The 133,372-nt window shown below is 49.6% G+C and overlaps 40 protein-coding genes across 40 annotated transcripts in view; 21 read left to right on the top strand and 19 right to left on the bottom strand.

Annotated features, from left to right (window-relative positions):
• The window catches only part of BKA67DRAFT_584264 (uncharacterized protein), a 1,914-nt gene extending 506 nt beyond the window's left edge, over window positions 1–1,408 (top strand). The window contains exon 1 of the mRNA XM_046104140.1: window positions 1–1,408. This exon is cut by the window's left edge and continues 506 nt beyond it. Within this exon, the coding sequence (XP_045952945.1) occupies window positions 1–958 (958 nt within the window). The 3' untranslated portion in view covers window positions 959–1,408.
• Window positions 1,409–1,692: 284 nt separating this feature from the next.
• Window positions 1,693–2,724, top strand: BKA67DRAFT_526530 (60S acidic ribosomal protein P0; the record flags this gene model as incomplete). The annotated part of the gene is made up of 2 exons (XM_046098762.1): window positions 1,693–1,769; window positions 1,866–2,724. The coding sequence occupies 2 exons, from the start codon at window positions 1,693–1,695 to the stop codon at window positions 2,722–2,724; spliced, it is 936 nt and encodes a 311-aa protein (XP_045952944.1).
• A 551-nt stretch (window positions 2,725–3,275) lies between these two features.
• Window positions 3,276–6,411, bottom strand: BKA67DRAFT_525795 (muts domain V; the record flags this gene model as incomplete). Its single annotated transcript, XM_046098693.1, has 2 exons — window positions 3,276–5,840; window positions 5,953–6,411. The coding sequence occupies 2 exons, from the start codon at window positions 6,409–6,411 to the stop codon at window positions 3,276–3,278; spliced, it is 3,024 nt and encodes a 1,007-aa protein (XP_045952943.1).
• Window positions 6,412–8,131: 1,720 nt separating this feature from the next.
• BKA67DRAFT_526270 (DnaJ domain-containing protein) lies at window positions 8,132–9,532 on the bottom strand (the record flags this gene model as incomplete). The annotated part of the gene is made up of 3 exons (XM_046098740.1): window positions 8,132–8,451; window positions 8,517–9,347; window positions 9,427–9,532. 3 exons carry the CDS (start codon window positions 9,530–9,532, stop codon window positions 8,132–8,134), a joined length of 1,257 nt encoding a protein of 418 aa, XP_045952942.1.
• A 2,113-nt stretch (window positions 9,533–11,645) lies between these two features.
• BKA67DRAFT_525865 (kinase-like domain-containing protein) lies at window positions 11,646–12,936 on the top strand (the record flags this gene model as incomplete). Its single annotated transcript, XM_046098699.1, has 4 exons — window positions 11,646–12,182; window positions 12,291–12,345; window positions 12,413–12,751; window positions 12,806–12,936. The coding sequence occupies 4 exons, from the start codon at window positions 11,646–11,648 to the stop codon at window positions 12,934–12,936; spliced, it is 1,062 nt and encodes a 353-aa protein (XP_045952941.1).
• Window positions 12,937–14,700: 1,764 nt separating this feature from the next.
• Window positions 14,701–17,965, bottom strand: BKA67DRAFT_584253 (nucleolar protein 14). The gene has a single exon (XM_046104139.1). The coding sequence runs from the start codon at window positions 17,907–17,909 to the stop codon at window positions 15,192–15,194; it is 2,718 nt and encodes a 905-aa protein (XP_045952940.1). The 5' UTR covers window positions 17,910–17,965; the 3' UTR covers window positions 14,701–15,191.
• A 3,367-nt stretch (window positions 17,966–21,332) lies between these two features.
• Window positions 21,333–22,918, top strand: BKA67DRAFT_584252 (uncharacterized protein). The gene has a single exon (XM_046104138.1). It carries the CDS (start codon window positions 21,499–21,501, stop codon window positions 22,528–22,530), a length of 1,032 nt encoding a protein of 343 aa, XP_045952939.1. The 5' UTR covers window positions 21,333–21,498; the 3' UTR covers window positions 22,531–22,918.
• A 1,853-nt stretch (window positions 22,919–24,771) lies between these two features.
• Window positions 24,772–27,369, top strand: BKA67DRAFT_664263 (uncharacterized protein; the record flags this gene model as incomplete). The annotated part of the gene is made up of 2 exons (XM_046108336.1): window positions 24,772–25,259; window positions 25,392–27,369. The coding sequence occupies 2 exons, from the start codon at window positions 24,772–24,774 to the stop codon at window positions 27,367–27,369; spliced, it is 2,466 nt and encodes an 821-aa protein (XP_045952938.1).
• A 197-nt stretch (window positions 27,370–27,566) lies between these two features.
• On the bottom strand, window positions 27,567–28,837 carry BKA67DRAFT_103008 (uncharacterized protein). The gene has a single exon (XM_046094840.1). The coding sequence runs from the start codon at window positions 28,757–28,759 to the stop codon at window positions 27,764–27,766; it is 996 nt and encodes a 331-aa protein (XP_045952937.1). The 5' UTR covers window positions 28,760–28,837; the 3' UTR covers window positions 27,567–27,763.
• A 125-nt stretch (window positions 28,838–28,962) lies between these two features.
• BKA67DRAFT_102996 (uncharacterized protein) lies at window positions 28,963–30,547 on the top strand. Its single transcript, XM_046094839.1, has 2 exons — window positions 28,963–29,667; window positions 29,726–30,547. The coding sequence occupies exons 1-2, from the start codon at window positions 29,162–29,164 to the stop codon at window positions 30,378–30,380; spliced, it is 1,161 nt and encodes a 386-aa protein (XP_045952936.1). The 5' UTR covers window positions 28,963–29,161; the 3' UTR covers window positions 30,381–30,547.
• Window positions 30,548–32,988: 2,441 nt separating this feature from the next.
• On the top strand, window positions 32,989–33,953 carry BKA67DRAFT_664260 (uncharacterized protein; the record flags this gene model as incomplete). The annotated part of the gene is made up of 2 exons (XM_046108335.1): window positions 32,989–33,091; window positions 33,241–33,953. The coding sequence occupies 2 exons, from the start codon at window positions 32,989–32,991 to the stop codon at window positions 33,951–33,953; spliced, it is 816 nt and encodes a 271-aa protein (XP_045952935.1).
• Window positions 33,954–34,096: 143 nt separating this feature from the next.
• Window positions 34,097–37,442, bottom strand: BKA67DRAFT_525956 (glycosyl hydrolase family 38 domain-containing protein; the record flags this gene model as incomplete). The annotated part of the gene is made up of 2 exons (XM_046098708.1): window positions 34,097–35,443; window positions 35,535–37,442. The coding sequence occupies 2 exons, from the start codon at window positions 37,440–37,442 to the stop codon at window positions 34,097–34,099; spliced, it is 3,255 nt and encodes a 1,084-aa protein (XP_045952934.1).
• A 2,110-nt stretch (window positions 37,443–39,552) lies between these two features.
• Window positions 39,553–42,430, bottom strand: BKA67DRAFT_584239 (uncharacterized protein). Its single transcript, XM_046104137.1, has one exon. It carries the CDS (start codon window positions 42,285–42,287, stop codon window positions 39,843–39,845), a length of 2,445 nt encoding a protein of 814 aa, XP_045952933.1. The 5' UTR covers window positions 42,288–42,430; the 3' UTR covers window positions 39,553–39,842.
• Window positions 42,431–42,577: 147 nt separating this feature from the next.
• BKA67DRAFT_664257 (origin recognition complex subunit) lies at window positions 42,578–44,979 on the top strand (the record flags this gene model as incomplete). Its single annotated transcript, XM_046108334.1, has 6 exons — window positions 42,578–42,628; window positions 42,683–42,907; window positions 42,970–43,278; window positions 43,326–43,465; window positions 43,517–43,790; window positions 43,840–44,979. 6 exons carry the CDS (start codon window positions 42,578–42,580, stop codon window positions 44,977–44,979), a joined length of 2,139 nt encoding a protein of 712 aa, XP_045952932.1.
• Window positions 44,980–45,827: 848 nt separating this feature from the next.
• On the top strand, window positions 45,828–46,814 carry BKA67DRAFT_696274 (uncharacterized protein; the record flags this gene model as incomplete). The annotated part of the gene is made up of 1 exon (XM_046109342.1): window positions 45,828–46,814. Exon 1 carries the CDS (start codon window positions 45,993–45,995, stop codon window positions 46,812–46,814), a length of 822 nt encoding a protein of 273 aa, XP_045952931.1. The 5' UTR covers window positions 45,828–45,992.
• Window positions 46,815–47,033: 219 nt separating this feature from the next.
• Window positions 47,034–48,525, bottom strand: BKA67DRAFT_102853 (Pre protein translocase subunit Sec66-domain-containing protein). Its single transcript, XM_046094838.1, has 3 exons — window positions 48,008–48,525; window positions 47,633–47,925; window positions 47,034–47,543 (listed from the first exon to the last, which is right to left on the bottom strand). Exons 1-3 carry the CDS (start codon window positions 48,126–48,128, stop codon window positions 47,253–47,255), a joined length of 705 nt encoding a protein of 234 aa, XP_045952930.1. The 5' UTR covers window positions 48,129–48,525; the 3' UTR covers window positions 47,034–47,252.
• A 397-nt stretch (window positions 48,526–48,922) lies between these two features.
• BKA67DRAFT_664254 (RNA 3'-terminal phosphate cyclase/enolpyruvate transferase) lies at window positions 48,923–50,146 on the top strand (the record flags this gene model as incomplete). Its single annotated transcript, XM_046108333.1, has 1 exon — window positions 48,923–50,146. The coding sequence occupies one exon, from the start codon at window positions 48,923–48,925 to the stop codon at window positions 50,144–50,146; it is 1,224 nt and encodes a 407-aa protein (XP_045952929.1).
• Window positions 50,147–50,188: 42 nt separating this feature from the next.
• Window positions 50,189–51,266, bottom strand: BKA67DRAFT_541381 (uncharacterized protein; the record flags this gene model as incomplete). Its single annotated transcript, XM_046100929.1, has 2 exons — window positions 50,189–50,954; window positions 51,013–51,266. The coding sequence occupies 2 exons, from the start codon at window positions 51,264–51,266 to the stop codon at window positions 50,189–50,191; spliced, it is 1,020 nt and encodes a 339-aa protein (XP_045952928.1).
• Window positions 51,267–51,692: 426 nt separating this feature from the next.
• On the top strand, window positions 51,693–53,876 carry BKA67DRAFT_584230 (phenylalanyl-tRNA synthetase-like protein alpha chain). Its single transcript, XM_046104136.1, has 5 exons — window positions 51,693–52,314; window positions 52,375–53,010; window positions 53,091–53,232; window positions 53,286–53,473; window positions 53,563–53,876. The coding sequence occupies exons 1-5, from the start codon at window positions 51,940–51,942 to the stop codon at window positions 53,746–53,748; spliced, it is 1,527 nt and encodes a 508-aa protein (XP_045952927.1). The 5' UTR covers window positions 51,693–51,939; the 3' UTR covers window positions 53,749–53,876.
• Window positions 53,877–56,016: 2,140 nt separating this feature from the next.
• Window positions 56,017–58,069, bottom strand: BKA67DRAFT_584226 (uncharacterized protein). Its single transcript, XM_046104135.1, has one exon. It carries the CDS (start codon window positions 57,817–57,819, stop codon window positions 56,389–56,391), a length of 1,431 nt encoding a protein of 476 aa, XP_045952926.1. The 5' UTR covers window positions 57,820–58,069; the 3' UTR covers window positions 56,017–56,388.
• A 2,123-nt stretch (window positions 58,070–60,192) lies between these two features.
• Window positions 60,193–61,738, bottom strand: BKA67DRAFT_102812 (uncharacterized protein). The gene has a single exon (XM_046094837.1). It carries the CDS (start codon window positions 61,419–61,421, stop codon window positions 60,456–60,458), a length of 966 nt encoding a protein of 321 aa, XP_045952925.1. The 5' UTR covers window positions 61,422–61,738; the 3' UTR covers window positions 60,193–60,455.
• Window positions 61,739–64,554: 2,816 nt separating this feature from the next.
• On the top strand, window positions 64,555–66,205 carry BKA67DRAFT_584223 (alpha-mannosyltransferase). The gene has a single exon (XM_046104134.1). It carries the CDS (start codon window positions 64,826–64,828, stop codon window positions 65,996–65,998), a length of 1,173 nt encoding a protein of 390 aa, XP_045952924.1. The 5' UTR covers window positions 64,555–64,825; the 3' UTR covers window positions 65,999–66,205.
• Window positions 66,206–66,770: 565 nt separating this feature from the next.
• On the bottom strand, window positions 66,771–67,511 carry BKA67DRAFT_526003 (ubiquitin-conjugating enzyme; the record flags this gene model as incomplete). The annotated part of the gene is made up of 2 exons (XM_046098717.1): window positions 66,771–67,096; window positions 67,322–67,511. The coding sequence occupies 2 exons, from the start codon at window positions 67,509–67,511 to the stop codon at window positions 66,771–66,773; spliced, it is 516 nt and encodes a 171-aa protein (XP_045952923.1).
• Window positions 67,512–69,230: 1,719 nt separating this feature from the next.
• On the bottom strand, window positions 69,231–70,785 carry BKA67DRAFT_541374 (uncharacterized protein; the record flags this gene model as incomplete). Its single annotated transcript, XM_046100928.1, has 3 exons — window positions 69,231–69,467; window positions 69,756–70,376; window positions 70,543–70,785. 3 exons carry the CDS (start codon window positions 70,783–70,785, stop codon window positions 69,231–69,233), a joined length of 1,101 nt encoding a protein of 366 aa, XP_045952922.1.
• Window positions 70,786–74,776: 3,991 nt separating this feature from the next.
• Window positions 74,777–75,862, top strand: BKA67DRAFT_584209 (uncharacterized protein). Its single transcript, XM_046104133.1, has one exon. It carries the CDS (start codon window positions 74,874–74,876, stop codon window positions 75,147–75,149), a length of 276 nt encoding a protein of 91 aa, XP_045952921.1. The 5' UTR covers window positions 74,777–74,873; the 3' UTR covers window positions 75,150–75,862.
• Window positions 75,863–80,697: 4,835 nt separating this feature from the next.
• On the top strand, window positions 80,698–81,375 carry BKA67DRAFT_541373 (uncharacterized protein; the record flags this gene model as incomplete). Its single annotated transcript, XM_046100927.1, has 1 exon — window positions 80,698–81,375. One exon carries the CDS (start codon window positions 80,698–80,700, stop codon window positions 81,373–81,375), a length of 678 nt encoding a protein of 225 aa, XP_045952920.1.
• Window positions 81,376–81,894: 519 nt separating this feature from the next.
• Window positions 81,895–85,745, bottom strand: BKA67DRAFT_584206 (pre-mRNA-splicing factor ATP-dependent RNA helicase prp16). The gene has a single exon (XM_046104132.1). The coding sequence runs from the start codon at window positions 85,246–85,248 to the stop codon at window positions 82,288–82,290; it is 2,961 nt and encodes a 986-aa protein (XP_045952919.1). The 5' UTR covers window positions 85,249–85,745; the 3' UTR covers window positions 81,895–82,287.
• Window positions 85,746–85,851: 106 nt separating this feature from the next.
• BKA67DRAFT_595641 (WD40-repeat-containing domain protein) lies at window positions 85,852–87,542 on the top strand (the record flags this gene model as incomplete). The annotated part of the gene is made up of 2 exons (XM_046105187.1): window positions 85,852–86,102; window positions 86,165–87,542. The coding sequence occupies 2 exons, from the start codon at window positions 85,852–85,854 to the stop codon at window positions 87,540–87,542; spliced, it is 1,629 nt and encodes a 542-aa protein (XP_045952918.1).
• A 3,592-nt stretch (window positions 87,543–91,134) lies between these two features.
• BKA67DRAFT_541370 (uncharacterized protein) lies at window positions 91,135–92,049 on the top strand (the record flags this gene model as incomplete). The annotated part of the gene is made up of 1 exon (XM_046100926.1): window positions 91,135–92,049. The coding sequence occupies one exon, from the start codon at window positions 91,135–91,137 to the stop codon at window positions 92,047–92,049; it is 915 nt and encodes a 304-aa protein (XP_045952917.1).
• A 1,450-nt stretch (window positions 92,050–93,499) lies between these two features.
• Window positions 93,500–94,450, bottom strand: BKA67DRAFT_664241 (family 16 glycosyl hydrolase; the record flags this gene model as incomplete). Its single annotated transcript, XM_046108332.1, has 2 exons — window positions 93,500–93,869; window positions 93,939–94,450. 2 exons carry the CDS (start codon window positions 94,448–94,450, stop codon window positions 93,500–93,502), a joined length of 882 nt encoding a protein of 293 aa, XP_045952916.1.
• A 1,809-nt stretch (window positions 94,451–96,259) lies between these two features.
• On the top strand, window positions 96,260–97,141 carry BKA67DRAFT_664240 (uncharacterized protein; the record flags this gene model as incomplete). The annotated part of the gene is made up of 1 exon (XM_046108331.1): window positions 96,260–97,141. One exon carries the CDS (start codon window positions 96,260–96,262, stop codon window positions 97,139–97,141), a length of 882 nt encoding a protein of 293 aa, XP_045952915.1.
• A 3,201-nt stretch (window positions 97,142–100,342) lies between these two features.
• BKA67DRAFT_541367 (uncharacterized protein) lies at window positions 100,343–102,742 on the top strand (the record flags this gene model as incomplete). Its single annotated transcript, XM_046100925.1, has 4 exons — window positions 100,343–100,768; window positions 100,892–101,123; window positions 101,188–101,990; window positions 102,050–102,742. 4 exons carry the CDS (start codon window positions 100,343–100,345, stop codon window positions 102,740–102,742), a joined length of 2,154 nt encoding a protein of 717 aa, XP_045952914.1.
• BKA67DRAFT_102276 (cytochrome P450) lies at window positions 102,727–105,389 on the bottom strand. Its single transcript, XM_046094835.1, has 12 exons — window positions 104,872–105,389; window positions 104,702–104,821; window positions 104,584–104,645; window positions 104,392–104,530; window positions 104,305–104,344; window positions 104,226–104,249; window positions 104,032–104,165; window positions 103,827–103,973; window positions 103,697–103,775; window positions 103,445–103,634; window positions 103,315–103,393; window positions 102,727–103,257 (listed from the first exon to the last, which is right to left on the bottom strand). The coding sequence occupies exons 1-12, from the start codon at window positions 105,139–105,141 to the stop codon at window positions 102,931–102,933; spliced, it is 1,611 nt and encodes a 536-aa protein (XP_045952913.1). The 5' UTR covers window positions 105,142–105,389; the 3' UTR covers window positions 102,727–102,930.
• A 2,751-nt stretch (window positions 105,390–108,140) lies between these two features.
• On the bottom strand, window positions 108,141–109,007 carry BKA67DRAFT_541365 (thioredoxin-like protein; the record flags this gene model as incomplete). Its single annotated transcript, XM_046100924.1, has 2 exons — window positions 108,141–108,460; window positions 108,524–109,007. 2 exons carry the CDS (start codon window positions 109,005–109,007, stop codon window positions 108,141–108,143), a joined length of 804 nt encoding a protein of 267 aa, XP_045952912.1.
• Window positions 109,008–109,994: 987 nt separating this feature from the next.
• Window positions 109,995–112,899, bottom strand: BKA67DRAFT_696258 (uncharacterized protein). Its single transcript, XM_046109341.1, has 2 exons — window positions 111,431–112,899; window positions 109,995–111,374 (listed from the first exon to the last, which is right to left on the bottom strand). The coding sequence occupies exons 1-2, from the start codon at window positions 112,662–112,664 to the stop codon at window positions 110,164–110,166; spliced, it is 2,445 nt and encodes an 814-aa protein (XP_045952911.1). The 5' UTR covers window positions 112,665–112,899; the 3' UTR covers window positions 109,995–110,163.
• A 3,480-nt stretch (window positions 112,900–116,379) lies between these two features.
• On the top strand, window positions 116,380–118,641 carry BKA67DRAFT_584187 (major facilitator superfamily domain-containing protein). Its single transcript, XM_046104131.1, has 3 exons — window positions 116,380–116,907; window positions 117,000–117,917; window positions 117,991–118,641. The coding sequence occupies exons 1-3, from the start codon at window positions 116,559–116,561 to the stop codon at window positions 118,584–118,586; spliced, it is 1,863 nt and encodes a 620-aa protein (XP_045952910.1). The 5' UTR covers window positions 116,380–116,558; the 3' UTR covers window positions 118,587–118,641.
• A 623-nt stretch (window positions 118,642–119,264) lies between these two features.
• BKA67DRAFT_584174 (uncharacterized protein) lies at window positions 119,265–122,387 on the top strand. Its single transcript, XM_046104130.1, has 12 exons — window positions 119,265–119,400; window positions 119,460–119,506; window positions 119,566–119,626; window positions 119,728–119,867; window positions 119,922–119,937; window positions 119,994–120,206; window positions 120,256–120,521; window positions 120,583–120,597; window positions 120,663–120,851; window positions 120,907–121,373; window positions 121,429–121,720; window positions 121,776–122,387. Exons 1-12 carry the CDS (start codon window positions 119,325–119,327, stop codon window positions 122,013–122,015), a joined length of 2,022 nt encoding a protein of 673 aa, XP_045952909.1. The 5' UTR covers window positions 119,265–119,324; the 3' UTR covers window positions 122,016–122,387.
• Window positions 122,388–123,827: 1,440 nt separating this feature from the next.
• BKA67DRAFT_526452 (hemolysin-III channel protein Izh2) lies at window positions 123,828–124,927 on the bottom strand (the record flags this gene model as incomplete). The annotated part of the gene is made up of 3 exons (XM_046098755.1): window positions 123,828–123,986; window positions 124,045–124,275; window positions 124,334–124,927. The coding sequence occupies 3 exons, from the start codon at window positions 124,925–124,927 to the stop codon at window positions 123,828–123,830; spliced, it is 984 nt and encodes a 327-aa protein (XP_045952908.1).
• An 830-nt stretch (window positions 124,928–125,757) lies between these two features.
• Window positions 125,758–126,115, bottom strand: BKA67DRAFT_664232 (translation machinery associated TMA7; the record flags this gene model as incomplete). The annotated part of the gene is made up of 3 exons (XM_046108330.1): window positions 125,758–125,852; window positions 125,915–126,004; window positions 126,094–126,115. 3 exons carry the CDS (start codon window positions 126,113–126,115, stop codon window positions 125,758–125,760), a joined length of 207 nt encoding a protein of 68 aa, XP_045952907.1.
• An 807-nt stretch (window positions 126,116–126,922) lies between these two features.
• Window positions 126,923–130,411, top strand: BKA67DRAFT_669163 (kinase-like domain-containing protein; the record flags this gene model as incomplete). Its single annotated transcript, XM_046108653.1, has 3 exons — window positions 126,923–128,836; window positions 128,890–129,258; window positions 129,785–130,411. The coding sequence occupies 3 exons, from the start codon at window positions 126,923–126,925 to the stop codon at window positions 129,995–129,997; spliced, it is 2,496 nt and encodes an 831-aa protein (XP_045952906.1). The 3' UTR covers window positions 129,998–130,411.
• Window positions 130,412–133,372: the final 2,961 nt, after the last annotated feature.

Below are 133,372 nucleotides of genomic sequence, written 5' to 3'. Positions count from 1 at the left end.
TGCACCGTTTGCAAGCACTCTACGACCAAATCTGACTGGTGGGGCTTTGCCTCGCACCGCCGGCGGTTATGGTCTAGGTTCTGGTCGGATTGGTGGCGCCAGATACTTTTCGCACACACCAGCCACTCAAGCCCAGGTCATGCAGAACGTATCTGCCGCCGTCAGAGCTTTCTGGATCTCTGGCCAGAAGGCACAGTTTGACGGAGTCACGGCCCATGGTGAGAGACGGTACCGTGCCGTGTCCACTCTTCAAGAGGAAACCTACCGGAAGATGACAGCAGTGCCACGAAGTGCACCAGGGTCATACGTTGATTTCACATTAAACCCAACTGTGACTGCACTTAGCCCATTGGCTGCTGCTTTTCCCTACGCGGCGGCAGGTCAAAAGGTTCAGCCTATTGATGCTACTACCTTGAACACCGAAGGCTTCCTGGACGTATTGTCCGTCGACTTTGGACGTGCTTTGAAGGATTTGGCAGCCATACTGACTGACATCAAGAAGCTATCCACGCTCGGTGATTTGCCTATACAACTTGAGAAGGGTCATATTCTTCGCGTACGATTTCCGGGAGTTGATGCCGAAACGGTCGAATCACTCCTGAACGACCTTGAACTCAATCGAGGCATCGTGAAAGAGGATACTGATTTCGGCGCCGAGACCGGCGTGCCAATGGCCCTCAAATTCCCGTTTGCGCCAGACAGTAGTGATGCCGAAACAAAAACATTTACATCTCCTGGGGGGTCGCTGAGATCGCTCGGCAGCTTTCCGGAGGAACATGAGCTGTTCGAAGCATTCAGTGAGGTGGAAGACAACCCCTGGCTCGCGCCAGAACTCGAAGGTTATGAAAGCATGTCATCGCCGATTAGCTCGGGTGAGCAGTGTTCCGACGAGTTCGAAGGACTTGAAGGCGTGTACAGATTCCTAGAGGAATGTGATCGTGCTCAAGGCAGATTCTAAACTGCTTATTCGGATTTGTTGACGGCGTTCTTGAGGTTACACGGAGAAGATTGATAACAGGAAACCACACTCTTTGTACATTATTTCATATAGTTAGCCGGTATTGTGACGGAACGGATAGTATTGACAATTGCATTTAGCATACGGAGGAATGGTATTTATGAAATTGTGACCATAAGAGAAGATGTCGTGTTGCAGATAGCAAATTTCGTGCCATATCCAACTCAACGTATGTTGTTGGTGGGCAGTTGAACTAGTTAATATGATGTCGACATAACCACGCGGAACTTATCCTCAGGTCTTGGTTAGATAATGGTTGTTGAGAGAAATGGTAAGATAAAAAGCATAATACCATGTCACGGCCTAACCATTAACTTATCTGGTAATAACAGTACCGGCGACTGGGTGCTGTGTCCATGTCTCGACGAGGTGTTGTTCTCTGCAATACACTGCGCACCTGCAGGGACAGGGAGGGCTAAGATAAGCTTGCATTCCTCGGTCAGATTGGAATGGATCTCACCTGGACCTGAAGTCTTGGAAGTCAATAGCCCGCGCCCCCACCTCGAGTAAAAGTGGAGCATTCACACGCAAGATTCTCCCACAGAAAATCGAAATTCAGCTTCGCGAACTTTTGAACTTCTGCGACAGCATCAATCAACCGCAAATTGCGCATCATCCCCATCCCATAAAAACAGCAGTTACCCTTAAAGTCCGTCTTCATAAAATAAGAAGAAATGGTGGGTAACAAGTCAGAGTACTTCGGCAAGCTTAAGGCTCTGCTCGAGGAGTACAAGTCCTGCTTCATTGTCTCGTGAGTTGGCCAAATTTCCATCACCGAGAGAGAGAGAGAGAGAGAGAGAGACGCGGACAGACAGGTTCCTCTGCTAACGCCCCCACCATCGAACAGCGTCGACAATGTCTCCTCCCAGCAGATGCACGAGGTCCGCCAGTCCCTCCGTGGCGAGGCTGTCGTCCTGATGGGCAAGAACACCATGGTTCGCCGTGCCCTCCGAACTTTCATCGCCGACACTCCCGAGTACGAGCGTCTCCTGCCTCACATCAAGGGTAACATCGGTTTCGTCTTCACCAACGGTGACCTGAAGGAGATCCGTGACAAGGTTCTGGCCAACAAGGTCGCTGCTCCTGCCCGTGCCGGTGCCCTCGCCCCTGCCGATGTCTGGATTCCCGCTGGCAACACTGGTATGGAACCCGGAAAGACCTCTTTCTTCCAGGCCCTCGGTGTCCCCACCAAGATTGCCCGTGGTACCATCGAGATTACTGCCGACTTGAAGCTCGTTGAGGCTGGTCTCAAGGTCGGTCCTTCCGAGGCCACCCTGCTCAACATGTTGAACATCTCTCCCTTCACCTACGGTCTGGGAATCTCCCAGGTCTACGACCAGGGTAACGCTTTCCCTCCTGAGGTCCTCGACGTCGGTGAGGATCAGCTCCTCAAGACCTTCGCCAGTGCTATCACCACCATTGCCTCCATCTCCCTGGCCATCAACTTCCCCACCCTTCCCTCCGTCATCCACTCCGTTGTCAACAGCTACAAGAAGGTTCTCGCTGTTGCCATTGAGACTGAGATCTCCTGGCCCGAGATTGAGGAGCTCAAGGACCGTATCGCCAACCCTGACGCCTACGCTTCTTCCGCTCCCGCTGCCGGTGCCGCCGGTGGTGACGCCGCCGCTGGCGGTGCCCCTGCTGAGGAGAAGGCTGAGTCTGAGGCTGAGGAGTCTGACGACGATATGGGCTTCGGTCTCTTGTGAGTACCCTTCCAGACACTTGTTGTCACGTTTGTTACTAACGTCTTTCCCAGCGACTAAACACCCTAACATTGTCACGATGTTCACATAAACAGCACGAACCTGGCTTTCGGACGGGTTTACGAGGTCTATGCTCATGAGAAATGGGGTTCTATAGATCTGATATGCCGGTCAATGAAACGAAACTCACGAGACACTGCATTACAGTCTTTGCAAAACAACTTGGTGATTGAAACATGGTAGCCACTATTTTCATCAATTTTCTAAAAGGTCAGTCGAAACTTCTGCTTCCATTCATACCCCTCAGTCGTGATGATTATAATCAAAACACAAACGAGCTTTTTAACCCTGAACTCCTTTGATGATATGTGTATCAACATTCTATGAACGACGTCGTCAATATCTTCTCATTACATTATACATGTTGGCGAATATTTGCTAACTTGCCAATCTCAGGTCTTTTGTGGTGTACACTATCCTACAGTTCTGCCTGATATTTTGCTCAGGACAGCAAAGCCTGCAGCTCCTTCGTCGTGTTACATTAAGCGTGACCCCTACGTGCTACTACCGAGAATCCCCTTGGCTACAGTGATTGCGGCTTCCGGCAGCCCGGCCAGTTTTGCCACCTTGAGCGCATGACTACGCCGATTGACCCCTTTCCGCAGCTTGTGCACGTAGACAAACCCGCCTTGCCCATCTTCCGCCACATCTGTACAATAGCACTCTACCTCGCCTCCCTGATCCACATGCATTTCTTTCTCCCTGATCAGATCCGCCAACTCATGGAAATGTGTAGCGAACAGTGTTCGGCACTTGTTGATCTTGACCAAATGCCACAATGCTGCAAACGCGACCGCGGTGCCATCATCTGGGGTCGTGCCCCGCCCGATCTCGTCCATGATAACGAAGGACCGCGACGTGGCGCACCGCAGGATCTGCGCCGTCTCCAGCATCTCCACCATGAATGTGCTCTGGTCGTTGTAGAGGTTGTCCGCCGACCCGACGCGGCTGAAGATGGCGTCCACGACGCCAATCTCGGCGTGCGCAGCGGGCACGAAGCAGCCTGTCTGCGCCAGGATGGTGATGAGCGCGTTCTGGCGTAGGTACGTCGACTTGCCGGCCATGTTGGGCCCCGTGATGAGCCAGAGGCGGCCCTGCGACGGCGCGCCCACCAGGCAGTCGTTGGGCGAGAACGAGCGGCCCGCGACGCGCAGCCCAAGCTCCACCGTCGGGTGCCGCCCGCCGATGATCTTGTGCGAGGTGTTGTTGCTGCTGCTGGGCGATGCCGACAGGACGGGTCGCACGAGCCCGTTCTCGGCGGCGAGCCGCGCGAAGGACGTCGCTACGTCCAGCTCGTCGAGCACGGATGCGTTGCGCCGCAGCTTGATCAGGTTGCGCACCACGCGCTCGCGCAGGGAGGCAAAGATGCGCGTCTCCTCTGTCGAGATAGCAAAACGGACCTGGTGGAGGGATTGGCCGAGCGATGTCCATTCCGGGAGGGAAAAGGTCCGGGTCGACCGCGACGAGGTGAGGGGTGGGAACGTCGGGGGTATCTGTTTCGTGTCCTTGCCCTTTACGTGCAAGATGTGACCCAAGTTTGGTGCCCAGCGAAGCGTGAGAGATGGGGCGCTAAAGCGGACGCTGAGTGTCGTGGTTAGTGCGATTCGCTCTTGGAGGAGCTTGTTGAGTTCACCGTGGAGGTTTGAGAGAGCCGGGCTAGCACCTGGCTTCATGGTGAAAGTTGGATTATCTGCGTCATAATGATCACGGATCGAGGCCGGCTTCCCATTGACAGACCTCTTGATCTTGGACGCGGTGGATTTAGGGAGAATGGTGGCAGCCTCTTCGCTTGTCGCTTCGTTGCTGACAATGTCCGATGCAAGGGAGAGTAGCTGCCCTGCTTCGCTGTCTTCTAACTGGTGCTGTGCTGAGAGTCCGTCTTCATCAATGGAGGAGCGGATGCGGTCAGCAAGCTTGGCTGGGTCGGCGAGGGAGATACGTTTCAGAAGATCATCGAACGGGTGAGAATCCGAGTTTGCGGAAGGCGGGGAAGAAGAAAGAAGCTGGACTATTTCTTCCGTAGCATGAATCGTGTTGGCCAATCCAACCAAATCATCTGGATCACCACGGCCAAAGGCAAACTTCTGAACGAGACGTTGTGAATCATGACTTCTTCTTAAAAGTTGAACGATAAGGTCTCGTAGATCTGTGTTCTGAATGAAATACTCAACTAGCTCTTGACGTTGCGTGATCGTCTCTAAGCATGTTGAGGGGGCACTGACCCAGTCATTCAAGAGTCTGGCACCGCTTTTCGTGACTGTTCTCCTAATAGCATGCAGAAGGCTACCCTTGAAAGCACCGTCCCGAATTGTCTGCTTGATCTCCAGGGAGCGCATGCTGTTCTTGTCAATAGTGAGGACTTGAAGACTCTCATGGCGAATTGGTGGCTGGAGTTTCATGCTAAGACCAAGAAGACGGTCTCGCACATATTGAAGTAATATGCTCCCAGCAAAAACTTCGTCTGCAGTAAAATTCTTGGCTGTCGATGCTGATATTTTTGATTCCAGCATGGGTGCCCATTCATGGGTAGGCAGTGGTGTGTCATGAGGTGTGAATGTGATGAGATGCTTATCTTCAGCTAATATCGTAAACAGTGTATGGTCCTCCTGCGACTGCAGCCCCTTTTCTATGACAATCTCGCGTGGGCCGACACGGGATAGTATGGATGAGAGTCCGGCTATCGTGGCCGATTGCGTATAGAACTGACCGGTTGATATGTCAAGCCATGCAAGACCAACGGTCGCCAACGAAGGAAGAGGTTGTTCTTTCTTTTTATCCTGTTCCTCCGCGGGCGCGGTCTCTGCCACGACCACGTTACCAACTGACTGATCTAGATGAATAGCCATGACATAGTTGTTAGCATACGGATCAATAAAATTCTCATCAATCAGCGTGCCAGGAGTGATGATGCGAGCGACCTTTCTGTCGTGCATGAGACCATTGGATCTGACCTTGTCGCTCGCATCGTTAGGGAACTCCTCGGCGACGGCAACATAGCAGTTATGCTCCTGGACGAGGATCTTGAGAAAGCGGTCCAATTGAAAAAATGGAAAGCCGGCCTACAAACGAAATCAGCCATAGCTTCATACAAACTACGCAATGCGCCATGAGACGTATTCACGTGTGCCAAGATAGTCATGAAGTAGCATGAACCAAACTGGGTTACCATACCATAGATACTGGCCCAGCGTTCGTCTTCTTGGATGCGACCTTAAGATTCAGCAGCGGCCCATACTCCTCTGCATGCTCAAAGTACAGCTCGTAGAACCCGCCCACCCGTGTCAGCAGCACGCAGTTTTCGAATTTGGCCATGTTCCGCCGCGCCTGCAGCACCACGGTAGGGTACGCGGGTCCTTCCTCCTGCCCATCCTGTACCGAAGACAAGGGTGTTTCCGGAGGCTTGATGGGCCCTTGTGGCAGGTCTGCGAAATTGATAGTGGTTTTTGTCTTCTTGCCTCTAATCTGCTGCTGATGCCGTGGATGCACTGGCCCGGACGCGGCGCCGTTCTCATTGCGAACTCCTAAGCTGGCCGGTGGGTCTGCCTGACGCCTGGAGTGACCTACTATCGAAGGCCTGAGGTCATGCTGGACGACGGTTGAGACCAGCCGGCGACAGGATGAGCTGCGCATCGGGTCAAACGGGCCGGCGATAAAATGGTAGACCTTCCCCTCCTGGTATGACAAGGTGTCGGGACCGAACGCTGGAATAGTATTTGGAAGATTTGAGTATTGCATTCAACTATGTTTGAGCTATGAACTCTAGAGAAATTTTAGGCTGATATAACTCACACTGTATAGTTCGCTGCAAGCTGGCGACGATGAGACAGTTGAGATGCCTGCAAAATACACAATGCGCACAGTAGAGCTCGCTTCTCTCTAGTCTAGCTTCGGAATTTAGAACTCCTGGCCCAGTTTTATATTTGAAATACTCGTACCTGAGACCAATACACTTTCTGCACCATAACTCTTTTGGAAACCACCCACATCTGTCATGATCCAGGCACAGAATTGTCCCATTCTGACTGGATACTTTTCGATGTTTCCAGCTCGGGGAGTCTCTTTCTCAAATCTTGAGGCTCTAGCATAGACACTCACCGCTTGCTTTGGCAGGGCCGGCTCATGAGTTAGCCCCTGTGTTTGTGTTTCATCGATTATCGTGATTACAACGGTTCTTTAGAGTGGTGTTTCCTAGAATTCAATATTCCAAATAAGTTGATCATGCACAAAACACAAAATGCCCATTTGAATGCTGTCTCCCTACTAGGATAGCGTCTGTCTGCCTGCCTGTCCGCCAAGGTTCCTGCGAGGTTCTCAAGGTTCTCGCACCTCATTCTTGCAAACAGCCGGCACTTGCCTCACCAATTCCCAACACCAAAATATACTAATTTTTTTCCTTTTCTTTCCACGGGTATCACCCATTTCCCGAGGTCTATCTCTGGCCATATTTCCGCTGCAAACGATGGTTCTCATGGCCCAATTCGATGACAACACGTCTATGGTGTCTTCCCAACCAATACAGATGATCCCATCCATGAGTTTACCCACGAGGCCAAAAGAGACGAAGGAAAGGAGGTCCCGGACACGACGATTCAGAACACTAAACGGCGCATTGAGTCCAGTGGAACTTCAGTACAAAACCCTATTGGCCAGCATGATGTCGGTATACTGCCGCAGTCAGCAATCGATACAATCTCGAAGACACCACACCGAGGTGACGAGAGGCAGAGTGCGCACAACAGACGTCCCCAGTCGTGTGGAGATGCTGGAAGTGGAATGGACAGACACGGATGCTCAGTGCCAGAAGCAGCAAACATATTATGTGCAAGAGGCTCAACTAGACGATGAACTTCAACCCGACCTTCTGCGGCTTCCAGAAGCAGTCATAGATTGGTCTCAAGTCTATATGACTTACACGGAAGAGTATAAGACACGTTCGATGGTTGTGGATTTGATGCGAGAATAAATATAATCAATTGCAGTCACGTGTCTTTCCGATACCTCTATCCCCTGAACGCCTGCTCGCAAAGCACTACCTAACCTAGACAGACGATGTGACGCCTTGAAGGTCATAGTGAAAGTCGCCAACGAAAGATGCCGGAGTCAAAACGCTACTCGAGGGTTCCCATCACATGCCCGCCGCCATCAACGGTACCAATACATGGTCGCCGTTCCATCATTTCCTTCCAAGTCGATATGCAGATTGCGGAACTGATCATTAAACATCGCGCCATAAATGCTGTTCTTCGTGACGTAGCAATCGGTCGGTGTGGGTATTCAACCAACTCAGCAACGTCTACTCATGCTCGAATCCAGTGACGGAGTCTATAGTAAAACGAAAGGAGGAACACAATTACTGAGATGCACACTGGACACGCTCAGCGTGCGGGTGGCCATCTTCGTCATCCTCGTCCATTCCGTTACCACCGCCGAAGGCACTTTGCTGTTGCTGGACGTCTATCTCTTCCAGGTCGACGGGCTCGGTCATGGCCTCAGCCGGAGGAACGGCCTGGACGGCTGGAGCAGGCAGAATCTTGCGAAGCTGCTCGAAAGCTTCCTCGTTATCGGTCCAGCCCTTCTCGGGGAACTTGACAGCGAATTGAATGTACATGTTACCGAAGTCGTGATGTCTTGGCGATGGCATACCTTGACCGCGGATCATCTTGACGGCGTCTTGAAGAGTGTTAGCAATGTTATACGTATGACTGAGCCGCTTTGGACCGTTAAGGGTGGCTTACCAGGAGCAATCGCCTCGCCAGGCAGTATATCGACACTCAACCACCTCTCATCGAGATGCTCAATGTAAATGGTACCGCCGGCCAGAGCTTGCACAAGCTCGATCTCGCAGCGGTACAGGAGGTCGTCCTCCTTACGTGTGAATCGGGGGTGAGGCTTCTGCTCAATCTCGAAGACCACATCTCCAGCTTGGACGCCAGGAGACTGGTCACCCTCGCCGCGGAACTCCACCTTGGTACCGCTTCGTACACCACGGTCGACGTGAACGTGGAGGACCTTGCGGTCGACAATTGTCTTCTTGCCACTGCAGCCCTTGCATCGATCCTTGTCCTTGATAGTCTCTCCCTCTCCGTTACAGTCGGGACAGACAGTCTGGAACCGCTGAATCATGGGACCCATCTGGCGCATCATTGTCTTCATACCGTGGCCATCGCAACCGGCACAGCGCTTAACGGCACCCTCCTTGCCTCCACGACCCTCACACTTGGGGCAGATGATGGACCGTTGCAGGGCCAGCTTGGAGACCTTTCCTCGGTAGACATCCTCGAGCGAGACCTTGTGAGTGTGGTGAATGGTTCGTGCCTTGGGCGGGCCACGGTTTTGCATGCCACCGAACATGCCACCCAGGCCACCGCCGAATCCACCGCCACCGCCGAAGAACTGGGCGAACAGATCCTCGGCGGCCATGCCGCCTGCACCGCCGGCACCGCCCTCGAGGCCAGCCTCACCATATTGATCGTAGACCTGGCGCTTTTGGGCATCAGACAGAATTTCGTATGCGTGTGAAATCTCCTTGAACTTCTCCTCGGCAGCCGGGTTGTGCGCGTTCTTGTCTGTCGTGGAATGTGATTAGTATTTTGTCTTGTTACGATGGCCACTTGTTGCAGGCCAGGGCGAATCAGCATAGCATACCTGGGTGGTACTTCAAGGCGTTGACCTTGTATGCCTTCTTGAGCTGGGCTTCGGTTGCGTCAGGCGCAACACCGAGCTGGTCGTAGAACTTGGTTTCCTTGACCATCTTGTCGTAGTGTTATGCGAAATGTATCTGGACGCTGTGGTGAAATGGTCTCGTTGCTGGAGAGAGAGAGAGAGAGTAAGGCAGGGCGATGTTACGTTAAAAGTCTTTACAAGAAAGAGCAACGTCAGTGACTGATGATCAGAAAGTGAGGTGAAGTGAAGTGAAGTGGAAAGGCTGACGAAGGTGCGCAACGGGAAATAAGTGAAGAATATGGAGGGTCTTAAAGATTGCCCCACGGATGCGCTAATCGAGAAACCCCTCCAGCCGATCAAGAAAGTACACAGACACACACAGTCACAGTCACGGTAGGGAAGTGGCAGGTCTGGGGCAAGGTGCACTCCCTCCTGCAATCCAGATTTTAGGGACGGAACGAACGTACGTACCTGAGCGAGTCGGGAGGTTGCTGCAGGTGGGATAACGAGAGCAGCGCAAATTGACGTATGGCGACTTATGTGTTGCCTGGACGAGTCAGGATGGATTGGACTTTTCGCGACGGCTAAGTGGAAATTTACCAAGTTATCGGTAGACTTGGTAGAATGTTCTAGGCTGACGGACGCAGAACAGCAGAATACAACAAGTAAGACCCAAGATGGAACAACTGCACAGGACAAGAAGATCGGGAATTTCAAAAAGGACTTATTATTATTGCTGAGCAATGCAACGAAATGCTCACTGTTTCCGCCTGCTCCTTCACGCCCATCCCGCCCAAAGAAGGCTGAAATTTTCATGCGCCACGCCTCCCAATAGAAACTGATGGAATCGTGGCTTTCTAAAGGTATCGGTCTGGTACTCTGGAGGGTCTGTGCAGCATGCTTCGGGGGCAAATCAGCCTCACCTCTACTTGGAGATACATGCCTTCGGGTTCTTCTGTCAAGGCACAGGGTCCGGGCTAGGGGTTGCACATGCAGCAGCGGTACCGTAGTAGGCTTTTCGTAGTGGATTACCGAGACAATAGTCGCTGGAATCGGCATTCCCATCTCCGCTTTCGTCCTTTCCATGACTTGCAGCATGGGGATACTGTACGAAAATCCCCACGAACGTCTATACGTTGCGTTCATTTATTTTGCCAACAGGTTTGGTTATCGCAATTTGCCTTACAACCAAGAGCCTTCGTTTCCCGCGATGTCGTAGTGTTTGTGTTACAGCATAAGCAGATTGGCCAGCGAGTCGAGTAACGCAAAAGATTCAATGGCCGAAGGCAACAAACAAGTGCATGGCCGGGAATCACTATGGTACAAGGGATATGTTTACATCGAAATGTTATCGCCGAACTTTAGATCAGCACCCCGCTCGAGCATTCAACTTCAGGGAGCACATCAATGTTTCATTGTCAAGACATGGCCCTTCCCGGGCAACCGTGATGCTTCCCCCCTTCTTTCATGATTGATGGCCCTGCTCGGCATCGCAGAAGTCGCTCCATTCGAAGGCGAGAACACAGCCCGTGTCGCCTAAGTATTGCGGGAGCAACTACGTTAAAGTGTATATTTGCGCATAAATCGCTGCACAAGTACGACGGAGTATACCTATCCTACTCCCAAAGCTACTGTGGCACGATTGGAGTGGCATCTGATAAGCTTATCTCCGACAACAAAGGTCGTGCTTTAGACGTCCCAGATACAATCAGAAGGAAGCATTGAACGCCATGATATGTTAATGCAGTGCAGAGAGTCAATGGTTCGCTGGTTCAAACTATGGCCATGTCCCAACGGGCCTAGCTACAGGGCATGCAGTTGTTTTTGTTCTACTCAATGCTCTGGTTTTAGCATCGTCAAAAGTGAAGTGAATAGCCCCATGGCGATGCCATGGTTTCAGAGCTGTCAATGTGGCGCAGCAAGCTTGAACTGGTCGTCAGCTCGCCCAACTTACACGTACATGGAAGACAGCTTGATTCATCTCCCCATTCTCGTGACCAATTGATACAATGTTTCGTTTCGAATCGGCTCACTGAGTAGTCATTCTCCTCTCTTTACAGTAACGAATAGCATCCGACCAATTATTCTCGTCGACAAGCACGGCCGATCCGGTACCTCCAAACACCGGCCTCACGCAGTAGAGCTACGATAGCCGGCCAAGTCGCAGCTTTCAAAACTACAACGGCAGATCACCAGCCGTCATGGCGCAACTCTTCCAAGACCTCATCTACTCCTTCGGGAACTGCCTGAACTGCTTCCCGGGTTCGCCGTCCCTCAAGATAAACAGCCGCTCCTTCAAAATCCTGCGGCTGCTGGGCGAGGGCGGCTTCTCCTACGTATACCTGGTGCAGGACACGTCCTCGGGGGACATGTTCGCCCTCAAGAAGATCCGCTGTCCCTTTGGCGCCGAGTCCGTTCAGCAGGCCATGCGCGAGGTCGAGGCTTACAAGACCTTTGCCCACTCGCCCGGCATCATCCACAGCGTCGACTACTCCATCGCGTCCGAGCGCAACGACCCGGGCTCCAAGACCGTCTATGTCCTGCTGCCGTACTATAAGAGGGGGAACCTGCAGGATATCATAAACGCCAATCTGGTTAACCACACAAAGTTCCCGGAGAAGAAGCTCATGGTCCTGTTTCTCGGCGTGTGTAAGGCCATGAAGGACATGCATCATTACCAAGCCCCAGCAGGCGGCGAGCGCATGGAGATGGGAAATGCGAAAGCAGGAGAAGAAGACGTCCCGGGACCCGGCAGGAAAAAGGGCAAGGGCAGGAGGAATCAGGCAGTCGCCGCGACCGATGCGGACGACGAGACGGAGCAGGCGAGACCACTCATGATCGAGGAGCAGGTTGCCGCGCCTGGAGAGAGGAGGTCATATGCGCATCGTGATATCAAGCCAGGTATGTGATCGGGTTGCAATGCGACTTTGTGAGTGTACGGAGCATGGAAGCTGACACCAATAACCAGGAAACATCATGATCGACGACGATGGTTCAAACCCTATAATTATGGATTTGGGGTCAGTTGCGATTTCACCAATACCCATCACGTCACGGTCACAAGCTATCGCTATGCAAGATACAGCCGCAGAACACAGTACGATGCCCTACCGAGCACCCGAGCTGTTCGAGGTCAACACAGGGGCCATAATCGACACGAAAGTAGACATATGGTCACTAGGCTGCACACTATACGCCTGTCTAGTCGGCAAGTCGCCCTTCGAGATGCGCAGTGACGAGACCGGAGGCAGCTTGAGTATGTGTGTCCTGGGCGGAGATTGGAGGTTCCCTGATGAGGGCCCCAAGGGTCAGAAGAAGGGCAAAGCTCCGGCGAACGCGAACGCGGGAGCAGCCGAGGAAGCTATCAGTGAGCCGATCAAGGAGGTTGTGCGGAAATGCTTGACGGTCGAGCCGGACCATAGGCCAGATATTGACGAGCTGATAGCCATGGTGGAAGAGGTAGTGGAGGAACTACCTGATAGTGCCGCTTAAGCCCTGGTTCGGTGGTCCGCGGGTTGGGAGTGTGATGTACCATATTATGAACAGATTGTGTATAAGAGGCGTTAGGCATAATACCTCGTCCCACAATCGGGATTAAATGAAGACTCGACGTTATAACTCGAGCATTGAGACGTTAAAGGGATTTGTGTCGTCAATACCGTATGTGTGCTCGATCGGAGGATTTCGCGCTGGAAATTGATTTCTCCCAAAAGGTTGAACCAGGTAAACGGGCCGCCGATTTCAGCCGCGGCGAAGCGGAAAGAGTGCCGCATCAATATTACAATATGCGGTGTCCTCTAGACTAGAGCTCGTTTGACACCTGTGCCCGAGATTTGTTTCAAGAGCAATTGTTTAGCGTAACTGATACACAAAATAGGCCGAGAGGAACGAGCTCATGTTATCTTTCACCGAAGGCTTTATGGACCACACTGTAATGGCTTCAAATCCTTGGAAACAAAGAAGAGAGGATAGACCCAACTATGCTGCAACATGAATTGCATCTTTGGTACATTAATTTTATGAATGGCTACATGAATACTTTGCAAGATCGTCGACCAAATCTCGCGTTCAAACCTCCAAATATTGTAGCGATATTGATGCAAAGTCGTTGGTGCTAATCATCTTCCTCCATTCTACGCTCCGTCAAGGCGTGACATGTGGTCTCGCTGTAGGCATCCAATGCGAGGCTGGTTCTTCACTGAGCAAGTTGAAACATGCGGATCCTGCGAGATTTGGGCATGTTCCCCAGTGTCTTACGAGCCCATATAATTCTCCTTTTGTTGTCTGCTGCTCAAGCTTTAAGAGAAGTTCGTGGTGGCTAGTGTAGACATGCTTCGCGTAGTCATGATTGAAAATCATTCCAAGATGCATTTCTATCTCATGGACATCCTCGACGTGCTAAAGCTCCTCTTTGAAAGGAAGCAAGCGGGCGATATTAGCGGTGGGATGCCGTGTCTTCTTCAAATGGTTCATAAGTTCTTCGACTGTGCTCAGCTTGGCCAAGTCTATAGTCCTCGGGAGGTCGCTCAGATATGCACCGAAGAGGGCGGTTTCGGTATATGGGTTAGTCGATCTCGGTGATGTTACGATACCTTTCACGACGCCGATTAAGTCGATCCTAGGGAATATGGTAGGATTGCAAAGGGACCGTGATAAACAAGTGTATATGATTCTTGCCGAGCTCCGGAATTGAGGTCTCGGTAACACTTAAGAGCAGTTAATCACTCTAATCGAAGTTAGATAATAATTGCCCAGATTCAAGTGCAGCCTATGTCGTCCTCAGTAGAAACAACGCAATTGGGAAGAGTTCGTCTCTGCTATCTTAATCCCACCACAATTGGGATATGCCGGACAAATTTTGATCAGAACAAGCCTACCGGGTTTGAGTGACACGCCACGAGACTCGCAACAGAACATGTGCAGCCGACGGAGGCGTCAGGCGTTGCTCGAACCGATAATTAGACTGACAATCGTGGTGGGTTAGCTAGCACGGCTTCCTTGATTAAAATAGGCATATCAGACATCTGCGAAACTCCAAATCTTATTTCTTAATAGCCCTGGCAGTATTACGAACTTTAGGAATTGCTTCGTAACTCGTAGACCTCTATTCTCAGCATTCTTGTGCAGCTTTTCGATCAGTTGTTATGAACTGACCAGCTGTTCTTGTGTTTGAGGTTTCTCTAAGATTCTTTGGACCATACGATCTATTGATCGGACGCTTTCCTGGAGGTTCCTAGCCTTGTCGGCCTACTTGTTTGCTGAAGGACGGTGGTGTTGAACCAATTTCATATCTGAAGTCAAAGATTCGCGGTCTAAGCTTTGGCCCCGAGTGTAAGATTGGTTTTGGTTATGCATCTAAAAAAACACTGATTGATGATGATATTGGCGAGGTTGAAAAGTGTGACAAAGTGAGAGAACCGAAATCTTAACTAGTTCTTTATGAACTGAGGTCAGTTCAGATAGTAAAAATGACTAAGCTGTGCTGTGACTGCTTGTTAACTTTGAGGAATAGCACACTGCGATTTTGCCGAAATGGAAGGTATGAGCTTTGAGACTGTATACCGTCCCTGGTGACCAAAGACTTAGGTGTACATATAATGATAGGAAAACAGATTATTGATATCATGGATGCAACAAATGCAACTACAGGAAAATTCATTGGAAATACCTGATGATACTAAGATTTTCTCCAGCCAAAAATGAACGCCAGGGATGCCTTACGCTGGTGCAGATTTATGTAACAATGCTTAACTTCTCTTCGAAGCACGTTTCCTTTGTGCCTTCTCCCTTGCATATTCATTTGACTCTCTGCCTTCCTCGTTCTGAATATCAGAAACGATACGCTTGAACTTCTTTTCGTATGCCGCATCCTTGACCTTCTTGATACGAAGCTTTTCGCGGGCCATGAAGTTGGCATCCTTGCGAAGCTCACGCATTGCGCCCTTACGCTCCTTCTTGTGCTCAGCCTTGAGCTTGTTGAGCTCAGCACGCTCACGGTCAGGATCATAATGCTTGACTGGATCGAACGAATCCTCGAACTTGGGCACGTGCGTCTTGATAGCTAGAGGCTTGTGGTGATGAAGTTCCAAATTGCGTCTCTCTAATCGCGCTAGTTGTGATAGACGGTCCAACTTGGCTTTTGATTTGGTAATCTGTTCGTTCAGTGCTTTGGGCAATTGCGAACGGCAAGGTTTGCTCGAGAGGTGAGCAAGGACGTTCGACACCGGTTGAAAAGTCTCGACAAAGGATGACTTCCCTGTCCAGGTGGTTGCTGCGGCATCCAATAGCTTGACTGTAGTGTCGACAAGAGCAATCTTGACTTCTGTAGCATTTTTACCCAAAGAGCCCGTACAGTCACTACAGCTAAGCTTCCGGACGGCGGTGCTCTTGGCATCGTGCAGACGAATGCCTTCTGTGGGCTCGTGTACGGGGAAGAGGCCGAGTCCGTCCTTGGACTTTACCGGCGCCAGTGCGGTCAAAGTGTTGAGACTGAAGTTCATCACCTCGGGTATATATCGCTTCGCCGTGGCCTGGTATTGAATGGCAAGTATGGAAAGATAGATACCAATTGTGTAGTCGGTAAGTTCTCGAGGGATTTTCATGCCCAAATAGCGGCTCATGGTCAAAATGGCTGGGGTGACGACTTGGTGGAAGTGATCAGATGTGGGGAAAATGGTCCCAATCGTTGTCATGATCATAAGGTGACCTACATCGAGATCAAGAGGGTTTTCACTAATCCTCTCGATGTGCGCTCTCAGCTCAGTCCCTATCTCAATCGGGTAGGTCTTTGCTAGAGAGTGAACATGTCGTATCAGGTTCTCGGTTGTAGCAAATGGTGCGTCGTGCTTTGCCAAATACGGTATGTGCTGTATGAGGACCTTTGCGAAGTTACCCAGTTTTGCCTTGTTTCCACTATCAAGTTTCGAATTGTGGAGGGCACGTATACGCTGGACCACTACCGGGAGCTTCTCGACCGGCACTGTTTTCGTGATCTCGAGGAATGCTTCGTGTGTTTCTGGACAGGAAAACACGTAAGGCAATCCGTCAGCATCCTCCTTTTGGCTTCCAGCATCGGTTGTTCCGCCTAGCTTCAGAGTAAAGGCGGGATTTGTTGCCTCTTCTTCCATCAACAAGCCCTTAGTGAACTCATCCTCTTCATCCTCGTCGACTTCCTCGCCCTCATCGGACTCATTAGATTCATCCTCGTCAGATGACTCCTCTTCTTCACTGAGGGAAATATCAACCCCCTCGGCGATGAGGTTGTCCTCGATAAGAAAATCGTCCTCGTCATCGAATCCTAGCTCTGTTGCTGTTGGTCGCAGCTTAATACCCGTTCCAAGGCCGAAGTCGTCTCCCTCATCCTTCTCAATGAACTGAATTGGGCCGTTGGTAGGCTCTGCCTCCTCGTCGGGCTCCGCTTCGTCTTCGCTTCCACTCTCCACTATGCCTTCCATACGCTTCTGGCGCTTCTCCTCCAACTGGCGAAGCTTAGTGGCCTCTTCTTCTGCCTTCTCGTCTTCGGTCTTGGTGCGGTATGAAGGCTGTGCTCTTCTGTCCTCGGCCAGCTTTCGTACTTGCATATCGTACTCGCGCTGGAGTTCTTGGGCGGAAGCGGCTGGAACAGCATTGGACGCCGTACCCTTGCCTTTAGCAAACAGCAGCTCGCGTAGACTAGACATCTCCCCGTCAAGCTCCATCCTCAGGTCTTCGTCGTCGTCTTTTGCTTGTTGCCTCTCTGCCTTGTGGAATTTCGATTTTGCGATAACTTCTTTCATGACCTCGGCTTTCGTCTTTTTCCGCTCTGGCTGCTCATCCTCTGCTTCCGTTTCTCCATCTGTCATCATTTTCCGCTTCAGATAGGCTTTGCGCCCCTCGTCGTCCTCGTCAGACGCAGCGTCTAGGTCATCGGCCTCATAGTCGTCCACGATGCTAGGGCCGTTGAATGACAGCGACTTGCCTGCGTGAGTCAAGCTGAAGGTTTCTCCAACATCATCGTCTTCCAGGTCGAAAGTGGAGCGCTTGTGTGATCTTTGCTTCTCGAGGGCGAAGCGCTCCAAGGCCTTCTCTTCTGGTGTCATGTTGGCATCGTCTTCTCCGAAACGTCGATCGAGGATTCCGCCGACTTTCTGACGCCGTTGCATCTCGACCAGCAGCGTCTCTCTTCGGCGCTCCTCGCCGGCGGCCTTGGCCTCACTGGGTCGGCCATAGATACCCTTGGCGGCATTTCCTGTGGCTGGCCTGTTGCTCGTAACTTCGAACTTTGGTCCGCGTACGTTGTGCTTCAGGTCGAAAGGGTTGAATTGCTCGCGAATGCCCTCGAGCTTTGCTGTTCGGCTTAAGCGCTTGTCGCCGTTCGCACGCTCATCCTGCGCGTTCCGCTTCTTCTGCTTCTTTGACTGCTGGGGGCCAATGACTCCTTGACTCCGTAGTGACTCCTTGAGTCGTTTCAACTGTGACCCGGCCATAATGAAAGTGGGTTGAATGGACGTCTAGAGTCGCTTGCGGTAGAGGGGTCGCAGCCGTTGCTCAAGATATTTTTCTAGGAAATTTCACTTTCCTGCAGCTTATCGCTTATCTTAGCGTTGATGGCTTAGTGGCTGGCAGGGGTTGTTTCTGGGTGGGGCCATTACTGGCATTCACTATAGTCGCATAATACTGGACTAGGTTATCCTAGTATATCAAAATGACGCCCTGGCTACTCAAGATCTCTTTCCAGTACAAATGTAGCTTCTCACGATTAATGTTAGACAAGACCGAAAACCTCTGTAGTCTCTGCCCTCTCCAGAAGCATTTGTGGAAAAAAAAAAAAAAAGAATGAAAAAGTCCTGTCTCGCACCAGTAGAGGAGGCCATCCTCTTCACATTCTCCTTTGGACAACAGTCTCTGGAACATGAGATGTACAATGCCCACTTTAGAAAACACTCATGATTCCAAGCAGGGGTGCTTGAGGCGGAAGTAAACCTCATCCGTAACGAACGAGTTCACTACCTCAGATATAATCCATTTATCCCTAAACATAGCCTAAATATTACCTACCCTCAGCGTGATTGCCAAATGCTCTGCGAACACTACCAAAGCCAGATTCCTCCGGAGCGTAACGACACTTAACACTAAGTGGCAGCTGACATACATATTCCACCAACTTGTGATCTCCAAGTGGCGTGGGTCTGTCGCCCTTCGTGAGAATAATGAAGTTAGCTAGAGTACGTTTAGTGATCGCATACAACGGCGAGTGGAGTGGGGGCCAGCTGTTTTGTATCTTTTACTTAACATCGCCGTACCAGCTGCTAAGTACTGCCTGTGATCTTGATTTCCCCCGAACCTCTCTCTGAGCTTCTCAGCAAGTACCCCCTGCCCACACATACGGTCCACGATTAAAGGCGACTTGATATGTTTCATGGATCTTTGAAGCGCAGTATTGGCTTGGCTTTGCTAAGATTCCGCAGCAGGATCGATGCTCCGTGAACTGCTTAGCTGCTTCCAGGATTTATCTCAAAGCTCCTTTAACAGCTCAGGTTTCTGATTCAACTCAGGGGCTGGTTGTGCGCAGTCAGATTCAAGTAGAAAGCCTTTGTTGAAGAAATGATATCTACTAATTTATCAGAAATGTGTGACACATTATATTTTTGTTGGACTTGGGTATTACTCATTCTGACAAAGCCTTCATCAACTTCATCGCATGTTAAAACGACCTAAATCTCGTTATCATCAGCCAGTCTGGACAAAGGAATCTTTGCTGCTATGCTGAGATCCTAAATAACATGCCTAGATGTGGATTAAGTCAGGAGGCCTCTTACTCCAGAAGCAGCAATTTTGCTTACAGTGAATTAGACCTCATCCCCATGCCAGACCAAATTTCGTAGTGCCTGAACAATAGACTCTCGTTCGTATCCAATACTAAATATACACTCTGACAAATTTTGCAGTTTTGCTGGCAATGTCTTCATTGAGCTTGCTATTTACAGGGTTTAGGATGAATCTGACCTGTGGCTGATACTGAACACTTCAGGGTCTCGTTGGAGATATCTATTGTCTCTAGGTCGAACTATAAAGTAAACATTTTAAGGACATCAGTACCTAGTCTCTTGGGCAGCCAAGAGAACGCTCTCCTGTGTTACTAAATGCTTGAAGATATCGGCAACTAGGGAGAATCAAGGTTACCAGATAGATAGGTACCAACTGGAACGTTTGTATGCGAAGGCAAATCGTACGCTGTCAACCACGTACACTCTTACTCACAGAATCATTTGCTCTACAGATCGTGGATCTACCCTATCTAGTCTGAAGACTATCAGTATGACTATAACCTAGTGTTTCTAGCGTCGACTAACGTTATAAGGATCATCAAAATACCGGTACTTGGCATACCTTAAAGATTCTTCTTATGAGACTAACATGTAGTGCCCAGGTTTGATCTACGCATGTCACAATCAGCAAACATTTGGCATTGATATTCACGGGCAGAGTTTTTACTAACCTTAATTGCGCCCTTGAAGATAGTTGCAGGGCCCAGATTGTTTGTGTAAGCTGCCAGAACCCCGTTGTAGGCTCCAGAAAAAAACGGGAAACCGAAGCACTAATAGAGGGCGATGGCAGTGCTATATTCGGAGCATCCTGGCCTTGGAACACCTATGAGGCTTCTACCCGTTGCCACCACTCGTACTGATCAAGGAAAACGAAGATCTTACTAATCTTACAAATTCAATGAATCCCACACCATGATTGCGTAGATCTGAGAAACTGTATGATTCATCCTGCAACAGAGCCAAGGGAATGATCAAATACGGTCATCTTCAGCTCCCAAGAGTGTCACTGCTGTGTCATGGTGATGACACCCACTATGCCACAGACATTCATATCGCTCTCAATCATATGAGTATTGGTGTCTACACCTGCCAATTCGGCGAGGCGCTGCCTGCTCAAAATGTCATCTCGCTGCTAGATCTATATAAGGCTGTAGTACATGAATTGAGGAAGGAAGCATTGCACATGATAGCCCCAATATCTTGACCATTTCACGCATAAAATTATTTAGATAACAAGGGCTTCACAGATGGACTGCCAAGACACATCTGTCAAGCTCTACATATTCAGAATCAATAATTCCACCTTGCCCTTATCTGAATCTACATCTAAGTTGATCATCAAAATAGGCTCGACGGCGCGTATAAAAAACCTCAGTTAAATACTTACGGGATTTGTCGGTACGGGTTTCCTCTCCGTAGCCAGCCGGTCCAGCTGGAAGCGCAATATGCGCTTGAGGATTTACTACAGTAATAAGCGCTCCGGTCAAGGAAAGAGAACTGGATCATAGGACATGACGAGCCTCAAAGCATTGTTGGTTCCAAATATCCAAATACCCACATGAGCACCAAGACAAATTTGGCAAACATGAAATCGATCGCATCAAAAACAGCTTTCTATTTTAGTTTTATCTTAATTTGGGGGAGGGGGTGGTTTAAAAATTTTGTTTTTTTTTGTTTTTCTGTTTGTTTGAGAAATGAACCCCATTCCTCTGGCTCAGTAAGGGACCAAGTGAAGATGGCATCCCCGGAAAGGTGCGCCGAGGACATAATTTTCTATCATACGAAACGGCTTTGACCGTGACTGTAAATCACTGTGTAATGTCATGGCAGTGATCTATAATTATATGAACTACAAATGATCCTTCTGAGGCTGCTCTGAATTTCCAAGCAATTAATAAGATCAGATACATGTATATTCTCGGTATGCGTTATCTGCCTGTAATAGATGCACACAAAGCCCATGTTATGCGAAGTAATCCTGGAGCATAGTTTCGTCTACAAGCTTATCTTTTATCTTAGCGTGATTGCAATGGTTTTGATGGCAGGCGTTGTTTCTAAGCTCCACTACAGCTCCTTGGACATACCTATGACTTCAACAACTCAGCGCCCATTGCTCGTCGGATGACACTTTAAATCAGCCGTATTTTTCAGGTCCAGGTATTGCACCACGGCGATGACCTGATGTCTCTGGCGTGACTTTCTACCGAAGAGCTTCTTCGATGATCTACGCAGCATAACCAGGATAAACATGGGCCTTCTCACATCTTTGCGGGATGAACGGCTCATCTTTGTCGGCCTTGGCTTGGCCACGGTCAGCTTCGTTGGCATGATGCGTCTCATTTTGACCCACTATCGCGACGAGGCTGAGATCAGGCCAAAGTCTCCAAAGACTCAGTACATCACTCAAGCAACCGAGGATGCATTAGATCTTCAGACAATCAGCAGTCTCTTAGATCATTATAACCCTACCATTCGGGACACGGCGACCAAGATTGTCGTTGGCAGGGCAGTTAACGATGGCGACACAATTCGCCACTTACTAAGAGGCATCATGCAGGCGAGTTACGATGTACGGGAGAAGTACTTGCGAGCCTTGACATTCGCTATGGAAGACAGGGATACCAATCAGGACCAGCTTAAACCTCTAAATACACCAGACGGCTATCGCGCAATTGTACGATCCCTGGAGCACAGCCTTAATGACAGAGCACGTAACAACATCAACGACCTCTTATGGGATGAATACCAGCTTCGTGATGTCAACGAGAGGCGTTGCATCATGCTCATTCAACAGCTCCTCCACAGATATACAAGTAGTGTCAAATTTCTGATGGACGCCAATTTTGTTGAAAGATGGCTTATCAAGCAAGGTTGGGGTGACACGGATGAAGACAAGCACACCAATTTTACGAACTACATACATCGAAGGAAAAACCGCCTCAGCGATATTTGTGCTCAGCTTCTTAGGACAAAAGACGGCCGCAAAGCATTGAGGCAGAGTAAGCTCATTCACGGCAGAGGTCGTGGTAGCCCATACGATGGTTCCGACAATGGTGGCATCAAAGTCATTCTGGAAATTAGCATGCAGAACGAGGATGAGAATGGAGAGATTCATCAGGAGAGTTTCCAGGCCGAGCTAGTGCCGCGAAATCTGATCCAGAGTGATGAAGAACAGCGGCGACGAAGGCGACACAGGGAGGCTATAGTACTCAATGACGGTACACACTCATTGGGCAGAGGAGATATAATCGAAAGAGAGCATGAGTCGGAAGCTTCTTAAGTGGCTTCCAAACTCTGGAAGCACTTTTCTTGTCATGAAAATCCACACAACGTTGGGGAACTTTTGAGCGAGAGATAATCTCGTCAGCGAGTGGCCAAATGCACCAAGGTTTTTGGTCGTACATGCTGGAAACGTTAGAACCTAGAACGTCACAGCGTTTGTAGCATATGTACCTGTTTTAGCCTAAGCTGTGAATGCTCTCAGAGTAGATCTGGTGACACAGAATCGCTCACAGGGAGCCGGGTCGGGCATCAAAGAACCTTGGAGCACTCAGCCCCCTGCTTTTAGGTGTTCTACGTCTGGTACTCTACAATCTTATGATACTGCTACAATCCAAGCCTCAAAGTGCAAGCTGTCATTGCTTCGATTCCGACCATTCAAGTTGCTGACACAATAGTATATCTGCGATCTCTCTGCTCAGACTTTCCAACCATTGTTATTGTTGCGTCAGTAAACGACTTGGGGGCATAGGCTTGTGTCGGTTGTCATGTACCGAACTTTCTAGCGTCGCAGCAACACAAAAATCAGGCATAGAAACAAAAGGTTGGTCCAGGATAACCCCTGGACTGCGCCTCAAGCTTAAGTGGCCCAAGGTTAGCGGTAATCTTGTGGTCCAAGCACCTGAACCCCTACAAAACTCTTGGGAATGACGAAATTGAGTTTGGAATCAAAATTCGGCCAATGGTGTACATATGTCGGTGCTTGAACAAGAAAGATGCTTGTAAGGGAGCCTGCGTGCTTCAGGATCTTTCTCGTTCATTTCGGTATGACAATCATGTTCAACTGGTCAAAACGCAGCTACCCAAGGCCCCGCGTCGTAAACAAACCAAATGTAAACAAATCTACTGCAGGCTCGGACTGGCGCTTCTGCACCTCACAGCTGCACAATAATCTATGGGGCAAGCCAATGGGCTTCGTTCAGCTACGAAAGGTTGTACTCCATTGCGTAGGCGGGTGCAGCTGGTGGTTTTCCAATAGCAATTAACCCTGTTACATCTCTAGCTACATATTGTAATTGCAACTGTGTACTTGGTGCAACGTTATTCGTTTCGTGGTGTGAACTATGATGCAAGAGGGTCAACACATATCCTGGACGCTGTGTTGATGCGGGTGTATTTTCAGGGTCATCATCTGCAGGATCATATCGATTGGCTTGTAGGCGCTGAATCATACGAGAGTAACGGTGGGTTCCCGCTCTGATGTGATGTAGATACATGACAAAACACAACCTTACTGAGGAGCTCAGCTACTTATGTATTATTATAACAGGCAGAAACCACAACTTCTGCTGATTCCCCACCAGTTCAGACGCGAAGCCCAACGATTCCCCCTGTGCGTTGATGACCGGCTGCTCGGCTGTGCTCAATTATACAGATTATACCAACCACTTACATCCACCTCTGGCACAGCAACGCTGACCGCCCAGCTGATCAGTTTTGACCCTCACTGCGCATCATTTTGGAGTATTTTGTTTTCTTTCCAGAAACAGCTGAAGCCTCACATCTGTTCTTACCCTTGGTTTCTATATTGCAACTAGGTTACGATTTGTAATTCGGAAGCTGCACGGTCATAAGCTCGGGGACGCAGACGTAGGCGCAGGCCCCATTGCGATAACGATTTGGCGGCCGAGGAACTTCTCATCCTAAGTTTATTTTTTCCACTGTCCGACTTCCAAGAGAGAAAGCCACTGGCAACAAATATATCTTCCTCTTACCCCGAGAAGCATACCGCAGACCTTGGTGTCTTGACCGTCATCTCTGGAGTTGTACTGGCATGTTGCACGGGCTGTAGACATCTTCCTTGATTCTACAATACTTATCTTACACATTTATACCTTTAACATCCTGGCGACTTCTTTCTGCCTGTTAATGTGTGGCGGCACATAGCACATAGCACATAGCACGTAACACAAGCTACCCTGGCCCCTACCCGAAAGGAAAAGGCCGTCTTTTGGGCCAGCTCGTTGTCGCAGCTAGTTTGAGATTGGTGTGGTGGATTGGAGGAGAACAAAGCAAAAGGAGAAGGAAAAGCAACAGCAAAACTCGGAAGCGATTTGATCTATCCGGCGGCAGCGAGCGGGCACGTACAGTAGTAGTAGCGAGGAAGAAGGGACAAAGTGAAGGCGAAGGTGCAGGTGCAGGTGCAGCTGCTGCAGTAACCACTAGCACCCCCCGAAAGCTTCCAAGGCCCTGAGGTCCCTGAGGTCCTGAGGGGGACCCGGGAAAATTGGAGTTGCCCACCATGTCTCCAACCGCGACAACATCAACAACGCCCTACCATCAGAGAGCAAAAACCCTTTCTCGAGCTTCAGCCAGAAAAGCAGGATTAGGCGCCGTCGGCACAACATCCACGCCCAATCTGAACTCGCTCTTCTCCGCCCAGAACAACAACAGGCTAGCTTCCGCCGCAGGAGGCTCTCTTGCGCGCAAAGCTTCTTACGCAGCGCTGACCCCGGGATCCCTGGCCGCCATACCTGATGACGAGAACTACCCCTTCGACACCATCCTGAACCACGACGAGAGTGTGAGCCCGCGCAAGATGCCCCTCACCCCCGGCCGGCCCGTCCCTGCCGACGACTTCGACATCGGCGACGCTGTCGATGTTCCTGGCAACATGTACGGCACCGTCCGTTTTGTTGGTTCCGTGGCTGGGAGGAAAGGCACCTTCGCCGGAGTCGAGCTGGATGCCGATTTCGCGGAGCGCGGCAAGAACAATGGAGATGTCGACGGGTAAGTCATTCATGATTCTGCAGTTTTATCCCCGTCATCTTGCTTCCTTTGCGCCAACTACCCAACGCATTGCGCAGCCTCTCTGGTTTACCTTCCGCCCGCCTTTGTTTACTAATGGTTGCGCCTCCACAGGATATCCTATTTTACCACGTCGCAACCCGGCGCCGGTATCTTTGTGCCTGTCACCAAGCTCTTCAAACACAGTTCCGGCACGTTATCCGGCCGGTCCTACCCTTTGACACCCAGCGCACTCAAAGCTGCAAATCACAACACCGTCAACTACACGCCTCCAACACCATCTTTGCCAAAGTTCAGTCGATCTGTAGGCCCCGGAAGAGCCGCAAGCCCGTCCGGCAAGTCATCTAGAGCTTCTCTGCCGCGGCCTGAATCGCCCGTGCGGAGGCTTCAGCTCACTCCAGCGCCTCCTCGTGCTTCGACGACAACACCAGGTCCAGCCACTGGGCCCCCGCGATATGGCACTCCCTCCATCGGCAAGTTCTCGGCCAGTGTCCGCGGTACCGCCGGCGACCCCGCAAAGCCTCCCTCCAGGCTCGAACGCAAGCCCAGTATAGTACCACGCAGCGCATCCGCTCTCGGCCAGATTGGGAACCCCAACTTCGATGAAGACGAAATCACACCGCTGAACCGACCCAAGACGAATGGAAGCATTGGGTCTATGAGCAGTATGAAGATGCGCCCTGCCTCTCGAGCTGCCGCGGCAGATGAGGAAGAGCTGGAACGACTTCGAAACCAACTCGCCGACCGAGACATGCAGCTTAAAGATCAGGCATCTGCACTGGCTGAAATGGAGAGCAGCGTCCAGGAACTCACGTCGTTAATGGAGAATACAGATGTCAGTCAGTTGGGGCGGGATAGTCATGATGACAAGGACACATCGCAGCTCCGAGCTCTGCTGAGAGAGAAGAACGACAAGATCGCCATGCTTACGGCAGAGTTCGACGCGCATCGAGCTGACTTCCGCAGTACAATCGATACATTGGAGATGGCCAGTACTGAGACACAGCGAGTATATGATGCACGTATCCAAGAAATGCAACAGGAGATTAACGAACTCCAAGACCGAAATGAGGATGTCGACAGCGTTGCTCGGCAACTCAAACAACTTGAAGAGCTTGTTCAAGAGCTCGAGGAAGGCCTTGAAGATGCTCGAAGAGGCGAGGCCGAAGCACGTGGTGAAGTCGAGTTTCTCCGCGGGGAGGTCGAAAGGACGAGGGCCGAACTGCGAAAGGAGCGGGAAAAGGCATCTGCTGTTGCTAATGGCAGCCCCAATGGAGATGCCTCATCTTCAACGAAAGAGCTGGAGAAGAAGGACGATGAGATTAGAGGTCTCAAAGCTATCATCCACTCTCTCAGCCGAGATGGTATCGCTGGAAACGAATCGCCCGACAAGCCCCCAACGCTGCAGCGCAATAATTCCGCCACCAAGTCCAGGCCAGCTTCCGATATCGAACGCGAAGTCAATGACCTCCGCACCCTTGTCGCCAACAAGAACTCTCGTGAGGAGGAGCTTGAGCGCGAACTCGAGGTACTGCGCCGCAACAGCGCTACAACTCACCGTGGCAGCGCCATGACAGTGGGCAGCACCGACCGAAACTCGTACCGCGACTCAAAAGGTACCGTCATCTTGGCCCGCGAGCCACAATCGCCCAAGCACAAGCGCGTACCTACAATGGACACCATGGTCGAAAGCGATACATACTCCTCCGTCACCGAGAGTAGTACTCTCTGGTGTGAGATATGCGAGACCGGTGGTCATGACGTGCTGACCTGTTCGCAAATGTTTGGTGCCGACCACAAGCAGGGCAGTCCCATGGCCGTACGGACTGGAAAAGATGACGTGAAAGAAGGCTTATCCAATCTCAATGTGCCCGGTGCCGATGCCGAGTTCATGCCTCGGCCTCTGACGCCAGTAAAATCCACGCCAGCTGCAAACCCGCCGCCGGCCAAAGTCAATATATTGCCAAACCCAACAGATTCAGGGCCACTAGCCGGTAAAGATAGCGGTGTTGTCGATCCAGAGAAGTGGTGTGCACTTTGCGAGAGGGATGGACATGACAGTATCGACTGTCCGCTAGAAGATGCTTTCTAATTGGATTTCTCTTCAGCAGCAGACAAAGCTTGAACATTCGATTACTGTCTTGCACCTGCTTCATTATTTCCTGCGTGTACCTGGATTGCAATATCCTGTTTCCCACTGGCGACTTCCTATAGCGATGATACCACCTTTTTCTTCTCTTGCACCACTTTGGTGTTTCGATTAGGTTGCCGGTCTGTCAAAGGTCTTGACCCGCCAATTCCTCACAGATATAGATATGTAATTAGCGTTAAGACTCTGTATAATGAGAAATGGATGGTAAAGGCTTCTTGTACGAATAAAGCACGAGTCTAAGCTTCGATGCTGCTGATGACCTGTAGAGGAATATTTGTACATTGCTAGCATTGTTTTTGCTTAGCTTCGTTGATGGATGTGTTGATCAATATGATCAATCATGATCGTCCTCTGTTGTGCCTGGGCACCCTTCCATATCTTCGCTTGGATAGGAGCACTTGCACCAGAAGCAATATTGATATTCCTTTCTTAGATACTCCACAAGCCTGTGCAGCTTCTGGTCGGGTTCCATGGCGTTGAATTCGTCTAGCTCGGGGTCTTCCTCCTCGAGATCCTCTACCGGCACGTAAGCCGTCTTGCTTCTTCCTAGTGCTTCGACATCATCGGCGTCTTCGTTATCGTCCTCATATGTCGGCAGCCGTGACAAACTTTGTTCCAGATCATATCGCATACGTCGCTCACGATCTGCTTCTTCTCTCTGTCTTACCAAACCGCGCCACAGCAGATTAATGCTTTTTAGCGGCCTCGTAGACAGCGTTCTCTTCTTGCCGTCAACCTCTTCCTCTCCGTTTAGCTTCCCACCCTGAGTCTTCAACTCTGCGTCCCGCTCTTCGTCCATGCGCTCGCACACCTTCTGTGCACCGTAGACCTGACCTTCCCAGCGCTTAATCTCCCTCTCTCTCCGATTCCGTTCTCTGAACTCGCCCTCGTCCACGACCTTGGGCTTCTTATTCACGCCTTCCCGCTCCGCAGCCTCGTTGAGCGCCCTTTTCCTCTCGGCGTCAAGTCCAATACCGCCACGATCATCCTTAAGGTTCAGTCTGATCGGTTCCGTCTTCGCACCTTCATTATCCTTCGCGCCGAGCGCGCCGCCAGCAAACCCCATCTTCTTCATCATCGACAAACCTTTTGACTTCTTGGCCGCGCCAGAGTACGGATCATCCTCCAGCAGAGACTTGGACAACGCGTCCTCACGCGCAGCTTTCGCATCCTCCGCCAATTCTTCTTTGGATTTGGGACGACCCTTGATCTCGCCCTCGCGCTTGAGGCGTTGGCGCCGCTGCAGCGAGGTCTCGGGGATGGCAGAAGTGGGGTCCGAGTCCGGGATCGCCATGGACATGTAGTCCTCCTCTTCCGACGAATCTGCCATTCTGCTGGCGTGGGCGTATCTGGTGTCTTCAGAGTGGTTGCACTCTATAATTAAAAGATGGGCGAAGAGTGAGATGATGTGAAAAGTATGTTTGTATGCTCTTATCCGTGCGGCATCAGCTGTACAATGCAATAACTGTGGTAGTGCCCCACTTTCGCAAATATCTTCAATCGTGCAGCAAATTCTTAATATGAACTACATTAAGGGAACGCACATTTCACTGCATCACAGATATCAATTAGGACGGAGCAGCAGTTCTATGATAAACACTTTCTTACTTCTTGGGGAAATTGCCATCTGCTGCATTTTCGATATTTTCACATAGGCACACACTTATCTGTGAGATCAAATTTTCGAATATCGGCTTAGACGATTTTACAGGATTGTCCGCTGGCGCAGAACATGCACTTACCATATCAGTGTGTTGCTGCTCTTGGGCAGAGCGGCATCGTAGCTGCCGCAAGGGGCACCAGCATCTTCACATTCGGAGCCGATGGGTCAGTGCTTTCCTCATGGGAGCACCCAGCAACGCAGCACCAAGCCACCGCTGCGGATAATGCCACAGAAAATGGCGCTGATGGCGCTGTCAAAGCGGACCAAGGCGAGACTTCCTCGCCTACCAAGAGACGGAAAATAGAAACAGAGGCTGGTGTGCAGGCTGTAACCGCGGATACTCAAGAGGGAAAGGTATCTGCAGAAGGCGATGCTAAAGGCAGCGACCAAATTAAGGCAAAAAAGGGGAGACGTTCCACCAAGCCCTCTGACTACAAAGGTCAAGAACAGCCTCATGTCATTATGCTCCGAGCAACTCAAGAGGGAAGCCACCTTATTGCTGTGACGGGCACAGACAAGGCTATCTGGGTTTTCCAGCATGATGGCCAGGGGCAGTTGAAGGAGCTCAGCCAGCGGTAAATTACACCTCATACGCCCTTGAACTTCTATACGATCAAATCTAATGCTGTCCAGGTCTATGCCTAAACGACCATGTGATTTGACCGTAACGTCAGATAACAACACAATTCTGGTCGCTGACAAGTTTGGTGACGTTTATTCATTGCCTTTAATACCATCAGCCAGCTCTGAGGGAACAGAAACCCCGAAGGCTCCTCGGCCGCTGGAAGCCAAGGGTCCCAACAGTTTCACGGTGCACACTCAGCGCAACCTGAAAGCCTTGATAGACCAGGAGCACCAACGGCAGCACAATCCACAGCCAAAGACCAAGGAGGTGCCCACATTTGTACATGAACTCCTGATCGGGCATGTGTCCATGCTCACCTCTGTTACTGTCGCCTCGGCAGAGGGCAAGCCCTATATCATCACGGCAGACCGTGATGAGCATATACGGGTGTCTCGTGGTATACCACAGTCTTATGTCATTGAGAACTTTTGTCTGGGACACACAGCTTTCGTCAACGCGCTATGCCTTGCGCGAGAGGACATCCTGGTGTCTGGAGGCGGAGATAATGAGTTATATGTGTGGGATTGGCGGTCTGGTGTCCTGCAAGGGAAGGCGGACCTATTGAATCATGTTCGACAGGTAGTGCCTGATGCAAGCAAGGTCGCTGTGACTCAGCTTGTATCATCAGGAGATGGTTTCGTGTTTGCTATTTGCGAGCGGTAAGAGCATTACATCTGTTTCGGTGTGTACTTTATGTTCCGTTCGGCTAACTTCATACCCAACAGCGTCCCGGCTGTGTTTGCGTTCCGTCTCACTACCGATGGACTAACATTCGCACAAACGCTTCGATTGGCTAGAAACGCTCTAGATGTTACCCTACTCCCTGCCTCGGAATCTCGTCCCGCACGCCTGGTGGTCGGAGTGGACAGCGAAGAAGGCCTTGAGAACGTCGGCGCTCAACTGGCAGTTTTTCAAACCACTTCAGAGCAGTGGGAGCCTTCCGAGATCAAGTACCAAAAGACAGATGTGAAAGGTCTCGAAGCTACGAGAGCCGAGCTAGACAACATCCTCTACAATGCTGAGAACCTGCGGAAGACTGACAACGCATACGGTGACGAAGAAGGTGATACGCCTGCGGCGGACTCTGAGGCACCACCAACACCAGCATAGGTGGCTGGTCTCGGATGATAGACTCCAAACACTATCCGCAGACTTCTGGAACACCATAGTATGACGGATCACCAGTCAAGCGTTATTGACCTGTGAATGTCAAACTGGCAAGATAGTGGTAGTCAAGCAAGCATCACATATGGAAAATGTACGCAATTACACAATTTAAACATGTACTGGTTTAATTGTGGCTACTTATTAGATCCCAGATTAGGTCCCTAGTGCCATGCTTAACTGTGAGGATGACGAACGCACAGTGAAATTCAAGGTCATTCATTGTATAGTATATCAGTGGAACGATTGAGGACCTCTGCTGAAAGTCATCACTTATTTTGCTCTTCACTCTCATCATTACTGATCGTCACAACCTGGGCGGCTGGGACAGATCGAATGTGGCTCGATGTTTCACGGTTCGGGGACTTCGTGGTTGTGCTGGCTTGGAGGCGCCGGGTGTAGAAGCTCCCGTTTATTGTCCTGCGATCGGTACGATGATGAGGCTCTGGCCACTTGTCACCGTTTCTCTCATCTTGTAAACGAGACCCCTGATGCCACTGGACTCTTGATGCTAATGCGCTTCCGTCGACCTCTTGTGATTCAGGACTTTCTTGCATCTGTAAATACTATGGGGTCTTCGTCAACCGGCTTCGTACTGTGTGCTGCATTGTGAGAACGTAAACTTCTGGCCTGACGTATTCCGCACTGGCTGATACCTACCACGCCGTCCATCCAGACTGAGCCCTGCTGATTGATGATGTGTCGATTGAAAACCATAGCAGTGATGACGATACAGGATATAACATCATACTATGTCTAATTAAATAAAGTTTTCGGTTTGAAGAAAATTAAGGATTAAAGATAGGAATAGGAGATCTCTTCGTGAGGTAGCATGCTGGACTTGTAGGAGGAAAGGCCCGTAATTTTGCTATAGATGAATTCTCGTAGTACAGGAGACAGATTGCCATGTCTTGATGAGTGGTAGCTCATCTGCAGTGTCGCTCTACGAATACGGTTGGGTTTGTCTATCTGCTATTGGAATTATCCCTTGGCCCTTATGAAGCTACCAAAGGGCATTTTCTTCTTCTTTCGTATGTAATCCTTGCGACTTTCTACCATGTGCATGCGAAATGTAGCGGGGCATGCGGCGTGCCAGGAACCTGTTTGTAAACCAATATTCCAGTCAGGTCGAAAACCCGCAGGGTCTTAGTTTTGTATAGCGATGAGCTTTCTGTGATTGGTCGGAATTTATACGAGCAGACGCATGGGCCATGCCGTCAACCGGGATGTTCATAACCTCTCACTTCAATCCTCGTCAGAATGAGCCAAAGTGCTGACACCTCCTGCAGGCTCAGGGATGATTACCCCTGCCCTCACACCTCTTGTCCCGCTCGTCTTCGGGCTGCTAGTGAATATTGCCGAAGTATGTTTTACACATTTGTATACTCCGCGCCCGGTGGGCCCATTCTTCCTGCATACCTACGTATCAATACTGCATGCCCTCCGATCTGACTCAGACGCTCCTTCGGTTAGCCCACCAATGCTCAACAGAAACGGTGGGGGACCGGGCCCCCTGTACTCTATAGCAGACGTACTGATATTCGGCTGCGGGCGGCGATTCTATTTCGATACCGCAGCTGAGGAACATGACTAAACAGCTCGCCAACGACCATCCGCCAATAGAAACCAAGCTGCGTGACCGTGCCGTATGCCGATCAGGATCGCGAAATATGCTCGTTTATGAAACACCTCGAACTAGCTACAATCCTTGCCCGGCCGCCCTTCTGTGCTTTCCTGGATCCAGAGGCGTAGATTGCGAGGTGATGTTGCAAATCATGTCTCCACGTTTGGAACTTTGGAGCGGGGGCAGTGGAAGTGTGACATGGCTTCTATCGAAGTTTAATGTGATGTTCTCCTTGGATAGCTTACTTTCTGAGGTCTCGACGCAATTAGTCGCTCCACGGTTGACAATGGTGATAATGAACCCCTGGCCCATGAAGGCCGCCATATTGAACAGTTTATGTTGATGACGAAGGACTTGTATTGCCTAAAAAACAAAATAGAGATAAGGGGGTCCCCCCTGATTATTTCCCAGTCATATAACGGAGGCATCTCCGACCAATTACCACCCGGCCTCTACATATTTGGGAGTTTCGCACAACGAACAATGACACAAGGCATGGATAGTGAAGGAAGCAGCGACAAGCCGCCCAAACCCAGGAACACGGAGGCGCGCAAGGAACAAAACCGGATAGCATCTCGAGCTTATAGTACGTCTAGCCTTATCTATCTGCCCCCTTTCCCACAGTTTCCTGGCGCATCCGGTCCGCCCGCCCGCTCTGCTCCGTCGCCGGTCGCCCTCGTCCTGAAACAGACACATCACGCTCTTATATGCTAACGCCATCAACCATATTATCAGGAGAAAAACGCAAACAAAGACTAGCGTTGCTGGACCAGATCCTGAAGACCGACGACGTAGCAGACTCGTCGCCGAGCTCTCCGAGCGACGCCGGCGACTGCGCACTATCCGTCATGTGCAGCAGCAGCAGCAGCAGGGACTCGTCGGGAAGCCCGCTACCGGCACCAGAAGCGCTCCCGGTGTCAGATGCGACGGCACCGCTGTGGCCACCTAATATAGCGGACGGGATGTCGGATCTCACGAACCACTACGGAGGTGTAGTGAGCGACTCACTCGATAACCTGTGGATGGGTGCCCTCGGCCAGGACGGCTATGTATTCGACGCTCACCACGGCTTGGTGGACATCTATCACCCGGCAAATGTCCCGTTGCTAGAAAGTCAGCTCCATCCTGGTCTCACGCCTCTGATATCTTCATATCCGCCGCCAGAGGATACACTTCTTGAGGAACATTACGGCGTCTCTCATGTAGCGGAGTCACAAGGCACACATGATACTAGGCATGATGCACCATACTCATACAGCGAAGTAGGTGTGCACCCGGCTCAGGATTCTGCTGTGGATGCGGTCCTTAATAGCTTTTCACAGCTCGACGAGAGCCAACAACGACGGGTGTTAAAGATCATTCATAGAAAGAGAGGCAGGACCGGACCTGTACCACTAGCTTGGGACATGACATTGAGCTACCCAGTGACGCCACCACCCGGTATGTGAACCAAGTTCGAAGTCACACAATTAAAAACACGGTAGATGCATGGGGTTGACACACGTCTTACATGTACATAATAGGGATTGGTGTCATTTGCTACATTCTACTTACGATACTATTCCAAGTCATACCAGTGCCATCATACCCTTCACACCTCCAATCTGTATGTAGCAACCTCGAAAGGTCTCAGCTTAATGGCGAAGCTGCCGTCCTTATCGAGCGAAACATCCTCCAGATCGTCCTCAAGAATATTGGTCTTTGTGACTTTCTTCAGACTCCATTTTGTCGAGACCGTGCCTCGGCTGTGGCCGCCCAAACTATCGTAAATACGAAGGATCACACTCTTACCCTTCCGCTTCGGAATGTTTTCATCCTGAGAAACATCCTCATCGTCTTCGCCACGCTTGACGCAGTCGAGAATCAGGGAAAGGTCGCCGCTCAATTTGACCGACTGAGTACTGAGAGTTGCTTTGACCTCTGCTGCAGGCGCGGCCGTGATTTTCAAGGGGTTGTTGAAGTTGTGAGCGGTGCGGACAGTTGTGGGTCCGAGAGCGCCCTCGTGCGGCAGAATGGCCCATCTGATCTTGTGCGTACCCATGTCTGCATGTGCGTCAGGAGCTTTGGGTGCCCTGAGCAGAGACAGGCGCATCAGGTTGCCGACAGTAGCGAAGCCGTATTTGCTGTCGTTGATGATCGAGACACCGTAGCCGTGCTCTGATAAATCAGCAAATTTGTGGCAACAGACCTCAAACTTGGCCATATCCCAAGTGGTATTGTAGTGAGTTGGTCTCTTCACGATACCATACTGGGTTTCGTATGATGCCTCGTTGTTGACAACGTCAACAGGAAACTCGACCTTGAGGAACTTCATGGTCTCATGCCAATCGACGTAACTAGTACACTCGACATATGACTGGTATCCTTCAAAAGCAGCCTGTAAGGTGAGGACAGATTTGATCGAGCTCTCATCGCTGATCTTCGTCTCGGTAACGACACTGACACGGTGCTCCTTGTCCTCATAAATCTTCGTCTCGCCAGAAGGAAGTTCCCTTCGGGTGTCGAGGTGGTAAACTTCGACATCCCAAGCTTGCCAGTATAACGGCTTGTCGTCGAACAAAACGTACTTGTTTGCATAACCACCTTTTGCGATGACTTGACGTCCATTTTTGCGGTCGATTAGCGAACTGATCTCGCCGGCCTCCACAGTTACGGTAAGCTGCTCATTCTCCATAACGAAGACACCTTTCTTGACTTCTTTCACAGTGACGGCCTTCTTGTCGCCGGTTTTGAAGGCCCTGACGCTCATGACATTACCTGAGCCACAAGCGACTCCGCACTCTGTTTCAGAGACGTCAACAACTTCCTTTCGGTGCCATGGAAGTGTGTTCAGTGCTACAGCGCCAGCAACAGATGTTGGCTGAACCTCGGGGAAATTGTAAAGCTTGTATATGTCTTTCAGCACGCCTTCACCAATTTTGGTGATGCGAGCATAAAGCTATCAGTAATTAGCGCACCGTACCAATAAGAAGAAGAAAAGAAGAGGGGAAAAGGGAAAATAAGCATGCGGCAATACTTAGGGAGCTTACCTCGTCAGAGTCATCATAGCACATTTCGATCGAACTACCGGGAAGACAGTCATGGAACTGACAAAGGAGTATGCCTTCCCAAATCTCGTCAAAGGCTGCCTTGGGATACTTGTAATTTTTGTGTTCAAGTGATGCGATGGTAGCAAGCAATTCGAGATCTTTCATCATGACCTCCGAGCGTCGATTGTTCAGCTTGTTATTGGCTTGAGTTGTGTAGGTTCCACGATGAAGTTCAAAGTATAGCTCACCATACCATGTCACTAGCGTAACGCCCTTTTCTTGCAACTTATCGAAGAACTCGTCCACCGTGCTGCCCAAGTGAACGCGGGGAAGACGACCGACTTTATCACTGATGCCACGGCAGCGGCGAAGCTTCTCGATATGCTGCCATGTAGGGCCACCACCGCCATCACCTTTGCCAAACACGAGCAGTGATGTATGATCTTGGTCCATCGACTTGTGCTTCGAGATACTTCGGCTCACGTCACCAAAATGGGCTTCAGCAGTATAAGTTTCGGAAGGAGGCATATGACAGATAACTTGGCTGCCATCAAGAGAAACCCAGTTGAAGGTCGTGTGAGGGAAGTTGTTGATGTTGTTCCAGCTGAGCTTTTGGGTGAGGAAGCGGTCCATCCCGGCAAGGCGGCAGAGTTGAGGCAATTGACTCGAATATCCAAAGGTGTCCGGCAGCCAGAAAGTCTTGGAACGCGCTCCAAAACGGCTCTGGAAGAACCGTTGTCCATACACGAATTGACGCACAAGGGACTCACCGCTGGGCATATTGGTGTCGTGCTCGACCCAGCTGCCGCCAATGGGAAGAAACCTTCCTTCCTTGACCATTGTCTTGACCCGGTCAAATATGAAAGGGTAATACTGCTCAAGCCACTTGTATTGCTGTGCTTGGGAACAAGCAAAGTTCAGCTCAGGGTAGCGCTCCATCAGATCAATTTGGTTGGACCATGATCGAGCGACCTTGCGTTTGGTCTCTGCCCACGGCCACAGCCAGCAGGTATCGATATGGCAATGGCCAATAGCAAAAACTTGAGGCACTTTGCCGCTGTTGTAAACCTTGGCAGAGTTGACGTCTGAGCCAAGGTATTCTTCGGCAATCTTGCGGCCCTTCTTGATGGATTCCTTGTCGCCAAGCTTGTAAGCATCAATGACCTCAGTAACAACGGTCAATGCCTTGTGCTGCTCCCAAGAGTCCTCTGGGAACTCCCTTGCCGCATCGCCAATGATCCAAGTGTCGATCCAAAGCTGTCGAGCGTCCATGTTGACGGCGCAAATCTCCGCTTTCACCAGTTGGAAGTACTTGTTGGGATTGGGAGGTTGAATAGAGTCACCGCCGGGGGCATTACCAAACATGGCATTGCAAGCCATTTCAATGTAAATGGTGTGCTCCTTACCATCCCGGAAGTTCTTGGGCAGAATCCATTCTACACGTTCACCGCCGCCAGTGAGTCCCTGCAACGGCTTTCCGTCTTCCGTCCAGATGAGACCTTCGCTGTTGGCGTCCCACTGCAGCTCCAGGTGTTCTTTCTCAAGCAGGGATTCCGGGACTTTGATAACAACCTTGAACCAATGCGTCGACCAAGAGGGACCGAAGGACTCTCCGACGTGTGTAGGCTCATACTTGCCCTTGGCGGCTTCGTCGAAGGTAGGCCTCGACAGATCAGGAGCAGCCCAAGTCGAAAGCTGTACATGAGGAGGGCCAGAGGCCTTGCCCTCGTACATCATGGCCAGCAGGTTCTGCTTCTCCCATTGTCCTGTTGAGTAGAACTGTGCGATTCTTTCTATGTAGATCTTTGATATCTTCTTACCCTTTGGACCGGCAGCTAGAACAGGATAGTTGGAAGTCGCGGCGGCAGTGGAAGCCGGCTGGGGCTGTGGAGTGCGCTCGCCACCCATATTGATCACGATAGAGACGGGAACTTGGTTGGCAATGGATTGGAAGATGCTGGCTGGGCCTATACGCCAGTACTTGTGGTCACTGTAAGATGGTGGCCTTGATTAGCTAGGGAATCATTCGCAGCTGATAAGTTGCTTTTAAGCGGATGGATCTTGCGAGGGGATAAAAAATGCTCAAAGCCGAGCATACAATTAGGTTATGAAATCAATCACAATTGGTCCAATGTGCAACATGACCACGAGGATAGAGGCAATAAGGAGGATAGAGGCAATAGGGAGGAGAGTTGGAGAGTGGGCTTGGATGATGATCAGCTGAGGGGTCTTCCCCCCCAAGCTATCGCCGGGGATAAGTTAAGTGGTTGGAGATGGATATGTGGATGGAAATGGATATGGAGATGGAGATGGGAAAGCTAGTGTAAGTCGTCGGAAACACACCATGCGGGGACCTGCATTCGCCTTGAAACTGGCGGATTGCGGGGGAAACGCTTGGCCCTGTCAGGGGGGAGCTCGACGAGTTCCGCAATCACCGACGTGACGTTACTTGGAGACTGGGGAGAGGCTAGGGAGAGGCTAGGGAGTGGAGGCTGGGTAACATATCCATGCTCTTGAGGCTGGGTATCGATGCTTTTTGAGATAACGAAACACAATAACCACTCACCACATGATGGGCTGGCAGGACAATGTCTCTCAACCGGGCGAGTGTAATGTCGTACTTTGGTGAGACAATCCTCGGCGACACATCGAATGTACTTTGCTACTTCCACATGGTTAGTCTTTGTTGATCCTGTTGGATTTTATAGATGATATGTACATTTATACTTGCGCAGAATGCTTCCAGACCTTCAGATAGTGCCAAAGTCGCACTGAAGCGAGCGCAATGTCAACAATGCGATTGTTCAAATCCAAGCTGAAAAGTCAGCCAAAAAGCCTCGGGCTGTGCAGAGTCTCCGCCGCATGCGCAGATCAACGATGCCTATGAGGCATAAGGATTTAGAGCTTGTCTCTAGGTCGATATACAAGGAGTATGATGGTGTGATATTGAGATGCGGCAGAGGAGAAGAGGATGAGGATGCTGTTGTAGTGTGACGAATATCAATAAGGGAATTGAAGAGGTGTAGAAATGAGAGAGATGACTAGACCGGCGCCTTGATCTCACAAAACGGAGTATAGTGGTATGATATTAAGAGGCAACAGAGGAAAAGAGGAGTCAGATCATGATGTAGTATAACATGAAGATACGGCAGAGGAGAAGAGGATGAGGATGTCGTTGTAGTGTGGTTGGCGGCAGTAGGGGAGTTGGAGAGGTAAAGAAATGAGAGAGATGACTAACTGAACCAGCGCCTTGATATCACCTCGTCGTCGTGTTGTGTTGTGTGGTTGTGCTGGGGCAACTTGATCTTTGGCAGGCATTTTACACAAGGCAAGCCTCTCAAAGCGATGAGTAGGCTGCAAGTTGAAGACGGACACCGACGAGCTCTTGCTCCGAGACGAAAAAGTTACTATTGTGAACAAAAGACCAAGTGGGTTAATGGCATATCTCACCGTGTATCCTGAGATTGTGTGCCTTTGTCTGTTGGGCGAGAATCTTGAACTTATTCAGGACGTGTGTTCTGTTTTTTCCTGGTTGGAGGCTTGTTGATGAGCAAGGTAACTTCCATTGTGGACACAGAAGTTCTATTTTTTAATCACAATGTGCAATAATTTTCAGTGGGACCGCAGAGTCGACGATGTCATCATGCTTGGAGCCGGCGATATGATCTTGCTTAGAGGTCGGCGATATGATCTGCTTGGAATTGGCGATAATCCTATGCTCAGGTTCGGTCCTTTCTTTTACTTTTTCTTCTTTGCTCTTTCTTTTGGGAGGCGAGCATTTGGACATGAAGTCTAGATAATGTATTATTTAATGAACTGTGCATCATAATCTGGGGGTGTCTGTACTCGCTAAGTAGGCGGAAGTCATGCACCCATTAGTTCCTTGAGTAGTGTTCAGATCACATTTCATATATCATAGTTATGAGAGCACCTCTAATCATATAACCTACGCTAATCACGCTAAAAAAAAGTAAAGCACGCTAAAGATGGTTCGTTCTATAATCAAAGGTATGTTGTGATTGGATAGTCTGAAGAATAAAGAAACAGACGAGAGTGGATAGGAGCTTCGTTCCTCTTTATATAGATCCCAAAAGCGATTACCTATAGCCACAGTGACTGCTTTCTCGTGCTTGTACGATGTAGGAGGTGACTGAAATGCAAATGTGAGATTCTCATTGTTTGGGTATTGTGGGTTAATGTTACATGTGTCGTCGTTATATACAATGCACATCAGCTCAGCCAATTTCCAAGCTTTGATGTATATGATACATCTTATACAAATGGCCCTTCCTAACAACTACGTTAGGCTCATATAACACCCATGTCCCGGGCTGCTTGCTCAAATAGCTCATCCGCGTTCTCAATCTTGTTGAGTTCAGCCTCTAAATGCATCTCGAGGAAATCTGCCATCTCAGCAGACCTGACGTCGTCTGGCATCTCTTCATTCTTCCTTAGTTCACCGTCTACCACCATTTCTTGTTGTCTCTGGGACAAGAATTGCTCGGTGTGCTGTGTGGCCGTCATGATCTTGTTTCTCATTTTCCTATCCCCAGCCGCTCTTTCAAGATTCGTTGTCCCAACAATCATTTCAAGCACCATTGAACCTGGGTCCTTCAATTGGAATATCTGGCGCAAGGCTCGGAATGCGACCAACATGCTCAGGGGATCTTTCAGCTGACGGAAAGTGTGCATAATCGTCCTAGCCAGCTGGAAGTTCACACCCTCATCATCAGCCTGGAATTTCGCAGCAAAGCTCACCATTTCTGCAAACAGTCGCCGGCTTTCCACAATGCTTTGTGTGACGTCCTCCGGTTTCCAAGACTGAAGACGATTAGGCGGTAAGGCTTGCCAGAGAGCGAGGAAGGTCCAAGAATCGGGCCCGAGCTTGTCGTGCTCAAATTGCTGTATCATAGCACGGTATAGCTTGGGGACTTCCAGACCACGGCCATTGCGAAGCAGAGAGAAGAGCAGTTGGTTCATAAAAAATGTGTTGGCGCCCATCTCGGCTCGCTTGAAAGCCTCCCAGAGCTCTTCCATCTTGGAAAGCACGCCGCGGTCCTTATAGTTCTCTGCGAGCAAAGAGAACGTCTCGAGGGTGGCCTTCGGCCAACCTGCACCAGACTGTTTATGCGATATCTTCATTCCAGGTAGAGACACTACATCTTGATTCTTGTGGGACTCTGCCCTCAGCTTTACAAACTGAAGTCTGGAATTGATCATGGCCCATGCGATCTGCTCTGCCCTTTCCACATTCTCCGCTACTCCTGTGCGCAGCCAAGATCCAATGAGGACATTGACTACCATTGGTCTGGGCATGACTCCTCTGCTTTTCATGTGTTGTAAAGCATTGTAAGCTCCTTCAAGATCGCCCACGCCAATGAGTCTCTTTAACCACTTGCCAACGAAGAACTCATTGGCAACGCTGGGAGGGAGTTGTTCCAGATTACGCAAGTCAACTCGACCAGATGTCATCATCTCGACGAATATCCACAGGGCCTTTTCAGGCTGTTGGGCTACCAGAAATAAAGAAATGATGAGATCATAGTCCTCAATCGTCATGGCATCGCCAAGTCCTGCCTGGACCACCCTGTATAGATCATGGGCCTTCTCCGCGGTCTCAGGCTTCTGTGCATATGCTCTGATTAGTGGAAGCAAGAAACGAATATCGTACTGGTAGGAGGAGCCGAGGATGGTGTCAGCCAAACGCTTCGCTTTATCCAGATCACCAACATGACAGCACATTCGCAGGCCGAGTTGCCAGAAATCCACGAAAGTCTCAGGATCGGTCCCTAAAGTTGTGACTTTTCTCCTGTGGTTTTCCATGGCTTCCTTGTGCCACCCCTCCAGAAACAGAGCCTCGATGGCCATCAACTGGCGCTTTGGAAAAAGCTGGACCCCGGCCTTGCTCATGTCTTTGGCAAGAATATGGACATGGTGCCAGCGATTTGGGTTTTGAGGCGATTCCGTGGCAAAAATATCCCACAGAAGCTCCCAGGTGGCAGGAGGAACAGCGGTCCAGTCTTTGGACAGAGCCTGGCGGGCACCAAAATAATATTTCCAAACTGCAAAACCGAGTTTGTTCAGATTGCCGCGATCGAGCTGTCGGGCAGCAAGTTGCAGGTTGTTGTTCAAGCGTGTCACCTTCTCTCTGTGGTGAACGGGCCATTTGCTAATGTCAATGTTGATATGTATTGCGCCAGTGGGCTCGTCGCCCAAATCCTGTGAAAGATCATCCAGCGCGTGGATGGCGTCGGGGCCGAGTGACTTGGTCGTATACAAGGCTTTCTTCATTGCCAGCTCCAAGCCTTCCTGGTCGCGGGCGTTCTTCTCTTGTATTTCGGCCCTTTCCAGCATATCAAAGTAGCTCTTGGCACTGCCGGCGCCTCGCTCGAGTGTCTGCAAGTCGGTCTTCATCTGATCGCCAGGATCGTTGAGGGCATCGTTGAACTCTTCTACATTGGCGAGCCGCCGCAGCTTTCCACCGTCCTCCTGGAAATAGTTGACTGTAGGCCGTTCTTCCTCCTTCTCACGCTTCAGAAGACCAAGCTTCTCTAAAGTTCTCAGGCGCTCGGCATCGTCAATTGCTCGTGTCTTGTTCCGTCGAGGCGTCGAGGCTCGTGCTGCCGCCTGGGATGCTTGTCGGATAGCCCATGGTGCTGGCGTTGGCGGAGGTCGCCTCCCAAGGCTCGAAAGGCAGGACCTGCAGATGTAGTCTTTTGAGCCTCTTTCTATCAGTAGCGTCTTTGAAGGCATGGCACGATGCGCCGCGAGATGTGACGAGCAGGTCTAGAAAATGGGCGTCTAGAGACTGGGTGGAAGCTGCCTCAGACCAAAACTTTTTCTAGGGGACTGCAGCGCTATCAAAGCTATCAGTGATATCACCTGGCGGTCTTAGCGCGCGCGGACACCCCCTTGCCAGACCAGCCGCACTTGAACCCGGCCCCTGGCAGTCGCGGCAGTGCAGCTCAAAGCGCGCCGCGTTTTGGTACACGGTTGAACTGGCCATAATGTAGGAGGGCATCATCTGACAGACATGGAATGAAATGGCTTCCGAGGATCAATCGTCTCAAGTGTTTGATGATAAGGAGCACCGGGTAGGCGCTTCAATTGCATCACTAACCCCTTTTGTTCCATGCTAATGGTGCCAGGCTGCCTACATATTTGATCCTGCAGATGAAGCTGATGGAGCTGTGAGACCTGCAAAACGCAGAAAGGTCTCCAAAAAGCATGACAAAGTGCCGAAGGAGCCCACACAAGCAGATGCAACACTATTCCAGCCTCTCTTTGAAACGGATGCCGAAGTTGAAGCCACTGTGCGATTGCGACAGACCCTTTTCCAAGAAGCATGGTTAAATCTCGACAAAAGAATCCATGTAAGCGCACTGCTGGGCTGTGGTCACTATGATAGCTACAGACTGACAACGACGTGGACAAGTACGTTCTGAGGGAGGCCAACCAGTCAACATTGAAGAATGTGACATCGTTTGTCCGCGAATCGCCCGCTCGGGATGACCAAGACAAGATCCCCTCGGGTTTCATTGTCACGGGTGCAAATATCGCCTCGCAGGAACTGTTGTTTGAGCAATTATCAGAGACCCTGCAAGATCATGCCGACGCAAAGGTTGTGCGACTACGCTCAGCAGATGCATCCAACCTCAAAGCTGCCCTCAAGAAGATCATACATGATGTCACTGCCAGGGCGACGGAGGATGGCGATGACCTTGAAGTCGCGGTAGGCAAAGATGTATGTTCTATCTTTGGGCATACCCTTGCCACTCGCTGACCTTGTAGGGACGTAAATACCTAAACTATGACCTTGAGGCCCTTCACAGTCATCTCAAAGTCAGCCCTCGAACCCATATTATTATTTGCTTCCAGGATAGTGAGGCTTTTGAGGCTGGCCTTCTGTCGGATCTCATTTTATTGTTTAGGTAAAGTTATAGCTTGCCATAGCGGTAGCTTTTGCTGACAAGGAGGCATAGCTCCTGGCTCGATCGAATCCCCTTCGCGCTTTTGTTTGGAGTGGCGACGTCCGTTGAACTTTTCCAGGCGCGGTTGCTGAAGTCCACATGTCACCACCTTTATGGCGACAAGTTCGACGTGGAACAATCGACATTTGTGATAGAGAAGATTTTCAAGACCGCTGTCGCTCACGTTGACGCACCCCTGCGCCTTGGCTCATCTTTACTCCAGGCTCTTCTGCAACGTCAGCAAGAGCAAGTGGCTGGCCTTTCAATGTTTGTGAACTCCTTAAAAGTGAGTGTTATACCTTTCTGCTGGGATTGACCGAGCTGACCGTCGACAGTATACATACATGTGTCACTACTACGCAAATCCCTTGAGTGTCTTCTTAGCGCCAACCCTTGAGCACGACCTGTTATCGAAAGAGACATTCGATATTGTGCGATCATTGCCGTCTTTCCGCACTTTCATTGAGCATACTCTAAGCACAGGAGATATTCAAACTGTGAAGTCCTTACTCGATGACGACAAAGCACTTATCGAACGCCTGAAGGTGCAGCAGCATTCGTATAATCAGTGGACACAGCTTCTACTCAGGAACGTCAATATCCTGACAGCATTTCCCACAACCGAGCTTGATTTCGTGCAAATTTATCTGGACACCATAGCCAACGGTATTGATATGTTGGACGACCACAAAGACTTCATAGACGCAGTGCAGCGGGCTAGCCCTGATGAAAGTACCTCATTCCTTACCCGCATCCTGGAAATCTTTCAAGATGGCGACAACAGCACCGGCCTGAGCGGATGGGTGGAAAAAGACAATGGATGTGTGACAGCGCTGTCAAAGATTCTGGTTGAGATCCGCATCCTCCAGGAAACGGCCGAAGAAGACGGCATTGCTCTAAAAAGCAAGTATAGTGGTCATAACAGAGTTCTCCGGACGACAGTCATCGCTCAGAAAGTGCAGCTCAGCCAAGACACGGCTAACCTGACGGAGGAGGACAAGGCGTATACAGGGTTGGTTGAAGGTTTGGTCGACCTATTGAAGTTGATGCTCAAGACGGATAAAGTTGAGGATATCCTCTTTCACGAGGTGTGGTTTTATGATCTCAAAACACCATACAAAGACGTTTTCATTCCGCGACCTCGCGCAGTTGTCGAGAGGGCTCTGTCGCGGCCACACGATTACCTGGGCTGTTCTTGCTGCAGCTCTGTGGAAGACGAAATGAAACCGACGCTTCCTGCAACAGCCATCCTCTACCATCTCTATCTCGAAACTGGATCGCTCATAAACGTCGCCGATCTTTGGTCCGCCTTTTATGCAATCGTCGGCGACGAAAACAACGATGATGGCCTAGATGAACGCACCACACTAGTTTTGTTCTATCGCGCTATTTCTGAGTTGAAAGCTTTGGGCTTTGTCAAGCAGAGCAGGAAAAAGGCGGATCATATTGCAAAATTGGCATGGCACGGACTATGATCACTGCTTGTGCTTCTTTTAGGCCTCGAGATACAAGCAACAACCAACAATGTAAAACGGATTGACGAATTGAGGTATCACACAAGGGGGAGAATACTGTACTGAGCACCACAAGGGTACAGCAAGAAAGAAATTTGAGTCTAGATCATACCAAATACGTTGCTGGTCAGAGCACACTGCTTTCACGCACTTCTATCCCAACCCTTGCAATGAGCCCATGCAAAACCTGTCTTGTTTCATTATTATTGTTTTTACTCTATTTCGCATGGCTTTGGTTGCCGGTCAATAGTCTAGAACAAGAGTTTAGGGGTCCTGCAACTCGGCTCGCGGATCACCAAAGCGGCAAACAAAGAACGTGGCTGCAGAGACAAAGAAGCTCGATGACTACGACCAACAAAAGTGTTGCCACTGTACAAGAAGACATAATCACCTTCGAGTCCGTTCCACTGTTCTTGTGTCATCGAAGTCACAAATTCAGCGCGCTGTAGTAAAAGCATTATTTCTATTGTCTCTCCTCTCATCTTTATAGATCCCCATGTGCTCTCTTATCTCATATTAATCCTTATTACCGACCAAAAACTCTCATCTGTCGCATTAGGTCTGTAAACGTTTGTTGACTGGCAGAGATAGCAACCAGTAGCTGCTGGACGGCTTCTACACGCACAGTCAACACGAAACTGCCGGACACACATACACACAATCACGCTCGTTTCTGTATAAAGTATTTCAAGGTAGACATAGCCTCTCCTTTGCTTTAGATCTTGCTTCTTGCGACCTTCCCCAACCACCGCATCGAGAGACAAGCATACTCACCTCACGATCATCTCGTCTCGAACAAAGAGAATCGTTGGCGCAATACCTCTTCTGAGCACTTGCGTATACGGACCGAAAAGAAAAGAAAAAAGCACCCCCTAAACGATAAAGGAAACAAAAGCATTAGCACTTGGGGAACTGAATTGTCTCATAATACCATAATATTATAAAGCCATTAAAAAATTTATATAGAGGAGAACATGCCGTTTAACCAACACCACCACCACCGGCCTTCCGCCTTCGCAGCCGGCGAACCCCCGGACAACCAGCTACCCAGCAACCCGATGGACGCGGAGTTTTCCATAGCGCCGGCGCCCATGGATTCGGTTTTCCCGCAGAGGTCCGCCTCGAGCTGCTCGTCGTCGCCCATGGACGTCTCCTTCCCGGACCCGTTCCCCAGCGAATGCAGCACGGCGGCACCCCTGAGCCCCGTCCTCAGCCCTACGACCACTACCAGTAGTACTGCTATTACTACTACTGCTTTTCCAACAACGGCGGCAAGCACCTTCGCCAGCGCGGCGACATCCACATGGACATCCTCCTCCCCACCCCAACCGGCAGCGGCCCGACTCCCGCAGCCCTGCCAGGCCTTCTCGGCCCACCGGCGGCAGCGGCAACAGCCGGACAACCCGCTCCTGGCCAAGAAGCTGCGGGAGATGGCGCTGCCGCTGGCGCCGCTGGTGCAGCTGACGACGGGGCGGGTGCACCCTGCGTTCCCGGGGACGCTGCTGGGGTTCTGGCTGCTGACCGAGGGGGAGCTGGAGGGGCTGGCGCACTTCTACCACCAGCGGACGCCGTGCCGCTGGACCAGCCACTACCCGTGCCCCGTGGCCTGGGACCCGGCCGCCGGGACCGAGGAGAAGCGCCGCCGCATCGGCCGCTTCATCGGGCTCAGGGGCTGCGAGACGCCGCCGCCGCCCGTGGCCCAGAGCACCGAGGAGGAGATACTCGACGAGGCCAGGAGGGCCAGGAAGAGGGAGGAGGAGGAGGAGGTCTGGAGGAGGAAGCTGCCTTGGTACTGAAAGGTTTGAAAAGTAAAAGTTATAATAAAAGAAAGGAAAAAGGGGAGGAGGGGCGTCGGTAGCAGTGTTGGTGCTGCGAAAGTGGTTGGAACCTAGGGTGCATTTGTCATGAGATCAGGGTTCTGCTTGTTCGGACATGGAGATGCGTTCGTTTATCCACGAGGGGCTTGCGTAGATTATGATAGCACTTGGGGGAAAGATATTGGCAATTAGCGTATAATCAGACTGTTTTTACAAGAGTCGTAGGAGAAGCGTTGAATTGCTTATTATTTGCTTGCACCAATAATTCCAAGGTCATGGGAGACCAAAACGCCAGACACCGTATCAATGCCCACCCCCCCTATGAAGACGCCTGGTGAAACCTCATCCGGACCGCTATCCGTTCCCACCATGGTGAGCAGCAATTAAAGAGTCTAGATTGTTCCGTTGTGTGGGTTTTTATTTCTTGCCCTTCTTCTTCTTGCTAGGGGTGCTAGAAGGCGTACCGGAATCGACCAGAACACCATCGTCGTCACTACCGAGCCTGACATCTGGCTTGGGGGCGGCCTCAGCATCCAGCTCCTTCTCAAAGTCCTGTCGGATGACTTCGCGGCGCTTCTCCCACCACTCCTTCTCGGGCTCGGTTTGGGCCTCGATCTCGTCTAACCGCTCGCGCAGCATTGTGTTGGCGGCCATTTCGTTGGCAGACTGGAAGATGGTGTTTCCCCAACCAGGCGCAAGGGCATTTGCCTAGTTTCGTACTTGTGTGTCAGCATGGATTGGTCCGCAGATTGCGCACGAAGGTCAACAACAACAAAAACAACCGGGACGCAACTCACCTCCATGACGACCTCTCTGAGCTCCTCCTCGATCTCCTTCTCGGCGCGCTGGAAGCGCTGGTTCAGGTCCTCGCCCACACTGCCACGTTGCAACAAAACGTTGAGCGCCTGCTTCGCCTGGCGGACCTGGATGATGCGGCCAATGTCGGCGACGGCACGGCGGAGAAGGGCGGCGCGGATGACGCTATCGGGGACCTTTGTCTTCTCACCGGTGGCGGATATCTCGAGGAGGGAGGAGTAGATCTGCTTCTGGAGATGCGGCTCGAACCATGGCTCTAGGTTTGCCAGCTGGGCTGCAGACAGGGCATGTCAGCACTCGGACTCGTCGAGCAGGTAGGGCAGGTAGGGCAGGACGGGGCAAGGAGGGTGACGCACCAGCTTTCCTCTTGCGGTAAATGGTAGAAAAGGTGTAGAGCATGCCGGCCAGAACTGAGATGTAACCAAAGGGCAGGGCGAGGCTCCACCAATCTACGTCCAACGTTAAGAAGTCGAACATGTTTGGCGATTATGTGTAGGTTCGCTCCTCTCGGTTTGGGGGGATGCGAGAGAGAGAGAGAGAAGGCGGCGTCGTGTGCTAAATTGGCTGATTGACTGATTAACTAGACGAAAGTCCGAGGGTCAAGACAGTCCCCTATGCACAGTATAATGCGTTGTGTCTGCGAAGTTTCGGAGAATTGTACAGAGTGTGTTTGGTGGTGGGCGAGACAGTTTGACTTGTCCAGATGTCATTAAATGCACCGAGACCCTAGCACGATCATGACACTTTTCAAAAGCTGGTGGATGAATCCAATAACCAAAGCGATTTGTTCATTGCCCACTCGCAGAGCTCCCAAGCCCGTTGCGCCCAGAGGCCCAGCGCTAGTCCACTAAAGAAACGGCTCCCTGGCAGCTTGGACAGGGGGTTTCTTTGTAACGTACTTGGGTACTAAGTTGCTTGTATGCATTGACTTACCTAACCTTACAGTAGGTTAACCTAACCTAACCTAGGTGCGCTGAGCGCGTGCCCCAACTTTTAAGCATTCCGTTGTAGACATGGCGGACACGGGACACGCGGCAGTCGATTGATCCGTCGCAGCATCTCACCGCCCAAATTTTTCGAAAATTCTGCCACTTTTTTCCAGCGGCTGCTTCTATCGATTGGCGATAGTGGGGAGTGTTGCGCATTATTGCCAGTGAGCTCTGGTGCTGGAAGCAGATCTTTTAGTTTTATTTTCATCTCTTGGACTTGCACTTGGCCCCGGACTTCTCAAGCCAACCCGAGCGCACTCGTCGCGCCCTCGCCCATACACCATGTCCGAATCCAAGCCGCATTTCCTCAAGTTTACCGGCCACAAAAACTTGGCCCAGCGCCTCGTCCTCTCCACCCTCACCGGCCGTCCAGTACATATCTCCCAGATCCGAACGACATCGCCGACGAGTCCGGGTCTTGCCCCCCACGAAGTCTCCCTCCTCCGCCTCCTCGAGGCCGTCACCAATGGCTCCTCCATGCAGATATCATATACCGGTACTACCATCACATATTCGCCCGGTCTCATCACTGGAGTTGCTCCTGGTGTTGGTGCAGTAGGCGATGCCGGCGACGTCATAGAACACAGCCTCCCCGCCACATGTACGCGAGGTGTCACATACTTTCTGCTCGCCCTGTGCCAACTGGCCCCTTTCTCGAAAGCCCACATGAATGTGCGGTTCACGGGGCCCGGCGTCATCACATCAGCCACAGAAACCGGCGATCTCTCCGTCGATTCCTTCCGAACTGCCATCCTGCCCTTATACAACCTATTTGGAATCCCCGCCATGCGGATAGAACTGAGAGTGCTACAAAGGGCGTGTGCCGGCCCCAGAGGCCTCGGTGGTGCCGGTATCGTTGAGCTCAGATTCGCCAGTCAGGTGCGGCTACCCAAAACATTACATCTCAACCGGAACCCCGGCAGGATACGGCGGATACGGGGTGTGTCGTACGCCACCGGTGTTTCCGCGAGCAACAATGCACGTATGATTCATTCGGCCAGGGAGGTGTTGAACCCGTTTGTCGCCGACATACACATTGCAGCCCAATACGATCAAGCACCACTGGTCGCGACAGGAGACAAGGCTGGGCAAAAACGAAGAATGGGTATCGGTTTTGGCCTGAGTCTGGTAGCAGAATCGAGTGCGACTGGTGTCCTGTATTCGGCAGACATCGTTGCGCCGGCGGAAGGAGGCGTCGTCTCTGAAGATCTGGGCAAGCGGTGCGCATATCAACTGCTGGAAAGAATAGAAACCGGAGGCTGCGTCGACCAAGCTGCTGCACACACAATCCTGACTCTCATGGCCATGGGATCCGAGGATGTCGGAAGAGTAAGGTTAGGAAGGAATATCATGGGAACGGAAGAGGTCATAGGGCTTGCTCGTGATCTAAAGACATTCGGCGCGAGCAGCTGGGGGCTGAGAGATGTGGAGGATGACGACACAGGCGACATCATAGTCTCGGTGAAGGGGACTGGTGTTGGCAACGTCGGCAGGAAGGTAGCATAAAAAGGAGGTGTGATACCCAATATTATATTTTGTACAATTCATTCAAGGCCGTCTTACTGTGCCCGTTTGTGCTGCAGCAAATCGTGCCCTCCTCTGTGCCGCCAATGCTGCCAGAGTCGTGTTGTAACCCACGCTCTGCAACGTATAGGCCGCAGCTGCCTCGGAGGTATTGCCCCGATCAGTGTAGGCTCTTCGTAGCGCATCTCGTACGTGGAAATCGGCCAGAATGGCGTTGCCAGAGGATAGTACGTCGCGCAAGTTGCCCCCGCTGCTGCTCCTCCGCTCGGCGAGAGATGCATGCCCCACGTTGCCGGCGTCATTGCTACCCCTTAATGGCTGCATCTCAATGTCATCCGTCTCATCTGTCGTGGGCCCGTCTCTCAGTACGCCTCGTTCCTCATGATCGTGGTCCTGGCTCGCGTTGGCCGGTGCGGGCGTCGCGCCTGTGCCGCCTACGGGCTGTCGCGGTGGGTTGAGTATCTTCTTGATCCGATCTTTCTCCAGGTTGACAGAAAGCATAAAGCACTGCAGTGTCAGCACCAACACGTCCAGAAGCAGCAACGTGAATTTGGAAGTGGGCGCCTTTTGTCCGACGAAATCTACGAGCACTCCGCCATGAAGATAACCCCGGGATATCTCGCTAGCTTGTGGCAGCGACGTGGCGAGATGCAGGATCATGCAGAAGATGTTGGGCCCGATTATCGCGCCTATGGGGTAGTTGAAGTATGGTATGATGGCAATGTCCGGCTTCACACTCAGGAAGAGCCAGTGCGGAATCCATCGGATGAGGAGGCGGAAGAAGGATACACTATGGGACCTGTCAGTCAAGTGGCCTTGCATTACGGTGACCGACGGGTGCGGCATACTCCATATAATACAGTACACATAGCTCGGCATATATTACAGCATCTAGGCTCATGAGTAGATGTAACACGAAGAGCAGCTTCTTGTTGAGGCCAGCCTTGGTCTTCTTTGACAGCTTGGGTCGCCGACCTGTGGCAGTGCCATTTTGTTGTTGCGACGAAGCGGCATTGCTATTGTCATCGTCGGCATCGTCCTCACGGCGGTTGGAGTTCGGGTCAGGGTCCGCCGGCGAGGTCGAGGCGGGATCATGGTTCATAGCTCCACCTCATTCGAACATTGAGAAAACCACCAAGATGATTTGTAATTTCACATGCTGCAGCGGGATTGCGATTGTTGTAGTCTGAGCCTCTGGCGCCGTTATGCAAACAAAGGATTGAGCCCGTCAAAAAGGGTTCATGCTTGGAACTGCGAGTGCAGAATGGATGGATGGCATTGGCACTCGCGTAGGCGCGGTGGGTCTAGAGTGTAAGCTGTTTATGTATGTAGGATACCTGAACCTGACGCCAAGGGTGGTTTGTTGGCATTGGCACGGCCTACTACAGTTTCTGCGAGAGCTGGTCGTCGTGCCATCTGATGTACATATCCGTAAACCGACGGAAGCCTCGGTGGATTGCATATTTGCAACTAGTGTGGTCTACTGGCTTACAGTACATTGCCGTCTACATAATCCCGTATCCCATCCAGCAAGTGTATAACTAGTTATGCACATGACCCCGCAGTCGCATTAAACATCCCACTTCGAAATTTGGCCCGAGCTGTGACTTTTGAAAGGCAGCGGGCGGCGGGCGGCTTTGGATGACTCAAAATATCACATCCCACTTCGCTCCCAAAGCTCCGTACATTTTCAGGGACCAATTCGACCTCGAGCATTCCCTCGACATTTCGCAACTCTTGGAGGCTACGGGTCGAATTCACCACACAACCCTAAAATGGCGAGCGACCTCATTTCCCAGGTGCTCAATGCCCTGGACAAGAACAGCCCCATCCTGTCCTCCGATGCCTTTCCGAATGTCCCCTTCGCCGAGTTGAAGGCCACCGTTGACCGCCTTAGCTCGCGGTCCATGGTCGAGTACAAGCAGTTGGAACGAGAGGAGGCTATCCTGGAGCCCGAGGGCAAGGCCATCGCCGAGACGGGAAGTCATGAAGCACGCGTCTTCGCCGCTCTGAGCAAGGCCATGAAGGCTTTGTCCGTCCAGGAAATCCAGGAGGCCGTCGGAGACAAGAATGTCGCAAAATTTGGCCAAGGCGGAGCAATGAAGAACAAATGGATCAAGAAGGTCGAGGGCGGCAAGTTCGAGGCTGCCGTATGTTCATGTCGCCTTGCCTACACATAGCATGTGAGAGATCGCTAATTCTCCACGCAGGTCGACTCGATAACAGACACAACCAAGGAGCAGCTTCAGACCATCGAGAAGGAGCGCACATTGTCCGACACCAAGGCCTTCGCCGAGTTCAAGAAGAAGAAGCTCATAAAGATTCAAAAAGTCATCAGCTTCTCCATCTCAAAGGGTCCCAAATTCGCCCTCGAGTTGGTCAAGGAGGAGACCGATCTGACGGAAGAAATGTTGAGTTCCGGCGCATGGAAGACGGCCACATTCAAGCCGTACAACTTCAATGCCTTGGGAGCTGACCAGCATGCGGGCGCCTTACATCCTCTCATGAAAGTTCGCCATGAGTTCAGAAACATTTTCTTCGAGATGGGCTTCGAGGAGATGCCTACTTCCCGCTTCGTTGAATCGGGATTCTGGAACTTCGACACACTCTTCGTTCCCCAACAACATCCCGCCAGAGACTTGCAGGACACTTTCTATATCAGTGACCCAGCCGTCGCGCACAAGCCGCGTGCTGAGGATGCAGAGGACAAGAAGGACTATGCAACATATTTCGACAATGTCAAGGCTGTCCACGAACACGGCAAGTATGGATCAATTGGCTACAGATACCGTTGGGATGAGGAAGAGTCTTTAAGGCTGGTCCTGAGAACTCACACTACTGCCGTCGTAAGCAATTTTCTGACTCACTTCTGACATTTGAAACCTCGACCATACTGAAAGAGAAATTACTGACTTTGACACTTCAGTCCACGGCTATGCTATATAAATTGGCGGATAAGAAGGGACCAGATGGCAAGCCTCCGCCTGCACGATACTTTTCCATCGACAGAGTCTTCAGAAACGAAACTGTAGATGCAACACATCTTGCCGAGTTCCACCAAGTTGAGGGTACGTGATTCCAAGAAGCTTTCATCACACTTAAGACTGACCTCTGATTATAGGTGTCATTGCCGATTACGACTTGACATTGGGTGGTCTCATGGAGTTCATGGAGATTTTCTTCAAGAAGATGGGCATTGAAGATCTTCGTTTCAAGCCTGCCTATAACCCATACACTGAGCCTTCTTTGGAAATCTTTTCCTTCCACAAAGGCTTAAATAAGTTGGTCGAAATCGGTAACAGTGGCATGGTAAGTAACCCGTCCCGTCCTATCCACCAAAATGCGCAATACACCCACCTTACAGATAATAATATACTATGTACTAACAAACGTAAAAGTTCCGACCTGAGATGTTAGAGGCGATGGGTTTGCCTAGCGATATGAGAGTATATGGTTGGGGACTCAGTTTGGAGAGACCGACGATGATCAAGTACGGTATCTCGAATATTCGCGAGCTGCTGGGCCACAAGGTCGATTTGAACTTCATCGAGAGGAACCCGGCTGTGAGACTAGACAAGAACTAGATAGAGCTTATACTCTGGCATTCGCCGAGCCAAAAATTCTAAAACCGGACGTTCACGATGATTCAGAAGCAGTCTCAACAAACATGGTTAGCGCAAAAATAGTGCTATGCGTCAACTCGGCATGCCACTTAGTAATGGTATCGGTAATACATCATCAACAGTTACAGACGCCGCTACTTGAGGTGAAAGTGAGTCATCGTGTTTACAGGGCCTTGGTTTATGCACCTACGTTAAGTTGATTTGTATGCCCTCTATGAGAAAAATATCCCCAACTTTCTCAACTAAAACCGTCGTTCTTTCCCAACCATCTTCGAACCCCCCGGTCCTACCTATGTTGACCATGAGATCGTAGCTACGCAAAAGTCAGAAAATGTCGTGGGCAGACAAGAGCAACTTCGGGACGACTTACCTCACCCTGCGTCAACGGATCACGGGCATCTATTTCGCGGGCTAGGCAACGCAAGATGTGACAGGAGAGTGCGGTTGAGAATACGATCTGAGGACTACGATTTGTCGTCCTCATCCTTGTGCTCGACGGGGACAATCAGTCCGAAACGGTCCTCTACATTCCACGACTCCTTCTCTCGTCGCGTGTTGCGGTGTCTGAGATCGTCTGACAAAAGCGCGCTGTACAACTTCAGGTAACCCGGTAGTATGCAGCCTATGTCGGCTACCAAGCCTTCTCGGTGTGTGTTGCGGTAGGTTCCCGAGAGCAGAGGGAAATCACCAGGCAAGTATTGGACCAGCTTCATAAGGCCAAGTTCTACGTCCGTCTCCAAGACGATTCGTCCACTTTTCTCGAAGAAGTTCAATTTATACAAGTCGTTGAGAAGTAGTGTGTGATACGTCTTGGGGTGGCGGCGGAGAACCGTATCTTTCTCGATGAGTCCATCAAACGAGGGTCGGCGATTTCGAAGATAATGGTAGGAAGATGAAGAAATCGCCATGATGAGACTGGTCCGTTGCCGCTGATGATAGATGGGGGAATTTGCAGAGAAACTGCTCGACTGCGCCGGAGTTGGAATTCGCGTGAAGTAAAGGTAAACAGTTATGACGAGCTACAAGACAAATTTCGCAACTTGTAGCACAGTAGTTCGCAGACGGAAATCACCAAGGCAGTTGCAATTGTGACTACTCGCAGTTGTGGCATGAAGTTGGCTGTGCGATGAAATTTTCGTTTGGCAGTTTCTACTTTTAGAACACGGAAAGCACTCGAGCATTAATTGGGAATACAGGTATTATTTAAAAAAGACAATATATATACATTGCCCACTGAGACACCCCATTTCCAGTCAAAACCTATTCTGACATCCATGAAAAGACTTGATTTCCTACTCGGTGGCGATCTAGCATAGCAGACGGGCCATGATGGTTAATAACCGGTATATTATGCAACTACTTGTAGCAAATGGAACTTCCAGGTACACGGCCCATTGATTTGCTGCTTCCATCAGAAGCCACCACAACGGCCGCAGTTAGGCCCCTCTGAATTCTATCAAGCCGGAGCAGTATACTCGACGGAAACCACGAGTCCAAATGTCTCCTCAATCTTCCACTGATCGAACCTGTCCCTCCGCGTATTCTCATGCGGCAGATCATCAATGACAAGCGAGCTATAGCGCCACAAGATTGATTGAAGGACTTTGAAGCTTGTGCCCATGAGCTGCTTGCGTCTGCGTAAGAGGAACTCCCGCGACAGCATGACAGAACCGTTGAGCTTATCCTATTTCATCTGACTAGTCTGGACCGTCGATCTAGTTCGAAGCCATCGTTGAAGATGTCTTATGTCCAGAAGTTTATTCCCAGCAGACTTTTGAACAGCGAGCGGTGATACACGTCCAGATACTGGCACAGAGATCTGTCCGAACATTGGGCGCTCGGAGCGGCACCAAGGCTAATGGGGTTGATATTAAGATAACGGCCATAATGTAACTAGTATCGCTTCTTTTGCAAGGAAAGTTTGTAATAGACAGAGGGTTCACAAGAAGTGGTTTGTAGTTTACGGGGAGACGTGGGAGCTTTGCTGACAGTCAAAGGAAAGGGTCTCAACCGTAAACTACATATGCTTGAAACACCTAACTAAACCGCTGTGACTTTATTTCGAGGTATTTTCCAGAACAAACGGCATATGGAAAAGAAAGGAACTATGGCGGAGGCGGTATCCGAATTTGGTAGGTCTGTCTTCATTTTATGAGTAATGGCCACCAGAGGCAACAGTTTTCTGCATGCACACATTGTTCCAAAGAGAGGGTGATCGTGTAAATGTGGTCGCCTAAGCTAATTGTAATTAAAAATGATAATTAAGAAGAAGAATAGTAGTACATGGCAAAACGATGTTACCAACTACTTCATAACAGACCAATAAATAGTACCACTACGATGACACAAATGGTTCATCAACGACATATGTCAAAATCAAGTACATGCTTATTGTGCGCCCTTTGGATATAAAACAAATCTGACTTGTCCCTGGAGCCTCCATTTCATCGTTTCTCTTCAACATCTTCGTATATCATTTGTTCAACCTCAGAAAAGCCGAGTTAGATCGAATTCCGTCAAGAAAGTGGGCAGTCTCGAAGGCCGGCTTGGGTCACGGTCTTTTAGGAACTTGACAGTGGTGCTTGCGGCCAAGTACCTTGCTTATAGCTCAGCCACATTTGATGGTTGGTCGCGACCGTCCACCCAGTACATGATTGGTGCCCCAAGGGTGTGAGGGTGCGATTGCCATGGTGCGACATCGAACAAGACGACTCTTCCAAATGTTGGGGCGTTAGACAGGGCTGTTTTTGAATTTACGTTCTCGCCCTCCGTCCAATCTTGCTGCACCTCATCCCATGCTTTCACCAGAAAGCGATTGAATTTCGGCCAATCGTTTTCAGAAACTTCTGGATCGATCAAGTTCTCAAGGTCTTTCTCATCCCATCCCCACCGCGTTCTGGTCTGTATATGCGGTCGTGCTTGCAATACAGTGTCAATGTTTCGAATAAACGTGGGCTTTAAGTGCTGTAGTTTTCGAACAATACCTTCCAAGAGGGGCGAATCGTCGACGTCGATAGCTAATGGGTTGGTTCTCTCAACCCCAAAGAGCTGGCTCTCGGTGTAAGGGTCGCTGTGAGGTGGAAGCAAGACTGTATCCTCAGCCAATTTTACTTCGGTAAGTCTGGGAAACAGCCTCTGATTACAAATATCGGCAAATATCATCCCAAGGACCCTGGACGGTGAATCAATTATGATAGATTGCACAATGGAGAGCATATCTTCGAGGACCTCGGTGGAGTATAGACCCTTTGCGGTTTTGATCCGTAAACTGTCCCTGTCCGGGTCGAACCAGCTCCATTGGGTCTTCCTCACACCCATATGGGAATGACGATGGATGCTGCCATTCAAGCAAGCATAAGCTTGAGGGTTCCTGAGAGGTACAAGTTGACCTGCTTTGCACGCAACAGCTCTAGATTCCCGGCATGCTTGAGCTACGGCAGGAGGCCGTAGCCTGGGCGAGAACCGATATTGGGACCATTTCATGATCGCCATTGTTTCGATGTTTAGAGTTTTATTAACTGTTTCCTCGATTGTCAGAATCCTTTGAGGCAGTGCTTGGCCCCATATCATGCCCCTAATCTCCACTGGAAGCCGCCGAAATTGGGGGAATTGAGGCGGCCCGTCGTCAAACAGCTTGCGCAGCTTGTCGATTTCGCGGCGCTGCGCATCTACTTGCTGCTTGAGCTGGCTTGTTCGCAGTTCAAACACGTCTTGGGCTTCTTGGAGAATAGTGCCGAAGACATCCATCGTCTCGTCAACTTTCTCTTGCACGTCCTCATACTGCTCCTGTATGTCTGAAACTTGGTGATGGATCTTCTCAACATTGCCGTCCACATTGCTAATGCATCCCGACAGCTCATTGATTGAATTAGAATGCAGCTGAAAGGTTGTCTGGTGGGTTTGAATCTGCGTCTGAAGCAATTCGATGCATGTCTTGATGTCTCCAGCCAAAGAACCCACCCTTGCATCGAGGCTTGCAAGTCTGCCCGGTTCAGAGGCTCTGTGCGGGTTGCTGGATAACATTTCGCACATGAACTTTATCGATGAATCAGAAAACGGCGGTAGTTATAGTGAAGCTCTTGGAAGAAGTCATTGAATTGGGAGATCTGGAAATGAGTTTTGGGGTACGGTGAGTTCCTGCGCTGTGCTTTCTTCTTCTTGCACGGGCCACTGGTCGGAAAGTGTGTGTGAATAAAGCTTGAGGTTGCTGGTTATGCTCACTTTCGCACTGTATGGGGATGAATACCGTATTACACAGATTTCTTTGTTTAGGTGTGATCTCATCTTCAATATTTTGGGTTCCGGGGGACTATATGCGTCGAAGCGACTAACATGCATAGTTCACAAGAACATCTAAACCTAAATGCAATTACTGTCCGCTAAGCTATGATGTATTAGAACGTTACAAAGCCTGCACGTTACTGATTGTATTTCAACTTAGATTATAACATGAGCTACTATGTGTTCCGCTGCATCAAATAGAGGGTATTTATGATAAGAACCTGGGCAAATATGGGGGGCCTTTATATAATACACTATAGTTCGAATGGCGATTGGACCATGTATTCCTAGTATTACATTAACAGAGGGGGGGGGGGGGTTCAGGCAAGTCATAAACAGCTCCCTTCATACCTCTTCCCTACCACCGAAATGGGTCCTGTCCAAAACATATAGTAGAACAAGACAGCAAACAAGTCAGTCCCTAGACAAGTATTCAGGCAAAAGAACGAAGCACGATGCCCTTATCACACTGAAACGGCCAGGATAGTAGGCTCAGCATGAACGCCACAACGCTTGCCCCAAGTGGGACATGATAGCTTATGCGATGTGGACTCTCGTGGCGTTTTAGACGAAATTTGAGCCTCTATGTACCAAGCTATAGCTGAAAGCGATCAAGTTTATGCCCGTCGAGTCAAATTCTATAGGCAAGCAAGTAGAACTCAAATCCAAACTTACGCGACAATGTACAAGCACAGATAAAGATATAAACCGTCAGATCGCGCTTAGGGAACATTACTATAAATATTTGACTAGATCTTGTAGAAGCATAAGATAAGCAACAACTGATTCATTAGCAAGTTGGTCGACTTGGCGACCTATTTGGCGGGACTAGTGAGTGGTTCACAGTGGTGGATTTGCTCTACTTAGCGCATGTGAAACTCGTTTAGGACTGTCGATGCCTCGTTCTGTGGGCGTTCGACGGATGTAGTTGGAGAAAATACACAAGTCCGGATCAACTTTCAAATTACAAAGCTCGTACGCCCTTAATAAGCTTGATCTCTGTCACAGCTATAACAGTAGGCGTGAGGAAGTGAAGTCAATCAAGAGAAAGAAGCACACTTTTAGCAGACTAATATCCCACTAACCTAGTTAATAGAGATGTTTAGCATCTCACCGACGTTGAACCCTCTTTCCACGAGATTTATAAGTAAAGTGTGCAAAAGAACCAGGCCTCGATGCCCTCAAAGGAAACTTGTCTTGAATGAGGTATCCAACGCCAGAAAATCCAGATAAACCATGATACATAATAGCAATGGCGTATTATTGCTCTTATTTCGTATACTCTCCCTAGGCATTTATGTACTGCAGGGTATAGCTTATCAAGTGAAAGGTATTATAGTCGAAGCCAATTATTACAATTACTAGACATAACAACAGTCAATTTTATGTTTCCCAGATGGACGGGCATGTTTTCTAATCAAGAACAACAAGCAAGCGAAACTAGGCAGTGTTTCCCGCCTTGGGGAACGGGGTCCGCCTAGCATGACGATGATACGACTTAACGATTAGATTAACCGGAGTCTGGCTGGTCGCTGTATAGAGGTGCAGTGTGAATTTATGTATGTGCAAATGCGTCTTGTTATATTACGTTTGCTTGAACTCACTTGCCATGTATCCATCATGTGGCATGAGGCCAATTGGGTCAAGAGCCGGCGCTTTTAGCAGATGCGTTTGTTGGTTACACCATGCAGGCACTTTTGGCGATGCATCCGGTTTTGGCTGGGTAGCAGACACCTGTGTTATGGCCCAGGCCTTGCAAGGGGCGAAAAAGTGACAGCTCAAGGGTATTTCAGTCGTCTTGCTGCTGAGATTTGAGATCTATCATTTGTATGAATCTTTCATTTCTACGGCCTTGTGTAGAATGTCGGGTAGGATGAAGCAAAGCCCTTCGTTTTCAGTCGCGCTGGGCAGGTGTATAACAATCAATACCGCATCAGCCAGCCATCCCCAAATCTCTGGCAGAAACTTCCTCCGTAACTCCTACCGTGGGCCTATAGACATCCAACAGAATATTAAAGATCGCTCACTCACTGGCACTGATCGATGCCGCAGTCCCAACACATTATCATCGAGACGAGTCACTAAGTCATGCATTGAGCCAAAATCACGGAAGAGAATCGACCATCCACTTGCCATAACCAGTAGATTCGCTATATAGTGAGGTCTGCTTATGTCCATGATGCCTTTCAGGTGAAATGCAATTGCAGCAGGGTATCGAGTAGCTGTGAACAGAAAACAAGGAACGCCTCCCTTCCCCTTGACCAAACCAAATGCAGATGTAGTAAGCCGACTAATAGCCGCGCTGAATGCGTGTATCGTAAAAACCATGCCTGGACTCATCAGGGCTTTTGACTTGTCTTGTATGTGAGCCAGCCTCATCATGTTCATCAGTCTTCCCATATCGTCTCAAGATCAATGTCGCCCCTCCTTTCCGCACCACAGACGCTCCATCGCTTGCGCTTGTCCCGAGTAGACCCCAAGCCTAGAGTTCTTCCCCGAGCAAGACCTTCTTTCCCTTTGGACTCGCCTGATGAATCCTCTCCATCGCCGTCCGAGCCCTCCGCAGCAGCCCTCAGCTTGGCCATCCGCTCGTCTTCTAGTGCGGCTTCCTCAGCATCGGGGGAGTCTGGAATAGTTTCTAAACTAGAGATACTGGGACTCCGAGATCTCATCGACGTGGGGGTGGATGGAACTGAAGAAGACGGATAGTAAGGAAAGGTGTAGCTGCTGGCAGAGGAATCATATCCCCGGTATACAGGTGACGCTGCCATAGACGAGGGCGTTGAGGGCAACGATGCATTAGCCGACTGTGCTGGGGGCGGGAGTGGTAGAGAATGCCGCAAGGGCGAAGCAGTACGTCGATGGCCAAGAGCTGCGCCTTCAGCAACTTGCTTCTCGGGGCCATCCAGAATGGACGATCGAATGGGCGACAGCGGTGGAAACGCCTCGTCTGCCGGCTTCTTACGCTGCCTCACTCGGTTGGGGGATCCTTTTGGACTGGCCGGGCGGAGGAGGGGAGAACCCAAGGCGCGACTGGCGGCATCAAAGCCTGGCATGGATCTGGTCCGAGAAATGGCAGGTGGAATCTGAAGAGTGGCAGCTGACTTTGATCTCGTGTGCATGCCGGAAAGAGGCGACGTAGTTCTCGGCCGGTAAGGCAAGGCCAGGGCCGGAGGAGTGCTCCAAGAAGGCGAGCTCGGGGACATCGGTTCAGTAGACCGCCGTACTGTCGGAGGCTTGCGGGTGAAGTCGAAACTATCGGTGGAGATGGCTCGGGGCTGCTGGAGTCGTAGCGAAGGCAAGGGAGCAGATTGGAAGCTCTCTAGACTCTCGGTCTCGGGAACGGGCTCCATGGTGACTGATTCCCTTTGGAGACGGCGGCTTATTGCTCTTCAACGTTGACCATGTGTCGTTGGTGAGTTGCATGAGTCGCAATGCTGCCTATAGTGTCCCAATTGCTTGGATAAATAAATCACATGTACGAAATCACCCCGTCGTAGTTGCGAGAGATGAGGGGGACGTAGACCGAGTGTGAAGGTGGGACGCTGTGAGGGGCGTTTCGAAAGGCCGCCACAGGGCGTGGTGTTGAGAATATGCTCGAAATAAGCGTTTCGCCTGGAATGTAAATGTACCGTAGCAGTACTTCAAGTAGGTCGCAGGTCCCCTGAGCTGTCAAGGCTGAGTAAGGCGACGCGACGCGACGCAACGCCCGGATGATCAAGGTTCGTGTCTGAACCTTTACTTATTTTTCTAACGTTTCCCTGGCGCTGTCCTCCGTCAGCGGCCACTGAAGCGAGCTGCTACCGAACTGTATCCATGGGACACGAGGGTCGTAATTGTGGTTGCACCAGTATCTGAGTTAACAAAGGCTTGCGGTTAGGAATGCGGGCAGCCTGCAGCTAGGTAACCAGAGAGGGTGTTTCTTTCGGCAGGAATGTAGCGTAGGAATTTCAAGGTGAGGGTCTCGGGGAACAGAAGGGACAAAAAAATGGAAGGATTTGATGGAGGTTCTGTTCCGATGGGTTTGTTTGTTGATGTTCACTATGAGAGGGGCGGCAGTAGTCGGGGGTCTTTATTACCAAGAGAGCGGGTATTCATGCGCTTGACTCCAAGTGCTCCTTTTGACTCCTTGGAGGCGAACGACAGGCCTGTCAAGTCGCCAAGCACCCCGGAACAGCAGCATGACAGTGGATCACCTACGCTGATCCATTCCCCGTTGCCCCGCCTCACAATGCCTTATGCGGCCATATTAAAAAAAAAAAAAAAGGGCGGGCATAAACCAGCATACAGTAGAACCCGACAACGAGCATTGCCAATCGTCAGGTTGTGGAGGATTCTCAGATGGTCTACTTGAAGAACGGAAGAATCTTTTTCTTTTCTTTTCCTTTTTTCTATTTGTTGTTCCCATTTTTCCTGCCTTTCAGCAACAGCGAACAATTTCCCCTCTCTTTTCTTCACCGAGTTTTGTCATGAACGACTAGGTTAGACTCGTTCCCGCTGAGGAACTTGGATCTGGATTCATATGGATTTCAGGGGACTCTGCCTACGCTAAAGAGGACCCTAGAACCCTTAGATTATTCGGGATGGCCCGACATCAGATAAATTACTTTATGAATATCCAGTCTTATTCAGTACAGCATAACGAGATGAAAGGCACAGTGACAATTTGTCTTTCTCTTCATATGACACACTTTACAAGGAAACAAGCAATACGGAACTCATTTTTCCATGCCACGCCCCTTCACGAGATTTATAGCATCATCTTGCATGGCTGGATGAGATAGAGCCTGAGGGCTAGGAACCATGCAACGACCATGTGTCAAAATTGAGCTTACTCGAGCCGCAAAGACCCATGACTCGGGCCTAGGACCGCATGCCCGAGGCTCTAAATGCTCCCTCCGGCTTTGGAGCTCCAACATGGCGTCTATGTATCCGTTGCTGCGATTTGATGGCTCGGCGGAACCGAATCTTCAGGTCACAATCGCATGTGTATCCAAAGTTTTGGCCTCTACGGAATACTGGATTGGAGGTTTGTTCCAGACTGCCGACCCTCCTGTTTTGGTAAAACTCAATAGAGCGGCAAATCGCGCTGCGTGATGCGCACATCTGATGAACCACTGCTGCGACCAACAATTGTGGCAGCTCAAGCCCAAAGAGGCGTCTTGTCAGCTCAACACCTGTCACACGTCATGGTTCAGGTCATGGCCATGCCCGTTTTGCGTCCATTTCAAGTCCTCGAATCACTTGCAGAAAGGTAGATGATCCGGCAGACCCTCCCCCAGTCCGTGCGGCTGCCCATGAGACCAGGCACATGCAGATTCTCGCTTGTGAATCGGGAGAGATCCTGCATTCGCGCTCTTCCTGCAGTACCGGGTACTGTATATTTATCCTCGCTTTGGTGACACTTTAGCCAAATGATTTAGGAGAGTTACTAATCCTCCAATGATTGTAAGTGATCACCTCAGACCACTCGCACAGCCATGGTCTTTGCCCGTTGTCTTTTAAAAAGGAGTTGATACTTGATGGGTGGGTGGAAATGAAGACTCTTGAGTAAATGCATCAATTTTGGCAGGTCTGCAATATCATGGACGAGGCTGACTGGTTGGTTGGCGACACGAAACTAGCCCAGTCACTAAGAAAGAAAAAGGAAGGGGGAATAAAAAGGACAAAAAAAGAAGAAGAAAAAGACGAGGTTGGTTGTGCACCTTTTGGTGTCTTTGCATGAGGCCAGTCTGAATCTTTTGATTGGACTCTTATGAGTATGGCCACATAGCCGTCCGTACAACCTCCTCCTCCGCGACTTGCAGAGCATGGTCTCACATCCCGAGGCTCCAATGGTTGATCATTGGTCGGCTGAGAAGAAACAACGAGATACAGTTTTAAGGCCTACAAAAACAACCACATCTGCTCGCAAACGAGTCGATTAGCAACGTAATCATGACTTTCTACCTTGCAGCTTGCAGCTTGCAGCTTGCAATCTTGTAAGGAGTAACATGAAATTGCTTTCGTTAAATACGAGACCAGCTTGTTCTAGTTAGTCCGGTCCCTAGAGGAATACGAGGTGAATAATCTCTTGGACCGTTGGTTTGTGCTCCTTTCGAAGGCTTCCCTCGGCGAGCGAACGCATTGGGCGTCGAAGAGACGATGCAAAGTATGGTATACATGTGGTGCGTCGAAGAGGGAAAGTCGTTGACTAGATATGCTCGAGCCGGTGCATCCTTACGAACCCTTTTGCATGTTGAGGTTGTGGAGACGGAGTAAAATAGCAGCAATGGCAAAAATCCCAGGTTTCAGGCTTAGCAAGGGGTCTAAAGATGGGGGGGCTAGCGGGCTCTCTGGAGGGCGCTTGACTGCGTTGGGCTTGAAACGAGTTAGCCTCACCACTCAGCACTCAGCAGCTTGCAGCATGGCTGGCGAAGGTTTGCAACCACATGGATTATTTTCAAGGTGTCTTTTTGACTTAGCCGGCTTATCATCTCCCTGGAACACAAACTTGTCCTGCCAAACAAAGACAGGCCAACGTCCGGCGAAGCCACTGCAATCAATCGAGCAGGCTCTGCCAACATTGAAACGGGGAAATCTGCATTTCCAAGAGCTCAAGACATTTCAGTTTAATTTCCTACGAGAGCAGAGCTGAGCAATTCAACCGCGAGTGGACCCCCCTTTTTCCCAATGGCCGACGCTCGATCATAAATCGCACTTCTTTCGCGCACACGAATATCCCGAGCCTGGACGCCCGACGACGGTACCATAACACATGATGGCGCGCCCCTTGGGGCCGGTTCGCATGAGGAGGACGAACTACGTGACAGTCTTCATTGGCGTCGTCCTCTGCACCTTTATCATCTACTTCCTGTCGCAATCCGGCTCGAGTTCGCACACAAACACCCACCGGCAACGTCCCTCCAAGCCAGCCCCCAAGTCCACCGTCCAGCACATCAGACGCGATGTCCAGCGCTTCGACCTCAACAAAGTTACCATCACTGACGACCCGCTCGCAAACAAGGAGCACATACTCATTCTCACGCCCATGGTTCGCTTCTACGACGAGTACTGGGAGAACCTCATGAAGCTGAACTACCCCCATGAGCTGATCACTCTGGGCTTTATACTACCCAAAAACAAGGAAGGAAATGCTGCCACGTCAGCTCTGCAGGCTGCCGTCACGAAAGCCCAAAAAGGACCCTCTAAGAATCGGTTCAGAAGGATTATCATCGAGCGACAAGACTTCGACCCTCCACTGGCGTCACAGGATGAGGCGGAGAGGCACAAATTGCACAACCAGAAGGAGCGTCGTGCCGCCATGTCCAAGGCGCGGAACTCTTTGCTGTTCACAACTCTGGGTCCTGACACATCCTGGGTGCTGTGGCTCGATGCCGATATCGTCGAGACACCAAAAACCCTTATTCAGGATCTTGCATCCCATAACAAGCCTCTCGTAGTGCCCAACTGCTTCCAAAGATACACAGACGACAATGGCAAGCTAGCAGAGAGAGCCTACGACTTCAACAGCTGGCAGGACAGTGTGACTGCTCAGGAACTTGGGGCCAAGATGGGCAAGGACGACCTCCTGCTTGAAGGTTACGCCGAGCTGGCAACGTACCGAACACTCATGGCGTATATGGACTTGGATAACAAGCAAGATGTCAGCGTAGAAGTCGATCTGGACGGTGTAGGAGGAACAGCTTTGATGGTCAGGGCAGAAGTTCACCGCGATGGAGCAATGTTCCCGCCATTCCCGTTTTATCATCTCATTGAGACGGAAGGTTTCGCCAAAATGGCCAAACGGTTAGGCTACCAAGCCACGGGATTACCCAACTACAGGGTAAGGCTTATCTTCCAGCCTGCTGTCGGCTCTCATGCTAATCCGGTTCATAGGTATATCACTACAATGAGTAAGCAATACATCAGCCGCCCATTTCCTGGTTGAAACGTCTGTTTGCTACTCGGTGAGCATTTGCATTTTACGAGCTTCTGAATATGTACGTTGGTATGATTTGACTGCAAGGCGATCCTGTCATTACCAGCAATCGTCGCTGGCCTGCGGGAAAAGGCGATTTGGACTTCCCTCGCTTTTTTTTTTTTTTCAATCCCCAGTAGTTTGCTGGGTGGGATTTGAACGTAAGGCGTGGCTTTTGGTTGGGGGAACTGTACGAATAAAAGATTAAACATACGGACGCATAGACAGGTGTTTTCTCATCTTTCATCACGGCCGTTGCAGTGTCCGCGGTCTACTAAATGAAAATGACTTTTAAACTCTTTTGATTTGCACGCGCCCCTTGACCGGGCTCTCACCTGAACATTGTGCTTGTGTTCAGCTTTGGAATCCAGCAGGCTCGCTTGCTTTACCTATTAATAGTAACCCAGGAACCGATAATATTAGCAAATACAGAGGAAATGTCCTTTGCCACCAAGCTCCTTACCAAAAAAGAATCCCCTGGACAGTGTTGCTCGCCCCATAAGATATAGACACAGCCTTGGTTTGTAGACAACTGACCCTGTTATATAGCTCTTTCAGATCTGGTATAATTACCTGCAGGTCGTCCCCCCCATTATTGGATTTTCCCGTGGCACTTTTGCAACTCGCTCTGACCTCACCTCAAACGTCCACATCCTCCTTCTCCTCGCCGGACCACTCCTTGGAGAGGAGAACGACGCGGGCAAGTTTGCCCACCAAACCAGTCAGCGCCCCCTCCCTCTCGCTATCGGCCATCATACCGACCCCCATCGTCGCCGACCCAGAACTCGACCAGCCTCCGCGCGCCGACGCCGTCCCCGGAGCGTATGAGGGCGGCCACGTCGACGTTGAGGGGGCTGTCGGTGCCCGGGTAGCCCAGCAGCATGCGCACGGCGCGCACGCACTCCAGGACGCTGTACGCGGGCGTCCAGGCGTCCTTGAGCAGGTCTAGGCAGATCTCGCCGCTCTCCAGCGCCACGTTGGCGTGCACCACGGGCGTCGCGAACGTCATCTTCGGGGGCGCCAGCGGGTACGACGGCGGGATCTGGATCTGGAGGAGCCAGCGGCCTTCTGTTACTTGTGGTCAGTTCCTGTGTGTGTGTGTGTTCTTTTTCCATTTAAATTTAATTTTTTTCCCACGTAGAACAGTGGTTCACACATATAGGTAGACATCGTTCTCGTAAGACCGGACGACGAGAGGATGAGGGGAGCAGGGGAGGGGCGGCTCCAAGCGGAAGATGGAAGCAAGGAAGATGAGGAGACGAGGGGAAGGATGTTTTTGATCAAAAGACGAACCGTCGTAACCGTTCCCGATCCCCCGTCCGTTGATCACCGCTTCCCAGTGGAGTAGCTCGTCCTCGCCCACGGGCCCTAGCCTCTCGATGCCCGTCTCACCGGGAGCTTCCTTTTCCCAAGCCGCGAGTTCGCGCAGCAGGCGCTTGGTGGCGCTGCGCGAGCTGGAATTTGAGGTTGACACGGCAGGCATGTTGTTTTCTTTGCGGTGCTGTCGCGGCGGCGACTGTGGCTGCGAAGGCGTGCGGGTGCGGTACCTCGTGCGACGGGGGTCTGACCTCGATCTCGATCTCGACTCCTCGACCACGATGTATGCGTCGTCGTCCCGTGTTCGTTGGGAGCGGCGCTCTCTCGACCGCGGTCTACTGCTATCCCGACGGGGCAGCACTGTCGCGTGGCTCGAGGCGGGCTTGACCCGATGGTGTCCCGGCAAGGAGTGTTGGCCTCTTTCCGTGGGTGATGGGCAGTTGTGTGGCTTCTGTTCTGGCCACAATCTCGTTTCCGATACTCGTTGGTTGTTCTCCTCCAGAGACATCATGCAGTACTAAACAGTCCCCCGGAGCTACCCTGGGTTTAGAATCTACGTAGCTGATCTAGCGGCCTGCAGAGCTGGGGGTTCGCTGAGATGGTTCAGTAGTTCGATTGGCTCGCGTCGGCTCCCCCGTGGGGGGCCCAACAGGCGCGCGCTCGGTCGTTGCCGAGGCTTGTGGGGGAGTTTTGTCTCCATCGCCTGCCGCATGAGAATATGGGCTGAGAGACCGTGTGCCTGGGCAGCAGTCTTGATCGATCGGGGAGTGATTCATGAATGTTAAACCCACATCTCGCACATACTGGATAGCAGGTGTCTATGGTCGACTTTAGTCTGTGTATGCCCTAGGTCTAGCAATGAAAGTCATGCCGCATAGGGATTCTCCTGACTTGTTAATCTAGAAAATACGTGCCTTGCTTCCGTCGAAAGGCGCGCATTCAAGTATCAAGATCTGGTTTCTGATGAACTTCTGGCCTGTCATATGGTCGGATCTGCTTGATGGAATTGAGCCTCCGGTCAATAGAACAATCATTGTGCCCAAGAGAAGAAAGCCAGACTCTGCTTGCCAGTGAATCATGCTTATAGTGTAGTGATTGGGAAATGACACGCCAATAACTAGAAATATGTCCAGGTTTGAGAAGTTTGACATGCACTGTGCCATGGTCTTAGAATGGGTGAGATTTATTACATACAAGCTTCTTCTCGGCGCGACTGTCAACTGTGGAACAAGGTCCGTAAGAGAAGGATGTTATCAAGGGCGTGGCTGGGGGGTAGTATTGTGAATTCCCGTATTATATGAGCGCTACCAAGCAATCCACCACCAAGGCAACCTGTAGTCTGTATCAAAGAGAACTGCGACGGTGTCGCCCTTAAACAGTAGGTAACACTATGCCTAAGTCACGCCTAGGAACGAAACATTTGCGAGTCGTACGAGAAATCTCTCGACTTCATTTGTGGCCGGTGGGCAGTCTGGGCACAAAAACAAACTTCCTTCCAGCTGCACCATTGGCGCCAGTAATCCAGTCTGTGTATACATGCATCCTGTGCAGTGGCGAGTGCAAACGTGCTCGTCGCTTTAGACGTAAACCTCCAGAACAACCTGAGAACAAAAAGTAATTGGGTATTATGAGCTTGGGCGATTTGCCTTTCAACTACCACGTCTTTCCCCATGCCGACGTGCCGAAGACCCGCACAAATCAGCTATGATGTAAATCCGAGGTCACGGTGACGCCAAAGTCCTGCCAAAAGTCCTGTTTACACTTTTCCAACATTTCCATACATAAATAAAACTGTTAAACCATAGATGCCGCTGGGCTGTGGGCGAATGTGGACTTTTCTTATTCATGGCTCTTCCCATATCATAAACTCCAGGAAACATCGGTCTTACATCGTCTCGATCGTCGAACGCAGTTGAGGCGCCTGGTGTCGGTGTCTGCTTTGCGCTTCCAATTTCTGCAGCCGACACGATATGGCACGCTGCTGGTTAATCGAGGCCACTTCCGAAATCGTATCCTTATCCGCTTTTGAACCTAACCTATGTCGGTCGTATGTGTTTGCTGAACGCCGTTGCATTGCTTGCTCATCGCACAGAGCAAGTTGAAGGATTCCGTCGATAGGTACCTAGAATAGTTTCGAGGGTCGTATACTCTCCTCATCGGCAGCCAAACCACGTCGCCGAAATGTGGTTCAGAGTTGCGTGTTCCTCGATGATTACAACACGTTCTTCTCCATATTATACCACATTTGCGACATGCTGATCAAGATTAGGTGCACGGCTAATGTGCAATTCCGTCCATGGGTCTGGTGCACTATGCCCACTCAGAAGAACGACGCTCAGGTACCGGCCTGGTTGAGTTTACAAAGTACAACCAGGAAAGAGGTTCGAGCAGAACTCAGCAATCAAGTTACCTGTGAAGCGGCCGCTATCAGGTAGTTCTGTATGTACTCGCAATTACAACTGGCGTGGCTGAGGATTTCGTGTTTGAGCGCCAGTACCTCGTCCCTGAGATCCGCTGCGCAGGCTGTCAATATCTGCTTTTGCAGCACCAGCTCACGCTCACGCTGGCGTAGGTCGTCGGTGTTCTTCTTGGACTTCTCTCGGCACTTGCTAGCCGCCATTCGATTCTTTCGGCGGGTGCGCTCATGTTGCTGCTGCTGCTTTGATCTTGCCGGAAACACCATGCTGTTGTCGTTGCTTACCTGGGAGGAGAGAACGGAGGCGGGTGATAAGGCGGTGCTGATATCGCTGGTTCTGCTCATCCGACGGAACTGGTGGGTATATAGGCCATGCTGTGAATGATCTGAGTCGTAGCTGGCTGCATCGACTCCCTCCTCAGTCGCTCCAGCACTCAGGGGCTGGGGAGTTCCGCTGTAACTGGAACTGTGGTGGTCGGAGTGAAAGCCGTTGCTGTGCACAAAAGGGGGTCTGCCGGGATGCACCTGGTGATGCATCTGCCGGTGGTGCTGATAAGCAGCCTGTTGCTGATGTGAAGGGAACGATGTCGTCGGGCTGATATTTTGTTGCACACTCTGTTGGAAATAGTGTGTTGGGTGCTGTCCATACTATTGGGTGACTTATCAGTCCGGTGTCCATCTCCAGATTAAACAGTGCGAATACAGATTAAATGCCGAAGCACGAAAGAGGTAAGGGGAATATCAAGAAAAATGATATAATGAAGGATGAGGGGCAACCCACCTCGTCTATATTACTGAATGTCGAGTTAGGGTTGTTCAGAGCGCGAAAAGAATTGTCATAGCCGCCGTTGGAAAAGCACGACGTCGAAAATTCGTGGCTATCTGATGGAGTTGGATAATGCATCGATAAGCCATGGTCGAAAGGTCCACTGCGCGATACGGAAGCAAGCCCGGGTCCGGAGTAGCTGGGTATTATGCAATTATCGTCAGGCATCGGCTCTCCCCACGCGTTGACTGAATTCATTGCTGTCATAAATGGCAGTGGATCAGGAAAATGGTATATGGGTGATCGACTTGTCTCGTAAATCGATCACGGGGACACGCGCCGCCTCGTTCGTTTCAGAAGACAAGATGGTATTCGGCGGTTTGGCGAGACTAGCTACCCGAGAAGATGGCGTGGCGTGGGATATTAGGTCCTCGAGTAGTGTGTGCTCTTTAATACAAAGTGGTGTGCTGGGTGTTCCTTGCTGTGAATGCTATATTTCTATCGGATAGCTCTTCGGACGTGGCGGTAGTCTTAACAAATGATACAACCACCATTCTCAATTAAAGGTTGAGGGACTGATAGCTTGATATCGATGTGTACTCCAGTCACCTCCGCTAATTTGTTTGACAAGATACGACGATGCCTTTCCTCCCAGTCCTTGGAGCCTATCATCTATATTCGGGACATTTGCTTGTTGTGCATGATATGCTTTGCAGTGAGCGCATCGAAGTCCAGGGACTGTTTCCGTTACGCTTGCACCTTGTGTACTATGGTATCAGGCCTAGAAAAGGGCAGTGGGGCAAGTTCTTTCGGAGAGGTACAACTGGCTCGGAGCTCCACATCGCGGAAAAACACCCATGCAATCAACCCGGTACCTACCCCGTTCACCCTCCATACCATAGTACACAGGCTGTTCCCCTGTCCGACAAGACGGCCGACATTGTGCGGCGGTCTCCACTATTGCTTTTTCTCTCTCGAACCAGTTACTGCAGAGATCTCAGCCAATCATATATTGCCAGGCGTCGTCGGCAGCGCGGCCGGACATTTGGGGAACAGGATTGGCGGGGCTCGATAGTCAAGTGGCGCTCGGTAGATACTGGGCTGGACCCTTCATCGTAGGTAGTACCTTAAAGGCGCCCCTCAAACTTGGGCCTTATACACCCCACAGTTTCAACCTAGCCGGCTCTCAATTCTACATAGTACAGTACCTAAGAGTCAGGAGTGTGTTCGTCCTCGAAACATGATTCTGATCATAGCCAATGCTTCTAGCGCTGTAGATGCGCGGAAAAACTCCAGAGATTAGTTACGGCTCCGATATGGCGGTGCAATCCTTAAGGATCTTAGATATCTTACTTCAATTCGACCTCGCTAAACTCCAACGCGACCTCGCTAAAATCTCTATCGACGATACACCTAATGGATAAGCTTTATTTCGATTCTGAATTACTCTGTATAGGGCGGTTGAAAGCTGCCAAATGGCGGGTTTTCGCTAGTTCGCAAAGCGTAGCCCATATGTATTTACCAGGGCCATAAGTATATAATCAGAATCAGAATCCTTGCGGACGAACGTACTCTAAGTGATAATTCCTTATTGTAGTACTTTGTACCTTACATTCCTGCATATTTATTAACCATTCAGAGAGAGGCATCCAGCTGGAAAGTATCCCGTCCCCTGCACAGCCGAAGTCCAGAACTCTTGCTTGGAAATTTTATAGCTAGTATCGATACACACGTTGTATTCACAACAACGGGGATTCGCAATAGGGTGTCTATCGCAACTTTTTCGATTCGGATATTAAGACAGCGACAGCAAGCAGGTTCGGGTTTGCTTTCTTTATGTTGCCATTACTTTCTGCGGATTTAAGAATGAATATCAATAACCCAATTATAGGATTAATATATATAACACCGTAAGGTCGGACTCGTGAGCTTTAACAACGAAGTCTATTACTACCAATAGGCTGTTATATCTCATTTAATATTTTTTATTCTTTATTGTTGTGTTAGAAAATATTCCACTTTCTTCTTAAATAAAAAGATTTAAACGAAAGACTGTGGCGTATGTATTGGGATTTCCTAGAGTTGTGCCTGTAAACACTTGCCTGAGGGTGTTTAATGCATGCATCGTGCTGCAAGGGGCTTGATTGGATACATAGTACCAAGTAGCACAAAAGCACGCCACCGTCCGGGTAGGGTTTGTCTCGGGATGTTCTTTTGAGTTTGCAGATTGTGAAGCGTGAGGACCGCGAAGTGCTGAATTCCATATGTTCAATGGCATTTCAAACTCAATGGCACGTCAGTCTCAGTGCAGTGCCTGGCTGGCTGCTCCACTTGGTACGCTTACAAGTATGGATTCGATGCACCAGTTTGAGGCGTCTCACGGGACCGAGCTTCGGCTCTGCAGAATAGTCATGCAAGACTTGTCCAATCATAACTGTTGCTACGACGGGTAGCATTCCGAACATCCGTGTACTACCAACCCGTTTAGTCAAAGTCAACTTCTCCAGCATGCAATGGTTGCCTTTTGACCATGTGGTTTGAGGCACTATGTATCCTGGACCACAAACCTTCTGGGATCCTTGAGCGGTTCAAAAAAAGTGCCGTACATCCATGATCGTGCAATGTGGTTAGCTGAGGTATTTGCCGGCAGATCTTCACGGCACAGAGTAGTGGGCGCTTTTTATCTTTGGATAGCCACTAGCAGTCCGCGGAGACACGCCGATGATGCCATATCCACGAACACCACCAATCATAATCTCTCATGATCTTAGAAGTGAGTTCCCGCAGGTAAATCGTCAATGAGACAACGGAGACTCAGATGCGGAAATATGTGTTTGAGATTGCGCTGTACGTATTGTACTATGTCAAGTCTGAATCCCGCAGCTGCTTTCCCGAGTACTTGGCTCTCCGCCTGTCGCCTTATGGTCATCTTCTTGTAGCCAATCTTCTGCTTCTTCGGGGATGTTGCATCACTGCAAAACAGTTTTACAGATTTCGCACAACGCTATTCGAACCTATTTTCCAATTTGGTCCGATGTGCTTATCTCTCATCACTCCTTGACCCGCAGCCATTTCGGCTCAAATTTTGATAATTTTGCAACCATCATGGTGCCGTTGTTCGTCATGATTTCCTACAGTTAAATATTCACATGTAGATTTCCCCTTTGTATGAGAGCACTGGATGAAGCAACGAGTCGCACAAAATCTCCAAACGAATCTCGGAATTTCGGTTGAGTTATTGGGTGCAATTCTTTTTCCATGTGCTTTAGCACTGAAGAGATACTACTCCATTCTGGGTTCGTGCCGATTACACACTCTTTTGACAATCTAACGAATACTTTATGTGAGTACTGGGCTTTCTGATGCTTTCTGTTTGGAAACTTGTGCCGTCTTGAAGAGACGACAGGCCGGACGAAATATACCAACCTTTACATAACTCCTACCATATGCTTGACTTTTTGCCATATGCATTGGTAACTTTAAGAATTTCAGTTGCAGAAGAGTGCTATGATGCTAAAGAGCAAATTGTAATATGGTACAGGGGAAACAGATCATTGTGCTCTACTTTTCGTTGCCTGAACCACTTGCCAACGGTAGGACTCATGCTATTTCACTCATTTACAGCTGATCCTTCCAACAGTCATGCTGTCGCAAACACCAAGGCATGGATATTGGCTTAAAATAATCCTTGTAAAAACTTTTTCTCCACCACACAGAATATCCCCTGTTTCATCGCCTCGTTTGTTCACTGAGGCATATTGTCCTTGCAGCTAAGCTTGGACAGATTTCTAACTAGCCGTCATGAGCATGAAGTTCAGCTCAGCAACACATCCATCTTGAAAAATAATGGTGAGATTATTGACTCTCGATGGCCCGTTATAAAACAAAGCTGCGGCCAGACGGCTTGAAACCCAAATATATTTGTTCGTAGTCTGGCCCTTACAGTTTTGACTTTGTGCAAGTCAATATAGACAGTGGTTAAAAGCGGTCCATTTGGGAAATGCTTGCCGTAATGAAGAAGAATCCAGCTATAACTAGACTATTCAAGAACTGGTGATAAAAGTTACGGGGTATGATAGACGCCAGCCAACACTTTCTACTCAATGGAAATATCAACCAGCAGACATGTCACATATCATCACATTTGCCTCTTGTGCGTTAATATGGGGAAACGCATTTGGGGGGTCTACAATTCGATTCGCGAAAGGGGGTATGGCTTCTTCGATATTGTCTCAAGGACTCAATATTCTGACGTACAGCCCTCGAGTATATAATATTGTTTGGTCAATGAACAGCCGTTTACGCTTGTGTGACTCTTTCCCAATTCTTTTCTACGCTAGGCCGAAATGCGAATATTTACGGGACTCTTTTCTATGTCTGCATTCAAAGGTACTTGGTGGCTTCAAGAACGGTGCCACCATAGTGGAACTTCCTCGCCTTGTGGTTCTCGAAGAAATTGCACCGCTTTGCGTTTGTCCTTGCTACTTCCCTATGCTCCATATATTCTTTCTCTGATTTATCGAACTTTCCAAACTCTTTGTGCGGGAAATGGTGGGCACAAGTTTCCGCAACATGCAGTCCATTGCTTACCGACATTAACGTTAAGAAGCGAAGTGGTTTAACCGCTTTCTTGAATTCCTCTTCAAAGATGGAAAATATCTCATTTTACTTACGCCATGAGCATTCCGCATGGCTTACCACCCAGCTAGCGACAACTCTGACACTGGAGGTAGCAACTTGAACCCTGCGGTCTAACACACTCGGGGACGCCTTGGAAGGCTGCAGTAGAGCTCCCGCCATCTCATGTTGCAACGAGATCCTTCAGGCCGACTTTAGGCACATGAAATGTCCTTGCTCTAATCTAGTGCTGACGGCTACCCTGTGGTCGTATCTAAGTTGGGTACTGAAAGCCCTTTTCCCCCTGCCGTTGACGTCATGAGCTTTGGTGTCGACAACAGCAGATCCTTGCAAGGACCCTGCTCAATCCATGTTCACATCTGAGATATGTTACTAGTACTTCGGTTTGTGTTATTCCCAGTACCTGGTGGGCACCGAACAACGCACCCCCGCCCTGAATATCCACTGATCCAGCCCTCACGAGGTACTATGTAGATCGTCGGGATACTATAAAAGGATAATTGTGGAGTATGCTTGGGATCGTCGACTTGATCGCAAGGCTCTGGTCTGCAGTCTCACGATCGAGTATAGATCAGAACTTGATGATGAAGCATAGGTTTGAGATGCAAAATCTGAAAATTGACAAAGACAAGTTTTTAGTATTAGCTCGGAGTACCTACAAGAACCGGTGCGTATCACTCTAGTAGTGTGAGCCCGTATTAACAAGCGATTCAAGCAAAGGGGGTTTTCTTTTCAAAATTTTCTTCTTCTTTTAACAAGATTTGGAAACTGGAGTTAAAGTTGTCACATGCCCCAAAGGCAGACCGGTTTGTCCATCGTTGAGTCCGTCTCCACCATTCTTCACGGCGGATGGCACGATAGTATGAGCCTATTCGAGCTCCGTGTGACCATAATATGCACCTTATCACTTTAGCGCGTTGAGATGTATCGTGGTAATCCACAGTTTTCCGGCCAGGGTTGCTGGCGATCCCTGTACGACATCACATGGCCGAAGATGCTCCGTTTGAGTTGGTTCTAAGGAAACAATGCTTCTCAAGATCTAAGCGGTATCCTGCTGTTGAGATCGTAAATGTATCTAAGCGTACGGTTCTCACGTTTACATTCCCCCGGGGTATGTTTCAAAAGTCTTGTATGCATGCCTCACAAGCACATGTTTTTGCACAGTTCCTGTTGTCATTTTTTTTTCACTCAGCATCCGTGTACTGCTGCTTCGTTGTATTACGTACAGTTAATGTGGAACTCAGGTTACTTCGACTATATAGAGATCATGAGATGCAGTACAAACATAACGATTGCGTAGCAGAAAGAAGTAACAGAATGCTGAGGTAGTGATTGCCAGTCACAGTGGCGACTGAAACATCGCATGGCCCAGACCGAGATGGGAATATACGCTCCACACGTCAGTAACGTCTGGAGATGTTGTATCCGCAGGGTAAAAGCATACAGGTCGTCAACCCACGTGAATTTTCTTCTGCACAGCAATCAAGACTTACATAGGAAAACCTATGGACCAGAAGATCCCTAGTAGTGAAGAACCTGGTTGCCCGCGTTCTACTAAGGCACGATTGCTTCTGCGGAAGAAATTCAATGCCGCAGACAGGCTGTTGGATTTGAGTTCAATACTATTAAGGTTAGTCAGGTTTAGTCTAGACTAGTCCAATTTGGTGCTTCCTTGTATCCGAATCAGTCACATCAGGCACTCTACAGCAGAACATGCTTTGACAATGGAAGATCACCCCTCTTTTATCAGGCAAGCTGATGGTATTGACTAACGGGGTGCAAAGCAATCGGTTCTTTCGAAGGTACTTTTATACTCGATAGCTGTTTGCATAAGTAATGCTTATTCCTGACTCATACTCAGCGGGGAGGAAACGTTGATATAATTAATTATTTTGGATTTGCTATTTACAAGACCATCATGTTTTATTTGTCTCGAGCTGGATGTAAAGTCACTTCCATATTGCTTGACTTTGGATCTTAGCTGCCGAGATCCAGCTGGTAGACTGAGCCATGCGCGCAATGTTCCATCGCATTCCGCGCTCGTTGAACATGATCATCTGTAGAAAGTCGCTGCAAAGGACCAATACCTCGACCACGGCCGCTAGCATTCGTGTCTCCTATTAAAGCTCTACTCGAAGAGGTCTGGATGATGCAAGGCCTAGCACGGGGCAACGCCGTGTACAAGTTGGGAGACGACACTAAGTACGTGAGGCATCATGCAATTTACACGACGGGGTTGGGGATCAAGGCATGCTCTAGAAAAGCATTACAAGGTCCATCCATTGGGATGCCTGGACTATCTTTTAGTCAACTTACACACCTTAGTCTCCAACCTCATGTGGCCCCCTTTTTACATTTGGATCCAAGACAGAGACTATGAAAGTTGACTGTAAGATAATATGGTATTGGCGGTCTAAAATCAAAAGAGTTCATGCCTAAATTTGATTGCCTGAGTCAAATTTCAAACACGTAACATTGTCCAGATCGAAATATACGGATCTCATAATCAAGCAGGAGAAATAACTTTCTGGACAATGCATACCAGGAACCAAGCGAATAAGCACATTGTTCGGTATTAGACTGCAGCAACCACATCATTGGGATCAGTCTAAAAGCTTGTCTGGTACTACTGTCGGCAAAGGCACTGACATTTCCTGCCTTCAGACTTTCATTTTATCACTTGTCGACAAAGTTCCCCCAAGAACCGTTGACTTTCAGATTTGCATGCCCTTCTTGACGAGATCACCATGTCCAAGGTCTTCACGCCTTACTAAAATTTCAGGAGCCAGGCACATCGACTATGTCCTTGAAACTATCGCGCGCTTTCTGAGGTCTAACATTTGCGCCCGAATCGCACCCAGCAGAGGACACCGAAGAGGAAGGATGAAGTCTTAGACACGATAGTTTGTGGAAGCTTATCCCTTAAAAAGCCATAGGATATGTATGTCTGCCATTTGAACAACTTCTGCTTATAATGGAACCCTTCTAGTGCCTTGAAAGCGTTCTAGTACAGCCGAATATTCAGAAGCTCCATGGATAAAATGGTAATCGTGGTTTCGAGCCGAGACCGACTCATCTGCGTCTCTGCCTTACGAGCTGGAGCTATCGAGCTTACCATGGCGTCCAGCCGCTGTCTTAATCTTAAAGCCCTGTGATTCAAGACAGTAATGCTATTCATACTAGTTTGGCTGTAAAAGTGTATTTCTATCTGAGGACACTGAGCTCGAAGACCACATAAGTGAAATGTGACTAGTGGTAGGTGAAACCTCTCTAGACGAGAAGATGGGGTCATCTCTCCAATCATCCGAAAGGCTTACTCAGAAATAGGGGCCGCCGATGTTTTTTGCTAGATCCACGAGAGACACAAAGCACTGGGCTATAGATGCCCTCATAGAACTTCAGAATTGAGTAGTTCAATCCCGTGGGTACACAAACAGACACATTAAGTGTATTCTCTTTAGTGGAGTTTTCCCCTCTCGTCCAATAATGATATCTAGGTAGCATAGTAACAGTATCGATACCATTATGGCTTGTGGTGTACTTTCAGAAGGCCAAATTCGCAGCCTTTTGAAAATAGAAAGTTCAACCATGCTTGCAGATTCGTTTTTTTCGTGTAGGCATGCCGAGTATAAATTTTGCACAAGGTTCAAATATCTGACAGTTGCAGATCATCAATGTATTGTGTCTATGCTCAAACCTACTATTGTGCGTCGATATCACACCGTGGCAGAAGAAAATACTGGAGAGTTTGCCACGTTGTAAGTATTCAAGGTGGAAAATAACAGGTGGAAGGTAGCCTCGAAAGTCAAGGTGGCGTCTATCCCGTTTGTCTGCAGATGATGCTGATCAAGCTGAGAGTAGATCCGCCATGCTAGGCACTTCAAGTCCGCTGTTTATCCCCAGGGTGATATAAACATATGGCACGATGGCGTGCATTTTTGACGATGCCACCGACACCCAAGGCATCCTGCTCGAGTTACATGAACTACTTCAATCGTGGATTCATCCTTTATTTCGTATAGTGACGTGAGAAGTACTAAGTGCGCAAACGTCAAAGAATGCTGTGAGCTACTGCTAGAACACACTGATAAGGGTCATTTTGGTAGTAATTGTGCACACTGCGGAAAACTCCACCATCTGCTCTAAGCCGTAACCTTTGTGCTAACTCTAACCTGAAAAAGGAAACAAACGATGGAACAATTACTTTTGATTGGCCAGGTCATAGTGTTGTATAATCATATGTATGCACACACAGAATTGCTCACATTTAATCGTTATTTGTTCTGTCCTCGTCTTGAGGCATTGACCTACAATACCGAAACAATCAAGATCATTGTCGTGTCCCAAGAGGTCGAATCACAAACGAGCATTTATTGTTAAAGTTGAGATCAAATACACGGCACCGAAACTCGGCTGATTGATGGAGGCACGCGACTTGTCTTGAGCGCTTGCTGAAATAGATCCTCTGTTGCAGACGTCTACCCTCTCCTGTATTTCTGGAATCACTCCCACTTATCGCTTTGAATGTGATATTTCTCAAATTTTATGGACCCAGATCACAAAGCTGAACACATAGCACAGGGCCATACCTACAAAGAATAGGGATCGCTCCAACGAAGTAAGCAGAACAAGAAATCTGATCTCTACACTTGGCTTGGCAGATCGCTTTAAAGCATCGTCCCCGCGCTATCTTAGGTCTTTTTATTACTTGCCCAAGGCCATATGACCAAACAAGACACATTGACGCTTCGGGAGACGTGCCGAGGCCAACGCAAGAAATAATGTTTCAGACCCTGCATTACTGATTGCGGCCGTCTTGAGCGCCTGGCGTATAGCTGAGTCCTAGCGAGTTTAAGTATACTCTAGAGGAGGTAAGATCGCCGAGCAGACAGTACAGATATAGATATCATTTTCTTAGTATCCGTGCGCTGAGCATATACAAAGGGGTCGAGGTCTGGGAGGACGCCGCGTCGTGTGTCTGTTGATACTACGAGGGAAGCTGCATGTCCTTGGAGCATCATGACAGTCCAATGCTGCGGAGGATAGCTTTGCTGACATCATTTTCCATCTGAACAATGATTGATTTTTCTCAAACAAGAGAAAGACGACGACGAAGAAAAAAAGAAACAATAAAAGAGACAGGAATCACCGATTGAATGTGCTGAGAGCATTCCTCTTGGTTCGTGATTGATTTGCCAATTTACACCGTAATTCTAAGATGCTACCCCATTCCATAGGAGCCAACATTGAAGTGCAACGATATCTGTACCTCAGGCGCATGCAATCATATTGGTACGGCTAGTTATTTGAAACAGCTAGAGGTAGCCTGCCGAGCAATATCGTAAGAAATGTTCACACTGTGAGGATGAAAACTGCAGTGAAAATCAGAGTAATTTCATATTGGCAGCATCAAGCATGTTTAGAGTCCCTATAGCAACCTGAAGCAGAAGCAGAAGCAGAAGCAAATTGTATGTCTTGAATTATGCGGCCAACCATGATTTCTACTTCAGTGTTGACTGCACTCACACTCGTATGAAGGAGAAAGAATGGCCCAGGCCACCAAAACCAGGCCTGAAATACGACGGCACGGAATACCACCCTGATTCTTGGGAACAAATACTGCACAGACTGGACCTACGGTCTAGTCACGACGACTGGAAATACTGGAAATGGCTAATACGCAACCCAACAGAATTCGGGGACTTCTTAGAGCTTACGCACTACTTCGACGAATGCTGTCCACCATTCCAAGAAGCAAGATGGCGTTATAGCTGGAGAAAATTGAAACCGCCTGAGGACCCTTTAGACGAGGAGCCCGAAGAATTAGAGGTGGTAACTCCAACTAAATGCCCGTACGGGCTAATCTTCAGAGGCTTTCGCAAGGAAGACTCTCTGATATTCAAAATCTTTCTTAAAGTAACGGATAAGAGTATGGAGTACGGGGGGTCTTTCACAATTTTCAATTTTCAACTAACAGGGGACAACACAATTCTAAAACACACAAACAACAACAACAACAACAACAACCACAACCAAGAAAGGCTCAAAGACCAACCGGCCTATAACGGCTTAACCGACAAACTACTGCACCACCTGCAAGTAAACAACAAACCTACGGGTGATCGAACGCTTCAGATCAACATGAAGCAATGCCTGGAAATCGAAATGTCGCGGTGGAAGGGATTGGAATGGGATCCTCTTGAAGCATGATTTGGCCTCTTTTCTAATGTGACGGGCCCGTACGGTCACTTCTCTATATGTATAATAGAACTGCTAGCCACGCCATTTTGCCCGGGGAGCTTGGGGAGGCTCCTATCGCAGCCACCGCAGCGGCGTTAAACAGACGAACAACCAATATACTTCAGTGTTGAGTCCACACGTCAAACATGTGCCCGAGCTTGCCTGCTCAAGAATGAGTGTTAATTGTACTAGACTAGGCTCTTTCTACTGACATGACTTAGAAGTTGTAACGGCTACTACACCTCTGTGAAGGCTAAATTTGCAATGAAAATCCGTCAACGGTCGTGTACTATATAAAATATCCCTATGAAGCTTTTAAGCTATCCTGCTTTTAACGTGACGGCGTTACGCTCTTTAATTCTATAAGTTTATACAAGTTTATACAAGCTTATCATTGTATATTTTGGTATCATCCAATTATAAGTTGATTAAAGTTTGTGTTCTTGTTATAATAATAGTCATGATTAGTAACATATATTTAAATTATATGTCGTTTTCCATACAGTTTAGAAACAAATCACTGCTTAGATGCCCTGGTAAATATCTTAAAAAGGGAGATGATGCCCAAATGCTTATAGCATCAAACGACGAGATCAGGCTTACATGTAGGTAGTGATCTGCAGGTTGGATGTGGCTGTACGATACAACAATATGTTTCTCCTAGTAATTCGGCAGGCATGACACCTTCCCCAAGGGCTGATATTGCGGTGGATTCCAAGCTATGAAGTATACACAAGGTTCAATGGGGGCTATTCGAATAAGATAAAAGACAACGGTTGTTCGTGCGGTCTAAAATTGTAGTGAACTTTTGTGACTGGCTTCGTCACATGAGTTTCTGGCGCCGAATTCTGTTGTTATCTTCTGACAAACATGGCCCCAAATCTAGAAGCCTCTCGCCTTCCTCTTGACTACGGGCTTCTTGACCACACCGCTACTGACGATCTTCTTCCCCTCCTTTGCCACGTGTATGACCTTCTTATGTACAGTTTCTGCCTCGGCGCGGATACGCTCCTCCTCCCTCTGTTTGTCGACGGCCATCTGAGCCTCGATCTCCATCTTCCGATTGAACTCGGTCTCGGTGACGCGCTTCTCTCTAGCCGAGTATCCCTTCTCCTTGACCGAATAGAACACGCCACCCAGCTCAGCGAGCCAATGAGGGTCTACGGATGTAACAGTGGACATGTACTCCTTGCTCGTGAGGATCAGCTCGTGGTATACTACGTAGTCAGGAAGGAAGCCTAAACCATAGAGTGCAGAGGTCGGGTGGAGCTGGACGGTGACGGATGTCCTGAGGTTGATGTACTCGCCAATACCCTTTACTTTGGCGGCTTGGTGGTAGTAGCCGGAACAAATACATTTTCGAATCACATCCCAGTCAGTACCACACGAGACCATGTCCATCTTCTGCATCTTCATGATCTCCAGCAACTGGTCACGAATCTCCTTGGCACGGCGAAGTGATTTGGGATGCAGGAAGTGACGTGTGCACCAACCGTCTGAATAACCGTTGGACTTCCATTGTGAGTAAACGTGGAGATAGGTCAAATGGTCAGACTCGGGGACGAAGAACTTTTCTCGAGCCGCATCGGATTCCTCTTGCCGCTCTCTTGGGCGGAAGAAAACGTTGGGGACAGAAAGCATGGAAACAATGGTCACCATTTCCTCGCTACATCCATACTCGAAGGACATAATCAGCAGCTTGGCCAATGGTGGGTCCATGGGGAAAGCGTTCATCTTCGCTCCCAGATCAGTCAGCTCGCCAATGTTGTCAAGCGCCCCTAGGGCCCACAGGTCGAATAGCGAGGTAGTGATGACATCTTGTGGAGGGGGGTCCATAAAGTGGAAGTCAAGGAGGTCCCGAACGCCGAGAGATTTGATCAGCAAAACTGTGTTGCTGAGGTTTGTCCTCTGTATTTCAGGAATGGTGGCAGTATACAGCTCATCCTTGTAGGCTTTCTCTGTGAATAGTCGGAAGGCCTTTCCGGGTCCTGTTCTGCCGGCACGACCAGCACGCTGGCCCGCGTTGGCCTGAGAAATAGGGGTGACCTGCAAGGTATCCATCCCCATTCTGGGATTGTAAACTTTGAGTTTTGAGTAGCCGGCGTCCACCACATACATGATACCGTCAACTGTCAAACTGGTTTCGGCGATATTTGTGGCAACAATACATTTTCGCACGCCTGGCGCGGCCCGATCGAAAATCTTTGCCTGCAGATCTGCTGGCATCTGACTGTAAATTGGCAATATGCTCAGCTTAGGGGGGTCGTTCAGTGCGTCCAATCGCTCCCTTAGCAGTTCGCACGTGCATTCAATATCCTCTTGACCAGTCATGAAAATCAGTATATCACCTGCACCCATTGATACGTGTATCCTCAGGGCCTGTTGGACGGCCGCATCCACATAATCTTCAACCGATGAGCCATGGAACATGACATCGACAGGGAACGTACGACCGGGAATAAAGAATTCTGGTGCACCACCAAAGAACTCGGAGAATCTCTTTGAGTTCATGGTGGCCGAAGTAACGATCAGTTTAAGATCTGTTCGGCGTTGCAGGATCTTCTTGAATAGACCCATCAGGACATCGGTATTCAGCGCTCTCTCGTGAGCTTCATCCATGATGACGCAAGAATATTGCTCCAAGTCCATCTCGTTGAGGGATTCTCTTAGCAGGATACCGTCGGTCATGTACTTGATGACAGTATCTGGACTGGTACAGTCTTCGAATCGAATGGCATAGCCCACAGTGCTGCCCAGTTTTACTTCCATTTCCTCGGCAACACGTTTGGCGACACTCATTGCCGCCACTCTTCGAGGCTGCGTGCATCCGATCAGACCACGGCTCCCATACCCATCTTCGTAGAGAAACTGCGTGAGCTGTGTCGTTTTCCCGGAACCTGTTTCTCCAACGACGATGACGACCTGATTGTCCCGGATGACCCTCATGAGATCTTCTCGGACTGCAAAAGCAGGGAGAAATTCGCGCTGTTCTCTTAACGTCTTGCTTTTACTGAAATCAGATGCACCTTCATTCTTCTTCATATGCTCGCTGAATTTGTTACCGGCATTTTTCGTTACTTCTCCTTCGGTGGCGATTGGCAATGCACTGTCCCCATCATCCTCCTTGACGCCCATGATGTTACCCAGTTTGGTACCGGCCATATTCGTGGCTTCCTGTGCCTGCCGTGTTCGCTCCCTCTGCTGTCTTCTCTCTTTGACGACGCGGCTTCCCTTCCGACTGAAGACGGCCATGTCACTTTGGTAGTCCCTGACAGCAGGCACAGGCTCCAGCTGCTTCGTAAAGACGGTTCTTCCATCCAGAAACGGTGGCTTGAGATCATGTACCAGCAAATGTATGCGCGTCCCCTCGTCGTCGTCATCGAAATCGTCCCCAAAGCGGCGCTGCGCCACGCCAGACGTCAGCATACGATTCGTCTCCCAGGCATCGTTGTCCTTCTGCCTCTGCAGCTGGCGGTGGTTTAGGTGTTTCTGTCCGGCCTTCTTCTCTACGAGCTCCTGCTCCCGGGTTCGCTGCTCGACCCAGGTGGTGTCGTACGAGGCAAATGGGTCATGGGACTCGTCGCCGAAGGTGTGCCCATTCTCGTCGCCTAGGTACCAGTCCCGATCCAGGGCGGCCTGGTCATCCTCGGGCACGAAAGGTTCGGGGGTGTCGAATTCCCGCTGGCGGGGTGTAGAACCATGCGACGCGGCAGCGTTCTTGCTTGCAGTGGCTGCTAGGCGCGAGGGCCTGTTTGGGAGAGACGCATAACGGTCGTCGGAGCGCAGAGGGTTGAAGTCGAGCTTCCGGCGCTTGGGACTGGAGTTTCCGCCGCCACGATCCATGATGAAAAGGTTGAGTTCCGTGGTCGTGCTGGTGCTCGTATAAACACTCTTCTTTGTAGATCAGACGATCATGAGAGTTCTATGCCCCAAGGATATCTAAACATTAATTCCTTCGGTACATGAGATGTTGCCAACAGACATTTGAAGTGAGTGAGTTGTGGTATTTGCGACCTGGCCGTTGCACCTTGTACCGTGTCTCGTCGCGTCTCGTGGTGGTCCTTCTACGCAGAAGGTCAAGGTTCGTTTCGTCACCACGGCGGTAAGTTGAGGTACAGTACGGGGGGGGGATCTATCTGTGCCTCTGGCGTGCTTCCCCTTTGCCCTTCATTTGTCCTTTGCCCGCTAATCGCTGATCGCTAATCACTAATCCAATTAAATACAGCATGCCCAGCCTGCTACCTGTACTGTACAGTATGTGTGTACAGTAGCTGTAGCTGAGGTTGCTGATAAGATAAGCTCCCCCCGGAGCCCCGCTAAAATTATTTCTCGAACTGCCCAAAAATTTTGGTGCTTCCGCGGGGCACTTTTGTCGGTGACCGACTTGATTCACTATTTACTACATCATCTGCCCTGTTGGTTTTCACAGCGCAAAGAGGTCATACAATGTCGACCATGATCACGACAACGACCTGGGTGCCGCGCGGCTTTGCGGCACCCTTCCCCACCAAGCAGGCATTCGACGAGGCCGAGTTTGAGCGCATCGCAGAGCTCGCCAAGCTGCAGTTGGACGACGCCAACGAGGACTTGGAGGAGGCCCAAGAGGAGCAGGAGGGCGGCGCAAGGCTCGCAGCAGGATCAGGAACAGGAAATAGCACCGGCGCAGCCACAACCGAGGAGAGAGAGACAGCAGATGAGTTAGTTCCCCGTCCTGACTACAAATTTGTCTTGTTTGTCATGCACTGATACAATGGCGCAGCGTTGATATTGACGACGACGACCTGAAGGAGTACGACTTGGAGCACTACGACGATGACGATGAGGACCAACCCCAAGGTCAAAAGATGGACATGTTTGGAAACGTCAAGTCCCTCGCCTACTACGAAAACAACAAAGACGACCCGTACATCACGATACCCGAGGGGCAGGACGACGACGACGACGACGACCGCGAGGAGTTGCAGATCCTCGCCACGGACAACCTTCTCTTGGCCGCCAAGGTCGAGGACGAGCTCGCGCATCTCGAAGTATATGTCTACGAAGACGAGGCAGACAACATGTATGTCCACCACGACATCATGCTGCCCGCAATTCCCCTCTGCGTCGAGTGGCTGGACATTCCTGTTGCAAAGCCCACCGTTGCCCCCGATTCCACGGCAAACTTCGTGGCGATAGGCACTATGGACCCTGATATTGAGATCTGGGACCTCGACACGGTGGACTGCATGTACCCCAATGCCATCCTCGGCCAAGGCGGAAACAACAATGGAGAGAAGCCCAAAAAGAAGAAGAAGAAGTCCAAGAAGGCCAACGATGAGTTCCACGTCGACGCCGTTCTATCTCTGGCCGCCAACAGAAAACACAGGAACCTGCTTGCCTCAGCCTCGGCTGACAAGACGGTCAAGCTGTGGGATCTGAACACGGCAAAGTGTGCCAAGTCATACAGTTATCACACCGACAAGGTCTGCTCGTTAGCATGGCACTCGGTCGAGTCTACAGTCTTACTGAGTGGAAGTTACGACCGCACTGTCGTGGCAGCGGATATGCGCGCCCCTGAGGCCAAGATGCCGAGGTGGGGAGTGGAGAGTGACGTCGAGAACGTGAGGTGGGATCCTCATGACCCCAACTTCTTCTACGTCTCGACCGAGAACGGTATCATCCACTATCATGATATCCGCAACGTTCCCTCAAATCCCGCGGCGAGCAAGCCATTATGGACCCTGCAAGCCCACGACGAGTCCCTTTCATCCTTCGATGTCAACAGCCACATCCCAGGATACATGGTCACGGGATCAACAGACAAGACAGTCAAGCTCTGGAATATCCAGTCCACTGGACCTGCTGTTGTTGTCACACGCAACCTTGATGTTGGCAAAGTATTTTCCACAACATTCGCACCCGATGCCGAGGTGGCTTTCCGTCTTGCAGTAGCCGGAAGCAAAGGCACTATGCATGTCTGGGATACTAGCACCAATGCTGCCGTGCGCCAAGCCTTTGCCCACAAGATCTCTGGAGACATGAACGGTGCCGTAGAGGATAGGTTAGTGGGCGTCGCAGACGATGATACCGACTCGGATTCTGATGAGGGCGAGGATGATGAGAACAATAGCGACGGAGATTCCATGGATGAAGACTAGATTCTTGAGCCGCAATCTTGAGCTTGATAATATACCAGAGATCTATGCGCCAATAAAACTAGTCTCAACTTGACACACAAGGCCCGGTAATTGTGCAAAAGCATGGGTAAACCGTCATCATCCATACCCAGATGAGGCTTCAATTACGAGCAAAGAGCGTGTCATGACACGCTGATGAGCATATGTCAGACCGTTGTGCCTAGAACTCAAAGACAAAAAGGTGTGGAGATGGTTGCTGAAAGCCTTCGTTTTGATGAACCTCGCGCACTGAAAGTCAAGACGCCGTAGTTAACCTTGTGCGATGAGGAGTCTCATCTGAGGTCAGCAACGGCCTGCGTGCGCGCGCGTGCGTACCGGCATGATGTGACGCCAGGGCTTTCGCCCAATCAATTTGCGAAAACCATATTCGAAATGAACAGTTCGGACCAAATAAAAGCATAAAAGCATAAACGAACGCATGTACATTGATTATACGTGAAAACGATCTACAACCCGTCGAGCCAGGTTGAGAAAAACAGGTGATTCACTAATGTTTTTGCTTGACGCAATCTTCATGCGATGGGGCTTCAGAAATAGAAAACCATCCCTCGCATGATTAATGAAGGGGAGATCTAGGCGAAACGTGGTTTTGCGGGGGACGGGCCTAGCTTCATTTAGACAGAGACAAATGGCAAGGCATGTTTAATGAAGTTATCAAGGCACTCTTTCCCGGAGGCGGTACGTGAACCCCGGTAGTCGTAGAAAGTCCAAAAGGTACTTATTGGATACCGTGTATTGTTCGATGAGATGCTGAGCTATACTACCCACTATAAGGCTTCTCTTTCTCTTCCCGCGCGATAAAAGGACTACATGCCTGGAGATTGTAGTGCTTAACTACGGTTCGTCTTGCCGGACGATCAACGAGCACGAATCAATCGAGAATAGGCCACCATGCGGCACCAATGGCGGTGGAGGGTCTCTGCTTTTTTTTGCCTGGGTTCCTGAAACGTTGGGCGAATACCAGGGCTCGCAAGGATGCAGAGGCCGCAGGGAGGTCTGGAACACACGTCCAATCAGACGGACCATTGACGTCGGCATGCAAAGCCACGCCGCGTTTGCCCCCGTTTCAACTGAACAAACTTGGACGCTGTAGAGGGGGTGCAAGAATGGGAACGATTCGCCCAAGAATGCAAAAGAGAGCTACCATGCAAGTCGGTAGTGTTCTATCGAGAGCTAGAGGAACCAACACATGCGCCTTTTTGGAAAGTGGTTTTTCATCGCTGCCCTGGAACCCGCAAAGCCGCCAAGTGATTGTGGGTGGATTGGTGGACTCAATTAGCACGCGGCGCGTCGATCGGGAATTAGCGCCGCTCCGGCACTGGGTTCGGAAGGGAGACGTTCGTCCAAATGTTCGTCCTTTCATCAAGCCTCAGGTGTATGCAAGCACCTTCCATGCTGTGCAAAGATTGTGTGAACTGCCTGCCTGTCTACCATTTTGAAGAGGCATGGCGAGACGATGTTCATGACCACATACCATAGGGTGAATTTAGGAGCATGCAGGGTCGAGTGCGACCATGTCATAACGACTCCTTGCGCAAGTGTAATTAATTGGAAGGATGGATGCTTGACAGTTTGCGATCTGATCCAGAACTGGCGGCAGAAGAGGAAATTTTGTGAAATCCTCTTTTCGCTGTACCTGCATCAGTGGCTGACAACGTGGTCCTAGAACTGGAAAACCCTTGCTATCGGGTAGGGAAATCTCTACAAGTTGATTGGGCGGATGAATCGGGCCTCCAGCACATTGACTCTGATTCGGTCCAGCGTAGCTCACGCCGCTTGCGTACAGGTGCAGCGCAAGTTGGTCTTCCTGATCAGGATGGTCCGATCGTTCCCTCTTTTGGCTGAGAGTTTGCTGTTCTGGACTTCCCTGGTTTCCATCACGGTCACCCGCCCTAGCCTGAACTGCTAAAGGCGCCTGCATCTACACAAGACGAACATGGATCAGTTCCTTGTCAGTGCGATGCCCCTGCTGCTAATTTAGTGGATATCTGGCTCGAAGCGGGTGCATCAACTCGGCTTTTGCTAGCATCGCAGGTTGTTTTTTTTCTCCGCCCGGCGGCCCTGGATATTGAGTCAAGCATTCAACATGGGGCAGCTCGGTAGCACATACATGGTGCTGAACACAGAATGCGTCGGCTTTCCTATGGAGCAGTGATGCCAGGATCAGGTACCAGTGACCTTTTTCTCAAGCGCATCCCCTGTCAGTTGCCAATATCCTAGTCCGTGGCTGCTCATTCTGCCTTCCCTGCAGTCAACTGTGGTGCGCCCATTTTCATCCCCAGAAGTCTGGTCGGGGTCCTTTATTATCGTTGTGCCCCCGTCTGTACGCGTAGGCGACTCTCGATTTTTGTCAACTCAACCCATCGGTCGGGATATTACTCTTCTTCTTTAGTCTCTACGAATTCTCAGCATCACGATAGCTCATCGTTGATTTGGGTTTCTGGAGCAGTCCTTCCTTTTTTACCAAAATCATATTTTTTTCCCCCGGCACAGTCCTTGAAGAAACCCGGTTGTTTCACTGTTTCTGTCTTGTCTGGCACACAGCACCCACCGAATGCCCTCAGGAGACCCGATCAGCTGCACGTTTGGACATAGGGAGTACTTGGTCACCTGCAATCAATACCCCACCATCACAGCGACGCTTCTTTGACAGACGACTGATAAGACGGTTTGGAAAGCCACGATCATTCACACAATAACCTTTTGTGATTCACCAGCCTTTGAGAGGAACGGTATCACAAAAACTATTGCAGGACCAGAATTGTCGTCATCTGAACCACGATTCTCTTATTTGACCTGGAAAGTCAACCTGCACGCTTGCACTTCCTTTCTTCGTTTCAGCATCTGCGCAAACAGTTACTGAACGCCTTTATCCGCCTGGACGTTGGAATACCCCAAAAAAGCCGTTTACCGGGACCGCCTATTTGACTTTCCTGGAATTTCACCAATTACTATTATTCCCACAACCAGTTTAGGTCCAGCTGCATCAAACTCAAATTCTCTGCACAGCTATTCACACACAAGAACAGACTTCTTCTTGTGTAAAAGAGTGCCTCGCGATCTTTCGATCCATTCTAGGACAAACACAAGACTCCCTCCCCGCCCAGTTTCTGTACCACAGCTTCTGATACCTGAGGGGCCTGCCTTGGCAAAGCCAAATTTGACCAATCCTCCTTCCGCATCCAGGTGACATTGTGTGCTACGCACTTACACGGGCGCAGTCTTTGCAGTACAGCGGCAAAGCACTGTGAGCGATCCTGAGCAATACAAGTGTGGATCAATTGTCCGCGACTCTGACATCTCTGACCCAAAGGAACAAATTGGGCTGTCATCCTGCTCGGTTATTGGCACATACCACTGGGTGTGGACCATCCTTCTGCGACTCGTGGCTTGCAATCCAGACTTCTGTCAGGCTTGCTTCTGAACTTGTTTCAAGCGCAGTCTTTGCCAGAATTGGGTCATCCCAACATTACCCCGGTCCGCTTATTATATCATTTCCATACCCCGCTAGGATCTTCGCTGCTGAGCTTTCTTCATCTTGCCTATAGTCGAGATGTCTCTCGCTCGCGCTTTTACCACTCGTCGGGCCAAGCCGGCTCTAGACTTGAACGATACAAATGGCCTTCAGCGTAGCAATACCAGCACCAAACGCCATGGATATACTGGATCTATTCGCAACAAGATTTCTGCCCCTACCGAGTTGACGCATACCACAAATATGCTAGCATATAACGCGCCAGATTTATACCCCAAGAAGTCACCGTCAACGATTTCATCCAAAGCATCAGACGATGAGTCTGATGGCAACCAAACCAGCGCGTCGTCGCCACCCACCAGTCCAGATGTTGATTCCGTGGATGACAGATCTGTCTCTCCTGAACCAAACCATCTGTCTTGTTACTTCACCGCCCCTGGCCAGAAGTTGCCAGTCGTAGCAATGAACGAACCACCCAAGATTCCTACGCGGGCTCTCTCGCACACCAAGAAGGCATCCTTCGACAACCTAGCCCGGCAACAATCACTACGCCAATCTAACCAGTCTCAAACCTCCCTCTCCAGCAAGGCCAGCTTTTCTCTATCGAGGTCTTCTTCAACTTCGACAGCGGCCACATCTGTCTCATCGATGTCCTTTGGCCGCAGCAAGGCAACAATCCCAGAGGTTCCCGAGCTTCCAGTGATCCCTGCAGAGTCAACAGTAACTGCACCTTTGCCAAGCAGGCAATTATCTCAGAGAAAGCCCGAGCCGGCATTTACTCATCCGTTTGGTCAAGAACTCGCGCAGGTTTCCGAAATCGCCGAGGAGTTTGGTGTAAAGGACAAGATGCATGCCGCCAACCAAGAAGAGCAAGATCTTCTTCGAAAGGGTCTCTGCATCTTTCAAGCGGAAGACTACCTCAATGAGGTGTCAAGTGTGTTCACTAAGTTCTTCGCGCCGGAACCAGCCGAGTCACAGCCGATATGGATCTAGACGACAAAAGAGTTCGGGTCACCAAAACGACATGCCTCGATTTCTGGAGACTCGTCCCTTACGATATTTCTTGTACATAATTGGCTACATTCCGGATGTGCACAACTTTTGAACGGCACGACTGAAATGAGCGAGATCACTTTAATGTCAAATACTACGGGTAGCAGCTGGATGGTTTTATTGGGGGACTTGCATTCACAGGCATGGGTTGAAATAGGCACGCATCAAAAAGGGCGTTTTGGAAGCTGTATCGCTGGATTTGGTGGTACTTGAGCTGGAATTTGGCCTGCCTCAACAGGCGACTTTTTACAACTATGACTTATCAGAGTTGGAAGGCTATTCTTGTGTGTAGTTTTGAGCAGGATCTGTGAACCCCTTCGTCTATGAATTTAGACAGTCACTCGTTTTATCATATACCCCAAATCTAATTAGATTCATAAAGGCAAACGAATCAGATGTTGAAAAATGACACTCATATCTTTCTATTGCCATGACATCCAACATGAACTGGCCATGCATGATTGCTTTTAAATCCAACAAACTTCCATAAATGAAGTCAAACAAATATGATCCATTCCAAACGTCATCAGCATATCTGTTCATAACATTTGCAGACGCGGACCGGTTGTCCACTGATAGTCCACCAGTGGATGCAAGTTCGCAATCATGGCCTCATGCCGTCTTCCACCAATTGCAACATTTCCTGTCTACGTTTTGGGTATCATCCGCGAATCATCATCGGGGCGGAAAGATAATGCCGAAGACTTCGTAGTATCTTTTATTTGTCAAAGTCTTGTCTCCCGCTTCTCTACCCATCTCCCCGGATCACTAGACTGGCCCGACGATCTGCACTAGGAAGCCCACCCATTCCCCGATGCGGGGCAATGCATACTGGGAAGATGATGTATGATCTACACACGATGGGCGGCACGGTAGTTGAGCTGGCCCGTTCGATTCCCGGCATTTGGTTTCGAGTATCCCCAGAGCATCTACTCGAACGAGCCTCGACTTAGGACTCAGTTACAGGTTTGAGCCCGGCTGATACATGCATCTATTTTGCCTCAATCTTATGACAGACATGTGCGACAGTGTTGGTGCGTGGTAATACTGTGCTGGCAAAAATTAGCGAATCTGTGGTCATAGATCCTCGGGACGCTAATTGCTTACCTTGGGCGCCCTGCATATGGTGTGTATCTATTTTTGTTGAAATTGCCCGATTTCTTCATCTGTCGTTCGTTCTGCCTTGAAATGATATGAGCTTACATGCAGCTCAGCTGAAGGCAACTACACCAGGGAGGCTTCGATAGTCGACTACATGCATGCGAGTTTCAAATGGTCCGCGTAATGGCCTGCAGGGATTGTTCATTTCTCATCTATGCTCATCTATATGAATTGGGGTATCTTTGTGTTTCTACTGCACGTGGAATCCGCCTCGACATCACCACCAGGGCTATTTGTTATAGACGGCCACATAGTCGACGGTGTACACACCGCCGGACGTCGTCGTCGATAGCGGCGTGGATGACCCGTAGACGCCGTTGGGGAACCCGCCGCCCATGGCCAGGTTCAGCAGGACGAAATGCGGCTGGTGCGCGACCTGGGCCCAGGTGGCTGCCGAGAGCTGCGATGAGGTCACCTGATTGTACAGCGTGCCGTCGAGGAACCATCGGATCGCCTCGACAGAGCCGGTACGGTCGACCTCGAGCGTGTAGATGTGGAAGTTGCCCTGACAGGCGGTGCCGCTGCAGGCAAGGTTGCTGCCGAGGCCGCTGGGCTCGTTGCACTCGCCGCCCGGGTTGGTACCACAGTGCATACCACCACTGTAACACAGAATAAGTCAGCCGAGGTCCCCTTTTGTTTGGCAAAATGCCTTGCGAGCAACAACTTACAATGCCTTGCTGAGACCGTTGACGCTCTCCATGATGTCGAACTCGCCGATGAACGGCCAGTTCGTATAGTTGCCTCTATAGGCGGCGCCGAGCGTCCAGAACGCGGGCCAGTAACCCGCGGGCTGCTTGACACTCGGCAGAGCTGCCCTAGCTTGGATACGCATGGCGCCGCCGGCCTTGGCCATGAAATCCTTCCGCACCGTCTCGATACGGCCACTCGTCCACGCGGAACCGCTCTTGAGCGCAATGATCTCAAGTGCGCCCCTGCCGGTTTGTCGTAGGTTCTTGTAGTTGTTCGTGTATGTCTGGACTTCGCCTGTACCCCAGCTCGCCGGCCCGCCAGCGTATGAGGTGCCCGTATCCGTGATCCAGTTGGACGAGCTCGGGGGCGCATAGGTGGCGCCTGTGAAGTCGTCGCTCCATGTCAGCGTGAACCCGGAAATCGCGGGTACTACAGCCTGTGCGGTGGCTAGTAGGGCTGTGAGGCCCACGAGGCGTTGCAGAAGACCCATGACTATCTCCCTTTGGTACAAAAGAACTGTGGGGTCGAGTATAAACAAGTGAACACGGACTAATAGTATACTTCTGCTTCGATACGACGAAAGAGTGACAGCTGGGTAGCACAGCACCAATGTATTCCTTCGAGACAGCGAGAGCAATGATCATGGAGTCAGATGGGACAATCTTCGCACTCTATATACACTCTGGCGCCATCGCATCTCACATGGGGGCAGCGGCACACTGCACGTTCGTGCGAACCCATAAGACAAGCTGAAGTTTGATGCCAGAAGGGTCCAGATCGCATATCTCAGATCGAGGCTCGGCACCAAACCTATCTGGAAGGGAGTCTGACCAGGGGAGACACGTCTCGACTTCAAACAACGAATTGTTTATGGCGGCCCCTGTTTCTGAATCGAGCATAAAAGATCTAAGCTTCAGCCGCAGCGTAGAAGAGAATCCGGTATAGTGCGGTCTATAGTTTCATTATAGCGTTCTTTTATAGCGACGTGTGCCTGCACGCCGGCCCTTCTAGACTAGAAAGCGCCACACTAATCTCCCAAGCTCTCTGCAGAAAAACAGTTTGACCAACCAGGTTGCTGGACATAGAGGAAGAAGTCCAAATGGGGAATTAGTCATCTCGAATGAGGTAAGACCAACATTGTTCAGCTTGGCCTGCGTCTTTTACGACCGCCGCTTGGTGGATGAAAAATATGGGCGACTTTATAATGTATCGAGGTCTAGACCATAAAAACAAGCAAGGACATCGAAATGTGTTTACCATGTGGCCATCACTGATTTTCTGGAGAGTGTTTAAGTTCGAGTGCTAAGCAGGGTTCCCTTTGATTACTTACTATCAAACTAAGCGGCACTTCCTACGAGAGATCTAGGGGCGACTTGGGTACGCACCAGTAAATGGCTAAGAATGCGAGCGCGGGTTAAGGAAATGACAGAGTCAGATTTCTGGAACATCTTTCAGGAGACATCTTGTGATCAGCGATAAACTTCCACTGACGTGCGCCAGTCTTGCGGGATGCACGCCACACGTTTTTGACAGCTCAGGAACAGAAGACCCGGGCGCCACCTCCTAGCCCCCTGATTCAATGTTCTGAACCTTAAAATGACAACTTTGAACTCAACGTTGAAAATGTCGAGTCAGCCTTCACGATACGGACGCGAAACCCTTGAAAGTTTCAATAAGCCCCTTACGCCGACATTCGATCGATAGATACCAAATAACAGGTCTCAAGGTTTCTCATAACCAGGTAGTGTGGAGCCTGTGTGGGAAAACGGCTATTGGGCCGTGGTTGAACAGTTGACTTGCCTCTTTCTTGACTCGTTCTCCTATACTAGGCCTGGTGAAACGCCGTGTTGTGAATCTGGTGAATTGCTCATACGGTGACATCCTGTGTCCTAGAAGTCACATAATCTAATGCATGAGAGTCTGTTGTTATTGAGGTCTAACCGCCAACAGCGTCCATGGGGAGCTACAATCCAGCAAAGATGTATTGATGGATGCGAAGCCCTTTGTTGCTTCAAGACTTGTTTGTCGATGCTGACAAAGATCTGTTGCATAATGGTCTCATGAAATAAAGAAAAGGACCGGAGAAGAAGGCATGGTCTTTGACGAACAATGATTCAATGAAGAAGAAACTGCGTAGGTATATAAAACGCTTAAAAGCGTGGGTTTTCACTTCTGAGTGAAGAAATAAATGATTATAACCCTACATAAAAAGTAACTTACTGTGTAAGCACACAATTAGCAGCCATTAATAACTACAGTATATTCTAGGCTCTAGTCAACCTAGTGCTTGTAATACAATATGGACTATTGCCAGGCGCTCTGCTACCCATTATTCTTCTTCTACCCTCGTCCGGATCATCCGAAGACGGAACCTGTTTACCGCGGACCTTTGGTACATTGTTTACCACACGACTTGGTAATTGAATCACCGCCTGTACCTAACAACGACATGTCATTGGATGGTCCTGCTGAAACCGGTATCTATCCACAAGAGGTGCTCCCGTACACGTCGCGAGACTCCAGTAGGGGTAGATCTCGGCGGCCTAGGCAACCAATCACTCCAGACAATGCCGCAAATAAGTGGGCAGAAGCGCAGAAGCTTGCAGAAAATCTTAGAGAGATGAAGAAATCTGGTTTCATGGCTGGTACTCGGTCTCATTATCCGAGAGGTATGTCCGTCGAAACTGACCACGTGTATGACATTTCCGGTAACAATGACGATTACTACACAACAAAACTGGGCCACGACCACAAGTCATTTATGTCAGGTGGTCGCGGACCTTCATCAAAAACAGATAATGAGTCCTTTGCTTCTGTTGACTCCAATGATGTCGTTATTGGTATATCTCAGCAGTACAACCTAAGTAGACCTCCTAGTCCGTCGAGTCATGTCTCTAATATTGCCGAAACTCGTCTGGATGATGCCTTTACCACTTCGGACAACACAGACAGCGATTCAGACGATGATTCAAAGCACTCTCTAACCATTACCGAGCCTGACAAGGAGACCGCCCACCGCAAGATGGTAGACGGTAGTGATACCGCCGATGTTCTTATTGAACGGGAGAGTCACAGTCAACTATCTGTAAACAGAGATGAGAAGTCGAACTCCGAGCGCTCAGTGAGCTCAATAGCGACATTGGAACCGGATCCTGACTCATTCAAAGAGGGAGCTAAGTAGCCGGATTTATTTCATTCTAGGTAATTGCACATGTTATCGGGTAAGTGATTATTCAAAAGTCATTAAGATCCGAGCATTTGGTTGGCTCTAACCACTCTCGGAAGTTGAATACAATCGATTCTACGCACGTAAAAGCCTTTTTAGACTGTGACATATCATATCGTCTAATGCCAGATAATTGTGATTGAGCATACTTTCTACCTACGACTTCGTTTCGCCGTTTCCCAATACTAGCACACTAATTAGTGTATAAACAACCTCGCTTGATATATACGGTGTCAATATAATGTTTAACTGTCTAAACATATCCTCAACTATTAATCATAATCACAACTGGAGTAGGAGCTACGTCTAGTTCGTGTACGATTCTTCTCCACAGAGCCTTGACGTCATTCTGCTCTTTTTCTCTATTGTGATATTAATCCGCAAGTCGAGCCTGGGTAACTACTACAGCTTGTCGCATAATCTGGTCTAATCTTGGCCTTTCATCGACACCCGCTGCCATTAGCAAACAACTTACGAACATTCGGATACAATGGTCAAAAGTTTCTGGTACTAGGTCCGGACCACCACCAACAGGGGGCCATATGGGCGCGTCAGTGTTTATTCGAGGTGAGCCCATTCTTACTACCACCGACTGTGGGTCGCTTAAGACTTGTCCATCTCATTGTCTTTTCAGAATCAATCCGCACATGATCTAGGCGCAAGTCCGGCCGTGCCACTTTTCTGATTAGCGCTGCCGGGGTACTTACCAATCCTATATTGTATAGATTATTCCTTACTCAAGTTTGAGAAGTACTGGTGGGCGCCATGAATCAGCAAGTTGATAAACACTCCATGAACTGCTTTTAAACACATCCTTACCCATTTCTACTGCTAAACCGAAGTTTATCCATTTCAAAATTGGTGTAGTTGTGTGCTCTGTATCCAGAAGTTCATCGCCAAATAATTACAACTATTTGCCTGAGCTCAGCCAATGGGTTTTCTATAAAAAGGATTTATACGTACTGTTTCAATCGTGCGAATGGTTATGCTGCAGGCGCTGGGAAATACTGCTTGCGAACCTGAGGTATCCTCTCGATAGTGAATGTCTTCAGTGCTTGTAGAACCCAATGGGGCACGACGTGAATAAGCCAAGCCAGTGGCTGCTCGAAGTACTGGAGATACATCAGTTCCATGAATCATACCATCATTTTGATTAAATCACAGCACAGGGAAAACCCCCGCAACAACCTGTTAGGCAATTTCTCGTACAATTTTCTTGCCTTCATAACGAAATTATTGAGCATCCCATTTTCAAGCCATTTCATGCACATAATCTAAGAAACGAGTTCTCACGTTAGCTCTACCCTGTTGATGGCACGTATAGTCCGATCACATGGGTTTGAGAAAAGAAAACAGCAAGGTGCAAGCTTCATTGCACTCCGAGAATGCTTTGATAGAACCACTAACCTTGTCCCATTGTCCGCTGTTATCGCCTCCGGCAGTAAAACCGCTGCCAGCACAATTAACACTGCCATTAATACCACGATGACCTGCAGATCCTTTCACAGCGTCAGCCCTAATGCCATTACTGGCAACGGTATCTGGAGCCATATTCCTCTGAGAAAGATCGATGGGAAAGTCTACAAGATTGACAATGTGTGCATTCTGCCGAAGTCTCCATGAGCGAGTTTAGTTTACACTGACAGTGATCACGACGGGGATGCTAACCATCGATAAGTCTCTTTCCATGAGAAGCTGCCTAAGATCGTCAGACCCATCAAAAGTTCATCGTAAAATATCTCCCTGCTGAAATCTTACGCGATATGTAGTAGTGTGGTTACCAGAACCGATATGAGTCTCAATGTTGAATCTTGGATCCTGGCTAAAATAGTTCTCTAATTTGTGTCGAAGCTGCTCCGCTCAGTTAGCCATGGCGATCTATGGGCGTCTTGACATATTCTTGCATGAGAATATCTGTACTTGAAGCCTTTCCGGACCCAATCAAGAAAATGCTTTGACGGTGTGCACATTATCGCCTGCATTGCCATAAAAGACAAAACTAGGTTGACTGGTCTGAATAGTCAGACGCTTGCATTTAGCTAAGTCCCGAAGCTTTGTTCATGCAAACAAAGGTGGTTGTGCACACATTGGTTCAAATGTGTTCTTGAGTCGTCTCAGGACAAACATTTCACGATGTACGCCCATACCTAGCGGCATAGAGTGATATCAACTACAATTGCTCCATATATGGAGAACACTTCTCAAGTTGAGGGCTGGCCGGGAACCAATGACTGTGATGATTGAGACTATGGCAGACCTAGCAAGATGAACAACGGCGTCATATTTGGTGTTGGCCGAAACAGTCCAATAAAATACCATGAACATCGATAAATACACATAGTCGAGCAAGGTGCTGCATTTGATGGCTTAAAGTCGCTCATAGTGGAGCCAAGACCAGTCGCACTAAGCATAACCTGATTCGCAAACAGACGATCTAGAATATACGGATCCGTAAGACCAAAAAGGAAGCAAAATTAGATATAGAAAAGCGGGCCTCACAGGTGTTGCATTGTCATGCAAGTGTTAGTTACTATATTGGCTTGCCTTCTGATTGTTCTGGGCAGCAGCCGCAGTCTAGTATTGCTGGCCATATAATTGATTTGGTTGTGCACATTGCCTCACATAATCATCCAATTATCCATCACTTTGAGAACAATTTGGAAATCCATTTGGAAAGGCCTAACCTTGGAAACTTGTGGCGATAGCATGACCTTCTGGAAGCGATTAGTCTAGTGGTATTTATCTATAACAAGATCTATCAATTGCACTCACCGAGTAATTCGATTGATGAGTTTGACTGCTGAGCTGGCATCCTGCAGACGTCAAGATGAGATATTTAGTCATAGCAATTCGAAGGATCGGTGTAGCTACACCGATAATCAACTCCTTTAACGACGTAGTGTATCCGCAGGCCCCATGTGAGCAAGCAATTGCACTGGTTGCTACCGCTGAAGACAGCCCCAGTTGTGGAGTCACGACGCAGCGGCGTAGGGTCTTGGCCTCGAATCCTTGCGGCTGCTGCTCCGTCCAGCTAATTCCCATCACCTGCTGACCAGCCTCTTCGCGATGGCTCTGCCGACTATTGATTTTGGTGTCACTCTTTCCTTCTTGCGGTCTTGATTGTAGGAAAAGTTGCGCGTGTTACTGTGTGTCAATATGGAATACAACCTGGATGATCTCGACGCCTCACTGTCAGCAGCGGCCACGAGCCCCATCGGACCGGGTAACCGGGCTCCTCCCAATCTGCCAGCTTTGCGCCGTGGTAATTCGACGCCAAAGGTGCCGAGTACCCGTAGAGGCAGTCTTGTGCCTCCGGGCGCCGACTTAGGTTCTTCGGGGCATGTTAAACGGCGGCAACCACGGCTTCATGAACTCAACTTGTTCCACTTTGATCTCCGAGAACTAGTCAAGGAAGTCCTCTTTACAGAGGGCGATAGTCGGGTCTCGTACCATGAGTATGCCGTTTTTACGCCCCCTGATGGTGTGGGGGAGCCCCATTCGCCATCTATCATGGCTTCTGGCGACGAAGCATTGCTTATGTTCCGTAATGCCGTCCAAAGCGGACATGGTTTGGACGACGAAGTGAGTTAGCATCACATGGTTTCCTTGCTCGCAGAGCTTTCGCTACAAACCTCGAATCGAGGAATATTTAGAGAAATTCTCCATTTTACAGATAGTAATGCAAGACTAAACTTATTCTCCTAGGGCAATTTTACAGCAGCGCCCAAAGGCAAACCACGCCTACAAGGCAGAGTCAGACAAGTAATTGCCGAGCGCCGCGTACGTTCTGGAGCTTCCGAACCAGGTATCCATCCTGATGGTCTCTTTCTTACAGTCGATGATTATGAATCTCTGGGATTACATTCTGGGACGCTGCCATCAACGCAGCGCATCACTGTCGAATCCATGTTTTGGAATGCCCGCAAGGATACGTTACGTGAGCCACTCTACTCCGTATGAATGATTTAGTAGGCTTGGTACTAACTTGCCGGTCTCTGAAGACCTCATTCTTAGCTTTTCCAACCACCCCCCACCGCCGTATGATTTCCTCTCTATGTCATACAATCTGCGCACACGGGTTACCACGTCACTGATTCGACGGTCGTTCGATACCCGATGGCATGATGAAGATGCCCTAGATGAGTATGAGCGTCGATTAGACGCTAGCCGAGATAGATGGGCACATCCGCTCGTGCTTCCGACAGTCTTGCTTCAAGTTCAACTATTGCGTTGCGAAGAGGCTGTTGTTGCTAATAATGGCGAAGTCCTCGAACTTGAAGGTCGCGTAGATGATTTGACGGGAAGTCACCGAAGCGCTGCTGCAGAGTTACGGAGACTTCACTCAAGCAAGAGTGACAGCCCGCCGTTCAGCCCTCTGAGAAGGTTAAACACCATCAGAGACCTTGTTGGAGACAAAATGGGGCGCCGCAACGACGATCACTTCAAACCTGAGTATCCCCAGCCGTTGGAGGACGATTACGTTCCACCTCAAACTATTCATCTTATGAAAGAAGCCCACGATGTACTGAAAGGTGCCATTCAGTTGCTTGACACTTTGAGATGGATGGAACGTGCCGTGAAACTTCTGATTCAAGCTGGCGACGAATTGGATGCCCGACTAACAGAATTGAATCAGAAATCGGCTGAAAAAGGCGGTTCTGCGGTTGCAAATGATGAAGAGAATGAGTTATCATATCATTGGCACGAGATTCGGCAATATCTTGACTGCACCTGGCGTTTATGTACCTCTCTTGAGACCGACAGACGCATGTCGGAACTACGTTGCCGCGCCCAGATTGACATTGTAAGTCATATAAATCTCAAAGGATCTCAGAGAAACTCGGATCTAATATCCTTCAACAGATCTACTCAAAGATGGCGCAGGAGGACAATAACCTAAATGCCCGTATGGCAGTAGCATCGACACGAGATAGTTCTTCAATGAAAGCACTCGCGGTCATCACCGCCATCTTCTTACCTGGCGAGTTCATAAGCAGTCTTTTCGGCATCTCTATGTTTGACTGGGAATGGGGAACAGCATCAGACGATGGAACGAGTCAAGATGCCAACCCCGACCTTCCTCACCCGGTTATCATGCCACTCTTCTGGGTATATTGGGCCTTCACATTGCCTCTTACCATTTTCATCGTGGTGCTATGGAGGGCCTGGTGGGTCAACCAGGATCGATTTTTTCGGCGGCACTTAAGTATGGAACTCAGCAACGAACGATACTGGACTACCGACGGGAAGCCTCGAGACCTCGAAACTTCTTTCCTACAGGATTTCTTCAGTCTATTCAGCCGAAGCGGAGCAGGCAGTACGTCGAATACCACCATCCTAGGTCCTAACACGCGGAAGAGGACGATGAGTATCGAGTCACAGGGCCCACTTCCACCTCGACGCGGTGGAACTTTGAGTGCCAGCACGACATTAGGAAAGGAGTGGGATGGTGCTGGTAACAACAATCCTGGTGACGAATATGCAAGAGCTACAAGGCAAAGAACTATATCATTTGCATGGCAACCTCGAGTTCCATCACCATCAAGAGCTGTTTAAGCGCAAACTTCACGGTGTGTATTAATCACTACCCGCCCATAACGATAGATATAAGGCATGATGTCAGTTGTATGACGACGAAATAAATACACCATGAATAATGCAGTTCCACGGTCTCAACCTGCGAGTAGTTTAAGCCATCATCTCCTGATTTGCATCTTTGCACATCCCCTGGTGGATACTGTCCATCACTTGGCCAGTTTGGCCGACTCGTATCTTGCTCGTTCCTCATCCCAGAATCTCTGAATAAGTTTCTTCTTCTCCAGACTTCTCACCACCAAACAAGCTGGTAAGGTCGGGCCGGGGTTTCCAGGCATGCTCCCGGGAAAATCCCGTGGGTTCAGGGGAAGCTTCGCTCTCGGGGCCATAGTGACATCAAATGACCAGAGAATGCGCATCATCGACACCGCAAGACTGCGCTCAGCCACGTGGTATCCGGGGCAGATGCGTCGGCCCGCGCCGAACGCAAAGTGATCGCGGTCGGCAACATTAGAGGCGTTGATGCTCTGCTGAGACTACGACTGCGGGTCAGTGCCTTGCTCGTAGCATAATTATCAGTTCAATGCACATACGGTCGTTTGGTCGTTGGCGTAGCGCTCGGGCCTGAAGACGTTGGGGTTTTCGTGGCGGGCGGGATCGTGTTGGATCGCCCTTGTCATGTCAGCACCCCTGGAGAACAAGACAATAACGAAAACCGCTTACCACGAGTTGACATGAAGGCGAGAGCCCTTGGGTACCAGCATGCCTTTGAACTCAAGGTCCTTTGTGGTGACATGAGGATGGCCGAGCGCGACCGGTGGCCGCCAGCGCCAGAGTTCTTTCATCATGCAGCGCACGTATGGAAGACTCTCGAGATCGCTCCATACCGGCATCCTGTCACCAACAACCCGATCTGTGAGTCACCACCCATATTAGTTGTGTGGCGTTTTTCACGTTTTATTTGATTGTACCTACCGATTTCCTCTTGAGCCTTTCTCTGGACATCTGTATATGTTATCATGGCCTCCAGAAACGACATGTTGGACATTTTGCTCTGAGAAACAATTAGCTCAAGGTGAATTGTATGGAAACGCGGGACACGAACCGTGTCAGCAGCTGCCTGGATCAACATGAGATTGAGATATGCCGCCTCTTCCTGGCTCTCAAAGCCGAGAAGCTTTTCGTCGGACAGAATACGATGCAGCATTGTCTCCCGAGCATTCAGTATCGAGGCACCATCAGTCATAAGTTGCTATGAAGGAACCGTCAGCTGCAAAATCAAACATGATGAGAAGAATAGGAAGACTAACATCTTTCTTATTCAGTGACCATCTAAGGTTATCGTGAAATAAGGCACGGCCCTTTCGCTCCCATGGTTTGAGACACAGCGGCAACTTCTGAAGGATTGGGAACGTATCGACAAGATAAGTGAGAGGGAGAGTCGCTTGGAACAGAATCAGTACATTAAATGACCAGAGCTTGTCGGGGCAGCATCTTCATAGACCTTTGATATATTCTAGACCCGACTCTGCTTGTAGTTAGTATGGTGTTGTTTCCCGTTCTGGGCTGAAATCTATACGCACCATGTATGTAATCGATATTTGGGTCGTCAGTGCTTGTGATCTAGTGTTCCTGAGTAACACCCTTCCGAAATGCGTTATGTGACATACCTCGAGACCGAATGTCTGCATTGCAAAAGTGCTGTAAGTGTATCTGCCAATTTGGGCCCAGAGGTTCTGCTGATCAGTCCCAGCATCTGGATCATTTGCTGCTTGATGTATAAACTTTACGGTCTCATAGTGCAAGAACCTGCTTCGCTTCAGCCTTTCACGGCTAACGAGGGAAAGGTTAGAATAACCTACGGGAGCCCGGCATCAGCCCGTGCGGGACTTGTCAACTCCGAGTGGATTATTTTTCGTTGATGCTACAGAGGTATGGTTCAGTCAGCATGAACAGCCACGACAGTAAAACAGACCGTACTTTCCACCGTGGATCAGAACCTTGAAGGGAAAGCACATTCCACGAATTGGTCATGATATCGGTTGCCTCGATCCACTTAGGCCGTTGAGACGAATGCGCAGAGTTCCTATCCATGAGCTCCTTCGCTGCCATTAGCATGCGGCTATGAGACACGAAAACCGGTTGTATACCTTGACTGCTACATCAGAGTTAAGATAATATGTGTTGATGGGGCCAAGCTGAACTCGGAAGATGTCGCCATATACTCGAGCCCATCGCTCGAGTTGGAGGTGTAAAACGTTATTTTTCGCTGCGGCGGCGAATTGGGGGATATTTCCAATAAGCGGAAAACCTGGCGGTTGAGGAGGGAGTCTTGCATTATATCTCCGTCGCTGGACTGTGTGATAGCAAGCAAGAAACACAACTACAAGAACGCCGAGTAAGAGCGCGCTATATTCCATACTAACCAGTGGCTCAGACTATAACGTATCAAAGACGGGTTTTTTGGGCCTAGTAGGCCTTTGTTAATTATAAACGGGTGTTGGAGACACGATTAAAGCCAGGACCCCAGAATCGAGGGGATCTCGAATTATGTAGAACTCGCAATTATATATGTGAATTTGGAGAGAATTACATGGCCTCTAGCGCAGTCGGCAATTCGCATTCATTTTGCAAGGCCTGAAACGACAATAAGTGTATTGAGGGGAACCAGACACAAACAGCGAAGTATTAAGCTTTTGGCCCCGCGATTAAACCCTTGCAGTCGTTTCCGGGCGGGAATTCCGGATACTTGTCACTCAACATTCACCGTATTGATCTGGGAAGCTTTGTCTGGGGCATATCAAAAAGAATGGCGCTCGTGCAGGAATAAACAGTCGCAGTTTAAAAGTAACCGACCGCTGAGTCAGCGGCAATTATTGCTGTCTTGGTCTAACGACGCAGAACTCAATATTTCTTTATGGCATTCATCCGGAAAGTCCGAGCAAGAAGGAATGTACTGGCCAAATTCCCGTCTGATACAGCCCCTGCCAAACCGAGGTGCTATCTGGCACCCCTCGCCGATACCAGCTTGTATGTTGACCCCTCACAATTTCCGCAATGGCCGAAATGTATACTGATATCATGGGCTCAATGGGAGCGAAAACCCAGCGAAACCAAATATCTGCTAAGTTGTTTGGATCATGAGTATGGTGTGACCTAGATTGACACCACAATCGTCTTCGCACCTGGACAGTTCGAGATACGAAGTAAGGTCATGTTGGATTACTCAAGGGTATTTGGTTCTGGAAATACAAGCGTAACGTTCATATCTAGGCTAGGAGTTTGTGTATCCGGAGCATTTTCGATATGCTCGTGTACAAATGACGCTCGGGGCCGCTCGAGTTGAAACCTGGTAGTGCCAGGTACTGTAATCGAACGCGTGAATGCCGAGCGCTACGGCATATATTTGTGAAAAATATGACAACTACGGGTGATAGCTGTTGGGTAAAGCTTTTATCGCCTACGAGCATGCCTTATTTTGCCGCTGCTTTGGCACATAATTGAGTCTCCTTGGCTCTCGAATCGTCTGAGTCGTTGCAACGGCAACAGTCTAGGCCCTATACTGGCGAAGGCCGATCCGAGCGTCATCTATTCATATTCGTGAATGACCCGCATGGAATCAAACGAATCCAAGGCTTTGCGCTGTGTATTGAGAGTTGCTTTTGATAGCTCATAGATGTCAGAACCTCGACACGATGAGCAATGGAACAAACAGGTCTTGTATAATCGCCTCCGGTCGCCATTGATCCTTGCATACTTGTTGATAGAATACAGTCATTCAAGGATTGGGATCTTGAGTATGGCAAGGGGGTGTACCATTCACCTTCGCCCGTCCTCACTGTCGTATGAACAGAGCTAGATGCTCGGTTCCTCTGGACAGACGCGTCCGTCATGAGGATAGGTCGGCGGAAGAGTAGCTAGTATGGCCGGTAACTTCGATGACAGGCCCTGTCCGTCATGTAGTAGGCTTGGGTCGTTTGGGCAGGCCGCGTTTTGGAATGTCGTCCAGAGCCGGTGGCGAGTCCTCAGAAATTGCCGTTCTGGCAAAGACATCGCAGAAATCTTCATATACATTCTGCCGCAGGTAATCCTTTGCGCTTATCTTCCGGTCTGCATTGCAAGGGGATTTTGTCGACTTGGACTTAGACCCACGCGACTTTGAGGAGGCCGCGCTCGACGAACTGGAAGCCATGACCTTTTACGCGACGGTAAGGTATAAGTCAAGAAAAGGGCACCTGGTAGTTGTTGCCTTGTCCCTCTTCACGCAGCTCTCTCAGTTATAGGCAAGGAAACTTTTCAAGGCAACACCCACGACGACTTCGGAACTACATAGAAGGCAGAAAGTTTAAATATATCATTGGCCGGCAAGATGCATGACATGGCCTCATGATTCCCAGGATGGGGTCCATAGAAACGCCATGATGCCAATATCCGGCCGCGGTCCGATGATTTGTGCCTGTCATGTAACTTTCCGAACGCGAAAACCTACCCAGTTCGGAGATGCTAATTTGAGATAGAGGATCACATCGTGTACTGAGACGGTAGCTGGCCAATAGCGATTTCAGCCATTGGCCTGGAACCCGCCCTCTGCCGCCTTGATGGTCCTTTTCAACCGAAAGAAGTGGGGAACAATGTCGATTAGTTCCGTGCATAACCCAGCACCCCATCCAGCAGGATCACACCCCAAAGACTCTTTGAGAAAGATCTCGCGCCTTCAAGCCTTGAGAAAGAAGAACAGCATCTCGAGGGGGGTTTTTTCGGTCCCGATCCTATAGAAGTGGAAGAGGAAGAGAAAGTCCCTTGCATATTCATTGTATCATCCGTGATTTCTTACGAGACCCGGGTTGCTGGATCACGACATGGGTCCAAGTCCGAAGCAGCGAATCAAGAGTAGCGCCTCTGGTCCGCCTGCTCGTTTTCATTGAAAGAGATCAAATGTTATTGGACACTAACCTAGTGTACTCCGTGCTGAACGGCTAAGGAGAATTCAGCTTGAGTTGGTACTCCGTCCCCCAGCCGCAACACTTGGCCCGGCTACCGGGATCTAGAGCTTATGATTAGACGATGAACATATAAGCAGAGTAAGAATGCAAGATGCCCTTGCCAACGTCTTTACCCCTCAACACCCAAAGTCCCATGGGGCACTTTTTGACTGGATAACCTTCCGATCAAGCCTCCTCGCTTGGGGCCCGTTCCTCGGGCCACATGGCTGGCATGCTTTTATGATACAAATACTGCATCTCCGTCGCGCAGTACTGCCAGAAACCACCCGGAAAAGCCTTTTGCCAAGCACTGATCCAACCCACCCTTGTAACCGATGTACAGCAAAGCTGCTCCTTCCAACGCCGTTAAATGCAAGCTAGTAATCCATATGATATGATGGTGCCGCGATCCCAGCGAGAGTGTCAACCGAGGAGACCTATACCTTGTTGGACCCACCGACGAACTTCTCCTTCATCGACACTCGTTTTCCTCCCAAGGACTTGATCTTATCGATCAGCGTTCCCCTGCTGTCCAGCTCGGCGATGTCATCGCTGCCACCGATGGTCTTGCCATTGATCATGATGTTGGGCACGGTTCCCCTTCCAGTCGTCTCTTTTAGTTTCGCCTGCAGTTCCTTGCCGAGCGGATGTTCGTCGAGTTCGACAACAAAGGGTGCGGGGTCGATTGAGTACTTCTCCAGAAGGAGCTTCTTGGCCTTCTTGGAGTAGGGACAGTAAGTCTTGGAGAAAATGATAGCTAGGTCATGGTCAGCAGAGGTATCCAAAGGAGAACGTGCCTCTGGTGGTGATATGCACATACTTGGCGACTTCTTAAGAATCTCGTTCAGGGTAACTTCGACTTGATGCTCCTCGTCCGTCTCGTCGGTAGCGTCGGCAGCATCTTTCTTCCCTTGGCCACCTGCTGCGCTACCAACTCCCACAACCTTGCCCGGAGAATCAGGCTTCAGGGGCGCCTTTGCGTTGGCTAGATCCTTGGCCTGTTGTTCTGCAGCGCGCAGGCGGTCGGACATCTCTGCGGCTAGGTGCTCGTCATCGGCGTCAACTGAGCCATCTCCATCTTTGTCTTTAGCCTCTGCGCTCACTTTCCCTGCCTTGATAGGAATTTGCGAGCCTCCACTCCCCCTCTTGCCGTCCATGGCATTCACCGTCTTGTGGTAGAAGTCCTGGATCGTCCGCGTGTCGCGCTCGGCCGTCTGTTGCCATTGTGAAGTGAAGAAGAGGATTGTGATGACGACGGCCAGTGCCAGTAGCATCAAGGCACGTAATCTGCGTGCTGAAGGCATCTCTAAGCGATTATATGAAGTGAGTGGTGGCGGTGGGTTTATTGCGGGATCACCAGGGAGATTTTGTAGCCTCAATATAGTGTCGTGTCCAGCTCAGACCTCTTTAACGAGGCGCGCTTGCCTCGGCGGGGCTCCAGGGAAGTGTCAGGAGTTGCGCACGTTTGCAACGGATTATTCGGGGGAGTGTACGATGGCTCGCGGGTCGATCTCGCGAGCGCTCGTCCAATTGACGATGGCAAGAGGTATCTGGCTAATTCCCAGACAAGTTGATGTGTGCGTGTGTTTCGTATCGCCGTAGGAACGATGGCTCCGATATCTGATGGCGGCCTGGTTTACCGGCGCAAGTATATCACGAACACTGGCACTGGGTGGCGATAACGCTTTAGCCGATCAGCTTTTGAAAACAGTGGGAGTTCATGTCAAGCCATTGATGAGCTGATGGAGGGAAATTCTTGCTTGGCCAACCGGCTAAGACGGAAGACATGTAAAATAAAATTAAATAAAATAAAATAACAATACATACATTCAATGCAAATTGGCAGGCACGAAGTGGAAGTCAAACTCCCCGGGCCTCCTTGTGGAAGGGAGAAATTAGTGGGTTATAAACAAAGCAATGCAGCTGGTCAATCCAATGGTTGAGAGTCAATGGAATGCCAAATAGAGTTTGCGCGACCGCAACAAGAAGAAAGTTTTGTGATGCCAATGTGCGTGTACGAGGATGGGATAGGAGTGCTCCATGAGCGGGAACCGAAGATGGGTGCGTGTGCACATGGTGGATGCCGGAGCTTAAGCACGTCCACGTCCCACGTCCACGTCCACAAGATGAGGATGCTGGCGCCGGCCCACCGAAAACTCAATGGGGGATGCAGCGCTTGGCCATGGCTTGCCATGGCTTGCCATCGATCCATCGAATGCAGCCGCCAAGCAGGAGTGTGGGGAACCCCCTTCATGAAGCTTGAACAAGGTTATCTGCATTCGGACTAGTCTGGTTGCACATCCCATCGATATATTGACGCGCGGGGCCAACCCCAGGGCAAGGGCCGAAAAGCTGTCTTATTCATGGCCGGGAACTTATGATTACGGCCATAGAGCCTGTCTATATTGCGCGTGTTCCCGGTACGTACCTTCCGGTACGGCGGACACGGGCCAACACTCATCAAAACCCATCCTCCATGGTGATATCAGATGCTTCATCCGCTGAAATGTCCTCTTCACCGAATGCATCATCTTCCACTTCCTCGTCGATATCTTCTTCCATATCAACCGTCGCGTCTTCGTTGTTGTCCTCGCCCTCGCCCTCGCCCAAGTCCCCATGCCTTTGCTTCCTGCGGGCAGCCTGTTCCTCGCCCAAGTCCATGACGCGCACAAGACCAGATGCCATTGCTACCGCTGCCCACCAGCTGAACTCGACGTTTGGGTTCCACGCCACCGCTGATATACGCTGCAGAGGGTCACAATTCACCACGTCGCCTGTGCCTCTACCTACAAGTTCCTCATCGGGGTCACTGTCGACATCAACACCCTCGGATTCCTCCGCGGCCGCCTCTTGCTTAGCTTTGCCTTTACCCTTCTTCTTCTTGTTGCGTTTCTGTTGCTCTTTTTTCTTTTGCGCGTCATGCCTCTGTCTCACCTGTGCGCCGCTTTTATCGTGCCGCGGATGCGAGTTCTCCAGAGGTTTGAAGTCGTTTAAGATCCTGCAAATGCCTCTTGGTATCTCGTGGTCTCCTTGCTGCCCACTTCCGTCGCTAGCTGGCAAGGTCTGGTAGTCGTGTTGGAAGACCTTTAGCTTTCTGTGTTTCCTTTTGTGAAAGAAGACCCTGCGGAAGGGGTTCGAGAGCCATAGTGTTCCATCTGTCGACCCCACCAGAAGGTAGGGATGACATCGTCCTACAGCAGCGCAGGTCGGTTGGCCTGAGATGGCAACCACGAACCGCGACTGTGGCCATGCGCGGACTGACATAAACGACATGGCGATATTCGAAGGCGATGAGGATGGCCATAACGAGACGAAGCCACGCAGGTGTTCTGACCAAGCAAGCACGCCCGGCTGAAACGAAACCATGAGGTTCGGGACATAGGCGAGTTCGGCATTTGGCCTGCTGAGATCTGTGATGGTAACAACGCCTCCGGTAGGCACAGTCGCCAAAACAAATGGATGCGATGGATAGCCGGATTTAATGTCGATAACTGGGCTGGAATGGATGGGGTGCCGCTGAAGCATCACGCATGGGTACAGTGACCAAATTGCCACTGAACCGTCCGAGTGACCAACTGCTATGCGATTCATATTCATCCAGGTGAATGAGATTATGCTAATGTTGTACTCGCCCTTGAGCTCAAGAGTGGCGAGTGGTTCCCGAATCTCCTCTGCATTTTCGTTAGTTTCGCTACACACTAGTAAGTGCCTTGAGGGAGCTGCTTACCAAATGATCTCTTGCCCCTTTCGTTCCAGGATTGTTTGACTTCGACCACTCGTACCTTTCCGTCTGAAGCGAGAAAAGCCAATAAACCGGTGGTACTACCCACTGAGAGCGGTACCGGGCACCACTGTATTCGGATTGCTCGACCCCACCCATCAAAACACAAAGCTGCTGCTCGGTACGGTTGCGACTGGGCGAATGCCACGATGCCCTTGTCATCCTTTCGTGTACCAATGCTCCATATTTGCACGTTTCCTTGCTTGAGACTCCCTTCTGGCGGTGCTTCATCGGGCGACTGATAGTAAGCCTGATCTGAATACGGTATTACGGTCAGAGCCAGTAATTGGTCAACTGCTTCAGTCCGTGGTGCCCAGTCTATGGATAAAGGAATGCCTCCCACATCCAGCATCCAGCCACCACTGGGTTCCGTGACAGTGTCCTCTTTTTCGATAGGTGCGCCATTAGATGAGAGCGCAACGGCCTGGTCCTGCTTTGTTTTCTGCTTCACTTGGCTACTATATGGTCCGAGAAATGTCGTCATCTGTGTTTCTGCCCTAGGTAAAAACCATCGTTCCGCGTTTGTCTGCTGAATGGGCTGCGAAAGCGAGGGTTTTTGTCGTGTCGAAAGATAGTTAAAGTACCAATCAACGAGTTTCTTCTGCTGATCTGCCCAGAACGTTTGTGGTAACCAAGGATTCTTAGCCATCGCGAGATCCTTATCACGTATCAATTTCGGTGGGAAGAGGTCGTAAGGACTCCATAGGAGAACGAAGATATTGATGATCCGTCGATAACTATCTCGATCACCAAACCAGTATCCGCACAACTGAGCAAGATGCACATGCCTGCTGACTGGACCCATATAACTCCGCGTCCATTTCATGGATGGCTCGTCAGGATACCGCCTTACATCTCCAGGCGCTCTTTCGACGGTGTTTTCTGCTCCTTCTTGGGATCTGCCGCTAGTCAGTGAAGATCGATGTCGTCCCTTGTGCGACATGATCTTGTATTCCACGGGGTCGTCACTCTCTGACTCTGACGCAGCAGTCAGCTCCGCGTTTTCAAGTCCATCTTCGTCATCGGGCTCGTGGTTTGCCGGATCGTCCACGAAACCCTCGTCGGAGTCATCATTCCGTTCCTTGGCGGCTCTTCGTAGATCCTCCTCATCCGACGAATCTAGAGCGACGAAAGCGTGTTGATGAAAGCGTTTCTCCTGATTAGACTTCCGAGTCCTCATCTTGGGCTGTCGAAGAAGACAAGACTGCCGCTTTATGTAATTTTTGTCCGCCGCCAATCAACTGAGTCAACAGCTCCCCATGTGCGCGCTAGCTGGATTCCCTTCTCAGCGTCGACTGAAGTTGGCATCATCAACGCCTAGAACTGCCAAAATTACCTTTAAGAAAACACCAAGCGATTGACTTCTGATTGACGGTTACTCGCCGGATGAATTAACAATGCGAAGCAGTTCAAAGCTGTGTTTTGGATGTAATTCGTGTGTCGCGGTCAAAGCCTCCGTTTTTGATTGCACCAATCCGCCCCACATAGGCCCCCGCCGCCCCAATCAGAACCCAGCTGCTTGGACCAACTCTGCTCCTCAACCTCACATCGCAGGTACCCACGAAGTCGACGGTTCACAAAAGATACTCCATGCTACCTTGCCGCTATTACTCGCATTAATGTTCTATCTTCCTTTCATTTCTCTGACTCGTACGTCAGCTAATGGCATAAATGCCACACGGCAGCCGCATAGGAAGCCAGGTAACCTAGCGGGCCTACGTTACACACGTTTGCTAAGGGAAGCTCGAGACGGCAACTTCGCTTCGCCCCTTTCCCTAGGGCGTCCACGCCTGAAAGATACTCGAGTGGCAGACGAGAGCAATACCGTATCGTTCAAGGAAGGCATCAGCATCGTCATCGCTCGCCAGCTTTTTCAAGATATCTGGCAGCTAAAAGGTGCCGCACCTTTGAACACTTTTTTATTAATCAACTTGCTACCATTTATGATATTTGTATGACTTTATATACCATACGCATTTACTAGGCAGACTCCATTTCCTAGCCGAATAATTCATAGGAGCGGCGAGAGGTAAAGAGCGCTCTTAGCGTATAGACATCCACAAATGCATAAACGCTTTGTCTTAAACAACCTTGATATGGTTAGCCCTGCTAACAGATACAGCCTCTAAGTTCTGATGGTAGCGAAGCGTGTTCTTACGCATGAAACCGGCTATTTATCTGCTTATTTCTATAAAAGCGAAGCCAACATGCGAGAACTTTGGGTGAGGACGCTTGAATCCCTAGGAGAGTTTTTAAAGCACGACTTTCTCGGCCAGGTTCGACGGCAGTTGTTCGATAATCGAGCAATAACCAGGCAAGATTTGGCACAGTTCGCTATGCTATATGGATTGCCTATGCTACGGAATAAGCTCAACATGAGCAACCTTAACAGCGATTGGCATGCAAAGGGTTACATGCTTACAGCCGGAGCTTTTGTAGGATTTGGAGCAATTAAGTCGGATAGACTTGAGGCATTCACCTTCTGCGTCAAGGATCATTACATTGTCAGGGGCTGAGCTTCCGTGGTTTTATCACGCGTCTTTGCATGGAACCAACAAGACTGGCATTACCACCAGGCTGCTCAAGAGTATGGGACACCAAGTGTTTTAGCTAGTGTCGATCTATCCGACAAACTTCGCGTATATATGGTTCTACTCTCAGTTTGCCTGGGCTGAGTTTAAACTCTTCAACTTACCCTCGCACACGGATGATAGCTTGGCACGGCACAGAGAAGTAGACAGCCAGTCTATCAGCGGGGTTATATTTGAGGCCGAGATTAGCTTTGGGTCACAGCGAGGCAAGCAGAACCATGATCATGCTGACGATGCGTTGGATAATATCAGGTGAGGGCTCATGGCCGCAGTTCTGTGATGAGACCTTCAGTGGTTCGCCCATTCAGTCCGTCGCGCCTTCCTCGTCATACTGGGCAAATGGCACAACCCTACGGAACTATAAACAACTTCTCTTGCTAGGATGGGGCCTTGAGGTGCCTAAGCGGTGGCCAAACATTTACTGTTTTTGATCCCAATAAAAGACTGAGGAATGGATTACCTGTTCTTTGGGACAGAGATGCGTTATTATGACATCCCCGACACCGCGTCCGCCCATGGGAAATAACCACAACTGAGATCGTGAATTATTGAAACTCGAATAGCTTGTCTAGCAACAACAAATAATTCCATGATATTGCTATGCCCGCTGCCAAGAGCTTTATATATTTAGTTTAGCAATAGCCGTTTAGGGGATGACGGCACAGGTCGATATAGTCGATATAGTCGAAATAATAGATAATGACATAGACGAATTAGAGATACCTTTAGCAACATGACTATTATGTTTATATCGTATCAGAATTTCTAAGATTAAGGTCGCTAGGCTGACTACGCTTTTACTTGGATGATTGAGACAGCAAATCCGGCCAATTTTGACCCGTGACCCTTACGACCAGTGTTTGGTTTGTACAACTGAATAATAGGGACTCCTGTCCCCAAATTTATGTCGTTTCAAGGTGATTAGGGGATAGCTTAGATTCTAAGAACGACCTGAGATTTTAAGTGATTAAATAGGCTCATACAATACCAAGGATATTATAGGTCTGCGTAAGCCAGTTCAACTACTGTACTTCCAAGAACCGAGAATTGGTATATGATCAACAATTGTTTAATTCAACCAGGCAGCCAGCGTACTGCTCTTCTATACAGTTCTATGTCCCCATTAATATTGTTAAAATGTTGGGATTCACGGCCAGGCGACTGCGCTTGATCGTTTAGCCTTGTGAGTCCATGCAAATCGTAGTTAACGGGCCTCTTTACTGTAAATCAGACACCGCAAACTGTAGAGAACCTGGACTTTACACGGACCATCCACGGAGAACATGGCGAGATCAAGTTTATAGCTAACGGGGGCACGACACCGCACACGATAACATCTAAGCCCATCAAAATCGTGCTGCACGACTTTGCCACAGGTCGACTTGAGGATATTGGCTGGGATTGGAGTATCTGGCAATAGCAGCTTCCCGCCGCGGCGTGGGGTGTTGCAGGACTGTATGATGCGTACGCCCGTTAGGACACTATGGCCTATTTTGATTTTTGAACATGGTCTGATGCGCCACGAACAGTTGGAGGCAATGTTATGTTATAATTCAAAGGATGTGGTCGAGTTGTCTTGATAGGTTGTCAACTTTGTACGCTATAGAAAAGGCTTTCTACTTCATCCATATCATAAAATTTGGGTGAGTCTGCGCCGTAGTCAATTAGTAAGTGGTACTTATGCCTCGGCGACCGAGACGCGTTTTTGGCGGCATTCATCTCAAGGACCAATTGCTCTGATGGTATGTGATGCTTCGGATTTGTCTTGTTGGAGGCGTTTCATTGAACGAGGTGATGATCAATGTACGCCAGAACCTCAACTTGCTCTTGACTCTGGCTACACCAAATGGTGCGCATCATTCTAGAAGCATTTCTTGTAATTATTAACCTTATCATTGGGAAGAAAGCATATAGACGACTGTCCAGAAGCAAGGTAGAGTACACCTCATTGGACTCTGAAGCCATGCACGCAGCACTGTAGTCATGAGTCCTCGATATGATGACATGAGCGTCTGCCTCATTGTTCGGTCAACTAGAACTCACATCTAAAGTACACAGCCACGGGCGGGAAATGAGTCGGTTTGGGAGAGAAGACTTATGATTTGACACGCAAAGCTCATTGTGCTACTCAGCCCCAATGACTCGAGCCTTGCAACAAGAAACGAAGCCCCGATCGTAATATTAATCGAGTTCGGTCCTCGGGTCTTGGCATGTTCCCCACAATTGGCGGAGCCCCAACTCAATGTAAACCCGTCATTGGTTACAACCGAGCAACAGGTCGTTGAAATACCCTATAACCCTTGAGATTGCTTCTTCGGGGCTTGAAAGATCCGAGAATATCAAGTCTACTTATCCGTGCCTTGAATGGTTTCGCAATATTAAATGAAACCATCCCACAATTGAATACGCTTCGAGATGCCTCCAAAGTTAGAAGCTCTCCCAACTTGCCCGTCGACATCAAACTTCAAAGGAACGGCAACAATATGTCTAGTTTTGTCATTTATGGAATCAGAAAGTTCAGAGAACGACAGAAAGCCAAGGTTGAGCAAGCAATCCCTCACCAAAGCCAAAGTTATGGTTCTTCTTACGAACTTGTAGAACCGAATCGCACGGCCCCGTTGAACGCTGATGTAGCCACTGCCAGGCAAACGAGAAATCAGTCTCCGGAGACTGCAAAGGGAGCAAAAGAAAACACAAGAATCGTTCAAGACGCCAAGAAGCGGCGGAATCTTCGTTATAAGGTTCTGTTTGGCCTTGCTCTGCCATTCGCTCTTCAGTCTCTGGACACAACCATTATGGCTTCCGCACTTCCTTTCATCGCCGCTGATTTCAGTAAGTTCTGAATCAACCATCGAGGATCCGCCAATTATTTGTACATAGAGGTGTACAAATCGCTCGCAGATTGACTAACTTTTACCAAATAGACCAGTTACAGCAATTGAACTGGATTATTTCCGTTTTCAACTTGACATCAGCCGCATTCCTACCATTTTGGGCCCAGATCGCCGATGTGTTCGGCCGTCATGTTACGATACACACTGTCATTATTATCCTGACTATCGGGAGTGCCATCTGCACCGGTTCTCCAACGTCTTCATTTGGCCTCTTACTATTCGGCCGTGCTCTGCAAGGAGTAGGCGCAGCTGGAGTCAACGTTACCGGGCACATCATTATGGCGGACCGCGTTTCGCTTGAAGATTTCGCCTGGAACTGGACACTTTCTGCCCTTATATCTGCAGTATTTTTCGGAATCGGCCCCGTCGTAGGCGGATATCTAACGCAGGTCAGCTGGCGATGGTGCTTCGCGATCAACCTTCCTATCGCCGTGGCCGCTATATTGTTTATTGTCATACTGCTTAGAAAGGAACTGGTCGGCTCACAGCCAATCCCGGAAATAGAAAACCTAGAAACATTGCCGGGATACCGACGCATTTTAGCACGCCTTTCGACCATTGACTACGGGGGCCAGCTCTTGTTCCTCGGTGGTCTTGCGTTGCTAATTCTAGGCCTCACATGGGCAGGAGGTTCGTATCCGTGGGCATCAGTCCAAGTCATTTGCCCGCTGGTCATTGGTGCGGTGCTAACGATCACGTGGATCGTCTACGAGTACCTGATGTCTCCACCTCGCATAATGTCCCGTCTGTTTCCAGTCCAGAAAGCTATGCTATCATGGGAGTTGCTCCTGCACCGAGATATCAAACTTCTCTTCTTCATCAACTTTACTGTGGGCATGGGTATGTTCGCGGTCATGTATTTCATGGACCTTTATTTCACCCTTGTGCTGGGGTTGAGCTCGAGTGAAGCAGGCAAGTATCTGCTTTATTATTTACCCGGCCTAGCTGGTAGGTAATACCCTCACTATAACTGTTCTAGTTGCGATACTATCAGGCTATGAAAGCTGACACACTGTATTAGTTGGCGCCTACATGGCTCAATACTCGGTGAATACCTGGCCTAGGCAGACATTTCCACCCCTTTTCCTGGGTTCCATTACTTCTGCAATAGGCATCACAGTCCTGGCCTGGGCCACACATGTAGGGAACACGAGCGTGATTCTAGGCATGATGGCGCTGACGGGTCACGGCGTGGGGATGCGAATGAACCCCGGTGCACTGCATGGGCTCGCCTACTTCCCTACCTTAACCGCCCAAATAACATGTCTGGTGTCTCTTGCTATACCCTTGGGCGGAACCGTAGCGCTGACGATCATGTCCACGGTGTTTAACAACAAGAGTGGAGTCGACAGCCGAGAAGCCAAGACTGGCATTATGTATGCATTCATCTCTCTAATCCCATTCATGTGGATCTGTGTCGCTGTTGCTACTTTTTTGGGTAACGCATGGATTCTTGAAGACAGGGGCCATGAGATCGTGCATGGAAGTTACTTTTGGAGTTATATCACGGGAACACAGCTTCAGCGGGAAAAGAGATCTCGTGGTCGTCACCATTCATTGGAAGAGGATTCAACACAAGGTGGATATTCACAGCATACTCAGACAGTAGGCACGTAGATTTCGTCTGAACTTCCGGTAGCCGTTCAAGTCATTCGAGAGCACACGGCCTGGCTATTTTTTTCTTCTATTTTTTAGCCTTTGTCAAGCACCAGCAAAACATCACAATAAGAATATTTGCTAAGAAAAATGAGGCAGCTGCGCTACGGGAGGCAATACGGGTCATTTAACGCAATATGGATTTAAGAACTATTATCGCCGTGCCCTGTCTAAACACACACGTTTGGTTGTGTCACGACTTGCTGCACTATCACTATAGAGTAATGACGTTGTCAAATCCTGAATTGTGGTAAAATGTGATTTCAAAGGTGTCAAACTATGACAATTGAAGGTTTGGGTTTCTTTCAAACTTAGAAAGAAAAATTTAAAAAAATTTGCCCCAAGTGAGGGAGTGGGAGAGAAAGAGAGAGAGAGAGAGAGGAATCTAAACTGCTGAAACAAGTTTTGAACACAACGACAGGTATGGCGTCAGACTGTGGAGTACTTAAATGACATTAAGGCGGTCTGATCGAACAAAGACTTGTGTAACTATGATGAGTCAGGTATATAATAACTAACGGTGGGGGACGGGCTGTAGTAAGTAGAGAGCTATACTCTACTGCTAAGGCCCGAGCCCCGAATCATTGCGCAGATAAATCAGTCCAGCCTCGGCGACATTCGACCGACGCTTTCTTTTGGATCAAGTTGACAATTCCGCCCCTCGGACATTTCGTTCCCACCAGCACGGCAGAACAGGCTATGGAAATCACCATGCGAACTGCTACGCTCAACAAATCATGCGACCAGTGCCGCATTCGGAAGGTTCGGTGCCTCCGTAAGTCTTGCGATTGGCAACATTTTACAGCGCAACAGAAGTTCTAAAGACCCCCCCAGTACCAAGCGCTCCCACAGACAGCCCGGTAGTGTGTACGAATTGCCATGTGAGATCTGTCCTTGTTTCAGAAATGCTTACCATGACTTACACCGAACGGCATTGCAGAAACGTAAAGAAATCTGCCATTTTAGCGTATTGAATCGCAGACTGCGGACCAACAGAACAAGTGAGCTCTTTGCTTTGGCTTTGCAGGACAGCAGAACGTAACGGACAGAGATCTGCTGCGGCTCAGGACGGCCTCTTTGCTGACGGAGGTCCGCGCTCTAGCCCGCTTAACTCCGAGCTCAGCAGACTCGGCTAGTCTTGAACCCACCAGAACGGGAAGGCTCCCCAGTTGTTTAATTGATCATCTTTTACAAGAACGGTCCGCTGAACTAGAACTATATGATGAATTTTCGGTGCTCAAGGTCCGTTAGTTCGAGTATTAGTTTCTCACAGGCAGTTAACGTAATAGTCTATAGGCACATGACCGACGTGGTAAGTTCTTTATCATATGTCATCTCTGGCCAAATCGTCTCTAAATGCCAGATTAGTCACTAGCTCTGGGTTGGCCTTCTTCTCAAACTATAAAGTGGAGGGCCTGGTCCAGAGAATAGGCAATCCGCGGTTACGAGAATTGGTCAACGAGGTTGATGGAGCTTTGCGCTTCCGTCTACTGAAGAGGGCTGATGTACAACTTGCGACATTGCGCGGGGTGCAGTATGAAGCTCTCGTTACATCAGATGAGGCTGTCGTCTACATACAAGGTGCGCATCAATCTATGCTTATACTGGAAAGATCCTCATGCGTGTCCAGAATATCATGTTCGGGTTCATGCCATGTTTCCATTCCTTGATTGGGAAGACTTTCAACGAAAGGCTTTGAGTCCTGACTCATCGACACTGCTGGAAAAATGCTCCTCGTTTGCAGCACTTTATCATACTGTCTTGGCTCTGGGATGCCAATATCGTGGGATGGGATCTTTCGAACCGAAAACAGGTAAAGCATGGGGGTTGTTCGCCGTGGCACTTGGCCATCTCCCCGATATTCGACGTACAGGCGACTCTCTTACAGCCTTGCAGGTTTGATCCCTCACATTTCTAATTCTGAACCACTGAGCTTTTCTTTCTAACAGTAAACTAGGCACTGATTGCAATGGTATTTTTTTCTTATATGTCCTGATGCTTAATTCGATTCGAGTGTATATCTAACACCTTGACAAGTCGATATTCGCAATGAACGCATGCTATCTTCAAGTGAACCACACTTTACTCTCAGAGGCTACTCGACTGGCTCTAAGACTTCGCTACCACAAATCCGCAATTGACGAACGGCAAAGTATTAGCCAACGGACGTTCTGGATAATTTTCCAGATGGAAAAGCATGATAGTTTTCAAGCAAGAACGGCCTCCGTAGGACCACCGCTCTTATTGTATCTTGTGTTATCTTGCTAATTGAATCGTGCAGTTGATAGCAGATTACGATGTTGGATGCCCGATCCCTTCCGTTCCGGAATCTATCTTCGGTACTTATGACTGGTTCTACTCCTCCATCCGGTTTGCTCGGTTGCTCTCTATCGCTTACGAGCTTCTTTTTTCATTGACGGCTTCATCAAAGCCCGCGCCGTCGCAGTTGTTGGTTGTCGATCAAGTCCAGACTAGTCTTGAGCAATGGCGGCAATCTGTACCAATTCAGTTCCGACCGCAAGAAGCGGTACATATACCGAGCTTCACGGATCCTAAGACTAAACAAGCCGCCTTGTCAACACACTATTACTACTATCATCTTTTGATGGCTTTAGAGCGACTGACATTGCACCTCGAAGAAGGACGCGGCACTAGACAGCAAACAAGCCAACGTAAGCTCATGAAAGCGGCTCAAGCTGTGATTGAGCTTACACGATTCATTGAGATCGAACCATACACCCCAGTCTTGTACGTTATGTCATTCTATTTCACCGTCTCTGACTTGCGCTGACCTCAATTCCAGTATCCTTGCTATCATGCCGTTATCCTCCCTATTTATTCTGTTCGACTTTGTCATTCACAACCCTCGCCACCCTGACACCCGAGCCAATATTGTTTTGTTAGATGTTGTTTCGGGCCACTTCAGCCTTCTTGAACATACTTCTAACGGACTATTGCCTGGAAGTCATCTGAGCGAATTTGTCTACATTGCGAAACAGTACTTGCAGAACCTGCCAGAGTCAGCGGCCGATGGAATGAGCATTCACGAAGAGAACAGGGAGGATTGGTCAGGAAGTAACAACAATATGCAAAGGGTTCGTGCTTCCATGTATCTCTGCCAAGAGCCTAAAGCTGATATTAGCGCTGGAGGTTTCCGATGCTCAGGCCCGCAACAACGATCTCAACGAGATGCGCATAAGAACACCAGAGAACAACATGAGCAGCGAAACTCTCCATTCCTCACCGCTCGACCGTTCTGCAGAGTCAACTTCTTTCGGACCCATGGCCGGAATGGACTTTGGGTCGCTTTTTAACTGGTCGGTATCCGACACCGATGGGTTCAATGAATATACTTTTGAGCAGCTGCTAGAAGACAGCCTCCATCAATAAGTCATCACACCACACCACTACCTCTGCTCACAATTGAGACCAGGCAGGGATAAATACAATCACACAAGCAATTTGTTACAAAGTTTCAGTTGCTTTGCTTCTGCTTGCATCAAGATCACTCTCATGATACTTAAGCAAAGATGTGTGGCGCTCCCGAACCACATCGTCTGCTTCTAGGGCTAACAGTGTCCGTGCAATATATAGCCCTTGTAGCAGAGTCAGATATCCATGAGAAACTATATCGAGTTTAAAGCCCAATTCTTAACAGGTCCGAATGCGTTCTAGCATTTCTCTAATGACTAGAATATGATACTAAAAGTGAATAGCTATATTAATAGCTCATATTAAATAAGGTCTAAAGTAAGAAATAGCGTATTTATAACGAATATTAATAGTTAATTAAATATATTAATTGTTACAGTACCCACAATGGTACTGTGTGTCCTGACAGCGATATAGAGAGATCTCGCAATCTCTACCTAGAATAGTTTTTCTAGTCAAGACATATTACAAGGCCAAATCAGCTTTACAGTTCGTGACGTTGTAGGCTTGTTGTCTCACACCAATATTGTCAATTCTAACAACCTCCATTACTAGCACCTATACCCCCACAGAGGGAACGAGATTACTATCGTAGCTAATCGCGAAACGGGGTTCGGACGCTGTTCGAACACAGCGCTGACGCTGGAGCCAGGTCGTTACAATATTTAATTTTATTATTATATAATGCTTTTCCTTTTCTTAATTTTAATAACTTTTATGGGAATAGTGTTAGCTTTTATAGAGCTTAATAATTCGTTATTATTGAACTTCGATTTACTTGCTATATATAGTATAAACAAGATTTACGTGAAGGGAGTCGACTGTTGAGTAATGTCATTTATCCCGAATCGAAACTGACGCAAGATTTATAGAAAACGGTGCTAATACGACAAACTACGACTGGTTTATTGCAATAGACCATGATAAATTTAACCTTACAGTCTCGCATGTGTTTATCCATGCCCTTTACACAGCAAGCCGTACCACTGCCGATTGCAACTGCCACAACTTCATCATCTCAGAGGCCGAGAAAGCGGTCGCTACTATATCTGCAGCTAGCAGCACCTCTACGGCAACGGTTAGTAGTTCCGCAACAACAATCAACAGCTCTTCTTCCCTGACGACTGCTGTCAGTTTTGCGGCTGCACTAGTTTCACTGGCTGTCACGCTAATATGGTTCGTATATTTGTAACTATTCCGATAGTTACGTTTCAATTGTATGGATTTAAAAAATTTGTTTCCAATGGGTAACTCACGGGCAATTTCTTTTGGCCATGGGTCCTTCGCACAGGCCCATGGGTGAGAGTTCCTAGCCTTACACGCAACCGTTGTGTCATCACCATACCAAGGGAAGCCAGGATAACAACTCAACTCAACTTTCCTTTTCCTCACTGTGTACTTACACCTGTTCGAGTTCTCCCATTTTCCATTTTCGTACACTGTCGAGGAGTCGATAAGAATAAGGAACCCAAACCTTTGACAATCACAGATGTTATGATTTCACCATTTTCCATTACTGCACTTACGTCACGGAAGGATAGATGTTCGTCATGAAAGATGTCAGTTTTCAGTAGTGCGTTTACAACGCATCACAGACTTCATAAGGCACCTACCTACATATGAGTTGCGAGTGTCTCGTACAGTCTTGGCTGTTGCTTCGAATGGACCACAAGCTGGTCTTCTGGCCCGAAGGCTATCAAGATTTTGTTGTGCCTTGCTATTGTTGTCTATCTCGTAAATGAGAATAACATCTTCAAGGCTCCGTCTAATTTAACACTGCGCACCCATCACACTATGGTGAAAATCGAAGGCCTTCGACATACCCTTCAGATGAGCCGCCGCTGCAAACAGAATCAGTATGTGGAAAAGCTGATGCGAGCTTCCCCATATGTCAAATGTGCCGGGAGCACTCCTTTCTGGCCAGCGCATCTAAGTTACCGGTCAGTCACATTTGTACACGGTTATCAGCGTTAAGGATTACACTTACGGCATACAAGAACGCCCCAAATATGTACAGGAACCCTTGAAGGAGTACCCAATTCAGCCCCATACGCTCTTCAAGATCTTTGTATCCATAGATTGTGATGCCCTGGCAGACTGGCAGCACACCTGAGACGCCCAAGCCGACGAACATCATTGCCCTGTATGGTCTCCATGCCGGTGTTCTGAAAAACTCAACCCAGCTAACGAGACCACATCCAATGCCCAACGAGAAGATCTGTGTTGTCGTCAGCTTTACGTTCTTTGAGTCGTTTGAGTTACTGGCGAATACCAACCATGTACAGGTACGCCGTCATCAGCTTCGGCAGACAAAACAGTCCATAATACAGGGCTGGCACATAACTCCCAACAATCAGAGCCACGATACCGGAATAGTCCAGCTTATTTCCCCACTTTGCCACCTCGGCACTGTGGTTGCAGAGCATATGATACGTCGCACTCATGCCCAAGCATACGGCCGCGCCACCAAAGAAACACGCAAACACCAGAACATCACCACTGCTAGCGCCCGGGTACCGCGGCGCAACAATGCTGTGCATGAAGACACCGACGGCCGGGAAGACCAGGGCGCCCAGAAGGTGTGTCCAGATGTTGACGGACTCGTTGTGGAGCCAGAACAGCGACTTGAGGGATCCCAGGTACGAGTTGGACGAGGCGCGGTACCCGGATATGATGTAGTGGTTGTCGCGACGCCAGGCGGGCAGATCGTCCCAGAGAACAAGAAGGGCGTGCTCGACTCTGCTCTCAAGCTCTCTGGCTGTGGAAATCACAGTGTCTGCGGCAGTGCGGGAGGGCCGGCGCTGCCGGAGTCCTTCTGTGGTAGCACGATGCGGCTCCGGATCGGGGCCGGGGGAGGTGTTGGTCGCCATCTTGGACGGGTTTCAACTAAAGACTGTTGTGGTTCTTGCAATTGAGAGCTAGATTCAAGAGAAGATAAAAAAAAAATCAAGGTCTGATAAAGTTTTCTGCACCTATTATCTTTCTGCTTTAAATGTTCACCTGGGTGTTGTTTGTGCTGAATTGTTGGGATTTCAATGTTGGTGTCGCTCGTGCATGTGAGAAAGAAATCCTCAACGTCTTCGGCCCGCCGAGGTAAGTGCCAGCAACATCTGCCACAACTTGATTCATTCATGCTGCAAAAGCAGGCATGATTACCAGGGCACACATGTTTTGTTCCATTGGATCAGCCCATTTATCATTGTATTTCGAACCCACCATCAACAGTTTCGTGACAAATTTCTAATCAAAGCAATAAGGAAAAGTTGTGATATATTGGCCCGCCCAGTGAAGCTGCAGAACACTACAGTATAATCTTCGGTTTGAAGGTTTAGTCAAAATATGCCAACACATCTTCTATCTCTATTAAAGGGGGTTGCACACGTAGACATAACTTTTCACATGACGTTTCTGCTAACTTCGTAAGGCCCCTTTGCAATAATCATATTTGCTGGCGGCCGTTGCCTCTGCATTCCATCATTGAACTAGGATTTAAACTGTATGTAAACCAGGAACCTTTCGCTATCAGTATGGAAGCGCCTGTGAGGAGCATAATTCGTTATATCGTAGTGCGTCTAGGTCAGCCTTGTCGCATACCCCCGGGATGACTGAGGCTTTTAATCATCCGCGACGCTCCTGGTCGTACCACAAGCCACGACGGAAAATGAAGCCTTTTTCAGCGTTGCGATTGTGATGCCGCCGTCTATTTCTTGCCGCTCTTCTTGATACCCTGAGTACCAGTGTTCAGCGGGCCCTTGCCTCCTGCCTTGGCGGCCATCTCCTTGCGTGCCTTGTCCTCTGCGAAGTGTCAGTGGCGAGTTCGGGAAGATCTGTGCACGTCGGATGAAATGAAGTCGTACCGGCTCTCTTCTTCTCGAGGTAGGCGACGTCATCCTCGTCCATCTCCTTGGTGGCCTTCTTGGCTGCCTTCAAGGGCTTGGCCTTGCCGCCTGTGATGGGTGGTAAAGTTAGTCGGTCGATGTTCAGCATGGCATGAGATTTGGCGGGGCAAATCTCTCAGGAAACTTGTCTGGCATACCTTCTCTGTTTGCGCCACCCATTTCGTGAGTTTGAGGGTTGTGTAGGTATTGCTTGAGGGAACGAATGGATGTAGAGATGGATGTACTGAGAAGCGACGTTAGAGAAAAGAGAGTTTTCCGAGTACTAAGAATAATAAGCAGATGGATAATGGATAATGGATAGTCAGACCAGAAATTCAGGGTCTAGGACGGGTCGCGACCGCGGGGCAGTGCTTTCGGGGCTTTTGGGGGGGGTCTCACGGGTCTTGGTGGCGTGTCAAGGTGCCAAAAACCAGTGTCATGGGGGGATAAATCCGGAGTAATTCCGCTGAGATCCGCTAACACTGACTACCTGCTCCCGCAGCACCTGGAGGCTGAGCGCAGGTGCAAGTGAAAGAAAGGCTTGTCGTCACACCACATACATACATAGATACATCAGCCTCACCACCAGACCATCATCTTCTCAGCTTCGCCCAAAACAACACACAGCAGACGTCGGCCCGCGCGATTGCTTGGTTGTTTTCAAGACTCTGCATCTGCCACGGCATTCCAGCTAGCCTGCCTTGCGCAAGCACTGCTTTCCTACCTCTCCTTCCCAACTGTTGGACGATTGTTACCTTGTCGCGCAGCCCGCAAGACACGCCGTGATGCGTAGCAGATGAGGAGAGACATCCCGGTTCGACACATTTTCTACGCTTCACTTAGCCGTTGACCTTATTGCTGACACTGTTGTTCTGATCTCAAGGCAGGGATATCTTCTCTCGCTGCTTTGGTCTTTTCTGTCTCCCCCGGTCGTGCTAGAACACAGCAAGGCAAGGCAAAGCAACCAGCCACAAGGCGAACCTGAACATGGCTTCTCCGTCTAGTTCCGATGAAGGCGAAATCATAGAGACTGGGGTTGGTGCAGGAGACTTGAAGGCAACTTCACTGCCTCAATTCAATGGAAATGGTGTTGACCGTCCAGACAGAAATCGACCTAGACATTCGAAATCAACATCTCCCGAAGTTGACGCGGCCTCGAGATACGCCTCAACTTCAACCCGCAATCGCTCCCCTCGAGGCTCCAAGCGCTCTCGTAGCGACTATCCCGCTAGATCGAATGGAGACCGGGACCGAGACCGAGACCCGCGCAACTTCCGAGTACACTACGAAGATGCACGCGATTCGCGCCGCTCTCACTTCTCTTACGATGATGACGATAGGCCCCCATCCCGATCTTCTGCTTCGGGACTTCGCTACGACGACAGAGATCGAGCCAGAGACCATGGCCCGTCACGCGACCACAGCCGCGAGCGCGAGCGCGATCGTGACGGCTACGCGGACAAGCGGCCCAGAAATCGCACGAGATCGCCTAATCGGCCCCCGAGGAGTGGTAGAGACCGCAATGATCGAGATAGAAGAAAAGATGACAGGCACACCCGTCCAAGCAATAGAGATCAGGACTTCTATGACAGAAATGGTCGCCAAGACAGTGCGAGACATGATGCAGTCAGAGGGTCCGCCTCGGCAGAAAGAAATGGTATTCTGAAAAACGATACTAAATCTACTAAATTGTCCCAGGTGGAGGTAGCTACAACACCCAGCTCAGCAAATACTTCGGCCCCTGAACCCGAAGCTCCAGAAGAGCAACCGGTTGACGAAGCTGCCGAGATCGAACGCCGGCGCCGGCGTCGTGAGGAACTCCTAGCCAAGTCCCGCGGCCCAACACCTATGCTTGTACAAGCGCTGCAAGCTTCTTCCGACAAGTTTGCATCAACCTCGCCGGCTCATATTCAGCAAAGCACACCTTCAGCGACTGAAGCTAATACTCCAATGTCTGGTAAGTCGGTGTCCAATCTTTGCAGCTGTGACATTGCTAATAAGCCCCAAGCAGTATCGTCTCCTGCCTCTCCAGCACGAGGCTTGCAAGAGGGCATGTCTCCAGCTGCGCTTGACATCACTAATGACCACGATCTCATCAATGTACACGGAGAGTCTCGAAACGCCGATGATGACGATGGTCCTTCCGCAGCAGACTATGACCCTACAGCGGACATGCGGGAAGATGAGAAACGCGATGGGCGCCGTCATGGTCACATTGGTCCCCATGGCGAGGTTCTCCCCCCTGAACAGAAAGATGGGATTGCTCCCCAAGAAGAAATGCAACCTACAGAATCTACTGAAGATGGCGATGACTTTGACATGTTCGCCGAAGATTTTGACGAGGACAAATTCGCAGCACCAAAGCCTATCGTCGAGTCTGAAGCCACAGCAGATGATGGTCAAGCTCCTGCTCAAGTAGGGGCAGGCGGTATTCTTGAAGGCGATGACAAGGACGGTTACTACAAAATTCGCATAGGAGAGATCATGAATGGCCGCTATCAAGTGCAGGCCACCCTGGGTAAGGGTATGTTTTCAGGAGTCGCTCGTGCTGTAGACATCACGAATAAGCAGATGGTCGCCATCAAAATGATGCGCAACAACGACGCTTTGAGGAAGGGAGGCTTCACCGAGATTGCCATCTTGCAAAAGCTGAACGACTCGGATCCGGAGAACCGCAAGCACATTGTCAAGTTCGAGCGCCATTTCGAGCACAAGGGCCATCTGTGCCTCGCCTTTGAGAATCTCAGCCTGAACTTGAGAGAAGTCCTAAAGAAATTTGGTAACAATGTTGGCATCAATCTCAGTGCCACTCGATCGTATGCTCATCAAATGTTTGTGGCTTTGGCTCACATGCGGAAATGCACCATTATCCATGCAGATATCAAGCCCGACAATATTTTGGTAAGTCCATGATGCACAATTGTAACTCTGTAATCTTGCTAAATTTGGTATAGGTCAACGAGGCTCGCAACATCCTCAAAATCTGTGACTTGGGCACGGCAATTGACAGATCTGATGCAGCAACAGCGCACAACGAGATAACGCCCTACCTTGTCAGTCGATTTTACCGGGCGCCCGAAATTATCCTAGGTCTACCGTACGACTACGCCGTTGATATGTGGTCCATTGGTTGCACTCTATATGAGCTGTATACCGGCAAGATTCTATTTACAGGTGACAGCAACAATCAGATGCTCAAGACGATCATGGAGATTCGTGGCAAGTTCAGTACCAAGATGTATAAACGAGGCCAACTCTGGCAAATGCACTTTGACGACATCGGTAACTTCATTAGCGTGGAGAGAGACAAGGTGCTTGATAAGGTATGTTGACAAATTCCTTTCTGTTGTTCCACTGAGCACATCTTCCCCGGATTTCAAATAGTCTCAACTGGCCCCAACGAACCATTTTCCTATTTCTATTTTTATTGAAGGATTGGGTGGTTTATTATAGGAATCACGCTGCTGTAAGCGCTGAGGCGGCCTCGATCCGAGTGGGTCCGAGCCATTGCATACGGTGCGCCCAGCTTCCTTTGCCGCTCAATGACTACGTCCGATGAAACGGCCAGATCTGCGGTCAGCATTGTGGGTAAACTCAAATCTCCGGAACAGCTTTGCTTGCGTGCTAGCCGGGGTTTTTCAAGACGTCCACCATCAATCCCAACGACTGCTGGTCTATCGATGACCATGGGCTATTACTCTTCGCGCTGAGGCAGGCCCCCTTGCTGCTTTAAATAAGCCAATGAATTAAAGCGAACTCCCCGTCGTTTACCCCACACGCTCCTGCCATTGATTCATCGCAGCAAGATCTATATTTAAAGATTCGACGACTGACTAGTGCTTGACACAGACGAATGTTAGAACCATGGCCATTGTAAAACCGACCCGCGATCTGCGGACTCGCCTTATGGCTGCGTCTAGCGGCATGGACGATGCGGAGTCTAGGGATCTCAATCATTTCATCGATTTGCTGGAACGCTGTTTGGCGCTCAACCCAGATAAGAGGATGACTCCATCAGAGGCGCTTAAGCATCCCTTTTTCCTGAGGGCATCTATTAGATAGTGTCACGGGGGCTTCGCGGCATAATGAAGTGGAGGAGGGGTGAGCGGACAACATCACCAAGCATTGAGGTTGCAGCCATCGGGCTCTCATGGATGATCAATCACAAGGTTCGCTATAACCTAGTTAATGGCCTATGCTGCGGGTCTAATTGATCTATTCTTGTTGCTGTGTATAGAATAGAGCAATAGGACTGCATATTTTGGTAACAGAGAAGTCATTGTAACCCCATCGAACGAGGACATCTTCGTTTCACCTTGCCGTGTTGGCTAATGCTCATGTGACCGTCGGCGACAAATCTGCTAAGCTTTGCCATCACACGATGGAGTCACACGGCTTGACAAGGTACTTGCTGCAGCAAACCTGTCTAATAATTGATGGCAAACATGCATCATCGTAGTCATTCCGGTATGTTGGAAATATTAGGCGTCGGTCCTAAGGGAACGAGGGTTTAGCTTCTCTAAACTGGATAGTACGTCATGGTCATGGCACAGCCACAACAGAAAGTGGTCCATCATAGACCTTTCAGCTGTATCTTTCATGTATTAGGGTAAGTTGGTGATGGACAAAGGACTTGAGGAAGCAATCCTACACCTGGCCCAGTTGAGATCAAGTTGTGCAGCTAGAATAAGCCCGAGTCGAAAGAGGAACCGAGCAGTTCAGCTCCTTCTTCGATCAGAAGGATTCAGTACAAAGTCCAAACGCGCTTAGACGAACATGATCCCGGGGCAAGACAATTCGACTTGGCCAGCCCACCCGCATATTCCTGAATCGGAAATGTGCTGCCCTGCCATGGCCTGGCTGGCTGGCCGTAACAGGCAGAAAAAAATGTCAATATTGCTGAGCCTCCTGTTTGCTGCCTCTTGCAGAAGGATTCCTCGGGAGTACATGTAATCGCCTAGGGCTGGGGACAAGTGACACGTGCACGTACACAGGTGATTTACCTAATTCGGCTTCACAAGCTGTGTAGGAAAACAGGCGGCGCCCGGATTGACTGATCTTTTTTTTTCTCCCTCCCACGCGTGTACCACGAAGAGAAGGCATTCACAAGGAAGCTCTTTAGCCTTTTGGCTCACCCGCAAGTCTCTCGGCCTAGGGGGTGCCGCGTGTCGTCTCAACCAGCATCGATAATAAGCTAATATTGTGTGCCTAGAGGGACAGTGGGAAGAAAAAACTATCTTGATTCAGACCACCCCTCACACGCAATCTGAGATACATATCTCACAAGTCATGTGCACGTCGCAACCATGCAGGCAACCCGTGTTTGTGTCTCGGTATTCATGCACTTGTAACCCACGATGTCTTGATATTCGGACAAGACACAATAATTATTTTTCTTCTTTTCCTTTTTCTTTCCTGACAGCACACCAGCGAGGATGATGGGGCCGGGTAAGAAGAGACACTTGTTGTTGGGGTGTAGCGTGGTGTTTCGATATATATTCCCCGTGAGACATGCCTGGTACTAGATGAAAATGCATGATGCGCAGAATGTGACAGACCTGTCCCCGTAATAATATATTTTATCTTATGTTTTCCTTTTAATCTGTTCCTTTTCTTTCCTTGGTGACGGTAGAAAAGCAAGGCGTTTAATTTCCGTCCACCCTGACCGCAACGCAATGCCGCCCCCCTCCCCACATCAAAAGCCGTTGAAATAAGAAATAATAACCAATACACGAGGAACTTCAGGGGTTTGACATATCGCCCGGCCCCCCAGCGGTAACCCGCAGCTGCAGTGAGGGCTGTCTCGATCAAGGAGGACCCGGGTAAGACAAGTAGCCGCTAGCAGCCGCGAATTTTTTTTTCTTTTACAAGAATATGAATCCAGCTTCTGACATGTCAGTAAGCTCGCCAAGAAGTTATGCTTGATGTTCGGGATCTCCCACGAAACAGAAAAAGTAATCCTCCGTGGGCCTTGTCGCCACCGCGGCCGCCGGCCGTTAGAATCAGGGACCTGAACATAAACCCTGAAAAAACACGCTTGCCGTATGTCTTCGCTTGGACAATCATGGGATAGTGGATGATTGCGCCACGTGTGTACAGGACCCGGAGAGGTCTCCGGTAGCTAAAGCAAGAACACACAAGTTACGCGACATACATCGTGCGTTACCTGTCGTGGCTCTTCTCCGATTTCGAGATGCATTCACACGAAAGTGAACTGGAAAAAGTCTAGACCTGGGTCAAAACAGGGTGCATCGAACCATTGACCGACCCGAGCAGCTCCCCTGGCTGTCTGATTTGACTTGGACGGACATGCCGTACAACCGGTATGCAGTCATTTAGTATTATCAGATCATACGAATCAAACCTGACAGGCCCTCTTTCGCAGAGTCCATTGCATCCACTTGCGGACCGTTGCCACAACCTCACGAGGGCCAACTGGGCCTCCAAAGCTTCTCATTGCACTTTCGATAGATGACCGGCGCAGCAACCCCTCATGTCATCCAATAGTGCCGTCGCACAAAATTGTCTTTCGTCGGCAATGTATCGAGTAGTACACAGGCTTAGCACAGCCACTTCGTCGGAACGCCGTGTCTTCTCCCCGTGCGCAGGTAGCCGGTGGTGACAACTGCCCCGATTGCCTGTACATTAGAAAAAGCCAAGCATGCTGTGGTACTACGAAGGCGAATCGGTCTTGTGATACTCAGGAGGATATTAGTATTACCAGCCACGCTCACTTTGGTAATGTACTTTGGTTGGTCATCGCGGGTAGCAAGCACCCGATTGGGCTTTCAGCTTGTGCACTGAGGGTTGTGTTTTGCTCAGCCTTACCTCAGTTATCTTGATGTGCCTTCCCGTCCTGTCTGGGGGTGGCACCTAAATGTTTGAGAGCGCGGGATCTGTGTGCTTCTTTGGACGAGCCGGCAGATTTGGTCGCTGTTCAGGTCACATAGCGTCAGCTAGACACACGCCCTGTCGTTGTGATGAAGGGGGGGTTTTTTTTTTTTTTTTTTGTGATGGTCCAACCATTAGTAATTGGTTACCATCATGATTATCACCGAAACCACTTTACCGATCTATATACGACAATACTCTTACTCTCTTGCACGAAGGCTGAAGATCAATAAATATTTGATCGCAGCAGCCAATCATAGCCCATTAATGATTCACTTGAAAGTATGATATGATTGTTTGTGTTGCATAGGAGCCGGATGAACCGGCGAATCCTATCATCCGATCTATGACACCAGACGTAAGCCCGGCCCTGTTGGGCAGGCAGCATGAACTGGTATATTTGTCCACGAATCCTGACCGCACAGCACCTGCAATTACTGGTCGCGCAATCTTCTAGAATGTAGATCCTGACGTATCCTACGTCGATCTGCGCGGCCGAATTGGCAAGCAGTCCGCCCTTCCTTACGCGATGGGCTACTGATCAGT

The sequence above is a fragment of the Truncatella angustata genome, assembly GCF_020726525.1.
Source record: "Truncatella angustata strain MPI-SDFR-AT-0073 chromosome Unknown BKA67scaffold_10, whole genome shotgun sequence".
In the NCBI taxonomy this organism is placed as follows: domain Eukaryota; kingdom Fungi; phylum Ascomycota; class Sordariomycetes; order Amphisphaeriales; family Sporocadaceae; genus Truncatella; species Truncatella angustata.
The sequence above is the reverse complement of the archived record's forward strand: the minus strand, read 5'-3'. Positions and strand labels throughout refer to the sequence as shown.

Coding starts and splice junctions, on each gene's coding strand:
- BKA67DRAFT_584253 (XM_046104139.1), bottom strand. CDS start 17,909: ATGGCCGGGTCACAGTTGAAACGACTCAAGGAGTCACTACGGAGTCAA.
- BKA67DRAFT_584252 (XM_046104138.1), top strand. CDS start 21,499: ATGGGCCTTCTCACATCTTTGCGGGATGAACGGCTCATCTTTGTCGGC.
- BKA67DRAFT_103008 (XM_046094840.1), bottom strand. CDS start 28,759: ATGGCAGATTCGTCGGAAGAGGAGGACTACATGTCCATGGCGATCCCG.
- BKA67DRAFT_102996 (XM_046094839.1), top strand. CDS start 29,162: ATGCACTTACCATATCAGTGTGTTGCTGCTCTTGGGCAGAGCGGCATC. Junction 29,668..29,725: donor TTGAAGGAGCTCAGCCAGCG/GTAAATTACACC, acceptor AATGCTGTCCAG/GTCTATGCCTAAACGACCAT.
- BKA67DRAFT_584239 (XM_046104137.1), bottom strand. CDS start 42,287: ATGCCTTCAAAGACGCTACTGATAGAAAGAGGCTCAAAAGACTACATC.
- BKA67DRAFT_102853 (XM_046094838.1), bottom strand. CDS start 48,128: ATGTTCGACTTCTTAACGTTGGACGTAGATTGGTGGAGCCTCGCCCTG. Junction 47,926..48,007: donor TTACCGCAAGAGGAAAGCTG/GTGCGTCACCCT, acceptor CCCTGTCTGCAG/CCCAGCTGGCAAACCTAGAG. Junction 47,544..47,632: donor TCAGAGAGGTCGTCATGGAG/GTGAGTTGCGTC, acceptor GTACGAAACTAG/GCAAATGCCCTTGCGCCTGG.
- BKA67DRAFT_584230 (XM_046104136.1), top strand. CDS start 51,940: ATGGCGAGCGACCTCATTTCCCAGGTGCTCAATGCCCTGGACAAGAAC. Junction 53,011..53,090: donor GAACTCACACTACTGCCGTC/GTAAGCAATTTT, acceptor TTGACACTTCAG/TCCACGGCTATGCTATATAA. Junction 53,233..53,285: donor CGAGTTCCACCAAGTTGAGG/GTACGTGATTCC, acceptor CTCTGATTATAG/GTGTCATTGCCGATTACGAC.
- BKA67DRAFT_584226 (XM_046104135.1), bottom strand. CDS start 57,819: ATGTGCGAAATGTTATCCAGCAACCCGCACAGAGCCTCTGAACCGGGC.
- BKA67DRAFT_102812 (XM_046094837.1), bottom strand. CDS start 61,421: ATGGAGCCCGTTCCCGAGACCGAGAGTCTAGAGAGCTTCCAATCTGCT.
- BKA67DRAFT_584223 (XM_046104134.1), top strand. CDS start 64,826: ATGATGGCGCGCCCCTTGGGGCCGGTTCGCATGAGGAGGACGAACTAC.
- BKA67DRAFT_584209 (XM_046104133.1), top strand. CDS start 74,874: ATGCGAATATTTACGGGACTCTTTTCTATGTCTGCATTCAAAGGTACT.
- BKA67DRAFT_584206 (XM_046104132.1), bottom strand. CDS start 85,248: ATGGATCGTGGCGGCGGAAACTCCAGTCCCAAGCGCCGGAAGCTCGAC.
- BKA67DRAFT_102276 (XM_046094835.1), bottom strand. CDS start 105,141: ATGGAATATAGCGCGCTCTTACTCGGCGTTCTTGTAGTTGTGTTTCTT. Junction 104,250..104,304: donor AAATATCGATTACATACATG/GTGCGTATAGAT, acceptor AACTACAAGCAG/AGTCGGGTCTAGAATATATC. Junction 104,166..104,225: donor GGGTCTAGAATATATCAAAG/GTCTATGAAGAT, acceptor TTCTGTTCCAAG/CGACTCTCCCTCTCACTTAT.
- BKA67DRAFT_696258 (XM_046109341.1), bottom strand. CDS start 112,664: ATGAGGACTCGGAAGTCTAATCAGGAGAAACGCTTTCATCAACACGCT. Junction 111,375..111,430: donor AAGGGGCAAGAGATCATTTG/GTAAGCAGCTCC, acceptor ACGAAAATGCAG/AGGAGATTCGGGAACCACTC.
- BKA67DRAFT_584187 (XM_046104131.1), top strand. CDS start 116,559: ATGTCTAGTTTTGTCATTTATGGAATCAGAAAGTTCAGAGAACGACAG. Junction 116,908..116,999: donor TTTCATCGCCGCTGATTTCA/GTAAGTTCTGAA, acceptor TTTACCAAATAG/ACCAGTTACAGCAATTGAAC. Junction 117,918..117,990: donor TTATTTACCCGGCCTAGCTG/GTAGGTAATACC, acceptor ACACTGTATTAG/TTGGCGCCTACATGGCTCAA.
- BKA67DRAFT_584174 (XM_046104130.1), top strand. CDS start 119,325: ATGGAAATCACCATGCGAACTGCTACGCTCAACAAATCATGCGACCAG. Junction 119,507..119,565: donor TAGTGTGTACGAATTGCCAT/GTGAGATCTGTC, acceptor ACGGCATTGCAG/AAACGTAAAGAAATCTGCCA. Junction 121,374..121,428: donor GAACCATACACCCCAGTCTT/GTACGTTATGTC, acceptor CCTCAATTCCAG/TATCCTTGCTATCATGCCGT.